The 117,880-nt window shown below is 42.9% G+C and overlaps 2 protein-coding genes across 5 annotated transcripts; both read left to right on the forward strand.

Moving 5' to 3' along the window:
• Positions 1–22,137: 22,137 nt before the first annotated feature.
• On the forward strand, positions 22,138–88,986 carry med13a (mediator complex subunit 13a). Its single transcript, XM_005463013.4, is given in 31 exon segments — positions 22,138–22,783; positions 29,319–29,553; positions 41,027–41,195; positions 58,245–58,390; positions 62,452–62,652; positions 62,748–62,942; positions 63,054–63,216; positions 64,493–64,603; positions 67,459–68,214; positions 69,463–69,679; positions 72,882–72,912; positions 73,353–73,474; positions 73,665–73,749; positions 75,027–75,238; positions 75,890–76,086; positions 78,824–78,959; positions 78,962–79,739; positions 79,991–80,158; positions 80,626–80,849; positions 81,012–81,201; positions 81,523–81,925; positions 82,083–82,314; positions 82,524–82,715; positions 83,381–83,604; positions 83,867–84,009; positions 84,160–84,318; positions 85,160–85,348; positions 85,651–85,793; positions 85,914–86,078; positions 87,582–87,682; positions 87,895–88,986. Coding segments are annotated over 31 exon segments (6,486 nt in total). The 5' UTR covers positions 22,138–22,717; the 3' UTR covers positions 88,028–88,986.
• A 788-nt stretch (positions 88,987–89,774) lies between these two features.
• Positions 89,775–109,556, forward strand: ints2 (integrator complex subunit 2). 4 transcript variants are annotated; one of them, XM_013265978.3, is made up of 25 exons: positions 89,775–89,911; positions 91,200–91,508; positions 91,686–91,824; positions 92,212–92,314; positions 92,952–93,065; positions 93,887–94,017; positions 97,119–97,289; positions 97,966–98,186; positions 98,301–98,426; positions 98,641–98,712; positions 100,043–100,157; positions 100,621–100,689; positions 101,587–101,721; positions 101,817–101,993; positions 102,179–102,293; positions 103,048–103,152; positions 103,263–103,427; positions 104,094–104,295; positions 105,219–105,344; positions 106,466–106,667; positions 106,916–107,197; positions 107,681–107,788; positions 108,001–108,106; positions 108,415–108,591; positions 109,114–109,556. In XM_013265978.3, the coding sequence occupies exons 1-25, from the start codon at positions 89,904–89,906 to the stop codon at positions 109,293–109,295; spliced, it is 3,660 nt and encodes a 1,219-aa protein (XP_013121432.1). In that variant the 5' UTR covers positions 89,775–89,903; the 3' UTR covers positions 109,296–109,556. The 4 variants fall into 4 exon arrangements, with proteins under 4 accessions (XP_013121432.1, XP_003458085.2, XP_025766891.1 ...); XM_003458037.5 differs by lacking the exon at positions 89,775–89,911 and adding an exon at positions 90,195–90,550; XM_025911106.1 differs by lacking the exon at positions 89,775–89,911 and adding an exon at positions 90,631–90,828.
• Positions 109,557–117,880: the final 8,324 nt, after the last annotated feature.

A 117,880-nucleotide genomic window follows, 5' to 3' on the forward strand; every position in this document is an offset into this window, starting at 1 on the left:
TGTGATTGGTTAGTGAAGTCCTGCTATGAAGCACCAAACCGAGTGTTTCCAATTTTTTTAAAATATCTTAGTGTTTTGAAATTGGATATAACAAGGAAGCAGTGGCTCTAACTGGGAAACCAAGAAACACTGTAGAGACACATAGTGTGGCCACTCTACATTATACCCTGCTTTAGCCTTTTTTTTGATCAGTGAAGACTATAATTTACAAAATGATCATCATGTTGAATACAAGAGACTTCAAACAGGAGCTTGAAACTTGAGGTCTTAGATCAAGAGAGCCAAAGGTCGTTTTCCTATAGACTTCCATGGACCCACGGGTCTTTTCACAGCCAGAAGCATCAGCATTTGCTGGCCATTAAAAAGAAAGTTCATCTGCTTGCTTATCTTTTTATTAACACATTCATGTGCATCGCATCTTTAAGCTTAGTTCTTAAAGCCTTACAATGTAACGACAGTCCACGGCTCACAGTTTGCCAGACACCAAATATGTGAATGCTTCATAAAGGAATCACTCTGAGGCTAACTAAGATTTGAAAGGGTACATCCAGCTGAGGATCAGTCATCTTTTTTAATAGTGAGTAATCCAAACCATGCAGCAGGATATTAATGACAAACCTCATGTTGTGGATGGTTCATCTCAGGTGGTTCCCCGACTGATGTTTGGCCTGTTTTCAGCATCTTTTTCCTGCCATATGATAGCATTTGTCTCTGCCACATCAAGGACCTTTGCATGAACTTTCATTAAGGGGAAAAATGTTAACGTTCATCCTCAATCATCGCTCTGCTAATGTGTTTATATTATCCTAATCACAGGTCTGTACATGGCTGCCAGGTAGCACATCATTATGTGCCAGTCAGCCAGCCTAAATAACCCTACAAATAATGTCTATTTGTTCTGTCTTCATTTATGCCCAAAGAGACAGCACAGCTGTACACTTCAGTTTTTTGGGGGGGAACTCTCTCAGTTGAACGTGGTATATCACGTTTAGATAGAAACTAGCAAATTAACTTTCTGCTAACTTCAGACTCCATTATAGTTTATCACGGTTGCCTGGATGTTGGCCTTTATTGTAACACCTGGAAGAGCTGTTAGGTTAAGGCTGTGTGCAGGCAGGAATGGTGGACCCATAGTGCAGACGCTCGGAGGCAAAAAGGTGAACTCAAAACAGCTTTAATGCTGAACTCAAGGTAACAAAACTGGGACTCAAAATAAACTCAGGCAAGCAGACAGAACACACAGCATAGTAAACGGTAGAACGCGACAGAGAGCACAGGAAAACACAGGGCTTAAATACGCAGAGGGAGTAATCAGGGAATGGGCAACAGGAGGGAAACACAGCTGGGGCAAATCAGGACTAACGAGACAAAGAAGCATAAACTGAACACACTGAGAAAAGACAGAGACCTTCAAAGTAAAACAGGAAACACAACACAGACTGAACTTACAGACACAGACTGACTGGACACGGGGATATAGCAACTAAGGATACACAGAGACGCGAACTAGACAAGGGGATACAGCTGACAGGGGAGACAGAGCAACTAGAGACGACAGAGACATAAACCATAAGACAGAACTCAAAGAAACCAAAGACTAGAAATTATAAATAATATAACAAACTCAAAAACCCTGGGTCAACGACCCAGGCCTCCTAACAAGAGCAGCTACACATTTTATTGAAGATGAGAGAAACTGCACCCATAGCTAATAGCTAATGAAGTCAGACTTAAGAGGTGGTAGCACTAGCATATGGCTTCAGTTACAGCTCTGTATACTTGTTACATACAGTATACATGAAGATCCATAACATTTAATTTAATTTAATTTTAGTTCAGTTTAGTTTGGTAGTATCTCCAGTAACTACAGCATTGCCATCGCAGCAGCTGAACATTCTGGGGTCCACAAAATGTTTAGGTTGTACCATTGTGACAAAGTGGGTGAGAACACCGTTTGCCCAGTGTTGAAGCTTGCTATTCTTAGTTAACATTCTTGTTCTGATTTAGCCATACCTTATTTTTATTCTGTAGTTTGCAAACATTTATTATCCCGGATTTGTTTATGTTTTGCACTTTTACAGATTACGTAATATAACATCTTGGTTTAAACTCACCTGACTCACCTATGTTCCAGGAACAAAAAGAAGAAGGACCAGGTCAGTGTAGCTGAGTGCTCTTGATATTAATTTTTGTTGTTTTAAGTTCAGTTATGTTTATTTGTATCAAGTTAGCTTTGGAGGTATTGAGTTTTTTTTTAAATTTTGTAAATATTTTTGGTCACAATGATGGCAAATAAATCACTTGCTACACTGGACAGCATCTGTCTCCTGCCCTTCTTCAGCCACTTTGGTCAACCTATCTCACAACCATAATAACTTGCAACCCCAATGCAAAAAGGTTGGGACACTGTAAAATGTAAATAAAACACAGAATAAAATGATCTGAAATCTCATATCCATATTCTTTTTACAGTAGAGGATATGAAACATACCAAATGTTTAAAATGAGAAAATGTAACATTTTAGGAAAAATATCGTCTCATTTTGAGATGAGATGAGATATTCACCATCTTTACACTGAGAAACATTATTCTGAAATTGTTCCTCAACTTGTAGACAGTTTTTGGCAGATTGGTGAATCTCTGTTCTCTGAGAAAGATGCTCTTTTTATGCCCATGCATGTTTCTGACCTGTTGCCACTTAGCTGTAAAATGTTTCTCTAGCTGTTTCTTTTTAATATCACTATACACCCATGCAGGCAAGATAGGCTCTTTCCAGTACAACAATAACAAAAGAATCATAAATAGTATTTTAGTGACTTCACTTATAAGTTAGAAAATGCTCAATAAATTTAAAATGATTAATCATCAAATTAACCTAGGTTAGTATTTGTATGAACTAGGAGTTTATGAATAGGAAAAAAGTATTAATCTAAAGTGAAAATGAAACCTGCTTTGGGTCAGTGGCAGATGTTGTTTCACAAAATAAATCTAATATTACCTGTTATGCTTCACAAGCTTAGTATTTGTCAGTAACACCTTTGTTTATCAGACTCACCTGGAAGTTTCTGTCACAGCCCCACGAGGGGATCTTTTTCAGAGCAATTGAAGGCGGTGCTTTCATGCACCTTTTCTGTGAGTCATTATTCATGCACCATAGCAGCTCCTCAGAACTGAATCAGCAGACTGTTTGCTGTATGAACCTTCTTCTCTGCACCACAGGCTGCAGTAGAGAACATCTATCTGATCTTTCCTCTGCTTTAATAACAACTTTGACCTCACTGCTTCTTTTGACATTACTAAAAGGTGCTGCTGTCCTTGTGCAGTGAATTCCTCCATGATCTACTTCAGCATGTAACCTGAATGATGATGGGCTCCTGGGTCACAGTGCCTCGCTGCCAAGCTAGTGCTTTTTCGTTGTTTGTGTTGACACATGCGGGACTGGAAAAGGTCAACGTCTTCTCCCGTAGAGAGAAACAAGCAAACCTCTGGATCATAACTCCTGCATATCTATGAGCTATAGAGAGCGGCAGTGAGTCGCTTCTGTGGATTTATTGACTAGCTTACGAGTCTAAATGGGGAGTCGTAATTGTGTGGAGATGAAGGAATCCAAGCCGGCTGTAATATGTTAATGCGGTGGGAGAGAGGCAGAAGAAAAGACTGCTGAGTTGTATTTGTGTTTTCCTGCCACTCAGTCTGCATTTTATGAAAGCAGTGAGCTTCGGAGTTTTGACTCTGTGCGTGTACTAACGAGAACCATCCACAGCTTTGTCTGCATGACTGATTAGCAGACTCTGCAGGCACTGCGTCGTCGGACTGACTGTGTGTTTGAGGGGTTTTTTAAGAATCTTAATTCATTAATTTTTTGCATTTCTGGAGTCACGTTTGTTCGACTCTGCAGGACAGAGGGAGCTTTCTATTAGGCTGATGAATCTGTACAGAACAGGGCCCCTCTAAAGCAGCAGGCTGCACTGAGTCAGGCTCTCTTTGTGAATGCTGCCCTACCTTCCCTGCTCAGACCTCAGAATTTTGTTCTTTCAGCAATGGCTCGAAGGCAGCAGCTGTCTTCAAGCCTGCCAGTCTTCATTACTGGCTGAAATGGAGTAAATTGATTGGAAAGATTTTGTTATTTTTCTCCGAGTGAAAGAGCTTACTCCCTTGGAACTGATCTCTGTCTGTTCATACGTGTTTGAATGAAGTGTATATTGTGTAATTGTGCATGCACGTGTGCAGAGAGTGGATAAAATAATAAGACCAATTGAGAATAAAGGCCAATCCAATAAAGCAGCTCTGAAATAAAACTGCCGGGCAGCTGGTACACCGTTAAGCTTTAGACATAGAGAAAGCAACAGTAAAAAAGCCACATGTTTGTTGGTGAAAGAATATTAAAACCAACCAGTGCCGATCTCTGCAGGTCCATGGGGGTTCATATCAGAAGAAAATACGTGAATCTGGACTTTTTGAGCAGACACCAAGCAGTATGGCCTTGTTTGAATAACCCTGGTAGCCCTGTGAGGACATATTTGTGGAGATGCTTGTGCACCCTCCTCCAAAGACATTTTTTTAACTTGATAAAGGAGCAACATATGCACACAGGGTCTGTGCAAACCTGCCAGTCCTCTTACAATACAAAAGCTGCTGTCTTAACCTGTTGCCATAGTAAAAATCTGAAAAAATGCATCAAATCTAACAAGAACATCATGTTTATAGAAGCGCATTACAGGTTAAAACCCTGGAACTGAAATGTTAGTGTCGTCACAAAAGCAGCATCACGTTGGCGCGTCTCTGATACGCAGGTGTGTAGATTCGGTGTGGAGTCTGGTGTGCTCTGCACAGCAGGGTGGATTGAATGTAGCATTGATTAAGAGAAGCAGACTGCGTGGTGCGTCACATGCTGCGCTCGGAGACAAATATGTGCACAGAGCACGAACAAATATTCTCCTTCGGTGGCGTCGGGAACACCGAACATTGCTTCACAACCCAGCGATTGCCGTGTTCAGTGTGGGATTGCATGGAACTGATGCCGTGGTGAGTCCATCTGCGTCATGTTGCAGATCGCTGTCGATCAGGAGGCTGCGAGCTCATACGTAAGCGTTATTTAGAGGTCAAACTGCACATCAGGAGTGGTGCCGCGGGGGCCTTAATCTGACTCAAGTGTTTATTCAGACCATGGGGATAATAAGTGAATATCACATAACAACGTCCAGCGCTTGCTTTTTTACAGCTTATTGTGAGCTCGTGCAGTACCCTTGGGTGAACATTTCTCATCCTAACAAGGCAGTTTATGGGGGATTATTTTGCCTCACACGGGGATGCTTTCTAGCCGTGATGTGTGTCAGGATTGTTCTTAATGACTTCCTTGTGTTTTCAATGGCCCGCCAGTCAGTGTGTCCTTGACTTTGTCGGCTGCTTAGTTGCCTGGAGCACATAAAGAGAATGGGATCCCTGGTGTGTGTGCCTGTGTGTGTGTGAGTCTGTCATGTGAGGTCTTAACAACAGATATGGAGGACAGCCTATAGGAAGTGTGTATGCATGCATAGTGTACACACAGGTCTGTTTTTGTGTGCAGTCAGCCTGTCCTCCTCCACAGCACAGGCCCCGGCTCTGTTCTTCAGACATCTTGTGCATCTCTGGTGAGTAATCAGGTAATTGATCATAGAGACAGGTAATTATTCCTGTGCCAAGCTCACTGGCAAATGAAAAGTCCGACAAAAAAAAGCACCCGTCTCTCCCAGCGCAGCCTGCAGGAAGAGAACAAGGGAAGAGTAAAAATGGGAGTCTGGGAGGATAGATGGCCAAACGAAAAGGCTTTAAATCACAAGGAAGGGCTTTTTTTCCCTTTCTTTTTTTAAGGCCTTTTAGTTTTGGTGTATTAGAGAGGTGTGTGTTCCAGATGTTCCAGATGTTCCTGACCCACAACCCAAGGTACAGTGTCAAACATGGAGATTAAAGAGGTGAATTCCAATGTGACTCAGAAGGGATTCCTTTTAGGTCAGTTGAAAATACATTTTCTTTCCAACAAGTTCCCGTGGTCACACTTTAGAAGTTTGAATGGAAGCCTGAAATCGCAATGGCAGCAATCCATTTACCACCGTGATTGGAACATTTATGTATTGTAGGTTCCTCGGGCCTGCACGCTGTGGGTTATAAAAGGTGAGCTGCTGTTGGCATGACAAAGTGCTTAGAGGCAGAATTTGATGTCCTCGCTCCCTACATCTGTGATCTAGATTGCTTGCTTCATTGGTGTCATTTAGGTTTGTTCTGGAGTAGTGAGTAAACCAATCTTCTTACATACACCCCTGTCTGCAGTTTGTCTTGATTTATGAACAGGGAATAACCCAACCGAACTTGAGGCTCATTTGTCACCTGTCATTAAGATGTACTGGTAAGGTGTTTTCCTGTTACAAATACCCCCTCCTCAGTCACTTTGCTGCTGCTGCTGCCCGTGGGCCCGTGCTGTGGAGGAAGAAGAACAGAAGAGTCTTGCTGGCTCTCCAGCTGCGTGTTGCTCACACAGAAGAGAAGGCTATTATGTCCAGTTTTTCTGCCGTAATTGCATTACCGTCTACACCAGAAGATCTTGCTCCCTGCATGGCAATCACTCATTCTTATTTTTCATCTCTGCGAGTGAGCGTGCAGTGCTTTCCCTGCCCCAAATCCTTGCTTCACTCCTTCCTTCCTCGTGCACCCCTCTAGTGCTCACAGAAGTGGTTGCGCTCTTGTGGGCTGAAACTCCCACCGGAGACAGATTTGGCTGCAGGATGAATCTCGATGTACGTGGGATTAAAATGCCAAGTCTAGCATGAAACTCCAGGGCCATGGGAGACTAATCAGTTGTTGAAAGGCAAATATATAAATCAATAAATCAAGGCACATGTCTGATGTCTAACTGCTACTACTTATGAATCTCTTTGGTTGAAGGTTGGAGAGAAGTGAAGGAAGAAACATTACCACCAGTGAAGGGAAGGAAGCACGAATGAGGCTGACTGGGCCGGCGAGCCTGAGAGAGACACATTTGCTGGTCTGTCATTAAATATGTATTTCCTTTAGCGAAGGTCCATCTAAACATGCTCCCTGAAGTGACATTTAGCTGCAATCCTCCGAGCTGCTAGACACTAGACACGTGCAGATGGAGAAGAAGAGATGGGAGTGCATGTTTCACAGGAATAAGCAGCAGAGGCTTTGAAAAAGCTGTCCGGAGGGGAAAACCAGAGCAGACGATCCCAATAATGGAGCTCTAATTAGATGTGTTAATGTTAAACATTCAAAAAGTAAAAAATGATTGAAAACCCGAAATATGAATGAGAGCATTGTTAACCAAACACAGTCTGCTTTTCTGTGAAAGCAAACCTGAAAGTATTGTTTCAGTAAGTGGAGCACAGGTGACTGCTACGACTGTACATACCCACAAAGCTAGCTGTCATTAAAACACGAGTCTAATTATAGCGTTCAAATTGTCAGTCTATTAGAGGCTCTTAGTGGGTTCATTTACCCTCTGAGGTCCAGTCGGAATATGTAATTTTGTTTTTTAATAAAGTGCTCTCCCACGTCTTAGCAAACAGACGTTCTTTGATGTATTTTGACAGCAGCATTTCTGAGGCCACAGAAACTCAAACTTCTTTCAGGAGTCATCATTATTCAAGAACCACACACAAGAAGCACACCATAGAAAATGCAGAGAGAAAAAAATCTCCTTCAGCATCACTCTCAGAAGCCCAGAGGGAAGAAACTAGAAGAGATGCTGTTTTGAGAAACAAGCACGACTCTGCTATCCTCGGCCCGATCCTTGTTCTGCTGCTCTCCCAAAATATGCACGAAACAGCAACAGGTTGAAATCAGCTTTTTGGGGAATTACAAAATACAAATGTTGGTTTTCTTTTGTTCATGAAATAAATATATTTCATTTTGGGGGAACATTGATTTGCCAAGAAGTGCTAGAATGGTCAGCTGATAGCTAGAACCAAAAGGGCTCATAAAAAAACCAAAGTCGCTTAATCGTATTACGTACAACATGATTAACCCCGATCAGTCCTTACAGTGAGGGACTGCGCCCCGTTTGACAAATAATCTTCACTTTTAGGTCCTCGTGAGGAGAGAGGTGGAAGAACGCCGTAAACCCTAAGAAGACTGAGGAATCAATCCCAGTGCGTGACACATCTAATCTCTGTCTTATCTCATGTGAAGAGTGTCAGTGTCTGCTGCTTAAGGCTAAAGCTAGCACAAAGAGAGCAGAAGGATTTTTGTCAGAGCAATGAGAGTCAGCATTAAGTAGTGGAAAAGCACCAGGCGCCAGTCAGTGCCAATAACAACAAATCACTAACACAACAGTTAGAGGACTTTGCTGGTTTTCATACTGGAGAACAGCATAGATGATTCACTATTCATTTCTTAAACTCAGAGTAGCAAAGGGAATGTCCTCCTAATATTTAAATATTAAATAATAATTTCAGCATTAATGAGAAGTGCACAACTATGAAAACCTGGTTTAGACACATTCCTTCATTGAACCAATAAACGTAAAATGTTGCTTTTCTTTAAGCAACTTTAATAAACAGCTGCAGGGTGTCTGAGTGTGGTTTTATGTCTTCACAGGTTTCAGTGAGATAGTCTCCCTCTCTCTCTTTTTACATCAAATAGCTGAACGATTGTGCACAAATTCAAAGTTCCTACAGTAAAATCATTATGACCTCTGAAAGGAGGGCATGGTTTTGGTTGCACGTGTCATTCTTTCTGTCTAGGAACAAGATAGCTCGAAAAGGTTTGAATCAATTTGGATAAAACTGTAGGGGCGCAGAGCGGGGTCAAGTTCACAATCCAAAGTCAAACTTTTCAAGCAGCCTTATAACTTAGAGAGTATGATTCTTATGTATTGTCAATATATGGAAATTACTGTATTAAGATTTAAAATATTATGTCACATTTGACCTCTAACATCTGCTTCAAGGTCAATAGATTGGTTTGAAGGATGCCGTATCCAACCACGTTTCTTACTGCCATTGTTTGCATTGACAACGTGGTAAATAAGGGAATTCTATCATGTTATAATTTGCATCCCAATATCATGTCACATTTGAACTTTTGAAAGTGTGTTTTCAAAGAACAAAGAAAATAAAATGAATATATAGAAAATACAAAACTGTTCCTTTAAAGGTAAATACTGCCCAGAGAGTCAGCTGATTGGTGGAGGTTTGCACACTTCTTGTTTTTAATCATTGACCTGCTCAAAGTGAATCCAGCATCTTATGGATTTTTTCCTTTACCAGAATCATAATTTTTTTTTCTTAACTGCTTATACAGTTCAAACTGTGGGCCGAGTGGAGGCTTTAACAGCTGTCACAGGGCAAGAGGCGGGGTTCACCCGGCAGCTAGCCTATCAGAGGGCTAACAGAAAGAGAGAAGGACACAGTGATTAACTTTACATCTACAGCCAATTTCACCCACGCAGACACAGGGAGAAAGACTGCCACGTTTTCCTCATCATAGGAATGCCAGCATCTACTGAGTTATGAATTAAATGCAAAAATAATGAGATTATTATTATTATTAGAAATCAATCAAAATAAAAGAATCTTTCCCACTGCACTATATTTGGGTAGAGGTTTGTCTGTTTTGGATGATATATTACAGTTGTTTGTATGTTGTTTCTGTTGTACAGAAATCACATAGATAATAAAACAATAATAGATTTTTCTGCTTTTCTGGCTGTTTGAATTCAACTGAACTGACAAAATTTTACTTTCATACTTTCATATATGTGCAGAGCGTTACAAGGTGTGGAGTTGGCCAACCTGGTGAAACTTTGACTGACTAAATGTTTGTTATTAACAGTTTAGGGGCCACTGCAGTGTCATTTTCAAATGGTTGTTCTTTCCCTACAAAATTGCAAGTGCAAGCTGATTTTGTGCTGCATTGATTTTGAGTGTAACCCATTTAAAAGTGATTACATGCAAAATAATTGAATAATGTCCACTTGACCTAAAAAAAAAAAAAAAAGAAAGAAAGAAAGAAAGAAAAAGCCTTCGTAGAGCTCTAGGAACACATGTTGTAAAATATTTAAAGCTCTCTGCTCTCACTTCTGATTCTGCTTACAGCCACACACTCCTTCAGTGTTCCTCACTTATCCCTGTCTTAATTTAACGCCTGGATATATGGAAATGGTCTGTGCAGTAGTCTGGTCCGTTTAGTACGTGATGTGTTGTATATGTTTGATCTAATTATGCATTTTCTTCTCCTTGCCTTTCTGAAGAATTTGGTGAAATACAGTAATTTATAATAATCCTGCCAGTATCTCAAAAAGGGGCCACAGAGGTTTTTAAATGTGGTCTCATGGTCACATCCTGTTGTCTGAACAGTGACTCTGTCTGACTCTCAGGGGGAGCTCACCTCGATGAGCACAGGCACTGGCCGTCCACCGAGCTGCTTGCTTCCCTTCTGTGACTGATGACAGGGAGAAACATAAAATTTCATTTAATGCACAGAGCACCCATCTTTTGTCTGAGCCCACGAGCTTTTCAAATATACCCTGGTGTATGTAATAACAGTGTAATTAGATGATACTTAAAGCAGGTCTTTGGTCCTTTAATGTGGCACATTGTCTCCCAAAACATATCTACCTGTAATTGTAGAGTTACAACAATATTTAGATGTGTTTGTATACTATGTACCAGCGTGAAGGATCTTGAAATTTCACCGAGAGGTAGTGCGACAGACAGATTAGCTGAACTGACTGTAACTTACTACAAGAACAAATGACAAACATGAATCAAAACTAAAAGCAAGAACAGTGCACAGGAATCAGCACTGAAAGAAAATGAAACCAAGGCAGAAAACGAAACTCAAAGATTAATACACAAAGCCCCAACAACCGCACAACCATGACACAATGCAACCATGTTTTCTTTGTTTAACTTGTTTTGTTTTCTGGCTGACATTAAAACTAATTTCAGCAGAGGACACTCTTGTCTTTTGAGCCCCGTGCCAAACAAATACCTAACAGGGGATGGTCTGAATGACACGCTGCATGGATGCTCTTTTATCTAAAACATAAGATGAAGAAGCTCTTTTAAAAACATACAGGATATGACTTACAATCAAAGATCCTGGGGAAACCTTTTTGTGCATCATCCTCTTTTCTGTCATTCCACAAAGGAAGGGAAAGGTCCTGTGATGTATTGGAACTCTCACATCTTATTTGTGTCACTTGGGGCCAACTCACCAGGTCACACAGCACCTTGGATCCAAGAAAAAAGGCCAAAGTGAAGGTGTGTACCTTGTGCACATGCGCAGTGGTTGTTAGCTGTCTTTAGAACATCAATAGAGAGTCCCTGCGGCTGTTTCTAATGAATAAGAACACAAAGTGAACACAGCAACCTTATCATCTGCCATCTATTACATGGAAACGGCAGTAAATATGCTGCTGTTGTCTGCTCCACCTTTGTGGGAAGTTAACTTGCAAAATTGGAGCAACAGGCCAGTTTCGTGTGTCAGTGGCAGTGGTTCAGTCAAAGCTGCAGTCATGATAATGAATTGAACTCAACCAGCTGCACCCTTCCCAAGCTTTGTAAGTGGTATCATGAAAGCATTCAAACATGTAAGGGCATATCTGATTTGCAAAGCAAATACCCTCAGTCAAAACAGCCACTTTCAGTTGTTCATAAGTAGAGTGTATTAAAAAGCATTTAACATAGAATTACGTCACTTACAATTATGTATACAGACTTTTTTTTTCAGCTACACGCTGCAGATAAACTGACTGTAGGTTATGCATGCATGATTTGACATGCAAACCCTTACAGAGTATCACTACTGTAAACATGATGGAATTTTCACAACTGACTTATCCGTGCATTGAAACAATAAGTTAAACAATGTTGCCAGTAAAACAGAAACATGAAAAAATGTATCCAAGCTGAGATTCTGAGCTTCTGCTGAAAAACTTCCACTGAGTGCAGGACGCGGTGCAAGCTGATCACACACATTATGCCAAGCATATTGCCCCTCAGAACAAGACAGTCTACACAGTAAATGTAAGACGCAGATGCAAACATGCATAATGCATGAGCGCGCAAGTGTTCACTTGCAATGTGAGTGCACCATGTTGAAAGTATTTCTGACATATTGCGACGTGAATAATGTTCCTAAATGCACATATGTGTGCACACACACGCACACACACACACACACACACACACACACACACACACACACCGATAGCTGTCTCTTGGCAACTACAACAGGTTTAGTGTACTCCATCTATTGATTACTGAACAGCAGTGACTGTTTACAGAGACCCTGGGTTCTGCATTTGGTAAACTTATTGATCAGTAACTAGTATGTTCAAATAAACCAGGCTGAACGTCTATAAAATATTGCCGACTGTATCATGCTGGATCCTAGATCGTAGGTACTGTTGCTTGTTACCCAGGAGATCAACTCATGAGTGGAATTGTTTGAAACGTACTTGTGTGAATGTCACAGTTGTCTGTAAAAAGTCCTAAATATCACACACCAATTAGTTAAACTGCAGGAATGTCTTAAAGACATAAAGACCTGGATGGCCGCTAACTTTCTGCTTCTTAATTCAGATCAAACTGAGGTTATTGTACTCGGCCCTGAAACTCTTAGAAATATGGTATCTAACCAGATTCTTACTCTGGATGGCATTACCTTGGCCTCCAGTAACACCGTGAGGAACCTTGGAGTCATTTTTGACCAGGACATGTCCTTCAATGCACATATTAAACAAATGTGTAAGACTGCTTTCTTCCATTTGCGCAACATCTCTAAAATTAGAAATATCCTGTCTCAGAGTGATGCTGAAAAACTAGTTCATGCATTTATTACTTCCAGGCTGGACTACTGTAATTCATTATTATCAGGATGTCCTAAAAACTCCCTGAAAAGCCTTCAGCTGATCCAAAATGCTGCAGCAAGAGTCCTGACAGGGACTAGAAAGAGAGAGCAGATTTCTCCTGTTTTGGCTTCCCTTCATTGGCTTCCTGTTAAATCCAGAATTGAATTCAAAATCCTGCTCCTCACATACAAGGTCTTAAATAATCAGGCCCCATCTTATCTTAATGACCTTGTGGTACCATATCACCCTATTAGAGCACTTCGCTCTCACACTGCAGGCCTACTTGCTGTTCCTAGAGTATTTAAAAGTAGAATGGGAGGGAGAGCCTTCAGTTTTCAGGCCCCTCTTCTGTGGAACCAGCTTCCAGTTTGGATTCGGGAGACAGACACTATCTCTACTTTCAAGATTAGGCTTCAAACTTTCCTTTTTGCTAAAGCATATAGTTAGGGCTGGACCAGGTGACCCTCAATCCTCCCTTAGTTATGCTGCAATAGACGTAGGCTGCCGGGGATTCCCATGATGCATTGAGTTTTTCCTTTCCAGCCACTCACTATGTGTTAATAGACCTCTCTGCATCGAATCATATCTGTTATTAATCTCTGTCTCTCTTCCACAGCATGTCTTTATCCTGTCTTCCTTCTTTCACCCCAACCGGTCGCAGCAGATGGCCCCGCCCCTCCCTGAGCCTGGTTCTGCCGGAGGTTTCTTCCTGTTAAAAGGGAGTTTTTCCTTCCCACTGTCGCCAAAGTGCTTGCTCATAGGGGGTCATATGATTGTTGGGTTTTTCTCTGTATTTATTATTGTGTGATCTACTGTACAATATAAAGCGCCTTGAGGTGACTTTTGTTGTGATTTGGCGCTATATAAATAAAATTGAATTGAATTGAATTGAATTGAATATTTGTTCTGGTGGAAAGTTTCTTTGTATCCTAATTGTTAATTGTTAAGTCTGAAAATCTGTTACATTACAATGAATTAGACACTAAAAATTATAACTTTGAAAGTATTCATAAATTTCTTACTAGGGAAAATGACAGGCATTCTTACATGTTTATATTGGATTTGATCCCATTTGTTTTATAATCTACTTGTGAGGTGACTTGACCATGTCAGACATTGACATTTATGAGCAAGAAAATGAATTGAGACTTGGAACGTGCACATCAAGTGATTCGAACAAGTACATGTTGCTTTATTAGAAATGGAGAACGGTGATACCTATCGATCACAGCGCCACTTTAATTTAACCATTTCTGCCAGTGTTGCATTTTTCCAGCACGACCAACTAGCGTAATGAGCTCAGTGCAGGAAGGTGAGGGGTGGTGAGGGTGGGGGTGTGGATGTGCTTTTGGTGTTGGGGCTGATAGGGAGATCAGATCCTATCACAAGGACTCGAAAGTCTGCTGGGTGGTAAATGGGCCTCTATATCAATTAGCTGACTAGAAGGGGGAAACACATGGGCTCTGGAGCCTCCTCCATCCCACACACAGCGTCCAATTAAACAATTATGGAATGAGGCTGCTCTAATTGGAAACATGGCCGGTCCTGCCGCACAAGAGCCTCCACTGCATCAACAGTCCTTCAGACACCCTACTCCACGCCTCTCAGCATGCCCTTGAGTTGAACTCTCCGCTCTGTCTTGCTGTCACCCTCGTGTTCCTGTTCTCTCTTTCTGTCTGCTTCTGTTTTCAGATTTAATTGCAGTAGTCCATATGGATGCTGGGAAAACTGCAGTGTCTGCAAGCCTGTATGTGCAGTATTTCCTGTGGCTGCTGTGTCCTTTATTTAACGCATAACCTTCCATAATCTGAGACTAGGAGTTCAGGATTGCACTGCAGCTGGATCTGGGTGCAATCATTTGCATGTGTCCTTTTGAAGGTTTTTATCGCTTGTTTATAGGAATGGCTTTTGTAAACTGGAATAATCACGACACGTAGTGTGAATGCTTCTTCCCTGGATGGGCACCCGTCCCCTCAGTGTCACTGTGGAGAAAAATGACAAAGTGCCGTGTCACAGAAGAATGCTGGGCATGTTGTAGCCAGTTGCACAGGTCAGCCTCCTGACAGCGGGCCAGTTTTATGGCTTTGCTGACTGCTGCTTTTAATGGTGTAATTGTGACAATGATCTCATTCTCTCCCTCTCTCCGCCTGATCTCGAGGAGCTCTGTGCTTCCCAGTGGCTGGCAGTCAGGAGGGAGAGGTGGGGGTTCACATTTCATTAGCTTTCAATTCATATTGAATTTATTAATCCCATGCTGGTTCTGCAGGCTCGGAGGCTGCTTAAAAGGTGGGGGGGGGGGATATCTTCGATATAGACACCTTTTCCTCCATCTGCTTGCAATGTGTGCGCAAATTGTATGAAAGAGGGGTGGGGGGGTAAAGGAGCCAAGGAAGGCGGGAATGGAGAGGCAGAATAACAACGACAGCCTCACAACAAGGACTCGTGAAAAGACTGCAGCGGCAAAAAGTGTGTCAGATCATTTACCAGCAGGGATGCACGACTTCGCCTTTTTAAAGGCAGCAGCCCTGCAGAAAGGCTCTTGTCTAGTCAGCACTGCAACAAAGGCACAGCCACGGCTTTATTTGTGTGCCTGGAATGTTCCTGTGTGCTCAGGGGCAGCACCCGAACAACTAACCCTCGGCTCCATCAAGGGAGGGAGCGCGGCGCTAACCTCAGCTAGACCTCACCCCAGATAGAGAAGCCAAGCATTGTTGCAGCAACCGAGTTGACAAGCACTTCACACTATTTAGCTACAGAAGTGACTCAACAAAGGGCAGCTCTCTGCCTAACTGTCTCTGAGTAACGCTGTTTGACGTTGCGCTGTTTCTGAAGAGACTCTGTGTTGTATCACACGGTCCTGTTACAAAGCACAGTATAGAGCTGGAAGCGAGCAGGTGTCAGCTGACAAAAAAACAAGTTTATCCATCCCTCGTGCAAACAGTCTAAAAGCATCCACTTTTCTCAGCTAAAACACTTGTAGTTCACGATCAGCTATTCATGACCCCTCACTCAGCAAGCCTTTACACACTACTGCCCGGATAGAGGCTTTGAGGGCACAGAGCCAACTGCTCTGCGTCCTCAGCACTCTGCAGCCCTTTTAAGCTAATAACAAGAAGGCTGTCTCGTGTTATCATTAAAAAAACAAACAAAAAAAACTTTCAGTTTGGCTTTCCTTGATGTTCCTCTGTTAGTGGGAGGGGCTGGAAGTTCCCATTCAAGCTCAGGCCAAGTTTAAGTCGAGCTGTGGAGCAGCAGGATAGTGGAGTAAAGCAGTTTGGTAACATGAAACGCTATTTGTTTGTCTGTCATTCCAGAGCTTGCTGATTTGGGTGCGGCCTGATTGAGCTTGAAAATCTTCCTTGAACACCTATCAGTCAGCTCGTGCGTTACATGCTGTACTTTCTCGTTCCACACGTACCTGATCTGCAGGCCTCGAGCTCTCTCCGCCGACCATCAGTCTCACGTATTTCGTTTCAGTCTTTCACTTTCCTTATGGGATCTTTCACCCCATTGAAAAGGTGCACAGCATTCTGCATCATGACTGCATCTTTGCAAAGATCTAAAAGAGTAAACGCACAGTGAACCCCTTTATAAAGACTGTGCACTGTAGCTGTAGCTGCTACAATGAAACAAACAGCCCACACTCTGTTCACCATTTACACGATACTTGTTCAACAAAACTCATTTTAATAATGAATTCTAAATACATCTGGACACAAACCAAACAAGGGCCAATTAAATGCTGCAGTGCACGATGAGTCCTCCACCTCATGGGTCAGGTTTTATGTCTTTATTTTCATTGCCTGCATCATTATGTTTTATGTTGCGGTTCGTGTTAGATTTATCCCCTTCTGTCTGTGATTCAGGCTCATCAACACGCAGTTGTAGTGTTTAGTTTACGTGCATTTACTTGTCTCTTTACTCCTTATATGGCTAATTCTTTCAGATGAATGAAGTAACACATGAAAATGTGTAATGTTCTCCCTCAGGGTGGATTATGAAGAGGGTGATTACCATCTGAGAATATTAAATTTCACGCACAACCTCGGCATGCCTGACGTTTTTCTTCTTCTGTGTCAATAACTTTGCAGTCGGTGCCATATGTCATTATTTGAGTGAATGAACAGAGTAAGAAGCTGTTCTCACTATTTTTGAAAGCGTTTCTCAATCTAGTGGCTAATTATGAGCACTCAGGGAAGGAGCCAAGGAAGGAAGGAAGCAGGGGGAGCAAAGACAACATATATCTCCGTGTGCGTTAACATGGCGGCTGGGAGGGGGGTGGCTTTATTTGAATGTGGCACAGTTGTTGACCCTCTTCATAACTAACCTCTGCAGAGGCTAAGAGTGGGATATTACCACTTAGCCTCCGTAAACACAAGTTACGCTGTTGAACTCTGGACCTTGGAGTCGTGCTCTTAACTGCTGGGTGCCTCGGCCGTGTCTGCCCGTGCAGGGGAAAACCTCTTCCTGCCTGGGTGGTCACTTTCATTGATTTACAGAAAGCTTTTCAAATATTTCACATGACTGTTATGATCTGTCAGTAGCAGCATTGTTTGTCTTGTTTCTCGTCTCATGCCTAAGGCCATAGGACATACTCGAGAACAAGAGCAAACACACACAAAGCAAAAAGCATACCAAAGGCTTGTGTTACACTTCTGCACTCTGTTTTCTCATCTTCAGTGTTTCATGATTTATCGTTTCAGCATGTTTAATGATAATCAAGGCTATTTTCCATCCAGTACTGTAATGTTTTTCCTGTCTTATCTGACTGCAGGCCCTCATTAAATTCAGCCCATGTTTTCCTTCTGGCTAAATTTAACAGATTTAATGTTCACTTTTTCACGCAGGATTTAGAGACACAGGGGCCCTTTGACAAATGCTCCTACAGCAGACTGGCAGGGACCACAGAGCATGTCAAATCAAATGTCAAAGGAGCAGTTGGCCAAATTCAAACTATCCTAAACTCTTCCTTCCCCAATATGCTTTTGCACTGCTGGGATAGAATATATATGACAGAAAGTCTCTGTGGGGCTCAGATAAGAGGGAGCTGGAGATAAGTGAGAGAAAACTATCGGCAGATATGATCGCAATCTGTTATCCACATTAGTTTCTCTGGTATGACAACTGTGCTCATCGACTACACTATTAGATTTTTTCCCCCCTTTCTGTTAAACAGTCTTATACAGATGGTATCATGCCACAATTGTTTTTCATATCAAGGAGTGATGATAAAGCGTGGGAAGCTCTGGAAGTGAGATTAACATCCACTCCTATGGGGAGATTTAAGGTTTAAAAAGCTGCGCAGTCCTTTAGGATCAGATGAAAGACAAAGCTGATTTTGCAGAGCTTTGGGGAGTGCACAGAACGAGCTAAAACTCTTGTTATATATATTGCATCTGTAATGCATTTAAGGGCTTGAACAATTAACATAGCTTTGCTAAATGCTAGATTTTTAAAAATGACAAACAGCTCTCTGTCTAAACAGCGAGCAAATGTAATTTTGGTTCAAGCACAAATCAAACAAACGTGAGCAAACTGTGAAAGATGGAAACAGAAGAAATGATCAAAGAGAATGTCACTTGCTTCAAGTGTGTACAGTTTTCATGTTCTGCAGGTGATCTTGGTGAAAATTTCTCCTCATAAGGTCTGGGAACAAATCGATTTCTTCACGTTCTCTTCAGGCTACCGCACTGTGACTCCATCAGTGTTTCAGCAGCAGCCAGCTGCTTCTGGTCTCAGGATCATCACCGCTTTTCTGTTTCCTTGTTCTCACTGTAAGTCTTGTGAACAGCAGATGTCACTTATACTTATCCTGGGCACACAGGAAATGAACTGCTGCAGGCGGTTTTTCAGCTCTGAATTATGTGAGCGTAATATTGCAGGCTCATACAAAAGTCCACAAATGCTGTAATAATGTCATAAAAATAGGAATTTTGGAAAAACAGAGACATGTTCTTATGTTGGGATCAAAGGAAAAAATATGTGATATGACGAGATATAGAGATATGATTATTCCAAATGTAGGGCTGGGCGATATTATACCGTTCACTGTTCATTGTACCGGTACAATGTTAGGCAACGATAAGATCCCTTTAGGTCCCAAAGTCAAACAAACACAGAGCATCACTGAGAGTTAAAAACTGTCTAAATTCTTTCATCTTTAATAAAATGATCAGCGTTGCTGCTTTACCGGGTGTAACTATGAGGTTTAACATCCAGGCATCCATGAAAACAGAATTTATTACATTTAACAGAGTTAGAAGTTAGCAGGAAGTTAGCTCGCTAGCTTCCACCTAAACATGATATAGCATGTTCTGACTGAGAGATTTCTGAAACATTCAAACGTACAGCTCTGCTATCACTTCCAACATAAATGAAGACAGAAAACTAAACAGCAGTGACGTTTGTAGGGTTACTGAAGTTGGGCTAGCTGCTATATAATGATGTGCTACGTGATCGCTAGCGACACAGCTATGTTAGCATAGCATAAACACAGTGAAGCTGGAGGATGAACGCTAACTTTTTTCCACTCGATAAAAGTTAACGTGAGGGTTCCCGATGGTTAGGGACAAATGCGATCGCATGGCAGGATGCTGTAAACGGACCAAACTTCAGTCAGGAGAACAACTGAGATAATCCATCCACAATACCAGGTTAGTCATTAATATACTGCAACAACATGGGAATAGAGCAGCTGTGATAGAATACAGCATTAATGAATCAATGGTACAGAAGTGGAATAAGCAAGAAGAATGAGTTGAATAAAGTTTGATTTATCTGACTGCTTTGCTTCGCTTAATGTGCCTTATAATCCCGTGCACCTTATGGTCCGAAAAATACGTATTTGACTTTTTTATTTGGCACTCTGCAGTTTAATGTTGCAAAGCACCTCTTTTTAACTTCAGTGGATATTATACATGGTTATGCTCAGGATATGTCAGCCCATTTCTACTGGAAATTGCCTTTTGGTTAAACTTTCAGCAAGGAATTTGCATTTGCACTGTTAAATTTTTATATAGCTTTAATGCACATAAAAAACAGCTGCTTGTTTAAGTGAAAATAAATGGATGGGCTTTTTTTGCGCTAGTAAAGTTGTGGAGTTGTATTTTGTCTCACATCAATTATATCGTCAGTTATATCGTTATCGCAAATTTTCAAATGTATATCGTGATATATATTTTTGGCCATATCGCCCTGCTCTATCCAAATGTTACACTTAGGAACTGTAATTCCTTATGGATGAATCCCCATATAACAGAAACAAAAGAGGCTGGCTACCCAACCAACCATCGGCCATTCATTTCTTTAAAGAAATTATGACTAAAGACAGCTTACACTGTAATCTAATTAGGAACAACCAACTGCAAAAAAGTATTAGTATTCCATGAACCTACACTGCTTAGAAGGAGTAGACGTCTTAAGGATTAAAAAAGGAAACAAACATTACTCTGGCTGAGTTTAATTATTTAAGGTGACCAGTAATATGGGTTTGAATAAATGTATTAAAAATCGATTGTTAAAAAGAATTATGTAGAGATGCAGATGACAACTACAATATACATGGTGATGCAGAAACAAAGGGTCTGTAAAAACAGATAACCTTAAGCTTAATGCACACTACAATACACAGAAGGCAGGGACAAATGAGTTAACTGGGTTTATTTTGCATACCGTTTGCAGCACTAATTGAAATCCTTTTAATTTGGCCCAGCACCAACTTGGATGCTGGCTGGATGAGATCAGAGGTGCAGGATTTAGCAGTCTATCTAGATGGCAATCTATTACTCTGTACTTCAGACAATTTAAAGTGGAAGTTCTTTAAAGCTTTTCTTACAGAGAAGAATTTGAAAAGAACTTACAGTAGTTACCCTGGTCTGTGTACTGTAGTTGGTGGTACTCAAATGCAACTCTTACTCTTATTTGGAAGGTAAATATTTAATAACCACACTGCGGTTCAGTATTTTGGGCCCTTGCATATCTCAGATGTCACCCCCTGAACCCTATCAGGGCTCCCTGTCAGATGGTGTGATGATTAGAGACGTGGTCATTGACTAGAAGGGCTGATTCAGGCCCCTGAGGCTACAAGCATCCGTCCTGATAAGGCATCTTTGATCAACCTGTTGGCTTGTTTATGTGGCTGCTCTCAGCCATTTGCAAAACAAAGAAATAACAGAATGGTTCAAATTGTCAGCGTTTTCCTAATCAAATGGGACCAGTTAAGGTGGATTGATTGCTACTAATAATGACACAAAACATTTAGAAGTGTATTAATATTATCATATTATTATACTGCCATGAATTTATGTGTTTATCATTCCCTGAAACAATCTCTAATCAGCAAAGATCTGCATGTTATGAAGTGTGATCAGGTGCTGACACACGTGAATACTGACTCGGTGTCAAATTCACTACAAACGCTGTATTTGCTTGGATCTAACGGGTTCTCTTATATTTCAAATCTGATGAAACACCCTACAGTGTAACTTTACTCTCTCTTTGGTTTTTAATGTGTATAAACAAACAGCATCCTTACCGACACATTTTAGGAAGACTGTGTGGAACATCCTCTGCTATATTGCAACGGCATCAACAGCGATCTTTATCTCATTTATCCATGAGTTGAACTTTTGCTTCTTAAATGTCTTTCACGTGTTGCATTCCTGCAGTTCAGCGCCTTATAAATATGAGATTTGACTGCTTTCATTTCGTCGCTTGAGCTACACAATGTTTAACTACGGTGAAATTGACGCATTTGCTTTGAATAAAGTAAAAACAAAAGAGGCATCAATTCTTTTTGGTCGTGCATTTCAATTGCAAGTGCAACATCACATGCGCTAGGTGGTGCACTGTGTAAGTGAGCAAGTTTATAGGGTTTGATCATTAGTAACAAAATCTGTTGCTCAGTAGCGCCACTTGCGCTGGCCCAGCGGCAATACCTATCAGTCTTGTGTTATTACAGCCCTCATGACCACGACAGTGTCAAATCAGCGGCACTAAAATCGAAAGTCATTGTCGTGACTTTCAAAGTAAGACGCCCAAGAGCGGTAAAAAAAATTTGCAGGCTCTCTTTTGACATGTTGCATGTAAAAAAAGCAAATGCGTTATTTTGATGAATAAATATAAATCAAATATGCAATGATTATAGTGTTCAATATCTTTTTCATCACCACGTGTTTATGATATTATTTCAATTGTGAAGAGGAATAATTGCATGCTTTTATTTTTCCGGAAGTGCACCTTACTGTCTGACGCGTGTCTGCACGTGGACGAGTAACTTGCCAAAGATTTGACCACGAATGAGCCAATAGGCTGTGGAAGGCAGAGTTGTCCCTGTGGCCGCCATTAAAGAAAGGAATCCATGAATTCAAATGGAAACCAACAGGAACCGAGGCTGAAATAATGATCGAAATAATCGTTAAAATATAGGCCGGTGCCAGAATTCGAGAGGTTGCTACAGGATGTGTTTCGATTTTAGGCTAAATTTTGTGATGGAGGAGTGAGACAGGACGTTTTTATTTTTTTAAGCGGAGACCGTTTTAGGGCTAAGGGGGAGGGGGAGAGTTGCTTCTTTGCTCTCCTTTTCTTTTTGTTTTATGAACATTTTTCGCTTCCTTGAACGCGTTTTTACTGTGTGCTTTTGACATGTCGACTTAAAGACCACGCTGTCTTTTTTTATCCGCTTTTATCTCCGGTGGGAGGAAACTGTAATCGGAAGGTTGTTGAATTAACTATCCTCCAGCCAAATGTTAGAAAAAAATATTTCTCGCTGATTAAGCCTGTACATCTTAGAAAACACCGATCCGCATTTTTTTTTTAATTTCCCGGGAAGTGAAACGATGGAGAGTTGGATTTCGCAGTGAAGAAGAATGAGTTCTTGTTTTGTACCAAACGGGGCCAGCTTGGAGGATTGCCATTCCAATCTATTCTGTCTGGTAAGAGATTTAAAACTAAAGGAAAGCAGCCATTTTTAACTAGCTGAACGGGGGCTAAGCTAACGCTAGCCACAGAGGCATCAGTTGATAGCAGCTTAGCTAGGCTTATGGCCCTGTCGAAGCTGACATCGTTTTAGGACAACAAGGTGTCCCACTTTGCTAATATTACCGCGTACGCTTGTTTTTTAGTAAGTTTGCCCCCCAGGTGTGACCGCTTGCCTATTATAATCTTCTTTCCATTACATTTCCGTTTCCCAGTTCACAAACAACACACTTGAGGTTAACGCCAGTGGCTTGCAAAGCTTCATTTACTTTATGTCATAAGACACACACACATGCACATACAGAGCAACATATAGTCTTGTTAGCACGGAAATAAATGTCGTGCATTTTACTGCCAGAGGCAGGACCGTGCTGCTCAGAGTGGAGTTGTAGCACTTTCTCTCCTTTCGCCTCAACACCTTGTTTATTATTAACTTGCTGCCTCGCTCTCGTTGCATTTCCACTGTGTTTTATCGAGTGTTGACCCGTAAACCAAACATTTCATGGACTTCAGTTTGTGGCGTTTAGTCAGAGTCTGACGCTGTGGTGCCTTTGAGTACTATTTTCTCTCCCGTGTGTGTGTGTGTGTGGCACTGACAACTCCTGGATGAAAGAATGTCATTGCCCAACTTGCAGAGCCTGTCGATAGAAACACGCCCCTTAATAAGTCTTGTCTCGAAAGCTCTTTCCTTTTAACAGGCATGTTACTGATATTACCGCCACAGTTGTCTGTCTGCAACCACTTATGTATTATGTCATCATCTTGTTTATTGGTGAATTTAATCTCCTTGGACCTCATTTTCTAGTATTCACACCAACTAGAGCACAGGCCCCAGGCTGATTATATAATCTGTGGCATTCATCCCTGGGCACTACAACACCCGGGGAAGCTACACACCTCAGCTACACCTAACTTTCTACACCTACCACCATCATCAGCATCTTGCCAGTTGTGGCTAGTTGGCATCACCCTAAATAGTTGTGGTTGTGCTTCTAGCCGCTCAAAGCTCCCCAGTATTCTTTTAAATCCCGTGCACTAAGAGCCAATGGTGTGGTCTACAGTCTTAGCCACAGCAGCAAATGTAAAGGTGCTGCTTGAGCAGAGCGTCTCTGGGATAATCGGGAACACTGTCTGAATGTGTTTGTTGTTGCAGTTAATTGGCTTGTCAGCAGGCTTAACTCCAGTTTCACTTGTAGGTTAGCCGAGGAGCACAATGTGCTCGTCTTCAACGGCAGGAAATTGTTAATGTGATTGTCAAGTGCTGAAATGCACCCTTTAGAAAAAGGAGACTTCTCCTATAGATTAAATGACATAGAACCACTCTGTGGTGCAGTAGCAAAGCTGCAAAGTGCATAGATTGTGACTCAGTTTGTTAATGTTATTATTAGAATTATTATATTATTACATGAAAACGTTAAACAAGAAGTGAGACTACAAGTGCATCACAAGTAATTCTGACACAGAATCTAGCATAATAATAGTTGAGTGAAATATTACACTGTTCTTACCGCAAATTGACACAGCTTCCAAGCTGTCCGCCCCCTAAAGGTAACGTTTCACTGCAGAAAATCCCCACTCTCTCGGTACTACTCTGTTGGGTCGATTGTGTGTGCTGAACTCATAATTACAATGTTTACGACAGCACTTGAAGGCAGCGTTGGCTACAGTATACAGGCGAGATAGAGGCTGGTAGTTGTGGTGCTGTGCCTGTCTGGCTGACATTTTCCTGCACACTGAGACTAAGCATAACACCACTGCTGTTATGACTCACTTACTGAACAGACTCCACTTTGTGGTTTTATGGTGAAAGAATGCGAAGACTTTGTGGTAGTCTCTCCCCCCCGTTCATTTTTCCGTGGATACTCTCCTCTGGAGTATGATACTACTTGTTGCATGCTGCTTTTTTTTTTTTTTTTTTTCTTCTTGGCATATTTAAAGTGGGCTTACTTGGAATAACTTGGAGTGTAAGGTAAATTTATCTGTTCCTCCACTATGAAACACAATTGTGGCTGCCTTGTTGTGAAATTTATAGTTGGAGCTGCGATACATTTATGAGCTGGAGAAGGCTGTAAACTCTAAAGAACCACTTGGCAGAGATCTTCCTTTCAGCGATGTGCATCAGTTGAAACTGATTGAGTTTTTGCATTCTCCTGAACTCGAAATGCAAACTCACACTTGGTAGTTTCAGGTTTGTTTCCTGACAGGGTTAACGGTGGGAGAGGGGCAACAGGCAGGAAGAGGGACTTGCTATAAAAGGAGCATATGTGGTATGATTAGTGAAGCTTCACCTGTTGCTTGTCTCTTATCTTGAAAGGCATCTGCTCGAACACAGTGTTCCCATACCAAGAACCAGAACTCTTAAGTTGCTGGAGGGAAGGTGAGCAGCTGGCAAGAGCAGGGGTCATAACCTCCCCTGAGCACGCATCACCTCAGGCAAACTTCCTGCCTGTATCCACTGGCTTTTTGGCCTCAGCTTCCCTCGTAATGCAGCAGTGTGATTTTTCTGGTTTGGCATATGAAAGACAAAACTTCTCGTGACCCACATTGCTTACGCTGCTGGGACATCTGTATAAGCTGCTGCTCACATACCTGAGCATTTACTGAGACACAGACGAGTGCCTGAAATTTTCAAGGCACACTCGTGCACACAGCCTGGAGAGCATGAATGTTGGAAGGAAATACAGATATCCTTGGCATCCCCCGTTCTTTTTTTTTTTCTTCTTTTTTTGCGCACACACAAGCTGCAACTAATTTATTTTGAAAGCACAGACAGAACAATTGCAGAAGGCGCATTTATCCTTGATAGGGCAGTCCGCCTGTTGGATATTGTTAATGGGGAGCAAAGTACTGACGTGTCCGGCCTTCAGTCTCTTGCCTCTTGAAGCTCAGGAGAATCTAAGGACAAAGGGAAATATGTGGTACAGTTTGATTTAGTACACTGTCACATGTGTTTTGTGTCAGGTTAAAGACTGTTATGACAGCTAAAAAAAAGCAGGGAAACAAACTGTAAGCAGGCTGACTGAAGTTGTCTACATTTGAACTACACGAGTTGCAAATGTAATTTAACACCAGTGTAATTCCTAAATGATGTAGCCAACTGTGCATCTGTGCACCCTGAGAGATTACTTGTTTAAGAAACAGGTTGTATAAAAGCCTTTCAGATGTTGTTTAAAGGTTGTGTGCAACTTAAATGACAGAACGTCGCTGGCCAGCAGCGCTGCCGAGAACTTTATCAAATCGTCTCTGTGTGCGTGTGATAATCTATAAATGCAAAGATGGACTTTTAGCATTTGGTGTTGTGTTGTTTGAAGAATTAGAATTTACATCAACACATTTTTCATTCGTCTTCATTGAGTCCATCCGTTATGAATCAGCAGTAGAAATATTTGGCTTACTTCCCGTGTAAACAAAGCAGATTCTGCTTGACATCTTGCAGGAGGAGACTGGTTTTTATTACTAAGTGGCTTGAGACATCTTCTTATCCGATTCTTCCCAGTAAGCTTAGCGGGTACAGATGTGTCGATAAAATAGAGCTGCTTTTTGTGGTCTTTGCTTGGCAAACCTATTGTCAGTGGAATAGACCAGATGAACTCCCCCTCTGCACGTCTTGTCGGTACAGTATTTACCAGAGTAGCTCGGTCGATGTGTTGTTAGGGTTCAAGTCAAAATTTTTCATTTATTTCTTTTGTGTAAGAAAATGTGTCCACGGACAGATATGAACCCATAACAAAAATGTTAAACATTTGCTAAGGGTTCACTTAACATGTTGCATAAGTTGTCCTACACTGTGGACAAGCTTCATAAAACTCAGTCTGCTGTATTCAAGCAGCCACCGTAGTTTTTGACTAACAGCATTTCACTGTTGAACCGATTCACCATATTTTCACCTTTTAGATAAGGATGAGACTGTGATAACATTGACAGTCCTGCTAAGTTGTTGCATTGTGTAACAGGGATCATTTATTGCAAAGTAAATAAAAGAATAGACGAGGCTGTGGCAGTTTGATAAAGTTTCTGTTAATCATAAAGTCACATATCGAGGTTTGGAAGTGTCAGATTTAAAAAAAAAAAAAAAAAAAAACACACACTAAGGCAGGCTGTTACTTTTTCACTGAAACAATTTGTGTGTGTGCTGTTTTTAAGGTTTATTATTCTAAGTTGTAATTTGATTGCATACTGCACATTAACTGCAGTATAAGAAAGTGTGTAACAAACAGCTGATGCCTGCAACTGCAGAGTAAGATGAAAATGTTCTGTTTCATTCATTCAAGCACAGAAGAAGCATTACTCAGTGTTTTAGCAGTGGCTTTGGCAATAGTAGGTAAATCTCAGAGCCACACTGAATGTGGAGAGTTAACCAACTGTTTAATCTTCTCTGCTGATCTGTCTTTATGCATTTAAGTGCAACACGGTATAGTTAAGCCTCTTTTTTTTTTTTAAGGAACTTGTCAGAAATACATTTTCACTTAATTGACTAAATATTAATGATCTTTATTGTTTTATTAGAGATTACAATCGCTTAATTGCCTGTGAATGTAATACTTACGTGAAAGAAGAGAGTAGGAAGTGATTAGATAGAAGAGCCCTGTAGCCACTATGTAAATTCAGGGAAGGCTTTTTATTGCTTGCTTGCTTAAGATAACTCGGCAATAGCAAAATGTCAAGGTAATGCTTATTCCAGTTGTATTTGCAGTGTTTCTCCATAGAAGGCTCGACAGTTATCTAAAAAAATATCACAGGAACTATTTCAGATGGTGCAAGTATCTGGAAAAGATAATTGCCAATATCCCAAGAAACTTGTCTGACTAACGGCTGATGTCTTGCGACCGACTTTATTCCTTGCAGCACATAATCACTTCTAAATGTGTGAAACCAATATGGATGAGTGTGAGAGGCCTGTAATAAAATCTGTAGTGCACTCAAGACCAAAACCTTTTATATGGTGAAATGCACAATGCCATTGGGGACAGGCCATGGTCAGTAAGCTGATGAGGGCTGTTCACTTGCTAATTGCCTATCTGTACTGCCTATGATCTGGTTTCACAGTTAACCGTTGTCTTTGCCCTCCCTTTGCATTGTGTGCACAGATGTTTCCGAGCGAGGTGCAGGTGTAAAGAAGCGCTTCTCGCACTCCAGCAGGAAGGAGCAGCCTAACTGCTGCAGCTCTGTTACACACAGTTGTACACAGACCCATTTATGCTGTTTAAATCTTGGAGTTTGTCCTCAGCATGTGCAGCTGCTTTGAATTCCCCAGGAGTCTGGTTGTGCATCAGAGACCATGGTGTTTTGATCATACACATGACTATAAAGCAACCTTGGGCTTTTTTGTGTTTGACTCTCGGTTTAGTGGTCGAGCTTGTCTGTTTTTGAACAAGCAGCCAGGCTGTTTGTTGCATGCTGTATCATATAGCGAGCGTTTACAGGATTCATACTTAAACTGATATTTTTTTAATTATTCTTTTCTGCTTGTGGGTGTAAATAATCATGGTGTCTTGATCTCCTAACTTCTTGTTGTGATCCAACTCGGCTCCAGCTGACACAACACAATGCCTCCCTGTCCCAGCTAACGCCATAATGCTAACGCCACTGCTTGACCACAACCGCTGGTAATCACTTGCTCTGGCTCAGCACCTTTGCACTTGAATTAGGACGTTCCTTGAACTGTAATGGATTAATTGGTTGAATATACAGACAGACAGCTTGCCAACTTGGCCAGAATGAAATGAAACTAAATGGCAGGAAGATGAACAGTCTGTGTTGTCGAAGATTACTTAAAATGATGTGCCCCTAAGGGGGGGTGTGTGTGTGTGTGTGGGGGTGTGTGTGTGTTTTATGGTAGTTAGCACGTGTGCGTTTGTTTAGGTAGACATGGGTAGTCAGTCAGCGCTTGGGTGATAAGCTGCAGTGCCAGCCAGCATCAGAGCGTAATGTTCCTGTTTTAACACTTAATAACCCCACCAGTGATTTACTGCCTATGAGGCTTTTTCCTGTGTGTTTTGTTCTCTTTATAAAAGCCAGACAGTGTTTATAGAAAGCCCCCCACCCCAAACACACACACACACACACACACACACACACACACACACACACACACACACACACACACGGTACTCACCAATAATGAGGATTAAGCTGGTGAGACCACATTTACCAGCATTAGTTTTTTCCTTTGAGTGTTCCCAACATGTCTTTCATGATCACTTTGAAAGCAGCTGGAACATTAAGTACAAGATCTTTTACAGAAACAGTCGAATGTCCCACTTTGTTTGCGGCTGTAGCGAAATGTTTTCTCCTTCCCAGTCTCGACAGCATGGGGTGTTGTCAGGATAGTTAGGGGGTGAAATGCCCCATAAAAGAGGATTAATACTTACTCTTAACACTCTGCTCAGCACATGTTTCCTCAGAGGTGCTGAGTGGGTCCTAAAGCAGCGACTCTGCACACTAACAGTTTCTTTTTCCCCTCTCCCCCCCCTCTTCTCTCTTGTCTTGCAGGCTGACTTGACAGGGATCAAATGGAAGAGGTTTGTGTGGCAGGGTCCCACCTCTGCACCAATCCTCTTCCCGGTGACGGAGGAGGACCCCATCCTATGCAGCTTCAGTCGCTGCCTGAAGGCTGATATACTAAGCGTGTGGAGGAGATGCCAGCAGCAGGGTCGGAGGGAGCTTTGGCTCTTCTGGTGGGGTGACGACCCAAACTTTGCTGATCTCATCCACAATGAGCTTGCAGGTGGGAACTCTTTTGCATACACAGAAGTGCCATTCATTTGAATAAATAGTAATGCATGTTACATTTACTGTTTAGGTGCATTGCATTTCTGCAGCTTCCCCTCTCTATGAAGGTTGGAGTCAGTTATAGAATAATAGCCAGATTAGTAACAGAGTTCAGAGGAACACGCCGCATTTTTATAAAGAGATGCCCCTTACTGTTTAAGAGCAGTTCATTTACACTACTGCAGAAAGATGAACAGATAGTGTGGCAAGTTGTTTGGGTTTTTTTTGTTTTTTTTTTTTTTAGATTGAGTACAAGTGGAATGTTTTTTGTTTTTTTTTATTTTGTCAGAGAAATGACTCTGACAAAAAAGCTATTGTAGGAATATGAAATTCTACTTCTGCTGCCTCTGTTAGACTGAGCCAAGGTTACATAGCTAAATGAGTAATGGCTGTAAAAGATAGCAGAAAGTGTCGAGGACTCGCAGCTTGTGTAAAAGAAGCACTTGAACATGCATCACCCTATCAAGAAACGTTATTGGTTGTACAATGAAAAATGATACAGATGTCACTGCTTGATTGTCAGGTAGGCACAGGGGAGGTACGCTGAAATTGCGAGCCTCAGGCAAGTGTCGCTATCTGTGTAATCCAACACCTCCATAGTGCCCCCACCCTTCGCCCTTCTCTGACTGATAACCCAGCCAGCCAGACTGGTAGTGCCAACATCTGCAGGGCTAACTCCCTCTCCCTGGAGACACTGGGCATCATGCTGTGTTATTATTACCCATGTGCTTAAAACAGGGTTAACCTGTCTGAGTGGTCCCTGGGCTGCGGCTAAGGAATCAGCAGCTTGCCTTTTGGCTCAAACAAGCAAGTTGGAAGTCACATGTCACCGTTTTGCACAGGGTTAACAAAAAAGGAAGAAGGTATAAGAAGCAGAGCAGGGGCAGCCATGCAGAAATGAGGGAAATGCACCCCCACCCCTGACCCCCTGCTCTGCTTCTTATTTAACTTTTTTTTTTTTAGTAATAGTAAAATTACTGGTGGAAGATGGGAAAATGCCATCTTTATGCATGCTCTCTGCCATGTAGATTGCAGTTTGGAGTCTGAGCTAAATACAGCCTGTCTGTGACCCTCCCCTTATTATGGGACATTGTGCCTGAAGTAGCCTCAAAATGGGAGCTGAAGGCTGCGATGGGCAGCACGTTTAACTCTTAGCGGGTCCTCGTAGTAACCCAAAGTGTTCTGATGTAGGGTGCTACATTTCAAAAGGCTGTGTTTCGAAATTGCTGGAGTCACTGCTGTGTTCTTACACTGGCTTTGGGCAGATTAAACATATTTAGTGTTTCAGGAGATGGATATTAGGTAATCAAATATTGTTTAGAAAACCTGGAGTGGTATTTTTCCTTCCAGGTATTTTAACACCAAAACGATGAATCATGTTTTTGCAGTACTCTTGGCAGCTCCTCTTTTAGGTGTGGTGTTATTTGAATTTTTAATTAACCTCCATTGTGCCTTTTCCTCTTGGGACTGATCTTGACGCAGACAGTCTTTTGCACCTCTGACTTTGGGTCTTTTCATGGGACTAGGCCTGTGACAGCTCTGTACCATTAATGCCAGTGCTGAGCGTGTGAGCACTCGCAGCAGTATTCTCCTGAACAACAACTGTCGCCACTCAGACAAAACCGCCTCATTGGCACTGGTATAGGAGGAGAAGTGGAAACCAGAGGCAAAGAGCGCGTTCCGTTTAAAGTCGGAAATTGGAATCTCCCGAGTTCTCAGTCAGAATTTACAACTGGAACACCTGATCAAGTCGTGCTTCCTAATGGGAAAGTCAGAGAAGCCACATGAACTCTGAATTAAGAGTCCCAGATGGCAGCAGTGCATGTTAACATTAGTGAAATTGTAAAATCTGTACCTTTGCTGCTGTTTATGTCTGACTGGTTAATTAAGACACACAGAGCACTAACCAGCCTCTCTCCATCAGTGTGCTGCAGTAGTGTTGTACTGCCAGCATGAATGGCTGAAAATTGCTGCGCATCTGTCTTAAAGCAGGAAAACTTCTCAGTTCCCAGATTACAGGTTTTATTCACTTCAGCTGGCAACAGAAAGTCAATTGAATGTTAATAAAGTAGAAAATGATCATCCTGAACACCAGGACTGAAAATCAGAGCTCGACCTGAGTGTGGGTCTCTGGCCGGGTGTCCCAGAGGAAGCAGGGTGATGAATGAACACTTGCTTGTGTTTGTGGACTCTTCTGGGTACCCTCCCTGTTGAGGTGCGAATTGACAGATACCCGCTGGCATCGGCAGGGCAAGTCCAACCTGTGCACTCAACTGGAATGTCACAACTGTTGTCGCCTTTTAAGCACCACACACTCTTTGTTGCTGTTGTCGTTCTCTTTTCTTTGGGTCCTGGCATCTTGGGAATTTGAAAAAGCTTTATTTTCTTTTTGTTTTTTTTCCCAGCCTCTTTTTTGTCTTTAGTGCAATGTTGGCGGTAAACATGAAAATCCGCTCGTCCTTTCATTTCAGCAGCTGAAATGGCGTTTGCTCATTCCCCCACACCCTCCTTTCCACCCTCATTAGATTAGCAGCCTGTGAAAGTCTTTTAATTTTGAGCAAGTGCCATTTCTGTATACCAGTGTGCCAGTAATCCCTTCTCTCCAGGGAGATGAGGGGAGAAGGAGTGAGCCAGAGAGATGGGAGTAGTGAAGGGCGGAAAACTTAAGGGATGTTTTAACGTCAGACTCTTAATCACCATTGAAGGAATGTAAGGGGAACAAACCACCAAGCCCCTTTTCCACACTGTTGGACAACCCGCGTTGCTTGCACTTACACAACGAGAACTGGGTTACTATAGGCATGTATTCTTATGCAAATGCAGTGCTCTCTTCATCGTCTTCTCCCCCTCAAAAGCTGGTGGAGTCTCCTGACCAGGGGCATCCAGAGCGAAAGATAAATGCCTGCCTTTTCCTCCTCTCAAAGACCCACTGATCTTTCTTCTTTTTCTTCTTTTTTTTTCTGTTTTGCATAGAAATTAGGGAGTGGATGTCTGTCTGCGAGGGTAATTGCTCCATTGCACATTTGTCCTCAGTCTCCACTAGCTCGCTCAGGTCCTTTTTCTCTGCAAACTAAGTCCCACCGAGACTTCTGCTGCCGGCAGCCTGACACCACGTTTCTCTGGGGTGATTCCAAGTTCAGTGTTCCCCCAGCTGGACGTGACCGTAGAGTTGGTGGAGCTGCACACATATATCAGATTTTACATTTTTACATTTCCATGTTAAGTTTAAACTGGAAAAAAATGGAGACAAAAATTCAGAAGATTTTTTTTTTTTTTTTTTTTTAAAGAGTAACTGAATGGTTAAGTATAACTTCAGTGTTGCTGTATTATAATAGCTAATGTCTGCCTCCGAGTCGACAGATTTCAAATTGAAATGATCTGTTTCTGCTGTCCAGAACGGATTATCAGCGGTCCCTCTCTGCTTCGGTCATTGGTGGCCCCACATCTATTCATTACTGGGTGCTGGGTTAGATCTCTTGAAGAGAGGAAAGACGAAGGGGGAGGGGAGGCGGAGAGGTTGCATTTACAATGCCCACCTCCTCCGTCAGTTTGATGATGAACACACTGAGACGTGTTCAGCGATGGAGTGAAGAAAAGTGCGATTTAGCAGCACTCTGTGGGCTTGTTTTTGCACTGATCATCTAACAGTTGTTTTGTTTTTTTGCTGTTACGCTGTAATGTGTTTCTAGCTTTGCCAAACTTTCGGAGGATTTTCTGTTGTTGTCGTCTGATGACTTTTCTCTGTGTTTGAATCAAGGATGAAATCAAAACAAGCCTGCTTTGCACCTCAGGGCAGAATCTCCAGTTCCAAAGGGCATATTTCAGTAGTCAGTGAGGGGTCTGTTAGCTGAAAGTTTCACTTTCTTACAGCCCCCCCCGTGAAGATCTCTCGACTGCGTATTTATTGAACTGCCCTCAGATCTGTGAGAGGTGCTCTGTTTGAAGCGCTTCCCACAGGATACAGATGCATGTTGACAATATTCACAAAATTCAGATATTAAGACTTGTTTGAATTGCACTCCCTCATTATTTAAGTACCACTGATTCTTGACTCACCATTGTGAGTTTAAAGGTTGCCTCTGCTGTTAATTTTTTGTAGCCACATTTAAGTGAACAGCATTAATTATGGCCATTTTTTTTTTTTCATAGGTAAATTAAATGTGGGATACACGACATATCACCATAAGACTTCATAATCTAAAATGATATTCTTTGAGATTAAATTACGAATGAGTCCAAACAGATGCTGTTGGTTACTGACTTGTGATTGGTTTAAAGCAGGGCTTACCCTTTTGAAATTGCTCTGAGCTGATTTATTCTTTGTGTGGTATGCTGATGCATTGCATGTGGAGCCTATAAGTGGCTTTTTGCAATCTGAATTAGACAGATGTGTTTATAAAAGCAACACTTTTATTAGATTCAGTAAATTTCCATTACATTAAGCTCAGTCCCTCATCATTTTTTCCTTCCATTTGCCTGGTTTGAAAGACGTGGTTGAGACTTGTGTCTGTCTTTATCTCCCTAACATTTGTTTCTTGGAACGATGAAACCCTGGGATCATATGCGTACGTAGCAGAGTCATAGTCCTAGCACAAAAAATGACGAGCCATCCGTTATGTGAGCGTCTGACTCTGCGGTCTAAGATTGTAACGGCATATTTTCTCACTTGGATAGTAACAGAAGTGATGACATGCAACAAGACTTGTGATACAGATTCAGTCCCACGATGATGTAAGGCCAATTGTAAATGCTGTAGCCCAGTGGATGCCCCAGGCAAGGATTCAGAAAGGAGAAACGCCACTCACTCTTTTAGAATTTCCAAAAATTATTGAGGCAGACAGCCCGTGAAAGTCAGACTGAATTTTGAAATCTCCATGCTTTAGCTGTAAACATGAACAAAGACTCCACAGAAGCTTTGAAGTGGAGAGTGGTTGGCGTACAATTTAGAAAGGAAACTGTTTCTTTTTCTTTTTTCTTTTTTTTTGGATTGTTTGATTGAAAGTTAATGTCCTACAGATACTGTAAAAGTTGCATTTTGTATCTAATGATGCTATAAAAGGATGTTTAATGGAAATACTTTTTGATTGCTACCAAACACTTCTGCCCACACATGCGGTAGATTTGTTGAGCTATACGCTGGGGATGTATAGTGGAGATTATTAGTTACACTTGGTTAACCCTAATTTGGGCTTTTTGGCCCCCTCTTCCTTTAGAGGTGGTTCTAAACTCGAGTGTGTAATGCAGAGATTGATGAATAGATAAACCCAGAGCAGGTCTTACGGAGAAAAAGTGGGAGAGGCCGACGGCTTTTTGTGCTTGGGGATCAATTTTCCAGGGCTAATCTCCTGCCTGTGAACCACCCTCCGCTTTCCTCTTTTCCTCCTGCTCCATCTCCCTCGGCCGCTCTCTCTGATGGATCTCCTTTGGCTGGCATGGCACAGGGACTCGGCCATGCATGCAGCTCTGGCCCATGGGTGCACTCTTCCCTCACTTCTCTCTCAATCCCTCTTTTCCCTCTCTGTTCAAGAAATATTCATTAATTAGTAATGGAGACTTTACAGAGCACTGCTGGTTCTCTCTTTCCTTGCAGATAAGGATGAATAGAAGGAGAAAGTGGAAAGAGAGGAGAGAACCTTTTGGCCAGACTTGGTAGAATACCCCTGAGCACAGTTGATCACAAGACATTAATCTCGCTGTTTAATGACTGACTGCTGCTCTAATTGCTTATATACACAGCTGAACATATGTGGGGGTGGGAGTGGGGCCTGTAAAATTATATAAATAAATACCTTTGAGATTGTCTAATGCGCAGCACATTTTGGTGCTTTTTGGTTTACCGCTAGTTCACCGGTTACTCTTGTTGCATCATAGTAAGGAGGTCTGTGGTTCAAAAATAGGCCAGGCCTCACTCTTTTTTTCACCCTTCAGTTATAATTGGTAGGTTAAATAGAAGCGTGCTCTCTATAGGGACAAAGGATGAACTTAAAACTTTTCACTATGTTTAAATCGTGTCAGTAACATGAGACTGATCTCAGTTAATCTCAAGTGCAAATGAAACAAATTGGATAAACATCAAAGAATGTGAAATGTTCATATTTAACCTTTAACCCTGTCAGGACAGGCGTTGCAGATTTGCAACAGTTAAAAACTAACAACCTGATTACTCCACATACATATTTTATGAGTTTTTTTTACTCAGAAGTACCACTGCAGGACTTGGTTGTGCATTAGCAACAAAAAACTTAATTTGAGCCTGAGAGGGTTAAAGCTGGCAGAACGTTTCAACCTTCTGTTTGCTTCAACTCACAATGTCCTTCTCTGTTTTAGTAAACACAGAGGACACACCTCATCATCTGTGATGGCCGAGTTTCTGCTTGTCATTAATTTATATTTCCTCTGCAACAGTTAAAGCTCTTTCCAAAAGCCTTGACAGTCTCTGGCAGGTTACACTGAGCTGACCTAACATTTTTAGTGCTTTTTATATCTGACAGACTTGATATAAATGGATTGCTAGCATAGCAACATTAAGAAAAAAAAAAGAGAGAGACTTTTAATCTCCTACATCAGCCTAAGAGTGATGGAGAATCTTCAAGTGTATAGATGTTAATAGGCCTCGGACAGTTTGGCTCGTGGGGCAGAAAACTTTGCACCGAGCAGTTCGGCCCTTGTGTTCCAGCTTTTTTCGGTCAGCTTGTGTTTCTTTTCTATAGAAGTAGATGTGAGTATGCCTGATACTGATGAGCTGCTGTGCTTCTGCCTAAGAGCTTTTATAAAGGTCAACTCATCTGGGTCTGCTGCACAGGAGGCAGAGACATGAAAGTGTCCTAACCATCAGCTGAGCCCATAAATCTTTGTCTAAATGAGGCCACTCATCTTTCACCCCCATGTGCTGACCACCGCCCACCATGCACCACATGTGCGCTCGTTGATCTGCCAGAAAGCTGGAATTTTGGACAAGTGCACATTTATCATGGTTTGGGAAATATTTTGAATATTTTTATTTATTTTCAGAGTAATTTCCAGTCAAAGATGCCAAACATTTTTCAGATGGGAGGATTTATGCTTAACTTTGTGTCCTCTAAAGTGAAGCTGATTATCTTTGTGTTTGAGACTATTGGGCTGATGTGAAAACGAACAAATCGGTTAAATAAATGTCGTTCATACACACTGAGGGATATTTTTATAAATAGTGATTAGTCTGTTAATTGAGAAAATATTATTGTTTGTTCCATCTGATGTTTGCTGTTTTTGTTTATGGAGCAGTTCTCTATGTTCTGCAGCTCGTCACCTTGACTGTGACCTTTGCACGGTGTGAAGTGGATGGATGTTAAGTTACTTCAAGTGTCACTTTACGCTCTTACATAGTCTCACCCACTTCTTTTAAATTAAAGGTGTGCTATTTGCATATAATTTGTCATCTATTGGGAGTAAAAAGTGGTTACCTCATAAGCCGCTGTGTTTTTTTAGATACTTGATGTGGATTAATGTTAATGAGAGCTGAGGCTTCTGTTCTTGCTTTTGTCCCAAAGAAGGCTAATGGGTGTCGCTCAGGGACCCAGGACGACACGTACAGAAAGGAAAACAAACACATTTGGGGATTTGTTTAAGTGTTTTTGAAATGATTTAGTATTAATCTCCCCCTGTTGTTCTGATAGGTTGTGGCACTGCAGAGGTATATTTCATGCTCTTCTCTGCCCTGGTAGAGCCCAAGGTTGGAAGTTTGGTTTCCTTCCTTTCTTTTTTGTTTTTAAATGTGATTGGCTCTTTTGGTTTAGAGAGACAGACTGGTAGATTTTGACCAGAAAGTTTTTGTGTCTGTCTGTCTGAAGTATATTGCAGCGGGCATTGCATGATGAGCACGAGGTCGTTAAAAACACTCGAAGCAAACCAGATGTCTGTTTAAGAGCTACTTGGCGCTGCAGGGAAGGGACAGGCGACGGGGAGGAGAACGTACGGGGCAAATGTGGGTCTTGGCAGAGAAAAGCAAATGGGATAACCATGGCGGTCTGATGTAAAAGTAGGTGTAGGGAAGGTTTTTGCCAGTTTTACAGAGGAGGGCTGAAATGGGACTGGAGGTTTAAGCACTTACTTTGATGGTTTTTTTGCGATTTTTCCGTCTTTTGAACGTTATCGGTCTCAATGATCTGTCTCTCGAATCCTTGAATTTGGCCTAAATCCTATTTTGTTTTTTCCCCCTCATGTCCTTTCTTTTAATCTGCCATCAGTGCCTCAGTTAGTCGGCTTTCTTTTCTTGCTGACTTTTTGCCCTCTCGCCTGTAATACCTCTTTAGGATGGCCTAAAGACCAGGTGCTAAATCGCTGAAAGCATTCTTGGGTTAAGAGAAGGTCCTTTTGTCTGTTTATGTCCACATTTTCTAGAAAGTTAATGGCTTTATGTTGTTGTTGATATATTTTTAATCCACTGTTACCGTTAATTTTTAATGGGGAAATTGCTGTTTTCCTGCCCATTTCCTGCCTTTGCCCTGCTTTTCTGTGTTCCTGATCTTATCCCCGTAGATATGTGTACACCTGATGAATTAGTTTGTTTCTCTGAAAATCGTTGGGAACATAGCCCCTTTACTTGGCAGCTAGCCTGAGGTTGTTTTTCTTTTGCTGGAGTGTAATGATTTAAAGGCTAGCCGGAGCTGAAGTTGACTGGAGCTGAGGCATTTGTAGGTGGATTTGATAGTGTTGGGGATATTTTCCTTCTGAATTGGGCATCTTTTACATGGCAAGCAGATGTTTCATCCTTGCATCCGTGCTTTTCTGGAGTTTAGTAAGCTACAAGCTCTCAGCATCTTAAACCTGCCAAGATGGCATAGAGCCTGTCTCATCCAAAAAAGGAAACCAGTGTAATTTCCCATGTGAATAACCTTGCAATCATTTTAATTTAAAATGTCGTTACCTGAATTCGCATTAGAACAGCAAGCCAAGAGTTGGCTTAATAATTCAATAAAATTTTGATTAACTTGCTTCCTGGCTGACTCGTACCTCTCTGGCACACGGCGAGCTGACGTGAACGTAGGTAGGTCACGCCTGGTGTTTGTTTCGACTGCGCTCACGCAGAGACGGCACACTCGGGGAGATGTTTGCTGCAGACTTGACTGAAAGGAGCTTAAGTGCTATAAGATGTAAGCAGTCACTGTTAATGAGATTAGGTCGGCATTCAGGCCAATACTGAATGTGAATCACAAAGCAGCTCTGATATGGGCCTGATTGTACATTTCTGTAATGGGTGTCTTGTTTTATTTCAGTTAGACATACAGTCCTGTGCTTTTACGAGTAGTACAACATCAGGTGAACACTGTAGCTAGGACAATTCCTGTTTTAGGGCATTGTAGTTTCCCAGTACAGTGGGCGAAAATGATGTCTCACCATTGGACAACGAAGCTCTGATTCTGTTATCAAATTTCATTTGTAGCAGCTGTGTAAGGTCCTTCATAGAGAATAACAAGGGCAGCGCTTTTCAAATTCTTTTGCTGCCTCCAGGTCTCCACAAAGCTCTAATAGGTGTCTTTTGGTGAAAAAAACCCACACCTGACTTTTTGTAACCGAAACTGTGGCATTACACTGACATGTTGCTGTTGTATCGTAATCAGCCTGGCGCACAGGTAACAGTGATGCCATTATCTCAAGGAATTTCCCCCCTCGTCTGTTTTCATTCCTGAGACATCTCCTTAAAAAGCTTTCCACGATAAACCTTACACCCCATCAGCAGAGTGTTTACAGCTGCGCACGTGTATCGTGTGGAATCGGCGATTACTTTTCAGGAAGAGTCTGTGAGGAGGAGACTTATTGGCAGGTGAAAGCAGCGCAGGCATCATCTTATTATTATAGGTGGTTTGAAGTAATAATTCATGTCACTGACATGTGTAGTAAATTTGTCAGGTCTGAAAGCGAATGGTGCTCTGAGTAAAAGGTGGAAGGGAAAGAATCAGAGTGCATGAAAGGACGAGGAGTCGAGAGGAGGAGGGGGACTCAGGTGCCAAGTCATCATAAGGCTGATTCATTGTTTGCATGCAGGAGCGTTTCTGTCATGCAAAGGAATGTCACCAGCATTTTAATAACGGTAAGAAAGTAGATGGGTGTATAAATATACTGGACCGATAGAGTTCACGTGTGCAAGCTCCATTCTGAGCAATGCGATATTTAGTAAAGTCACTTTGCTGCATGCCTGTAACATTTAAGTTGCTTTTTACTCTTTGCCTGAGACTAACTTGGGTTCCTACCTGCCGCTGTTTATGGGTGCACTGAGCAAGTGAAAAGGGTACAAAAATACCAGCCTGCCTTGGTGTTGGTTAATACAGTGGACTCTTTCCAGCAGAAGTTGTTGAGTCTGGAGATCCCTGCTCACCAAGAAATGGCATTGGCATCACACAATCACATACAAACTGTTTTATTTAAGTGGGAACTGGTGGACATAATGGTCACAGACAGTGAATACAGCAAACATCTGCAAGTTTTTTTTTTTTTCAAAACGAGAAGAAGTGAAGTCTCGGTTTTTCCCCAGTGAACTGAAAACAAAACCGGAGTACTGTTGAACTGTGAATTTTCTGTGCTCTTCCACTCCTAAACCCGGGTACTAAACACAAAACATCTGAAACCTCCACCACCTGAAAGCAGGCAGCGGCAGCAGCAGCAGGTTTCCACTTAACCTCTCCCTCTCTCAGTGATCGCACTCTTGTTTGCATGGACACGGCCTGTTTGCCATCTTTCTGACTGTTTTGCATTCCAGGAAATGTTCAATTTCTGTAGCAGAAGTGTCTCTGCGTCCAGACTGTGACAATCATCACGTTACAAGACTGTAACCCGGTCTCCTCTAGTGGTTATCCATAAATATGAATTCACACCGCTGGACGCATGTGATTGGTTGCCACACGTCGCTTTATTTGACAGTTTGTGATGCTGCAGGGTGTTTCATAATGACATCGATGGACTGAAAGGGCTGTTTAGTCAGCATGAATTTTGTTGTGAAGCCATGGACGTCGACACGGTGTGCTCGTGTTCAGTTCGTCAGAAGTTTATACATATTCAGCAGTGATGTGTTATTAAAAAAAATAAACGCTTTCACAGCATTTATGTGTCACCCACTTTGAAGCCAAATGAGGTCATTCTGGGTGATGAAACGTTTTTAGTGTAAACCTCAGTGTTGGGTGTGATGTGACGATATGTTCAGTTATGACAGTTGGTGTTGCCATATGTAATTTTGTAAACACTGATAAATATCCTTATTAGTGACAGAGGCATCTGATCAAGTGTAAGGCTGCTTCTCCTCAGCACAGCAGCGACACGCTCCGTCCTCTGTGCTCTCCTGATTGACATGATTGATTGTTTGCCCTGCAGAGTTCTTACTGTTTTCTCTATAAAAATGGTACGAAAGCACTCAAATCTTCACCTTTCTGACAGCTCTTTTCTGTTTTCTTTACCAGCCGAGGACGATGGGCTTTGGGAGAATGGCCTTTCCTACGAGTGTCGCACTCTGCTATTCAAAGCCATCCACAACTTGTTGGAGCGCTGCCTCATGAATCGCAGCTTTGTTCGCATCGGCAAGTGGTTTGTCAAACCCTATGAGAAAGATGAGAAGCCCATCAACAAGAGGTAAGCTGGCACTTCTTGTTCTTGTCCTTATCCTCCTCTTTTTATTTTATAACATTGCCGTTTTGAGTGAGGCTGTGAGATGAGGATGTTAATGGGATGAGCCCTCACATTAGTGGTTCTGTTCCCACTGTTCTCTTGGCATGAATACATGCATTCGTGTGCAGGCTGTGGGTAGGAGCATGTATCGGATAGTATGGATTGTACCAGGGATTTCCTGTTGTTTTTGCTGCAGATCCTCTCAGTAAACATTGTGTTTGGGCTATCTTTCATGTTTGGCCCTTTTGCTGGAACCAGAGCAAACAAAGGATCTGGCTTCATATGTGTGTGTTGATGTTTTGAAGCCTGGACTGACCTCAGTCCTGATGGGGGTATTTTTGCATTGTATATGCATTAGTTATTCGGGGGAAGGGGGGTTACCCTTGTGCCAGCACCGTCTGTTTCCTTTCTCTCCTCTTACTCTGTGTTATTGTTTGTGTGTGTGTGTGTGTGTGTGTTGTGTGCAGCTGAGGTGTAATCCTCCACCTCGTCGCTATCTGCTGAGCTGGGTTTCTTGCCGTCTGTGTCAGAGTTCAATGATAACAGACACACGGCTAGTGAGGACAAAATGACCATAGCAGTTCTTCCCCACCAGCTACCTTCCTCACTTTGTCTTCACACTGAACACACAGCCACTGGCTGAAAGCCGCACTGGAGGTCTTTGTAGATAATGCTTTTAAAAATTGCAATTGTCATGTTAGGTGCTGCCTAAGACTAAACCATTTGGAGTTGGTGTGGTGCTTTTGGTCAGATTTTCCAGACAGCTGACCACGGGGCAGTCCAGCTACTTGATCTTGTGTAGGCACAGCCACGTTTGTTTGTGTTTGCGAGACATTTGCAGCGTCCAGGTTAGAAATTGTGTAAACTGTATCAGCTGCCAGCTTGTTGTTATCACTGCCTCACCGTCGCGTACGAATACGTATACTGTTTCACTCTCCTACATCTGTAGACAGTGACTCTCATCTCTCAGAACAAGTGTGGTAGCTTCATTTAAACACTGTTATAATAATAGACAAAATGGTACTGAAGATCAAGTAGCTTCTCTCTTGAGCTGTACACATGCCCTGTTTTTAGCTCTATCGCCTCTTTACCCAGTACGCTGATCGCAGAGGGCCCCAGTCAAGGGGAAAAAAAAAACACAATGGTCTTTTCCTCTGCTCTGGAATTCACAGGCCACCCTCTGTCTGTGCGTCTGGCTTTGCCTCCCTCTCTCCTCACTCTCTTTCTCTCCCCTTCCCTCCATCCCCCTCTGCTGTCACGGAGCAGACTGGGCAGGTTATAAATAGTGGTGCAACTACCCTGAATCTCAGTTGTCGTCAAAGATTTTCTTTTCCTCCTCTCCTTTGGTGTGATCTGCAGTTCCCCAGCCGTCCTGGGATTTCAAAAAACAGCGCCACAAAAGGGTGACAGAAAAGTAACCAGGCTAGTGTCACTGCCGTGTCCCGAACCGCCTTTAATGTAATGCTGTACTGTTCATAAATGGCACTAGTAATGTTGAATACAGAGCAGAGTCTGTCTTATCCTTCTTTGCCTCGTCTCCATGGCAATATTGAAGCTTGCCCTATCAGTACTGTGATAGAGAACGGAGTGTTTACCCCTCGGGAGACCTAATCGTGGTGTGTAGCATGACTCGTTATGACTTGTTATGTCAGTGCGCATATCCAACATCCTTGTCGATGACTGGTTGATTCCACTGGGAGTGAGTGGAGTCGGAGGGAATTCCCACTCTCATTGTCTTGTGAAAAGTCTACTTAACTGTACATTGTTTTACCCCTGGATGCCCCCCACCCCAACTATTGTAACACCATGTAGTTGGATTACTTGACACAGTCAGTGTTTGCCAACATAAGCACCTTGCTCTCCTTTCAGTGATGAGTAGGTACATTTAATTTAGTGTGACTTTTTCCTTCTAAAACACTAATCGACTTCAGAAAGCAAAAGCTAAAATATGAGAATCAGGACATGGTAAGAAAACTGCAGGTGTGCATAGTCTTTGTAGCTGATTACTATAATCAGAGACGCTGTGTCCAGGAGATGCTCATTGGATGCATTGTCTTATCTTTCATTTGGAGAGATTAATTAGGAGAACAGTAGTTTTAAAGACCTCCTCATTGAAGAGGTGTAACATAAAGTCAAAAAGTAGATTTGAAGTTTCTAGACTGAGTCCAGGACATCAGTGTCCTGCAGTTATAGCGCCAGGTTTGTTCTTACTGTATCAGTCATAAAAACCTTCACATTGGCCTGCTTGTGTCGTCCTAGCATGCTGGCACCCCAGTTTAGTGAGTGACTCTGTGATCAACGTGTACTTGGGTAGACTGAGCTCTTCTTGAATGGCCGTTAGTCTTTTTTTAAAAAGAAAAATCATCCCCAGGTTGATTATGGGGGCTGTCCTATCCTGTTTCCCCCCTCATCACAATTCAAACTGACTTTTGTAAGATTGGAAGGTGAGAATTTGAATTCCATCACAACATGACAAAACCAAGTGTTTAGACTATTATTACATATATCATTATTATATTACCTCAGTCAATGAGGTTATATAATCATCTTGCATTAGGCACCTCGCTCGCTTATGTCTTTCCTGATCTGTCACCTATGCAGAAGCATGCACTCTAAAGAGCACATTTGTATATTCATTATTCAAGGAATAATGAATATAAAAACTGACTTAAACAGTCATGAAATAAAAAAAGAAATCATTGAGAATATATTGTAAACTCTCACTGTGTGCATTTCTCAGAATTGTAACATTTACTCGCAGCTGTTTTCAGATGTGATCAACAAGTTACCAAATGTGTAGAAAACGACCGATAATTGACTGCAGTTGAATCCTCGCTTAAACCCAAACAGGCTTGATTGATTTTGCCCCTTCATGAGTGCTGATGCGTTATTCCAGCAGTATGTTGTTCTGCAGAATATGCAAGTGTCTGCTGCAGAGAGCCCAGTCTTGTATAGCTGGACCACACAGCAGTGGTAGTTGCAAAGGTTTACATATACTATTGCTGGATGTTCACTTGTTAAATTCTCACTGCTTTTTGATTGCTTTGTTGTTTCCTGGCTGGCACTGAGCCACGGTGTATTTACACACTGTATTAATCTGTGTTCAACAGGTCCAAAGTATTTCCATGGAATTGTTGTCATGTTGCCTCTTTTCAGTATTTTTTCCCAGTTTTGGAGGAAAATGCATGTGTGTGCTTTGTATCACTTTTGTGCCTCTCATTAGTTTTCTTTCTTTGTTTTATGCACCTGTAATTCAAACGATGCTTTATAGCAGGAAATGGTTGTTTACTTTGATGTTAAATCCATAAGATGCAGACCGACTGGTTGTTTATTGCTGTTGTATGATAGACTGGTAGATCAGTTGTGTGTAGGCTCTTTGAGAAGTTGTGCTCATCTGGGGAAATATGAAATTGTGATAGGCATATTATTTTCTGTAGATACATAGGACGATAAGTATAAGTCACAGCGGATATTTAATGCAATACACAGTGTAGTGTAGTGTACATGAATGTACTGCTGGGGCATACTTTTGAATTAGTCAGCAGTCCAAACTTCCAACATCATTGGAAAAAGATGTTCAAAAGCTGGAACTAATAAATACTGAAACATCTTGCTGGGTGTGTAGCTAAAAATCAGATCTGCAGATGGGAAACGCCGGTCATCCCTCTGATCAGCAGGCGGCTCCTGTGCAGCATCCAAAGTCTCCAGTTGGTGGAGGCTGGGGCCAGCTGACACTGTTCATAACCTCAACCCCAGACCTCAGCACGCCCGTGTTGAAAAGCTTACATCATCCCTGCCCCTCCTCCTCTTCTTCGCTTCTCATTATAGCATGCTGTATGTGGCAAACAGTTTTTCTCAATCTAAAAATAATAATAATTAAAATAAAAAAAAAAAGCAAAAAGTTGCTCCTCTAGTTATCTTTTATTAGGTGCCAGACTTGTTTCCATTTGATAAAAAACTGTTGCACGCATATCAGTTAAATCCCTTTTGTTTAAAACGTGAGCTCACTGCAGCAGCATGAGTCGATCCAGCTGACAGTAATTCTCTTTGTTTGGTGAAAAGGCGGCTCCAAGTTGTGTAGCTTCTGTGAACCTTCTACTGCGAGGTACACTGGCTCCAAGAAAGACAGAGAGAGGGAGGGAGGGAGGCGGGGAGTGAAGGAACAAGCAAGGGAGAGCTCCTCTTGGTTGTCATGGCAGCAGGGAAATGCACCCTGGGATCGAGTGTTTCCAAGGTGAAGTGGGATGCTCGTGCTCCATTGGTCAGCTTAAGGCAGACTAACTCGTCGACTTGCTCCTAATTGGCTGTGCCACTGAAATTCAGAGCAACATTAAATCCAGCCTGCTTTGAGGTTTCAATTTGATCAGGACAAAAGGGATATTATTTCTTTATCTGCATGGCATGTGCCGCGTACTTGAAGCGGCATTTACAACATCGACAATGTACTCCAGCTGCGCTGCAATCAGAGAGTTAGATTACCACTCCACTGTATTTAAATATGTGTGTATTTTTGTTGTGCATGCAGTTGTTGTTGTTGTTGTTGTTGTTATTGTTGAAAGCATCGTTAACAAATCAAGCTGTTATGAAATGAGGCCAGTCTGCAGCAGCTCATATTACAAGAGACACACACACACACACACACACACACACACACACACACACACACACACACACAATAACAAACATGTCTCCCACACATGCAACTCTCTGCACTTTTCTGCATGACTGTGGCTTATGTGGATGAGCACATTCTTCCGCTATTGTTTTGGCCCGATGTTGGAAGGTGAATGCGCGAGTCCTGGTTCGCTGTGGCAGGCGGAAGCAGAGAGCAGCACTCTGTTAAGTAGGACAGTGCAGGATAAAGGGCCACTGCCTCCAGTCTGGGGCTAAAGTGCTAAATTTATCCCCTCCCTGCTCCCAGCACAACACAAACACACAGGGAGACAGGCACACAAACATGTTCATCAACAATCAGTATGTGAGCCAGTCCACATCGAGGGCAGTCTCGGTGTTGGCACACAGTGTTTTCATTGAAGTGACTGGACATAGGACCCGCAGTCAGCGAGGAAAAAACATGTAGTGCAGTCGCACAGATATAGACATGCAGGATAATTCAGCACCTATGCTCAGTACCCTGCCCCCAGCACTCGACTGCCTACCCCCTGATCTTGCCCACACTTCATCAGTCTCTCTCTGCAGCAACAGGAACTCCAGGGAGACTGGGCTGAGGGACCATGTGACCCAGTGCTCTGGATATATCATGTTGCTGGAGTGATCCTGTCCAGATGATAAATATGGCTCTTAAAGGAAAATACCAATAGCTTTCATTGGTATGGTTTGTTTGCTTAATTGCTGCCCAGTGATACAATATTAATGATCCATTTCCCTTGGCGTTACATTAGTGTTACATTTTTAAAGCCCTTGCACCCCTCATCTTAGTAAGACTCTATAATCTGTAGCTGTCACCTAAGCTTAACTATATACCAACATCAAACCTGTCAGCTGTGATGCAGAACTTGTTACCTCGTTACTGTAAATTGGTTAAAATTTTGAATATCGGAGCAGTTTCAACTGTTTAGTGCCAGCCAGAATTGATCTCATTTCTGAAGTTTGCAGTCATCAGTCTCTGTTTGTACTGTACCACTGAGGAAACACATTTTAGAAGTCAGCAGTGGAATTTAAGTGCAGCAGCATGAACAGAGTTCCTTGGTCATAGTGAACGATGCTAGGTTTCCCCCCACTGCCTCTAAGTCACCCTCTTCTTCTCACCCTCTCATTTCCTCAGCAGCCCATGTGACCGGGGGCTATGGTGCAGTACAGGGCCAAGCAAAGGTCTCAAAGAAGTCGTCATAGTTAATCCGTCAGGCGTCACTTCCTCTCATCTGCTCTGCTCTTTTCTAAGTAACTGTGATTTGTGTGCTACTGTCTTTAATCCAAACGTTCTGGCAGATGGTCACATTTAAAGATAATATCTTATGGTTGGGGGCATTTCACCTCATCACTGCAGACTCCTGTGCGGCTTCGTCACAGCCTGACCTAGCCCTAAAATGTCCAGAAAAGATGGAGGCAGATTTATGGATTGCCAGATGTGTAATCCCTTCCATAGATTACATTGCCAATTACACACACATGTTGTCAAAATAATGACAAACCAGATGTTTGGATTTAGGTAAATGCCATCTTATCTGGGCTATTATGATTTAAAGTGACTTTGAAAAACAAAAGTAATCTGCAGCAGTACTCGCCAAGCACGCTGCTCCAAGCATCACAGAGTTGCCACAGCTCTTCTGTGGATTTATTTTACCCCCAGTATCTTTTTATTTCTTTATGTAATCCCGAGCTGACTCCGTGATTTTGAAACCGGGGCTCTTTCAGGGCCATAGCGTCTGTTGCAAGAGTCCTTGTTCTTCCTTTTGCTTGAAGGTTTTAATTAATGGCTAAAACCTTTTCACCACATGTGCAGCTTGAGCCTGTAGTAAAGACTTAGGCCTCATACTTTCAGGCTTCTGATATTTATTCTGATAACACGCTAATTAAATTGTTCTGTTAATGAAAGAGATTATGCCTTTCTGTTAACCTTTCTTTGTTTTATAAAACCTGCAAATTTGGTCATGGCATTCATTTACATTTGCGTATCGTGTCTTATAGATGGTAAAAGTATTACAAGTGTTACATAGTTTTCCAAAAGCATATCAGCTTATTAGAAAGAAAAGGGACAAAGCGGGCCTTGTCATTGTGGGTTCACTGCAGAAGCCCAGCTTTAATCCGGGATAAGGCTGACTAATTGCCCATAGCTCTGAGTAATGAATCTTTATTGTTACAACTGCACAACTCGCTTACTTGTGTCATAATGATCTAATAACCCAGCACACTTTTAAACAGGCTTAAAATTATTTTATCATTGCATTCTAGCATAGTAAATGTCCCCGACAGGTATGCACTGTTTCTTCCTTTTGTCTCCTTTCGTTTATGAGTGTAACATGCTTTGAAGAGACTGAATATTTTGACAGATTCGTATCACACTGCAGTGACACGAGCTCCTCTTTGACATGAAAGAACATGTGCACCGTCACAGTTGTGATACAGTTGCAAAGTGATGATGTAAATGTGGTAATGTGCGTAATGTCTGGCTCACATTGAGAAAATGGCTTTTAGCTGATGGTAGGTGTAAGAGAAGGACCCGTGTGCGTGCGTGCGTGCGTGCGTGCGTGCGTGCGTGCGTGCTAGTTACATGCTAAATAGAGAGGGAGCTAGAACCCGACTTGCTGTCAGGGTTATGTCAGTATTATCTTTAGTCAGCTCCGGCAGTATCCATGTGCGGTTGTGATACACTTGCAGAGGATCGGATTTCTCCTCTTTTTATGGGCTTGTCGTTCTATCTCTATCCATTTTTCCTTCCCTCCCAAGTTTAATCTGACACGTATAAAGAGACTCAGCCCCCCTCTCCATTCGTGGCAGAGGGAAATCAATTCAGCGTAATAGAGCTCTGCATGTGTGAAAGTGCTGGCCTTAAGATTTTTAGTTTAGTGTTTTCCCCAGCTCTGAGTCTCCTGTGTACACCAGCTAGAGCTGGTGTGTGTCTCTGGGACTCGTGTTTTTGTGTTTATGTTACTTGGCAGTAGACAGCGGTGTTGTTTTTTCCCAGTGGTCAGGTGGCTAGACAGTAGGGAAGATTATATCACCCTGGAAATGTGTCCTCAAATTCACTGCTGTTTACCGCTTTAATTCTGTTTCTTCTTGGCCGTGCCCTGCTGAGCAAAATGACACAAATGAAAATCTTCTGTTTCATTTCTCAAGCCAAAGGCAACCATGGCATTGTACATTAAAGTCAGATTTGCACCACCTTTCTGTGTATTTCCTAGTAACAGGCATGCAAACTAAACAGTAACACTGTTAAGGAAAACAGACTCTTTTGTTCTTTGTGAGAGAAAAGCCTTTCATAACTAACCACACTTTCTTAGCATGAACATGGATAAACAGTTGTGACTGAGCAGTGACATAAAAGACACTTGCCATGTGTGATTGCTGTGAGCTCCAGTTCCAGAATCATTGTTTATTAATGTTGTGCCAGAATCTGTGCCTATGCCAGCATGTCTTGTCACTGCAGCAGCACATGACCAGTCAAAACATGTTTACATGCCCCAGATTGTAATAACAAGCTGCTACAATGGCAGATATCCATGTATTGGACAGCCCAGAGGTGACTGATGTTTACAGTAAAGCAAAATGACCAGAAGTGAAAGGGCCTTTGTTTTCCCCTGAGGAAGGTGCACTGGTTGTTGTGCTGAGGAAGTGTACAGCAGCTAAACGGAAGCCCACTTCTTAGAGCGGAGCAGCCGGACAAGCTCAACAAACATCTGTGGAATGTCACAGCTCTACTGTAACCTTCCTTTTTCTCTCTTCTGTCTTTTCACAACTTCCTCCCCCCAAACTCTTCTTGTCACTTCATGCTCCGTGGCTTACAATCGACTTATGATTCTGCACAGGTCAAGTTTCATATTACCTTTCTAACTCTGTGCGTCGGTGTGTCATTCCTGTGCTCAAACAATACAACAGTTTTCAGAAGACTTTTTGGCATTCTCTGCACTTTGTTTTACACTTTCTCAATTAAAATGGGATTAATAACAATAATAAAATGCTTTATTATATGGTTTTATCCAACAAAAGGATGACTTATAAACAGAAACAAATGTGAAAAGCAAGAAAGAAGGTTATAACAGTGTCGTGTGATGCAAAAAAAGGGGGGAGTTCACATGAACTTAATGTAGCTCAGGCAGTGAATGGTTTCATTGATTTCTGGGAACCTTGGATAAAGATGATGGTAGATGGTAAATGGACTGGTTCTTATATAGCGCTTTTCTACTCTTCTGAGCACTCAAAGCGCTTTACACAACTTGTGCATTCACCCATTCGCACAAGCACATTTGTCTAAGTGCTTCTTTTAGCTAACATTCACACACATTCATACTCCGATGGATGCATCGGAGAGCAATTTGGGGTTAGTATCTTGCCCAAGGATATTTGGCATGCAGACTACGGGAAGCCAGGAATCGAACCACCAACCTTCCGATCAGTAGGTGACCTGCTCTACCACCTGAGCTACAGCCACCTAGGGCTGTGCGATATGACCAAAATCTCATATCCCGATATTAAGACATCTATCGTCCGATAACGATATAAATCACAAAAATGTAACATTTTCTGTAAATTCTGTGAATCTCGGGCAGCTCGACTTGCGTGAAGTGTTTCCAGCTGGGCGTCGCGTACCTGGAGTCGAGTGTTTTAACTGATGCATGAAACGATACATTTTTAGACATAGGTTGTAACGGCCGCCGTTTTCTTTGAGTATTTATTACACAGCGTGCTGCGGGGAAAAGCCTGTTCCAACGTTTGAGTCTAAGGTTTATTTTTTAGCACCTGACGGCTCTTTTTTGCTTCTCATCCATAAATACTCTGCATCTTTCACGTGATTCAGTTTATTTTGAAAAGTCTCAACAGGATCTTGAGCTTTATTGTGAAAGGTTTATGTGGAAAGTAAACAAGCGGACACGAGGTGGTTTTACCGTCGTTGTTGCTAACGACAACGCATAAAAACAAGCGCTTGTCCGTCTGTAGTGTGGTTATATTAAATATAAGAGAAAGAGAGAACTTTAGGAAATTAATATAGCCACTACAGTGACCGTCAAAATAATGAAAAAATATTGCCGTAAACAGTTTATTTTGCGACACCACGAAACAAACGATAGCGTAAAATGAAACGATAGACGTTTTTATATCGTCATCCGATATATATCGTTATATCGAACAACCCTACAGCCACCCCTGATGGCTGTAGCTCAGGTGATGGCAGTGACAAAGCTAAACAGGTGTACTAGGACTCTGGTAAATGGTAAATGGACTGGTTCTTCATTCACCCAATCACACCCATTGACACAAGCACGTTTTCTAGGTTGTTAAGTGCTTAGTATCTAACATTCATACACATTCACACGCCGATGGATGCATCGGAGAGGGTATTTGGCATGGAGACTGGAGGAGCCTGGCATCGAACCTCCAACCTTCCGGTTAGTAGCTGACCTGAGCTGCAGCCACCCCCAACCTCTGGGTGTTGAGCAAATAGAAAAGTGGCAAAAGATAAAGCTAATTGTGTTGTATGTGAGACTGCACACTAAGGCACAGAGATCGAGCTGGAAAGGATGTGCAGCAGGTTGGGGTGATTAAGGATGTACTAACGAGGGAAGGGAATGTGCTCAGATGGTGGAGGGAGCTTTTTGAGGAGGTGATGAATGTAGAAAATGAAAGCTGAGGGTCTATGGAGCACAGTGAATCAGGAAGTGCAGATAATTGGTAAGGAGAAGGGAGGGTAGCTGGGAAGAGGAGAAAGGTAGCTGACCCAGATGAAAGTATGAGAGAGATGCATAGTTTTGCCAATTTTCAAGAGCAAGGTTGATGTGCAGAGCTGTAGTAAATACAGGGGATTAAGCTATTGAGCCACACCAGGAAATTATGCTGAGACGAGAGGTGATGATCATTGAGCAGCAGTATGGCTTCATGCTGAGAAAGAGCACTATGGATGTGATGTTTGCTTTGAGAGGTCAGAAGGAGCTTCACTCTGTTTGGATCTAGCGAAATGATGTGGTACAGTGCCAAGAGAACAACTGTGGGACTGCCTGAGCAAGTGAGACGTGGTAGAGACGTATGTCAGGCTGGTGCAGAATATGTACAAGGACAGTGGTGAGGTGTGTGGTAGGAGTGACAGATGGGTTCAAGGTGGAGGTGGGATTCCACCAGGGATCAGCTCTGAGCCCCTTCTTGTTTGCACTTGTAGTGATGGACAGGCTGACAGATGAGGTCAGGCAGGAGTCTGTAGACAACACTGTGATGTGCAGTGAGCATAGGGAGCACTCACTACTGGAGAGGTGGAGGTATGCTCTCCAGAGAAGGAGCAAGACAAAAAGTGTCTGAATGAGAAGACGGGCATAACAGTGAAGGTTGATAAGTTTAATTACCTGGGGTCAACCATCCGAAGCAACAGGCAGTGGACACGAGAGGGGAAGAATAGGGTGGAGGTTGGGTGGAGTCAGGGGTGACAACAAGACGGTAGTGAGACCTGCTTTGGAGACTGTGGCACTAACAAGAAAACCAGAGGCTGGATGAGGTGGCAGAATTGAAAATGCTTTCTGGCTGTGTGTGTTGATACACGTGAAGTGAAAAAGGTGACGGAGGAATACAAGAAACTTGCAGTTGTACAGATGACTTGTTTGTTAGTGAGACGGTCATTATCATATCATCTGTTTGTGTGCTACTTATCAAACTATCCCCGCTGAAGGTGCTCTCTGTGCTCCCTTCTGTGCTCCGGTCCACCTGTGCCGCCGCACAGGTCGCTGGTCTTCAGCACCTCATTTTCATGCCATGCCAGCTGAAGGCAAATGTGCCCACCTGCCGCCTTTTGTATGTAGCCACGCTTCAAACCCTCACCGGATTGTCTTATTGTTTCGTTACCAAGCTGAGGGCCATTTGCATTTGAGAGGTGAAGCAGGCCGTGCCTCTGTGGACAATCAGAATGGCATGTGAGCAAGCGTCCGCTGTGTGTGACAGTGAAGACAGTAAAAGGAACCGAGCAGATCAGAGAGCAGCCTAAGCCATTTGCCAGTTAATAGATGAAGAGCAGAAGAGAGGGAAGTGGGAGGAAAGGTGGAGACGGATAGAAAAGATGATTAAAAGATCTCGAGGTTGCTTTTTCAGGCTACGTCAGCCTGTTCTCTTTTATAGTCGTTCTAAACATGACAGACACGGAGAGAGGCACATAAAAATGTGAAGCAAGATCCCACAAATCTAGTTAATGAACATAATACTCTGACAAGCATCACGCTGTTTTAAAGGCTGTTTAACTCAGCACTTTAGATGCACTGCAACCTGTTTCATCACATCATTCTTGAAATGATGGCTTGAATTCCTTTAATAATTTGACAGACCAGAGGAGATATACTTAGTTCTTTCTGCGTCCATTAGCTCGAGCTTTGTCTGCTGTTGACAGCTGGTGGTTTAATTGCAGGCATGCAGTCTTTTGTGGTGCTCAACCCTGGCCTTGACTTTTGGCCTCTTTTTCCTCTCCAAGTGCAAGCAGTGTCTCGCTGCAGGGGAGATGACATTCTGAAATCCCCGAGAAGCTGAGTCTTGAGGCAGGTTCAGCACAAAGTAACAGACACAATGCGTGCCCCAAGGGATCCCTCGGGGAATTCCTGGTGATCCTTAGGCAAAGTATAAAGCTTCTAAATGAAGTCATAATTTCATTTGGAATCAAGTTGGAATGGGACTCCTGCAGGGATGTCAGTGTTGCTTTTAAAGGAGTGTTGTTTGCACATGATTTTTTACATTTTTGTGATTTTGTGTATTCTGTACAGACTTGAGAGCATTCAGTTTCAGCATGAAGGTCAGTAATGATTAGAGATGGGGGTGAATTGATAGAGCATTGTATCAATGCAAATACTCTGAATACTATAAACAAGAGAGTTCATCTCACGCACGAGAATCCTGGGATAAGGTCAGCGGAGCAAACTTGCATAAAATTGGTTCAACTGAGAAGCATCCAACCCTGGACACACTTAGGTCAACAAAGTTGCCTCCTAATTCAAAGCAAGCACAGCAACCTCCTTGCATGTCTGGCAGGTTGGTTGCGCATTGACACGAACTTCTGATCGAAAGGCGATAGGAAGCAACCTTTGTGCAAACAGTTGCAGTCTGACTTGGACCGAGTGCGATCACTCTGAGAGTTTGTCAAAGTTGTGCAAATAATTGCTACCTAATATATAAATGCAGACAGATTGCCAACATGTTGCTGTCAGTCTGAATGCATCTTTGTCACATGTTGTGTGGGCCCGTCATCAACTTGCTGCCACTTGGTTAGTTTCCTACCGAACAGGAAGGTTGCTGTGCCAAACAATAATTAAATGCAACAGATGAGACTTTCAGTGATTTATCCCAGTTTATTGCGGTGTTATCAGAAACAGATTGCATGTAATTGCAAACTTGACCACATTTAATTTCAGACTGATAGCAGACTGATGTCTTATAGCAGCGTTTATGGCAGGTTTTAGTGACACTGTCATTTTGCAGCCAAAAAAACAACATAATTTCCTGTTTTTAAAAAAGCAATGCAAAATGCCATAATATAATATATCTTATTGTGATGATATCATACCATGGGGTGTCTGCTCTGGTGATTCCCGCCTATAGTAGCCTTGTACCAAACTCATTTACTCAGAAGTCCCAGTACTTTCACTCGACCTGCTCGACTCATCTTAGCTAGCGGACCAACCCGCCATTCTTACCAGCTGCTGTTGGCCGCTGTATGTGTCTGCACGCACACACAGTGTGTAAGACACAGTTTTACATCCACCAGCTTGCTGTGGGTGTTTGGAGAAGGATTAAATTTGGATCAATGCTGTGTGTTTGCGAATGTCACACGTGGGGACAGGATGGTGAACACTAGTGCAGAGAGACATGATAGTTTGTGCTACATTTAGTCACAGTGCAAGTTTTACCAAATCCCACTCCTCGTCTGTGTGTGTGTGTGTGTGTGTGTGTGTGTGTGCGAGTGAATGAGGCAGCAGTGAGGAAATGTATCTCATGCTGTTGATGTTGCGGTGCTTTTTAGGCCAAGCGCTGATCAAGCACCTGTTGACATTTAAAAGCATCTCTGTGCAAATTGCTGTGCAACTTTTAAAAATCACATCAATCATTTGGCCGGCCTACAGGATTATCTTGGTTATCTGTTCACATGAATCACTGAAGTTACAGAAGCCAACAAAAAAAATCTATTTTAAGCTGCAATTACATATTTAAACAGTTTTAAAACAAGACGACAGAAGGATAACGTGACATTTGGGTGTTTAAAGTGAGATTCTCACACTGGGAAGTAATATGATAATTTAGTATGACTGTTTAAATGTCAGCAGCTGGCATATCTCGTAATCTTTTTAACCTGTCAGCTGACACTGACACACCAATCTGTATAATCACATTTGTAAAGAAATTGATTTCTCTGTGTGTGTGTGTGTGTGTGTGTGTGTGTGTGTGTGTGAGAGAGAGAGAGAGAGAGAGTGTGTATTTGGTTGTACTTCTGCCTGCTGAGCCACAGATGGCAGCCCTTTACCTCAAGCTTACAAGTGCCCCACAAACACAGATGTGTGTGAATGTGTGGTGTCAGGTTTTCTTTGCATGTGAGAAGAGAATGGCGTGCTGTATTTCTGTCGACGTCTGCAGAATGTGCCGGCACATTTTTATCTCTCACTCCCTCCCTCCCTCGTTTTTCTCTCTCCTTGTCACTCTCGAAGCTGTTCACCTCTTTCCTTCCATCTACATAAATACACTACTATATTAGTAAGTTGGCCTTGTTGGTCAGCAACAAAGACACTGCATTCAGTGTGCGACAAGAGCAGTCTATCCGATTCTTAGAAAGCCAAGAATAGATCCTGAGGGGGGGGAAGACACCACTACCCCTGCGAGCCTGTACTAGTCAAAATTTGCCGCCACCTTAACAATTTGGCTCCACGCCGTGAAAGCGGGAGGGGCTTGTGTGTTCCCATTCCACTCCTATCTTTTGTTTTGCCACTCGCCTTTCTCACACATGCTGCTGGTGGTTTGGCGACGCGTCTTGGCTCCGTAACTGGAGGGTGTTTTTCACAGCACACACACCCCGTAAGATACGCACTGCAGTCAAAGAATCCTGTCGTATATTGCTGCCTGGTTACCTGAGCTGCTGCGACACACCTCCCAGACAAAGGTGTCTTTGCTCTCTCCTAGCATGTGGCCTAATTGCCCAGATGTCTCCTTGCATCAGTTAGTTAAGAAATGTCTCCTTGCAAACTTAATGGCAATAAATGTGATTTGTTATTATTTATATGTAGGTACAGACAAGATCTGTGGTGGTTCTTTAGCTTTAGTCTTTCAGATTTTACTGTAAAATAATTGTAAAACACATGTACGTGAATCAACAGTGCACGAGAACCACGTTTAGATACGATTAGAAAAATGTTCAAAGACTTTGGAGCTGCAAAGCTGTCATTTTGTGATTGCACAAAGGGCGTTGGTTCAGGGTATTCCATTGCAAATAAATGCGACAGGTACAGGACAGCTGCACTATGATGTGTGACTGTTGCACATGTGACTTTGTTTCATTTTTAAAGTGTTTGGGGGTTAAAAAAAAAAGGGGGGGGGGGTACCCAGAATCGACACTGAGAGGAAGTGTCAAAAGTCATATTTCCTGGATTACAGTTGCTTATTGATTTAATGATATGATCTCTCATGTTTGTCGTTGTAACCACAGGAGTGATCACTTGCGGTTGGCTTGAAACAATTTGTCTTCTTGCTTTTTTTTTTTTTTTTTTTTTTTTTTTTTTTTTTTTTGCTTTAAAAAAAAAAAAAATCACTCAGTAATTGAGTTGCATATGCAGGGGAGATCTGCAGTGTAGAAACGTGGCTGAAAAGACAGGCTGAGGTCACAGATTGCATTAGCGGACAAGAAAGAAATTGGACTTTGATTAACTTTATTCTAGCCAAACCTGATCCATCAGACGTGCCAAGTTCGGCCCAGGCACTGACCTTTGGGATTACGACATCTTATTACAAACAATTATGTGTGGCTCATTAAAGACAAAGAAGGAATCGTGCTCTAAAAACCTCATAACAATGGAGAATGCCCACTTGATGTGTGGAATTTGATTGCCATCTGCAATAGTGTTCACTTGCTCAGGCTGCTCAGACCTTAGGAGAACTTTATCAAGGCAATTTGTTTTTCTTTCACAAGACTGTGGAAGGTCTTTTTTTCCCCCCATGTCGATCTGCCTCGCTCTGCTCCTCTGCTCCTTTTCTTTAATCCTCTGCAGAGTAGGTGTGTCAGAGTGCCGGAGAGACGGGTAGAGAAGACTGATATTTGCTTAACCAAATCCTCAGAGGAGGCAATCCTCTCTGATCCACTTCCAAATTCACGTCGTCCTTACCCATTTGGTCATTTGCCGCACATGCTGCCTCTTGTGCTAACTGCGTGCGTGTGTGTACACATGTACACGTCAGAGAGAGGAAAGCCTGCCGACAGTGTTGCGCATTTCCCCCCCGCTCCCTTCACCCTCAGTCTGCCCCGTCCTTGCTTTCCTTCTTTAAGTTGTTTGTTGTTGCCACTGAGGTCAGACTGGCACAGGCAGGCTTTTGTTGTGAGCACAAGAGCGTGTGTGTGTGTGTGTGTGTGTGTGTGTGTGTGTGTGTGTGTGTGTGTGTAAGAGAGAGAAGGTACTATTTTGCAGTTAAGCATTTTGGCCACAATGCCAGAAGTAGTTGTGGCTCGCGTTTTTGTTTTACTCTAGACGAGATGTACAGAAGCACACTTGAACTCCAAACCACCTGTAAGCATCGCTGTGCAGACTGACTTGCATCCCGGTCTCTGCACATGCTATTGAAGTCTTTAAATACCCACTCGTGTGTCATCGATTGAAAGGATTAGGATTGAACTCTGGAAACCTTTCTTTATCATCCACTCTGTTATCGGAATAAAAAAAAAGTCGCGCAGGCTATCGGAGCAATTTAATAGAGGCATAGGAGGCATCTTTGAATCAGATAAGTAGCTTCTCCTCCTTTACTCCCTCGTGTCTATCTCTGGAATCATTTTTTTTTCTTTCTATCCAAAGTCTCTGTCATGTTGAAGCAGGATATAGGTGAGAAGTGAGATTCCATTATATCTGACACACACAAAAGGAGGAAACCCACACAGGTTTCTATAATCATTTTTTCTCTCTACCTTTCCTCTCCCTGCCATCTCCTCTGTTTCTGTCTTTGTGAATAAGAACTTGAACTAGACTATGTGATCTGCTCATCCTTTTTTCTTTTCTTTTTCTTTATTCTACTCCAAAGTCTGCTGGAGTTATTCACTGGAAGTCTTTTCAAAGGTGCATTTGAAAGTAGTGTAATCCCAAATGACTCATCTCACTCTCTTTCTCACCCCCCTCTTCTTCCTCACAGTGAGCACTTGTCCTGCGCCTTCACCTTCTTCCTACATGGCGAGAGCAATGTGTGCACCAGCGTGGAGATCAACCAGCACCAGCCTGTCTACCATCTCACAGAGGAGCACCTTACTCTGGCTCAGCAGGCATCCAGTCCCTTCCAAGGTGGGTAACTGCTGTGTGTTACCCAGCCTTCAATGACCTGCTCAAAGGCAAACATGTGACATAACATCAACAAGTCCGGTCGTCATGTTGTTGAATATTGTTTATAATGGTTTCAGCTGCATGGTGAAGGGCATGTCACTCCTACTTGTTATCATAGTGCAGCCATCGATGTGTAAATTAGTTCAGCAGTCTCTTTTTACATTTTTCTTGAGCAGATTAAACTAGTGCAGTATAAACAACTTGTATCTTCACAACTATTGAAATGAATATTTAAACTGTCTTCTCATTAATTAGATAAAGACTTAAAGTTAACTGTCCAAGCATTTGTCCAGAGGTATTACTAAAGTGTCTGTAGAGTAGCAAGAATTCATTCTAGAAAGACTTTGGTGTCACCTCATAATTTCAAGTTGACCTTATGAATGAAGATCGCATAAATGCATAACGCATAAATGGATTTTAATACAAATACTAAAGGTTATATGCTCAACAAAAGTGTAGACCTATACATTTTTTTTTTCTGAATGAAATAGATCAGCAGTCTCTGTGTTCGGTGCCGTTTGTAAGATAAATCATATGTAATCTTCTGTCGTGCTGGCTTTCATTACTCTTTGGCTCACAGCCAGCTTAAAGAAAAGTCACACCCCATCCAAATGTTAGTGTAATGACTTTAATATACATTGTTTCATATTCGTGTAGGAAAAAATGGATTGCTTTATGAATACGGTCATTAGATGTAAACCTGTTATCACACACCCATCCTGTTGATTATTCTGTTAGTAGAGAGGTATGTCGTGTCATTATCTAGCTGTACTCGGCTCTTTCATTTGCATACTTTGCTGACTTGCCCCAAGTGTTCCCTCAGCAGCGTTGCACCGCACGAATGCGCTCGGCTGTGATGTAACGTGTCCCCCTTCACAGAGATGATGCAGAAATTAAAATCATGCATAGCTAAAACGAATGTTTTGTGGAAATTTGACAAACGAGCCCTCACGAGGCTTATTTTTATTTAATCTTTGTGCACCAATTAAAAAAAACCCAGTTGGGTGAGACATTTTCCCAGAGGAAAAGTTTGCCGCCTTTACCTTTCTCATTTATGGTTGGATAGATGTGATGCAGCTGTCCTCTTTTTCTCTGTACGCCCCCTCCAGAGTAATAATAGTGATCACTTCCTCCATTCACCACAGTAATTCCTGTACAGACGGCCCCTTTACTGTCTCTAGAGACCTCCTGAAGGGAGGTGATAATACCTCTCAGTTAAAGACTAGTACTTTAGATAAAAATAAAAAGACTATCAGAATTTAGCATGCAGATGCGTATGGTGATGTTTATGGGGTTTGCCAGTTATTTAGAAGGATTATATTGCTCACCAGTCACCAGCTAAGAGTAACTTACGACTGTTTTGTTACACTTTAAATACTTAGCGAGATATTGCCATTTCCCATCCTGGTCAGGTAATTGAGGGCTCAAGATTTTCAGAGATGCACACTGACACCTCTTCTCTTTTCACTGAGTGATAATGCTGCTGAGTACTCTCATACAAGTGATCCACAGGAGCAATTTATTAGAATGATGCATTCATTTTTGTAGCATTGGAAACACCCTCATGCACCCCAGTTATGTGAAACTGATACGTACACCTGTCTCTACTGTGAGAGCGTGTGTGTCTGTGTGCAGGTGTGCGTTTTCACCGCCGCAGTGTGTATCCTCCTGGCTAACCAAGCATAGCACCGAAAAAGGCCTGACTTCCATCCCCCTTCATCCATCCATCCCCCGCCCCCCCACTCACCCCTGCCAAGCTTGGTTTACTGCGCGGCAGAGCGCTCTGGCGGGCAGACCTCTCCAGGATGTGACCTCATAAAAGGGCGCAGAGTGAATGTAATGAACTCTCAGCCCATTACACTGATCTGAGCACATTTGACATGTCTTCAGGGAACCAGAGATGGACTCACAGCCAGAGAGAGGGGCAGGAGGGGTAGCTCGAGAGAGGGGAGGATGAGGTGCGGTGCGATTGGGAGGGGGGGGTAAAACCATTTCCATAATTGTGCTGAATTTGATCTCTCCTCCACAATTGTCCCGAGGTCTTATGAGCGCGTGTGTGCACAGCAAGAAATGCAGAAACGAAAGGGAAAAGAAGCAGGGCTGAATTTAATCAAGGTTAATGTGATCGTCCATAGCTGGATGTTGTCGTGCATCTCAACGTAAATAACCTTTTGTTCTTCTCTCTGTTGGGTTGTTTTCGCTGAGGTGTCACTGTCTGTAGACTGAAGCGAAACAGTACGCCGAGAGGCGTTGAGGGCTCGCGTCTAGACAACATGTTTTCATAATTTCTTTCTGCTCTGAGGTTCATTTGACAGTAAAAAAACAAAATAACATTATTCCTCCAAGTCACCTGACTTTGCCTGGTGAAGCTCAACATTGCTTCCAATCTGCTGCTGTGCTACTTATCTTCCACTGCCACCTGCCAGCGGCGTCCTTGAAATATCCCGAAGTGTCGGATCTGTTTGTCACTTTTTTTTCCCTTTGTGTCCAAACCGTGTCGTTTAAAGTTGTAATCCTTAAGATTTCAGCCCTGGTCAGTTTGATAACGGGCATGGTTAGCTTGTAAAAGCAAGTGCGGTTAAATGCTGCAGAATTCCTTGAGCCCCGACTTTGTCAGAAGCACAACAGAAGAGCAGCAAGTGAATCTGTTTAAAGTTGTACCAAAAACAAACTTGGATTGCCAGTCAAAAGTGAGGAAAATCAGGGTGTGACTTCAAGTTTCACTGAAACAGGAAGCAGCTGTTTATCTTGTTCAGAAGTTAGGTGTGCAGCCTGCTGCCCTCTGTGGTTGCTCCTGAGCCTTTTCCGCTTCTCCCTCGGTATTTAAAAGGGATCCACTTGAAACCAAACCTGCCACAGAATGTGATTGTCGTTGTTTCCTGTTGCTCCTTCATGATAAGTCTAAAGTTGAAAGCTTTTGATGCAAAGAACTGAAGTTAATGATTCATTGTAACTACTTTTTAACCTCCTCGATCATTTTTTGCCTCTCGTGCGTTTACTCAGGTGGGTCACTTCGATCCTGCTATTAAAAGCTAGCATACAGGTTTTTAAAAATCGCTTAATAGAAATGTGTTAAATGGCTGCTTCCAGTAACCTACTGAACATAAATGGGATTTTATCGGCACATGCTCAAAGTGCCAGGCTCTTTCCTGGAAAGACTATTTGTGCACAAAGGCTTTCTTTTTCTACCCTCTCCTCTTTTTCCATTGTCTCCTGCCATTTTCCTATCATGGAAGCTGTTCTGCGGTCCAGCCGCTCAATCAATACCTGGTGACAGAGGCCATCGAGTCTAGTAATGACATACTAGGAAGGCAGAGCAGAGAGGGACATTAACAAATGCTCACTCACACACCCACCAAGCCAGTCTGTTCGTAGAACCATTATACCACCCTTTCCACATTTCAGTGCATAATAGACAAAGAGAAAGGAGAATGGATGCATAGCAAGATGATGGGGGTGTGTGTGTATATGCATGTTGCCAGTTGGTTTCTGTGCTCATACGTATGCATTATGCATGTTAGTTTATGGCGCTATCTGCATTTGGCTGATGGATGTTGGTCTGTTCTGTAAGCTGACTGATGGGCTCTCTCTGCCACTCTCATATGTCTGTGAGGTCAAGTGTGTTTGCCAAGGACTGGCCCCTTTTATAAGCCTCTGTTTATGGGCTCTGAGAGGCTGCTGCTTCTCAATAATTGGCGTCTGGAAAGGTCAGAGCGCTCCTGATTCGTCCAGAGATGGCAGAATGACAATGAAAGGAAAACACATGTACAAAGAAAGACGAGATGAATGATAAAGATGGGAACAATTGAGCGATAATAAGAACAGACAAGAAAGGAATCACAAGCGGTATGGATTTGGAGAAAAAAGGGACAAGGATTAAGGAGGACCAGGATGTAATGGGAAAACAGGAACTAGTTTTTAAATGTAGTTGTGGAAGATGTGATGCAGATGCAAAATGGAAGATTCCCAAAGTTATGCTGACTCTTTCCTTCTTGCTGCTTTTCTTTCTTCCCCCTTTTTAGTGATCCTGAGTCCATTTGGTCTAAATGGAACACTGACTGGCCAGTCCTTTAAGATGTCAGACCCACCTACCCAGAAGCTGATTGAGGAGTGGAACCAGTTCTATCCCATCAGTCCCAGTGCCAAGGAGAATGTGTCAGAGGACAAAGTAGAGGACATGGACTGGGAGGATGAATCTCTGGCCTCTGTTGAGGTCCTCGTTGGTCAGTATTTATTTTATTAGAATCCACAATTTTAAGAATTTCTAGTTTAGTTTGACTGATTTGTGATCCTGAACTTTTTACATGTTTTCGTTCAGGTGGTGTGCGTATGGTGTACCCAGCCTGCCTGGTGCTGGTACCCCAGTCAGACATCCCTGTTGTGACCCCTGTGGGGTCCTCCCACTGCACTGCCGTCTACTCTGGTGGCCACCAAGTGCCTGCTTCCCAGCGAGAGCCCGCCATGTCTTTGGTGACACTCACCCCTCCCACATCACCCGAAGAGGCGCAGACAGGTAAAGACATAAGACTCCTGAGTCCTAAGTTGAGGATTTCTCTTAACATGACTGAAAGAATTGTTCATCTTTTGTCAGATGGTCTGTTAACCTTCCTCTTTCCTTCCCCAGTGGACTCTCACTCGGCTCAGAAGTGGGTTAAGATGCCTTCATCATCTGATGCTTTTAGCGTGGATAGAACAAGTCACCACGGAGGAAAGATTCCACGCCGGCTAGCCAGTCAGATGGTGGAGCGTGTTTGGCAAGAGTGCAATATCAACCGAGCCCAGAACAAGTACGTGTGACTGTGCAGAGTGCTTAAACATAAAAACTGACAGAAGGTATGCCGTAATGGATGCATCTCCTATCGGTTACATTGGGTTTGCTCTCAATCAGACTTGATTGTCTTCACCGTATGATTATGGGAAAATATTCGACAGTAAATTCAATTCAATTTTATTTACACAGCGCTAAAGGGGCTTTATAATGTAAGGTAGACCCTACAATAATACATGCAGAGAAAAACCCCAAAATCATATGACCCCCTATGAGCAAGCACTTTGGCGACAGTGGGAAGGAAAAACTCCCTTTTAACAGGAAGAAACCTCCGGCAGAACCAGACTCAGGGAGGGGCGGGGCCATCTGCTGTGAGAGAAGGAAGACAGGATAAAGACATGCTGTGGAAGAGAGACAGAGATTAATAACATGTACGATTCAATGCAGAGAGGTCTATTAACACATAGTGAGTGAAGAAGAAACACCCAGTGCATCATGGGAATCCCCCAGCAGCCTACACCTATTGCAGCATAACTAAGGGAGGATTCAGGGTCACCTGATCCAGGCCTAACTATATGCTTTAGCAAAATCAATCTAGATCAAACTAGATGCATTAACTGGTACAAACATGGTCACTGATTATTCCTGGCTAAAAACATATTATTTCAATATATGTAATGAACAGGAAGAAACCTCTGGTGGGATACGAGGAGCAGTTACCTCTGTACAGAAATACTGAGTGTGTATTACTGCGAGTTGTGTTTATATATGCAGATAAAACTGAAGATCTGATTATTACTTATTTTATATTAATTAGAAATATCATAAATAACCACATTACTTGCACAGACAGATGTATTATTCTGCTACATTTCTGTTTTGTGTGCTTTTTATTATTGATATAAACTCGGAGTTCTGAAGAAAACTGGACAGATATAATTGTCCTTAGTCAATTAATAGCTTACAGTTTTAGGCCTTGGGTTGTTTTTATTATTCTACAGCAGTGACTCTGACACGTTGGGTGCACCTAGGGATCTGTTGCCCCTTGACCAAGCACAAAACGTTCACTATAGTTGGCTGTCGGCTTGTCAGCCAAACTATTACCGCTCCAAGGAGGGTGATAAAATCAGCCTTGGCTCAAAGCTTTTACCAGTCGCTACTGTATGTGAAAGAAAAATATTATCAAAAAGCGGATGGGGCTGTTCACATAAATGCTGCTTGAAAGAATTGGGGAAATTGAAAAGTCTCAGTAGAATTTTGTTTCGACTTTTTATTTATTTATTTGAACTCCCTAGGCGAAAGTTTCCAGCTGCAACCAACGGTACCTGCGAGGAGGAGCCAAGTGAGAAACTGGGAACCTGGGATTTTGTGGAGTCTTCACAAAGGTCGTACTGCAGCTGTTCGAGGTCAGTCGATGTGCAGTACGCACAGGTATTGCTCATACGTGTGCGCTCAGACATTTCAAAGAGGGTTACACGGAGTCCACAGGGCTTTGAACAGCGGCGCAGAGGGCCGTAGTCAGCAAAATATCTGCAAGTTATATCTGCGTCTAGACTTTGACAAGCATATTATTCTTCACATTTTTCAATTTATCACTATTTTGTGTAAGCGACAGCTGTGGCGAGGCTGAAACCTCTGCTGGCTTGTGTGTTTCTGTAAGTCGGACATTTTTATTCCTGCACTGACTGGAATGATTTCAGGCAGAAAGAATAGTTTGACCTCTGATGTAGCTGTTGAGGGTGGTAAAAGGAATGTATGTTGTTAATGTGAACAAAGAAGCTCCAATCATGTGTTTGTTTAAATGCCCCTGGTGTTTTATCGGTCTGAAGCGGCCCAGCTGTCCTTATAAAGTCCTCGCTAAACAGCCTCCTCTGTATTTATTTAGGATAAAATAACACACCCATCATATGCATTAATATCATTTTGCATACAGTAATCTAACACCTTGTAAATGCTATTCTTTGTTTGCTTATACCTGCAGATGGTTAATATTTGTCCTCTGCAATTAATATATAGACATTCTTGTCTATCACATTTTATTTAATGACAGCTTTCAGATCATGCTGCTATGTCTGCGTCCCACGGTCATCATCTTCTCTGCCTCCTGACAAACTGCAGATTCAGGCAGCTGTTTAATCCACTGAAACACACGCCTGACCACTCCAGTCTGCACATCTAACCAGTATACTATATGCCTGGATGCTTGACTGGTTTTGTCAGAAGTCCAAACCAACTGAAAGAAAGTTCTGCTTTGTGGTTGATAATAAAGCGCTATCTAAAGTGGATCTGTGTGCGTGTTTGGGGAATCCTCTGCACCAGGCTCGTGCACCTTGGACTGCAGATGAGCAGAGTGAATTGGGCCAGTCAGCTGGAGCATGTTAATTTGTTGGAAAGCACCCAACTCTTTGGTAACACATGAATGGGAAGCTCTGCGTTGCCAGTTTTACTGTCCATTAGCTTTGTTTTGTAGATGGAAGCCATACGTGTCTGTTTATGTTGACAGCTGAATGTGAGGTCACACACAAAGCGTGCTTATTAAGGAGGGACACTAATGTGTAAGTGTTGCTTGTAGCGTGAGTGCTGAGCCATCAAAACAGAGGGGAAAAGGAGGACTATGATGACCCCAGACTATTTTTCTTTGAAACGTATGATGGGATGTAGGAGCCAGGTGATAGCAAGGTGAGGTACAGGTAGGGATGGGTATTGATAAGATTTTCACGATTCTGATTCCATTTTCGATTCTGTTTAACGATTCGATTCTCTTATCGATTCTTATTTTTTAAAAAGGAGAACACTAAGGTCGATTAGCTTAGAACTTTGTTTTATATCTTCTCTTTGAACAAGATAGAAATTTAGGAGTAACATGGTCTTACAAACCCAACAGTGAGCTCTTAAGAGATCCACAGCCTACGGCTCTCCAATGGGGTGTCACAGGGTCCCCGGGAAAAAAAATTGTAAATGTAAAATGATAAAATAAATATTCTTCTGTAGCAATAACAAAGTATAACATAAATTATTCTGTAGCAATTACACAAGAATATCCAGTAATGTCCCTGCCTACAATTAAACACATTCACTTACTGAAAATCGGGGGCATCTGCTGTGGCAAATGGGTGCAAGCCTTTGACCACAAACTTAGTCACTGCTCGGTCACATTCGTCTATCCTGGCCTGAAAGGAGACGCTGCCGGTAGACTGCAGCGAGAACTGCCAGCCAGACTCTGTCTGTCTCATCATGGTCACCTAAATGCACAGTAATGGCAGGTTTTGTAATAAGGCCGATCACGCTAACATAATATGCACTGTTAGCTGATTATTTACCTGCCGCATTAACGGGAGAGGACGTGCAAACGTTACCGCTGCTGCTGGGTTGAGATTCACGAGTCCGGAGCGGAATTAAAAACACGACATTCATTTAAGGTCATTGCGTCTTTTGTGAGCAAATGCTTTTGCATATTCGTAGTGTTTCCTCCTTTAAATGAAATATCTACTTTGCAAGTATTGCAAGTTGCCCTGTTGTCATCCGTTCTCGTAAAGTATAACCGAACTTTTGAGCGTTTGAGCCGCTTAGGCGCCCTGCCAGGTAAATGACGCTCCGCAACGTGGTGACGTCATTCGGGGCGACTGGAATCGATAAGGGAATCGTTTGCAAAAATGGCAAACAATTCCAAGGAATTGAAACAGTGGGAACCGGTTCTCAACAAGAACCAGGTTTCGATACCCATCCCTAGGTACGGGAGAGTGGCTTTTGTTGACTGGGTGTTCTAGCAGGTCATGGCCCTGGTGAATCCTTGGTGTGTATCAGCATTACTTGATATATTGTTTCTTTTCTTCTGACGAAACTCTGTGAATGTACTTCATTAATTTCTATTTGGCTGTCTGAGGAAAATACAATATTGACGTTTTAGAAGATGATTTTTTTTTTCATGTCATCAGTTTGACTGTGAATAATTAAGAAATGTATGACTATGCATTAGCCTTTGGTTTAGCTATTGCAGCTTTACTCTGGAGCTGATCCGTGAAGTGTTCTCTGCTAATTGTATTGGGATAAATTTGGGGGGGCGGTGCTGCCTTGTTGCTCGTGAGCATAATTGGACTAATTGATGTTTTATAAGAGCAACAGATGTGATGGCTTAAAAGGAAGTTTCACATGAGCTGCACAACTTGTTGTAAAAGCCTCTCTCTGTATGTGCGAGTGTTTAGCGCCTTGTCATCGATACGTCACGGTCTCACTCCATTTCCCTGTTTGTGCTCTCCTGCAGATACAAATTAGTGAAGCAGCGAACAGCCAATAACACGGGCCAGGCTCAGTCAGCTGGCCAGCCATCCCAACCTCCGACCAAGCACAAAACTGGAGGAGAAAAGCCAGAGAAAGGTGACAAGCAGCAGAAAAGACCCCAGACACCCTTCCATCATCGCTGCCTGGCCAGCGATGAAGCCTCCATAGACACCGAGGCAACAGCTGGACAACGGCTGGCCCTGAGGAGTCAGGACGGAGCAAGATTTCCTAGTATTCGCTCTGCAGATGTGTCTGCCATCCAAAAAGGCCCCCAGCTCCACAGTGGGGGCGTTAGCACTGGGCCATCAGAACAGGCCAACTCCCCTCAGCCCCCACCACTTAGTCCCCACCCCTGTGAACGCAGTGAGGAGTCAGGGGAGGGCATGAAGAACCCTTCGACCCCCAATAGCCAACACTTTTACCAGCCGCAGCCGGAAGCTTGCCTGGTCGGTGTGAAGGGCAGCAGCGAGGAGCAAGGAGGGCCAGAGGCTCTGAATCAGCACTTCCAATCCCATCAACCCAACCCCCACCCCGGAACCTCAGCCTACTCCGAGCCTCCTGAGCCTACCGTGTATGTGGGTGCAGCGATCAACCTGGAGGACGACGGCTCCCACGCACCATGGAGGTTATTCAACTTACCCCGAAGGAAAGAAGCCGAGCTGCCCACGCCGCTGCTGCCTGGAGACAAGTTGAGAGAGGAGGCGGCCGCATCACAAGACAACCTGGTGTCGGTCACAGAGTGAGTGGCAATTACATTTCAGTCACTGTCACCGTTCAGTGGCCTCTGTTTGGGAAAGCCAGCTATCCCAGCTTTCTTTGTGTATGGTGCCAGTGAGCCGCTTTGAAGCACTTTCAACAGCCCAGAAAAAAATAGTTTAAAAATAATAACACATCTGCCTCCTCTTTCCTCACCCTTGCTCTCTCAGATCGCTGCCCCTCCTGTTCCTCCTGTTCAGTGTAACGCTTAGCTACACACAGCATGTTAATCTCCTGCTTTGTGACCTTTTGACTTCATACATCACCAATATGCAGGGCCAGCACTACTCATTGATTCCTACACACAAACACGAGAGCAATGAGGGAGAGAGTAATGATGGAGTTAGATAAAGATAAAACACTGCTATTGTAATAGAGGTGGAGCTGATAAAGTACTATCTGCTGGTTATCAGTTTGGCAGGTTCTAGAGAGAGAATTTGACTGAGCAACAGCTGCTAGTGAGGTATCACAGATAGTAGCAGCTTGGAGGGTCCAGGGTGAGGATGGGCAGGAAGACCAGCAAGACCAGAGAGGGAATTATCAGGGAAGTTATGCAATCCCGAGTGGGGCCAGCCACTTGGATGGCCTATCCTAGCTGTAATCCCCCCAGCTACATCTCTGAATATTGGCTAAGCTCTGACCCAGGTCACTGCACACCATCACCATCACACCAGCATCAAAGCTGGACAGGCATGACAGGAGGACAGAAACACAGAGTTGTTGCTGGCAGGCAAGGCCAAGGATAATGCCTACACAGAATGAGCCCCTCCTTTCGTGTTAAGCGGTCGGTGGTTTCCTCTTTCCCCGTGTCGTCCCGGGCTGTTGCATATGATGAGCACGTAGGCCAGAGTCGGAGTTTTTGATGAGTGGTACCGAGGCAACAGGTGATAATTCTGTGTGTCAGAAAGAGTGAAGAGTGTGAGCTGTCAGAGCCACCGTGTTTTCATAAATCCAGCAGAAATGTAATTGTCTGACAGCAAACAGGATGCATTAGTTCTTCTGCATGACGGCTGTCAGAACCAGTTGCAGTCACTGCCATTTCTGTAACTCTAGTAAAAAACACTGGTACATGATGTCAGACCAAAACAGAGCAGTTGGGGCAGTGTTCTTTTCTCACCATGTTCACACACAATCCCAATCATCAGTTAAACTGCTACTTTATGAAGCTCTTTACATTAAACACTAGGAGTCACTGCGTTTTTTTTCTTTGTTTTTTTAATCCCCCATCCAGGGTGATGTCTACATCTAAATGGCCACTCAAGGTTTCCGAAGAGCGCGTGCAGATGTATCGAGCCAGGAGGAACCAGCATCTCGCTGCTGCTGTAACAGATGGAGATCACGAGCCTGAGGTCGACCCCTACGCCTTTGAGGAAGGAGATGTCAAGTTCACATTCTCCAACAAGAAGGATAAGTCAGGCGGGGAGCGGGAGCCAGGAAAGAAACACAAGGTAAGGCCAGCCAAGTGGAGTAGCGAGGAATGCTCCTCAGCTGTTAGCAGGATATCTTTCATATGACTCTGGCTGTACTGCGTGCTGTAATGGATGCATTATGCCAACCTTTCTGTAAAAATGGCCCCTTTTGCTTATTGTTCTTCTGACCAAAGCATCAGACAGTTGTACCGAGGCTGTAAGCTCTGCCTGCTCTCTGTTACATTTTCTCCTATATGTCCAATACTTTATTTAGGTGCATTCAGAATAGATTTTGCAACATTTTCAGAACAAAAAAAGCGGTACTTTTTGTGAATGCAAAATGACCTTTTGTACAAGTCACCCACAAGGTACGCTGCAAACCAGCTCCCAGCTCTGCCATATGCATCTTATTTAAACATATGTGGATGTTCTTCATTCTCTGATTTAGATTATAATTGTATATTTGTGTAACTGTAATCTTTACAGTTACAATTATAACTGTATTGCAATCAAGATCTAAAATAGAACCTCTAACTGTTATTGATAATAACACAATATCCTGTTATTATCATTTACTCGCTTTCTTGTCTCCATATTTGTGTTTGTTTGTCTTTAGCTCTGTTTGCACAGGACAGGTACACTGACAGCACGTTGTATTAATAGTTTGTAAGGTAAAAATGCAGAGGTGAATGATCCTGTCCTGAACAGCTTTATGATTTTGGTGTTTTTGTCCTTTTGTCGTTGTCGTTTTCACTACGTTTCCCATCAGTCTCTTTTCCTTTATGAGATTTATGGCCACTGTGCTGGTGAAAAAAATGAAAGTTTAAACTTACAAAGTCAGGCGGGCACAGACCGGAGATCTATTCTCAGTTAAAGCATAAATGAGTATGAGATGGGTCGCGTTCACTCTTTTCACAGGCCCAGCTTATTTAGCACAATATTATGTCTGCAGCTTGCAGTTGTTTAGCGCTAAATTTCAGACTCTGCTTATCTGCGTGAATGTGATGCAAAACACACAAATGTTGCAGGTAGTTTCCAAATCACATGAAGTCTCCCAGCCGCACTGATCCCATGTAAAAAGGACTTGTTCCAAAAAAAAAAATTCCTTGTTGGTTTTAATATAAATTCATTTTATACTGAACAACTTTAACTGCAGCTTTTAAATCAATAAGGAATAAAAACTGCATGAAGTGACATAAATAGTCGAGGCATGTTTGAGGATTAAATGTGCTTAGCTGCTTTCCTCTGATCATCGTAATGATTATAAACCTGAGTCAGCAGATATTCCTATCAAAGGCAGATTATCAGGTGACACTTTTATCGTGATTATCTGTGGATTCGTCACCTTGAAGCCCAGCTAGTTTTAATGCTAGTTTACCTGCTCAGAGAACAGCTGTGAGAGGCGGTTCGGCTGCTTTTAATCGCTCTTGTAGCCGCAGTCCATTGGACATATGACAGAAAGCTGCAGTAACAGTTTGAAGAAGCCGTGTTGGTGCGAAGCCTTTTTGAGTGTAACCACTTTATTCCAAGCCGTCCTTCACTTAGTTGCCTGGGGTGAAAAAAGGACAAGAGGGCTGATTTTAAGATCCGGGAGCAGGCGAGTTAGAAAATAGGCCATCCGCATCCTCAGCAACACTGCACTAAAAATAACAGGGCAACCACTTTCTGCATGCATCCGCTTTCACTGCCAAAGTCTAAATGAGCAGGAAACCATTCCTGAATCACTATTGTTGTTTGCGCCCAGAGGAACACCAAATAGTTAGCCTCTCCAATTTCCTTTGAGGAGTTGTTTTTCCTATTTGATCTGCCCTCTTCCTCCTTCCCCTCCTCGCTGTATTCTTCTGCTCTGCTTCCGCCTCTGTGGCTTTTAGCTTCCGTTCCAGAGAAGGGCCACCTGTTGGCTGGTACGATTTTGAAAGGGCGATTCGGTGTTTGTGTGTGTCCCCGTCTCCAGTGGGACGTCACAGTGCCACAAACCTGACTCACTGAAGCGTTGAGCCTTAAAAAGCGCACTCAACTATTTTCCTTCTCTTCTGTCTGGTTACGACCCCGCTGCACGCCCCCGATGTGTGCAGAAATGTGAGGGTGAAGGCAGCTCTCGGTGGAGTGAAGAGTCTCTTAAGAGCAGTGTGTGCAGTGGAGCTCTTCCTCAGTCTGTGTGCTTTACTTGGTGTGTGCACATCCACCACATGCTCTGCGTGTGAGCGTGGACTGGTTATTTCTTAAACTAAATAATATTGTTGTCTTTCAGTTTGTTGTTGTTGTTGTTTTTTCCCCTTGAGAGCCATTCATCGTAGCTCCAATGAATTTCACCTCCTACCTGCCACATATTTAATCTAAACCTTCAGAATCTGCCTGTGAAGGATAACTTTACTGTGTCAAATTAAATCTTAATGTGAGATTAAGTCATTATTTTTAATAACGCTTATTTGTCGAGTCAGACATATTTACTGCTCATCAGACTATTAAACCACTTACTGGTGGCTCATCTTGTGAGACGGAGAAGAAAGCTGGGCTGCTCTGGAGTCTTTTGCCAGATGCTAACACACCTTCCCACCCAAGGCTATGCTATTGATAAGGGGTTAAGGTGTCTTTGCCGCCTATAGATTACGGCCTTGGTGGGGATGTTGTGCACTGCCATGGACTGGGCCTCTGAGGGAGACAGATTAAAGCCTGCGTTACTCAGAGAAAACCCTGGAGCGTAATGAAATCAATGGCTGGGACATAACATTGCTGTTCCCCTCTCAAACTGCTCAGCACACAGTGTACACACAACACGCCACAAGAGCACGCTGGCACAGAAGGCCAGGCCTCCCAGATATTGATGTCTGGGTAGGAGCCTAACAGGTCATTCCTTGGATCGTGATTTCACTGGAAATCTTATTTCCCTCAGCAGAGACGAGAATCTACCGCTCCCCGTTTGTCTGCCTCTCTCCAGTTTCTCTCCCATGTACTCTTGTTATTGATAGGTTGAATTATTTTGCACATTGATTGGATAAAGTAGTGTGTGGCTTTTGAAATAGTTCTTTGTGTTTTTGTAGTTTCACTTTATTTGTACATTTTCTGAATCACAGCTTTGGGCTTAAAGGATTTGCCACACCTGTAACCGTGCAGTAGTGTGAAAATTTCATTGATATCAGTGCAATTTAATTTGAGAGTATTGTTTAATGAAGCTATGAAAGAGCATTTCAGTAACAGTTCAGTGTTTGTCTAAGCAGCCAATCTCTTTTCTCTCTCACAGGGTGAGGATGGAGGGACCGGTCCATCAGATGGTAAGCAGCCTGTTCCATTTTCCAGCATCACCCCAACACACTCAGTTGCACTGTTGCTCTCAGAAGACGGACATAGTAACTCCAGTGTGTGTGCGTGTTTCATTTTAGTATTCAGATGGATTTTGGCGAGCCACCACAGTGAATGAAACCTGTTAGCTACATTTTCCAATCTGTCAATAGAAATTAATTTACCAAATAAGTAACATTCATTCTCAATTACTTTTAATTTAAATCTCATATAACAGATTTGTCATGCTGAAAGCACTTCACTAATTGAATTTTTGAAGAAGAAAATCTTGTTGGTGGATTGAGTCCATTCAGGGAATTCTAAATAAACAATCGCAGCTCAGAGCACCTTTTGGCCTTCAGTGGATTCTCAAACAGCCGCCGTCTACTTGTGGAAAGAGAGAAATATTTAAAGCTCGTGTTTGTGTGCTCAGATCCTCAGCGTGCAGCGCCTCACAACCGCGTGGCTTCCACCAGCCTGATCCACGAGACGGACCTGGTGGTGTCCATCAATGACTTGGACAACCTCTTCAACTCAGACGAGGATGAGCTGGCGGTGAGTAGAGATCTTGAGTGTGGTATTGTGTCTTTCACTTTTGTACCAGAGCAGTGGTACCTCTGATACTTACAAGCCATTTGTGTGTGACTAATACCAGGAATGAATTAATAGCTATATTTACTGGCTCTCAAAGATACAGACTTTATCAGGTGTGTTTTATTCTTTTTCCTCCCTCTCCCTCCTACAGCCGGGTTCCAGGCGACCAGTGAATGGAACGGATGGGATATTTGGCAACAAGGAACCCAAATCATCCATCTTGGATCCCGTACCCTGTATGTATCGCTCAGTCTCCCACCACTGATGTCTCTCTTGCCCCCCCCCCCATTAATGTGCCATGTCTCCTTAGGCCCAAACACAGATGTAGAATCAGATTGGTCGCACCTGTGAGGCCCCTGAAAATTAAGAATTATACACTGAGGTTTTGCCAGAAGCCACCTGAGACATAAACACAGTATTCCCCTTGCTTAGTATTCAGCTGAGGTAAAAGGTCTCATATCCTTTAATCCACTAAATCAAGTTCATGTTTTACAGCTCAAACACAGTTGTTGCTCAGACTGGATTTGGCCACCTAGTGGTGAAAAGTGTGACTGTTCGCTACCAGACAGCTTAGAAACATGCTGCTGCTGGAAGTTGTTATTGGTTTGTTAGTCTGAGGTCAGCTGCAGCCCAGATTTTTTTCTTTTGTTTTCTTTCTGGCAAAAACAAAATATGTTTTTGTTGCTTAGTGTTGGGTTGGAGCACTGGGACACTAGAGCTTTTTAAAGATGCTGTATATTTCACTGTGAAGGAAATTGGTCTCAGATCAACCGTTGTCTTTAGTTTTATGTACAGTCCAGGGCCGTGGCCTTTACTTTAAATTGTGTGTCGTCTCCCAGATGCATCTCACAATAACAAAAATAGAGTTGTTGGATATTCCCTCAGCATACTGTGGCCATCTATTTATTTAACCTCTTCACCAGGATTCTGCTGCAGACTTATCTTTATGTAAATGCAAGAAGTATATAAAGGAGCTGCTGGTTTCACTATCATCTACCTTTGCAACAGCTGAGTTTCAACAGCCCAGCTGAATTCTGAAAATAGTCTTGCATTGAATACCTAATGCAAATGCAAACTTTTCCTCACATGTGGGTGATATTCCTGTTAGAGGAATTAAAGGAATTAAACATTCATTGGTTTGATAGTCACATAGCTATCTATAGCTGCCTGTAACACCACCATGGCTGTCATATTTGATTACAGAAACATAAAACATAGATCAGCAGGCAGACTGGCAGAATGCGTAGTAACACTTAAAGCTAAAATTGAAATTGAATTGAAGCCATTTCCAAAATGTATGTATGTAGTTACTATCTTACTAAATGGTTTGTGAAGGGCAGTTTAAACATAGGATACAGAACTATAATTACTTTTATCCCCAGTGTAAGCTGTGTGATAACAGCAGTAGTCTTGCAATAGACGTTTGCCTTAAACCTCCTGCACTTGTTCCTCTTCTGACACGTTATAGCCTCAGTCTGACCTACATCGTTACCCTCTTGTTCTTCTCTTCTAGGTTCAGATCATCTAATCCAGATGTTTCCCACGCCTCCCTCCTTGGAGCAGCACATCATGGGATACTCACCTATGAACATGTGCAGCAAGGAGTACTGCACCATGGAGCCCGGCACGGGCATGACAACAGTGGAAGGCCCTTCAACTCTAGGGGGGCACTTCAAGATTGAGGTGGAGGAGAGCTTCTGTAGCCCTAAGCCATCTGAGATCAAGGTGGGTGTGAGGGGTTAGTGTGTCACTTACAACTGCCTGACTCTGTCGGGTGGATTTACTCCCAGAAACTGTAGATGTCATAAGTAAAAGCTGGTGATTGTTGGTGGATTTGGTTTTTAAAACAGATTTGGAATCAATACCTCAATGTAATGGGCTGGTTACCAAGAGCAAGAATAGCAATTTTTAGTTGTGATGCACAGAATTTTGAATATTTTGTCTGTTGTGCTTCAGAGGGCTCTTCTTGTAGGGTGAATTATGTATAAACGTGCAAAAACATCTACTAGAAAATAAGGAAAAATGATCTTTTTTAACAAAAAATTTAATTGCCCCAGTCAAAGTCATCTAGTGATATTTGTTTGTACTTTGATGCAAATATTGCAAACGGGATCTGGCCAGCACCAGTACTGAATGTCCTGATGAACAGATGAATGCCTGTGCATGCATCTGATTTCATTTTCTGCAGCACGTCAAAACAGAACATGCAAACTGTCAATACAATAACTGTGTATCAGGTAATATCTGGATGCAAAAAGAAGCTGCCACAGGATTTGTTTGGGGTGCTTGTGATTCATCTTCTGGATGTGTTTGTTTGTGGCTACCCCCCCCAAAGGACCAGACACAGTGATGCCTTATTTTCTGTCCATTTTGCAGGACTATTCTTTTGTGTACAAGCCAGAGCTGTGTCAGCCATTCGTAGGGTGCTCCATGTTTGCCCCGCTGAAGACATTGCCCAGTCAGTGTCTCCCACCTATCAAAGTACCAGAGGACTGCATCTACCGACCAAGCTGGACCATGGGCAGGGACATGCTCAACCCCGTGCCTGTGATGACCTACCTTAACAAGGACAGGTATGCTGCTCTACTTTTCTGTGATATTATTTGGAGTTTTACCTTCAGGTGTGACTCTGTAGGTCTGTATTCTCTCTCTGTCTTGACAGTCAGTTGAACTAATTCAGATACGTCAGCCTGTTTGAAAGAATTGTTCTGATTCAGGACTCTAATTGAGTGTGGTGTGCGAGGAAGTGTGTACCCTGCTCTCTGTCTGTCCACACACCCTCTGGTCTATCCCTGGACACCACCTTAGCAGTCAGCTCAATTTCCCATGCATGGCTGCCTCAGGCGGAGCAGGGATACGAGTGTAAAATGCCTTCTTGGTTGAAGGCGAGGATTATAACCGGAGTGGTGAGATGAGCCCCCACAGCGGCTCCATGCCACCTAACTGCTCATAGCAGCATGCTGGCTATAGTAGATCTGTCGGTGCTGGTGTTGGCTACACACATGCAGCTCTGCTATTTTCCACACAAACATGGAAACTTATTTCTGACCATTTGGTTTTTCTGCCTTTCTTCAGGGCGGTCGACCCTGACATTAGCTTTGTGTTTGCTGATTGCTATCTAGGCTCTGTTGCTCCTCTTTTACAATGATGCACTTCTTATTTCAGTATTAACCAGTGTTACCTTACTTTGTGTGTTTGACTAATATACATGCATATTGATAAAATGCACAACAAACTAGGGCTGGGCTATATCATACCGTTCACGGTAATACCAGTGTAATTTTGGGCAACGATAGGAAAATGAAATATCGCGATAGAATATGGGTAAAACGCGCATGCGCAGTGCCTTTGTTTACATACGCACATGGCGGCGACACAGAATGAGAAGAGCTAAAGTGGATCGTTAAATGAAACGGATGGACCAGAACTGGTTTGTAAAAATGCTGCAACTTCAGTGGTGTGGAACTGGTTTAGCTTTCGTCCGTCAGATACACAACAAAGCACTATTCTTGGTAGAGCATGCTAGCGGGCCGTCGTTATTACCGTGTTGTTTGGAAAATACGGCACACTTAAGATCAATCCTTTGATTTTTCTGAAAATCGACAGTGTCCCTTATAATCCCGTGTGCCTTATGTATGAATTCTGGTTGTGTTTACTGACCTCGAAACGATTTAATGTGGTACACGGCGCTCGAAAATCTGTCAATGTTTCAGTACGACTTTGCTAAGCTACGAACTCGCACCGCTTGATGGATTGTCGGAGCATTGCGGTTAAGGCAGGAGCCTCGCGGAGTGATACGTACTGTGCTTCAACATAATATTACCGTATTGTGTGTGTATAACCTCTTTTTAAGTTTTGTGGATATTATACACGGTTATGCTGAGGATATGTCGGCCAGTTTCCACTGGAAATGCCTTTTGGTTAAACTGTCAGCGAGGAATTTGCATTTGCACTGTTAAATTTTTATATAACTTTAATGCACATAAAAAACAGCTGCTTGTTTAAGTGAAAATACATTGATGGGGTTTTTTGCACTAATAAAGTTGTGGAGTTGTAAAGTATTTTGTCTAGTGTCAATTATATCGTCAGTTATATCGTTATCGCAAATTTTCAAATGTATATCGTGATAAATATTTTTGGTCATATCGCCCTGCTCTACAACAAACCATGTAATTTTCTATAAATAATAAAAACCCTTTAAGTCAAATGACTGGCCTGGACCAAACACCAGTCTGTTTCCTGGAGTTAGAAATATGAGACACGTTGCTTTTTACTTACAGGAACTGCTCTTTCTCAGTTGGAAAGGTTGACTGATTTATTTATTTTATTTTATTTTATTTTTTTTAATTTTTCACCAGAAGTCGTTTTTTTTATTTTTTATTTTTTTTAAAGCAGAACTAGTTGCATCTGTGGGGTTATAGTTTTGCCTGATGATTCAGATCATTTAAGAGCATTTCTCTCTCGAGTACACTGGAGCATGACTGCAGATGTAGAGCATAACAAGCAAAGAAGGTGGTCAGTTTTTTTTTTTTTTTGTTTTAAATATTTGAATAACTGTAACATTAGTAAGGTTTTGGTTTAACTTGTTGGAATGCTAAGCCCAGTTGAGCCTGAGTGGGTAGACAGAGGTGTCTGTAAGCACTTGTATATTGTTGCTATGGTTCTCCCTGCCATCTGCATCCCATGGCGACTGTGTCCTGGCTGGAGAGTGTTGTGCTGGGACTTCCTTCTAATGGGTCTGTGCCAGGAGCTGTTCCCCCGACATGCAGCTAGGGACATGATGTGCTCAGCCACCCCCAACCCCACCCTTCTCTGGCTCTCTCATACTCTCTCTCTCCCTCTGCTTCCTCACAGTTGCTTGCAAGCCCAAAAATGTCCCTTACCTCAGAGGGATGCTTGTTGAAATGTTTATTGAATGTCTTCCCCTCTCCCTATGATGCCTTTTTTTTTTCCAATACCAGTTTCTCATTCTCTCACTCCTGCATTCTTGTTCCCTCATGTGTAAACATGTGCGCAGTCTGAGCCCACTCTGTGTTCCTTATTGTACTGAATGTTGGTGTGCCCTACTGCCTTATTACTCAAATTGTCTTGGCAAATTCAGCAAGACAGGTGGATGGCAGTATGCTGTTATCTCAAGCGGTGTACTGAATGTTACTGATCTGGCACCCAAGAAGAATGTTCTGCGTGCAACTGTGTGGTGTCTCCCATATTTTTATACCGCAGTTAGATTGCTGACGACTCTCTGTTCAGGGGACTCGTATACGTGAGACATATCTAATTTATGTTCCTTCATTTCTCTGCGTTTCTCAGTAACATCCCCAGTGTGGGCAGCACCATGGACCAAGAGTACACCCCTCAAACCCAGACGCCTTTCATGATCAACAGCGCTCCACCAAGTAACAGTGGTGGCACCGGCATCCTGCCCTCACCCGCCACCCCCCGCTTCTCCGCCCCTACCCACGTACGCCTCGCACCCCCCGCACGCCACGTGGCCCCTCCAGCGTCCAGGGTTCAATCAAGTACGAGAATTCTGACCTCTGCTCCCCAGCGGCGTCAACCCCCTCCACCTGCCGACCGCTGAATTCGGTGGAGCCAGCAACGGTACCCTCCATCCCCGAAGCCCACAGCCTGTACGTCACCCTCATCCTCTCCGAGACGGTCATGAACCTCTTCAAGGACTGCAACTTTGACAGCTGCTGCATCTGCGAGTGCAACATGAACATCAAAGGAGCGGATGCGGGCGTGTACCTGAGCGACCCAGTCAGCGAGGCCCAGAAACAGTGCGGCTGTGGCTTCAGCGCCGTGGTCAACAGGCGCTATGGGAACGGCTCGGGCCTCTTCCTGGAGGACGAGCTGGACATCATCGGCCGCGGCACGGACATCAGCAGAGAGGCAGAAAAGCGCTTCGAGGAGCTGCGGCTTTCCTCCTTGGAGAGAAATGGAGTTGGGAGAAGCGACCATATCTCGGATGAGCTGATTCTGCTCATGCAGGATCAGTGCACCAACCCCTTTTCACCCATTTCAGTTCTGGAGCATGACGCAGTGACTCGGGGGCCAGGCGGGGCTCCTATACCTCCATGTGTACGGGTAGAGGAGAGGGACTACCGCAGCGACTGCTACATGGCCATGGAGCACGGCAGGCAGTTCATGGACAACATGTCAGGTGGTAAGGTGGACGAGGCGCTGGTCAAGAGCACCTGTCTGCACAACTGGGCCAAACAAAATGGTAAGGACGTAACGCCTTCTTCAAGAATCTGCTTTTTTAATAGTTTTTGTTTTGAGAAGCAAAATAATTTCTCTATAAACACCATGTGTAAAGTCCAGGACATCTAATCTGTGATGAAAAATATCTAATTAAATGTACTAAAAGTCTGACTTTGGAAGGAAATGGACGTGTTTTGTGTGTTTGTTTGTCCCCCCCCCAATAATGTTGGCGTTGTGATTAATCTCGGACTCCTGTGTTCACCTGTCCTCCAGCAGTGGACGTGAGTGCGCTGTGCTCTCAGGATGTGCTGCGGGTGCTGATGTCCCTGCAGCCTGTACTCCAGGATGCAATCCAGAAGAAGAGGACGGTGCGGTCATGGGGCGTTCAGGGTCCCCTCACCTGGCAGCAGTTCCACAAGATGGCTGGACGGGGCTCTTATGGTAAATCCTGTGTTAAATTCTGACTGAGACCTCACTGCTATGCACTTCTCACTCACTCGACAGATATTAGCAATTCACTGTTTTTGTTTCCTGATACACCTGAAGAGGGTCAGACTGAGAGGAATAAAATTCCTGAATCTTCCTTGTGTGAGTGCAAAAGTGCTAACTGAAAAAGAATTGCCGGTCAGACCCTTAATTTTTAGTATGAGGATTAAGAAATGTTGTGCATGACATTTGAATCTCGAGGTAGCAAAGCTGTCACATCAGTAGTGGGTGAAGCCCCTCTGCTGTGGTTCTGCTGGGAGGAGCTGGCACATTGTTGGGTGACCTCAGTGAAAGTTTGAATGTGACATCTTACCAGTTAAATATTTTTACTCTTTGGTTTTTCTTCCTGTTGCTTTCAGCTTCTTTTCACCCATGCTTGGTTTCACCTTCACTCTTCTCCTGTTTCCCCATCACATCCACAGGCACAGACGAGTCCCCGGAGCCTCTACCCATCCCCACCTTCTTAGTGGGCTATGAGTATGACTTTGTGGTACTGTCTCCATTTGGTCTGCCCTACTGGGAGAAGCTGTTGCTGGATCCCTTCGGCTCCCAGCGGGACATCGGCTATCTGGTTGTTTGTCCTGACAACGAGGCTCTGCTCAGCGGCGCCAAGACGTTCTTCAGAGACCTCACCGCTGTTTATGAGGTAAAGATTACATGTCCAACTACGATGCCCCTTTAGTTTTTCACCACACAACAACTACTCTCAGCACTTTCTTTAGCTAAATCAAACTAATGAAATTTTATTTATGTATCAGTTCATTCATTCACTGTTTTTCACACGGCGCCATTATCTGTTTTCCTCCAGTCGTGTCGTCTGGGACAGCACCGGCCCATTTCCAAAGGCTACGCTGACGGCATAGTCCTTGTTGGTGGCAGCGGAGCCAAGACCCCCGTGGATCAGCCAGTCAGTGATTGGTTCCTCAAGGCTGCCAGCAGCAACAGTGACACCTTCGCTAAGCTCAAACTCTATGCACAAGTGTGCCGCCACAACCTCGGTACGTTACGCTGACATTTACTACTTGATTCTGTCTGGTTGCTGGTTGTTCTGGTGGAAAATATGTGGTTCATTCAGCTCTTTGGTGCTCAATTTCCACCTTTTAACACCTCTTGGTGTAGTTATTAATATATTGCTATGTTATAAAAAGGCTAGCTGGAGAACCTTGACTGTTTGAAAGAGAGCAGGGCTTCCAAAGAAGCGTGATCAGAGTAGGAGGATGTAAATGGAGTATCTTTTTTTTATTTTCAGTGTGCTTCATCTTATTGATAAAAGTCCAACGATGTGTGCTTTTCTTTTCCTGTTTTGTTTCTCGGTACAGCTCCATACCTCGCATCACAGGCATTAGACAGCTCTCTCCTCACGCAGCCCAGCCCCACACCCTCATCCAACCAGTCATCATCCACACAACTATCTAACTCCACCTCCAGCACAGCCAGCCAGCAGGGTTCAGTGAACGCTGCTGGCTCCACTGTTCCCAGCAACAGCGGGCCCGGAAACAGCTCTGCGTCATCCAACAACCTTGTGACATCGTCAGGCCAGACCGGCAGCACGATACCTGCCAAGCCCGGCTCCTTTCCCCCCTTTGGGAGCATAGGCAGCCAGGGCCAGGGAGGCGGCCCCCAGAGTGGACAGCTGGGACAGCAGGCTGGTACCCAGAATACTGGTGTCTCAGGGGACAACTCCAGCAGCCAAGCCCAGGGGCCCACAGAGCCCCCCGAGAGGTATAGTCAGAACACAAAAGCCCTCATACATCCAACAGAAAAGTATTAATACTAAACACTTTACTTTCATGCAAAAAAAAATAAAAACTTTACTATTTATGATCTAAAACGAATAAGTTGGCTGAGCGTAAAATGAGTGTCCTTGTATTTTCTGTAGCACTTTGGAGCGAGAGAAGGTGGGAGTGCCCACAGATGGGGAGTCCCACGCTGTCACGTATCCACCTGCCATTGTTGTTTACATTGTGGACCCCTTTAGCTACGAGGAGGCTGACAGGGGCGCGGGGCCGGTGCCCGCACAATCCAGTGTGTGGACGCTGGGTCTGCTACGCTGCTACCTTGAGATGCTTCAGTCGCTGCCTCCACACATCCGCAATTCTGTTTCTGTACAAGTAAGTAGATTTCAAAGGAGAGGTCCTTTATATTGTTTTGATTTCATTCTCATCGTGGGAACTGCAGTGTTGTTACACAACCATAAAATGTGTGTTCCTTCCCACTTTTCATATTGGATTTAAAGCAGCATTGGTAAAGAGTTTAGAGTTTGGTTACCTGTCATTTTAAAAACTTTGTGTCCTTTTCCTTCTCTTCCTTTAAACCCCAGATTATTCCATGCCAGTACCTGCTTCAGCCAGTGCGAGGTGAAGACCGTCATATCTACTCCCAGCACCTCAAATCGCTCGCATTCTCAGTGTTCGCTCAGTGCAGACGGCCACTGCCCACCTCGACCAACGTCAAATCACTGACTGGCTTCGGCCCAGGCTTGGCCATAGACACTGCATTGAAGAGCCCAGAGGTAAATGCAACAAAAGCCAGGTTGTAGGCGTTGCCTTCTAATTGCATTGTCAAACTCACAGTGCTAGCTCTCTTTTGGCCCTGTGAGTTAGCGTTATTGTCCTGGTATCCTCCATTCTCTGATGAATCGAGAGCAAAGAGAGGGTGACCCCAGCAGCAGTGTTTCAAACCAAACATGAACCTGACCTGATATGATCCAGCCTCTAGACCCAGCTGTGAGTGTGCAACCAGAAAGAAATACTTTTTACAGTTAACCATCCCCAGAGTTTGTTTTTTTTTTTTTTTAACTGGAACCGGACCAAAGGAACTTGTAACCCTTGGCTCCTCCAGAGTTTTCTTTCCATTATGTGCTTGGCTAGCTCCCTGAGACCTTCATAATGGGATCTTGACTCCCAGTTTAGACAAAGGGGTGCTTTAGATCAGGACCTAATTCAGCTGACTTCCTTCCTCACAGCAAGTGCTACCTTTTCCTTTTATACACTGGCAAGCCTTGAAGTACCTTGGAGGAACAACTGGGATATGGGTGGGACAATGGGACAGAGACATTAGCATATTTGTCCATAGATAATATGGGAAGTCGGCCAAAATTAGAACAGATCGAGTATTTGTCATTTGGTGCAGAAGAGGTAAAAAATAAATCCTGAATCTTTTGTTTTCCATCTGCAGAGGCCAGAGTGTCTGCGTCTGTACACGCCGCCGTTCATCCTGGCACCTGTGAAGGACAAGCAGACAGAGCTGGGGGAGACGTTTGGAGAGGCATCTCAGAAGTACAACGTGCTATTTGTAGGTTACTGTTTGTCCCACGACCAGCGGTGGCTTCTGGCTACCTGCACTGATCTGTATGGGGAGCTCCTGGAGACCTGCATCATCAACATAGATGTACCCCACAGGTAGGACTGCATCAGCATTACAAACCTGCCGTCTTCACAGTTTGAACCTTTGCATGTTTTTATGAAACAAAACCTGGCTGTTTAATATTACTCTACACAACAAGTGTTTAACTTTGATGTCACTCAGAGTGTGTCTGACGACGCTTAGCACTCAAATTTAGACTTGAGACGACAGGCAAGAGGTTCACCTTATCCTGCATTAAACCCCTGCCGAGTGGCTAACGCGAGGTTTTGACGTGTTTGTGCTGTGTGTGTTCTGCAGGGCACGGAGGAAAAAGGGGTCAGTTCGGCGTCTCGGCTTGCAGAAACTGTGGGATTGGTGTTTGGGACTCGTGCAGATGACATCCCTTCCCTGGAGGGTGGTGATTGGCCGACTAGGCAGGATCGGGCACGGAGAGTTAAAAGGTAAGGAGGACAGTCACACTGAATTATTATTATTATTATTTTTTTCTAAGTTTGCCAAGGCCAAAAAAACAGATTGTCGAGCACTGAAGTGTTTTCGTACGTGTACGATTCAGTCATCTTCCCTTTGTCTCGCCTCTCTTTGTGTCCCAGACTGGAGCATTCTGTTGAACAGGAGAAACCTGCAGTCACTGAGTCGACGTCTGAAGGACATGTGCCGAATGTGTGGCATCTCTGCCTCAGACACCCCCAGCATCCTCAGCGTGTGCTTGGTTGCCATGGAGCCACAGGGATCCTTTATCATCATGCCAGGTACAATGTGTGCGCTTGACAAAGATTCTAAATAAACTTACTGATTTAATGTACACGTCGTATCTGAGTGACTTTACTTCACTCAGAAAGGCAGCGCGTGCGCGTGCGTGCGTGCGTGTCATGATGGATGGTAGGAGCGCCCCCCCCCCCCCCATCCAGGGCAGATTGATGGCAGGGAAGATCGTGTACCTTTCGCTCATAAAGCACTACCTCTCAGATACCCATTGATCTCAATGCAGTGTGATGGAGAGCTAGATCAATGGGTTTATTTTGGGAAACGAGTAGGGGGGGATTGTCAGTGCATCATACCAGGATTCTGTTGAGCTATGCCAAGCTGAGGACATCTCCTTTCTAAAAACCCCTTCAAGCTGAAAGAGATTAGCGAGGCTGTGTTAGCCTCAGATGACTATGACTAAGGGGGTTGGCACTAAATGTAACAGCTGTTCTGACATTCAGAATCTACTTTCCTCCGTGGTCTGTATATATGTGAGGACACTTGTTAAAATGCGTTTTTGAAAACCTAATACTGCGATTTTTAGCTGTAAAAATTAACACATATTAATATTTAATCAGTTAATTCTTTCAATTTTGAATGCCATAGCCGTGTTAATCAGTTAAAGCTCTAACTCGGCTTTCACTCTAACGGTTTTCAGTTCTGTTGACATAGTCGCGATGGTGCGGTGAAATTAAATCACTTTTAACGACTGGGATGGGATGAATTTGCTCAGCGAACACCAGTTTAATCACTTTACTTGTACTAGACAAAAGGATTGTGAATGGATTCGTGTTCGTATTGTGTCTCTTCACTGACCCTTTCTCTCTCCTCTGTGCGTCCTCTCAGACTCGGTGTCGACAGGCTCGGTGTTTGGCCGCAGCACCACCTTAAACATGCAGACGTCGCAACTTAGCACGCCGCAGGACACTTCCTGCACCCACATCCTGGTCTTCCCCACCTCTGCCATCGTCCAGGTCGCCAGCTCCAATTACACCAACATCGACACCAACATCGACATTCTCAATCCCACCACTGGTCAGTTGTTCTCCTTTATCGGTCTTTCACTCAGCAGCTGTTTCTTGTTTGTCTCACAGCAATCACGCCTTTCAGTGCAGTTTGTTTCCAAATCCTCCCTGTTTACCTTTCTAGTAGTCATGGTTGCATACATTCTTTCTGCATCTATGGCAGCCTCAAGGGTCTTCAGCTTATTTCTTTTGTGAAAAATGCATTTGTTGGTCAGAAATAGAAGCCATATTTACAGTCACAATTTACATTACAGTGAATGGCACACTCACCCTCAAATCGCAGATCCTATTGAGCTGTTCTCTTCTCCACAGATGGCTCTGATGCTATAGGGATCTTGGCCCTGCTCGACCAGGAGAACGATTTAGTGGATCCAGACATCATCAACATCTCACCTACCACCTCCCCGGTACACTCCCCTGGCTCTCATTACCACCACGGAGGTGATGGCAGCAAGGTACAACATGTACATAACACACACACACACACACACACACACACACACACACACACACACACTGTGCAACATGACGCTTAAAAAGCAAAAAGTTCATCTCGAGTTTCCACCTCGTTGCAGGGTCAGAGTACCGATCGTATGGAGTCCCACGAAGAAGTTCCTAACCTCCTGCAGCAGCCTCTGGCACTCGGCTACTTTGTCTCCACGGCCAAAGCCGGCCCACTACCCGACTGGTTCTGGTCAGCCTGTCCGCAGGCTCAGAACCAGTGCCCACTCTTTCTCAAGGTACTACTTAAGAACGCTCTCGCATCTTTACTAGAGCTGTTCGATATGATGATATATATCTGATGACAATATGAAAACGTTTCATATTACGCTATCGTTTGTTTCATGGTGTCACAAAATAAACTGTTTACAGCAACAGTTTTTCATGGTTCTGATGGTCACTGTAGCGGTTATATGAATTTCTTAAAGTTCTCTCTTTCTCTTATATTTAAAATAACCACGCTACGGACGGATAAGCGACTGTTTTTATGTGTTGTCGTTAGCAACAATGACAGTAAACCCAGCGTGTGGCTCTGCCGTCCACTTGTTTATTTTCCACATAAACATTTCACAATAAAGCTGAAGATCCTGCTGAGATTTTTCAAAATAAACTGAAATGATGACAAACAGAAAGACCAGTCAAAACAAATCGAGGACCTTATTCCTAAACGAGGGGCTCCCTCTGTAGCATGGACATGGGTTGGTTATGAAAAGTCTGACACGGACCATAAAACTGTACTCTGCAAATTACGCAGAAAACCGGCCCCACCTCAGACTCGAACACGACAAACCTCTGCTACCACCTACACAAGATTCACGTGAAAGAGTGTGGAGAGAGTTTACGGAGAAGCAAAAAAAAGCCGCCAGGTGCTCCAAATAAACCTCAGACTCAAACGTTAGAACAGGCTTTTCCCCGCAGCACGCCACCTAATAAATACTCACAAAGAAAACGGCGGCTGTTACAACTTATGTCTAAAAATGTACAGCTTCATGCATCGGTCAAAACACCAGACTCCACGTGCACGACGCCCAGCTGGAAACATTTCACGCAAGTGGAGTTGCCCGAGATTCACAGAATTTACAGAAAATGTAACATTTGTGTGATTTATATCGTTGTTGGGACGATAAATGTCTTATATCAGGATATGAGACTTTGGTCATATCGCACAGCCCTTCTCCTTACCTTAGTGAATTTAAGTAGCCGTCCTGAACATTGTCACTCAAAGCCCAACACCAGTGTCCTGTGTGGTTTGCAACCCTGACCTTTTTTATCACCTGGCGGGTGTTCTACTAAAATGCACTGACACCTTTTTATGACAGAGCTCTGCGTGGCCATTATAAACAGTGCTGGTTGTTAATCCCGGTCTCAGCTGATTGCTTGGAAACCTCGCTGACTCCAGGAAGTCACCGCTCTGGCATAGACTTGGTTCACCACCCCATTAAACCACAACTATGTTGGAAATGCAGTAAATTTGTAAGACTGGTGAAGAATGTTGCTGCTTGAGCCAGTGTGATTGAAGCCTTGTGTGTAATCGCACACAATCAAAGTGTGTTGTGCTTATAATAAGGTAGTTCTGTTTTGTTTGCCTTTTTATCCATTGCTTCTGGAATTGGCTGCAGACTCACTGCTGTTACCATTCTGCTGTGAAAAGCTATCATTATTTAAATGACATGTAATGAAAGGTTGATAACTTCATTATAATGCTTCTGACACCACCTCTTCCCCCCCGTGCTTCCTCTCAGGCCTCTTTGCACCTCCATGTGTCTTCAGTGCAATCAGATGAACTGCTGCACAGCAAACACTCCCACCCCCTCGACTCCAATCAGACCTCAGATGTACTCAGGTAAACAACACCGGCACACACTCTGCATCAGGTCGAGTGCACAAATTACTATTACCACCCTGCTGACTGTGTTTCCAGGGTGAGTTTTCTATTTGTAGCCGATTTCAGACTGACGTTGGTTTGTGCACAATGCTGGCAAAAGTTGCCACATGTTTTAATGAAGCGGTGAAAACTGAAGCGTAACCGTTTTGTACGCCCGTGTTCCTCCACAGATTTGTGCTGGAGCAGTACAACGCCCTCTCCTGGCTGACATGTGACCCGGCTACGCAAGACCGACGATCGTGTCTACCAATTCACTTTGTGGTGCTCAACCAGATGTACAACTTCATCATGAACATGTTGTAAACATCGGGGCGTTACAGGAAGAAGGCAGCGGGGGTCATAATGAGTGAAAACCACTGTACGGAGCTGGATCCTGCACCAAGATGGGATTAGATGGTGTTCCAAGCCTAGCCAGTCCTTCTCCACCACGCCGCCCCCCGTGAGACTGGATATTCTGTCCCTGTGAATTAAAGACATGCACGTAGAGATAAGGGAATAAAAAAGAGGGGAAACTAGAAGCTGAATTGCATTCAATGAACGTGAAAGAATGACAGATTGGTTGTCATGTTATGTAGCGTGGCAGCACAGTCACTGGCCAGTCTGTATTGATGAGACAAGTTTATCTGTAAAGTTATCGGAAGAAAAGGGACATATTTGATCAAGGAAAAAAACCCAAGAATGGATCTTTGGTTTAAGACATGAAATTCCTTTTTATTCCTTTGGATGTAATTGTATCCAAACAAAATGCCTGCATTTATCTTATTTATTGTAAGTTTTTAAATGTATAATTTGTCTTATTTCTTAACCTCTTTTATATATAAAAAATGGAGAAGGTTTATATCACCTTCCTGCTTTAAAGCAATTGGTCTAAGATATATGTAATCGTCTTAATTAATAAAAACACCAGAGGAAAAAATCCCATAAAAATGAAAGTCCCAGTAGGTTGCTTTTAGAGTATTATTTTTTGTAATGGAGACAGAATATTTGTATTGTCACAATGTACAGAAGAATTAGAGTGGAGAATTATGTTTCATGCCTTTGAGCATGAAGACCTTACAGCAAAGCTGTAGCTACAGAGGACTTGTACAGCAATGAACTTCACTGTGTTCAAATAAAGAGGTACATTGTTGTATATAGTATTTTATACCACGCATTTAGACACAAAAACCAAACGGCAATATATATAAAATAATTCTATATGAATGCCATGCCAGCAGTTGGTGGTGTGGCTTCTGTTTTAGGAATAAAGTGCGTCAACTTATTTTCCTGTGCTTGTGTTTATTGCTTTGGGGAGGGGACTGATGTGCAATTGGACAAGGACACCGATAGTGGAGCGGAGTGACAACTATTGGCATCTCTTGGAAGTAGCTGACCTCAGGTTTAATCTTATTTCTGTTTTAATCCGTTTATTTTTCTTCGAGGAGAAAATGAAAGCAAGACTGTGAGAAGAGACATGCAGTGTCCTTTTCAGCACATCCCTTTATTGTAGCACACCTCTCCTTACTCCCATTGGCTGAGGTCTGCCTCCTGGCACCACTTCTGATTGGTTATGGACACATTTAGACCAGTCCCATTTTACTTCAGTGTGAAAGTAGATGTGTGGTGTAAATGAACTTTAACCAGCTACGGATGGCTGCCCGTTGGACATGCAGTGTTTGTGCAAAGAGAAACATGTTCTGTCTGGATGTTTCCTCCATAAACTGATGTTGCTCTTTATCTTTCATATTAGCCAGCGTCTGTTGGCCTGGAAAATTTGACCATTAAAATGTATTTGGTCTTATTTTGAGTGTAGATAAATACATTCAATATTTAATAAAACCTATGAAAGTTTATTTTGCCATGTTTTCTTTTTGGAAAATCATGGTTGTTTGCAGTAACCATCTGCGTCTAATATACAGTATCTCTGCAAGCTTGTTACCACACTATTCACATGTGGGAAAAGGCATTCGAATAACCACGCAGAGCCATTTGAGTGGGATATCTTGCTTGTAAATTGCTGAGTTGCCCCTGGGTGGCATGTAGTAGCAGCTGGCAGTTCATTCTTTGGATAATTTTCTGCATTTCCTCTCGCTGTCAGCAACAGAGGGATAAACGGGTCCTGCTCTCTGTTTTCCTTCACTTCTCACCAACTGCTGTCTGAATATTCTTCAAAATGTGGAATTTATACTGACACCAGAAAATGTTTGAGTAAGTACAAATCGAGATTAAATGGAGTTATAAAATGGCAGGAATCTAAAAGCCCTAAAATATCATCATCATAAGCGGTATTTGCAACACATTAGTGTAATCAAAATACTACATATTATTTTTTAACATTTCCACCAGTCTGACATAAGCTAGAATAAACGGTTTCCACAGTTGTCTGTCCGTAATAACATAGTCAAACTATAAAAAAAATTAAAACGTATCTAATTTAGCTGTAATTATGAAAGAATGGCAGTCCCCATCATATACACGCGCCTGTGATTTATCAGAGTGCTCGCAGCACGCGCAGGCTGGAGTACAGTCTGCAGACCGACCTCAGTCTTTGTTCGGTCATTGCTGCTTCACGGCACCCACGACATTAGTGCTTTTGCTTTCACAATATCCACAGTGTTCCCTGTGAGTAACGATGAGATTTAGGATAACTATAATGGAGTGAAAGTGCCAAACAGCGGCAAAGACATTTCCACAAACGTGCCGGCACAATCCAGGACAAGTTCCTCTGTTATTGGCTTAGGACTCTCCCAGATCGTGCGGCCGCGGGGGCTGACGGTACAGTCTGACGTCTGAAGGCCTCCGTGGTGATAACTGTTTCAAACAGTACGTGTCATCTTAATGAGCCAGGTAAGGGCGTTCTTGTGAATTCGTGTATTTATGTTACACTTCTGTATAGCTTAGACGGACCAGTCAACACAAGGTTGTCCTGTGACAAACTAGCCTAGCTTTTAGCTCTTAGCTTGCTAGCACTATGCTAAAAGTCTTTCCAGAAGCGAACGTACAACTGAATGAGTGTTAGCTACTGCTAGCTCATATGTAGCCTTAAAACATACTCAGCTACGAGTTCGAGCGATTTTAGCCGAATTGCTGGTGCTTTAAAAGGCATATATTAAAGATTTTTGAGGGTGAGCCCAGATAATATTTTCACAAGGAGCCAGAAAACACTAGTTCATGTATTACTCCCAGCAGTTGTTAGCATTTGCTTTAGTTAGTGGCTATAACCGGCAGTTATCTTGTTTCTTTAGTGGCGTGTAACAGCTTTTGTTTGTAGTGACTAAACCTATGAACAAGTTATCAAACAAAAACATTACCATCAGCGTACAGGTTACTCTCGCGTTAAAAATGTATATCGAGGAATGAATGGTCACATTATGACAACCGTTAGCGCTGCAACTTAATAAAGTTTATGTACTGTTGAAAACAGACTAGTAGACTGTAGAAAAAAATGCATCCAGTTTTCCTCTTTAAACTGTCAGTTTTGTCTGTTTTCCCCAAGGTGTATGCACGGAGCGATGGGAGACAGTGCAGGGCTGCAGTTTGTCAGCTCCTATGCTTTTGAAGCCATGCAGAAGGTGGATGTAGTGCGCCTGGCTGCGTTAAGTGATCCGGAGCTGAGGCTGCTACTGCCCTGCTTGGTGAGGATGGCGTTATGTGCCCCCGCTGATCAGAGCCAGTCCTGGGCACAGGACAAGAAGCTAATCCTCCGCCTGCTCTCTGGGGTCGAAGCCGTCAACTCCATTGTAGCACTTTTGTCTGTTGACTTTCATGCCTTGGAGCAGGATGCACGGAAGGAGCAGCAGCTTAGGTATGACTTATTTTCACATGGTAACACTATACTGGCACAGTAGTGGGTTACAGGGTGGGAAAAACTGCTTATCAGGTCATACATATACAGCTATGTTTGTTACCGTGTTTAAAAAAAAAAAAAGCCTACTTGGAGTTCATTTTAGCAGTATACATAATGTACCGTCTCCTCTGCCAGGCACAAGGCAGGTGGCTCTAATGCAGAGAGCATCCTGGTGTCACAGCTGCAGCACGGCCTAACTCTGGAGTTTGAACACAGTGATCCCCTCAGGAGACTCCGTCTGACCCTCAGTGAGCTCCTGGCTATCATGAACAAGGTACAGTCAAAGCTCTACTTATAATTCAGTAAATCTCTGGACACTGACGATGATGATGATAACTGAGCATTCGCATTGTAGAAGTGTGGAACAAACATCTGACCTGGGACAGATGTGTATATGTAAAGAAATGGAAGTGTGAATCATATTAATGAGTGTCACCTGTGGACTACAGAAACAAGATTGTGCTGCTTTCTTTAATTCTTCGTTAAATTTGAAATTTCTATCAGAATTACCCCTAAATCTCTGCCAGCTGCTCTCGCTTGGACTGAAATTAACTGCGTCTCAGTGCTGCTGTTGTCCTTTAGTAGATCCATCTTCATCTAATAGGGTGAGCTGGGTGATGCGTCCCTGTGGCCTGTTTCACATTCCCGTGTTGTTTCTCAGGTGGCAGACTCAAATGGAGAGTTTTTCTTAAAGTCTTCTGAACTCTTTGAAAGTCCCGTGTACTTGGAAGAGGTTGCGGATGTCCTCTGCATTTTACAAGCAGGTAAAACAAAGTCCTTTTGTTTGCAGGTACATTACAATAGCATTGCATTTAATGCAGCAACATTTATAGATAAGTATGAAAGGGAGCCCTCTTACTGCAAGTAATAGATGATATGTTAGTGGTTTATATATTATTCACATAACAGAATTCAGAGCAGAGAGAACCTGGTGAAGAGACAAACTTTAGACCTCACAACCCCAATACAGTATGGTTGTTTTTTTACATTTTTCCACACAGCCAAAGCACAGCATAGAAAAAAGTAGATCTGCTTGCAGTCACCTCTTAAACCACAACAGGAACGTGGCAAAGTGTTAAAAACATGCTGAAGCTCAAACACCAGTTGTTTACAGCACTTTGTCATGTAGCTGATTTCTGCTTGAAGAGGAGTCTGTAGCCAGCCACTCCCATCTCCTCCCAGCTTTGTCTTTTTCTTGTAAAAGGCAGTGACTTGCTTTTTGATAAATACAAAATGACTGAAAAATCTAAATAATCCAAATGAAAAATAATCTACTGCTCCCGAGAGTTCAGAATAATGCAGCATATTTAAAATAACAAATATTTCTGTAAATCTAGTCTGAAAATAATCCGTTTCTTTGACTTTGCCGTCTGAAGTGTGTTTGGATTTTCTCCGTCTTAGAGCTGCCTTCGCTCCTGCCGATCGTGGACGTGGCCGAGGCTTTGCTTCATGTCCGCAATGGTGACTGGTTTCTGTGTCTGCTGGTTGCCAATGTTCCTGACAGCTTCAATGAAGGTAATTCATCTGTCTCACAACGCTGCACATTCTGTCAGCAGATAATGGAAGATAGAGTGGCTGATTAATCGACAGGAATAGTTGGATATAGTTAGTCAGTCCGTGTGGAGGAAACAGGACTTTACCTGAGATTACCTCAAAAGTTTCTCTCATAGCTTTATTATAATTACACACTGATATCTGCAACTATATGTGTTTTTCTTAATCCTATTCCTGGCAGCGGACCGAGAGTGCAGGCATTTGTCTTTGACTGATGATGAACATTATTATTATTCTGTCATCCTGACTCACCGAGAGCTCTTTGAGAGGCTCTTTGGAATAAAACACTCACTGTCTCCTTATCACACGGAGTGTCAGAGTCATGTCAGGCGCAGATTTGTGCTGCGTAGCGGTGATCATCACAGATTCCTTTTGGCTTTGCTGCTGCAGTTACTCTTTCACTGCCATGAAAGTGCAATGAATTCATCCTTGGATGAAGTGTTTGTAAGGTTTGCCATGTTAAACACCAGCTGGCAGCCAGGCTTAACCCCGCCGCCTCATCAATGGTGTATGAATGATCCAGGAGTAGCACAGATGGAAACTAATTCAATTTCAAAGCGTTGCCATAATGCCAGCTACTAAATTTACTTTTAAACAATATACAGTGTGAAAGTGAAGGACAAGTGCGCCGGCCTCTGATGCCAGAGAATTGATGTAATCATGATCTGGAAGTATTCAGATTATACAGTGTTGAAAGTCTGCATAGTTTCCTCCTCACTTACTGTAAGGATATAGTAAGCAGGAAGTCCACAGTGTTTAAGCGTGCCTCTGTGTTGTTGCAGTATGCAGAGGTCTGATTAAGAATGGCGAGCGTCAAGATGAAGAGAGCGTAGGTGGGCGGCGCAGGACTGAAGCGCTCCGGCAGCTGTGTCAGATGAATCCCTCACAGGCTCTCAATATCCGGGCTATGGTGGTAGGTATACTGTTAGTATAATCACAGGACTCTGAGCTCACACCAAAATCACACTTTATTTACAGCATCCCAAAAGTCATTTATTTCAGATGAGAGATGAGTTCTCTCATCTAGTAGCTGCTCTTTTTCTACTCTGGATGCACATTTTCTGCAACATTCATTCTGCTGCCCTGTTTTATCCCATTAATTATGCATATATGAAATAAAATTAATACTCGCACCAGCACATTTTGAGCGTCTGCTCCTTTTTTATGAAGCGCTTTCCCGATTAAATGTTTGGATAGCACGACGGTTGTGTTTGCAGAAACATAGCCGCATTAAATATTGATTGTGATCTCAATATAATTATTTGCCGTTACAACATATCTTCCATAATTTTGCAGTTTCTCTTAGTAACAAATTTAACGCAGCAAAGCTCATCTGTTTCTCTGCCTCGCTAAACGTAGCACTGCTGGTAATGTAACAGTCATGCACAGATTTCAAGAATGAAAATCAATTTGATAGACAAATGTTTTGCTTACAACACTTTGTTAAATGATGAATAATTTGTAAGCTGTAGACGTTTGTTTGTTTTTAGCATCACTCGTTAGTTATTATAGACTTGACTAACGACGGGCTCTGTTGTGCAGGGAACTATTTTTCTCTGCTTAAATCAACTCACCTGATGTTGGGCAGTAAAAGTGATAGGATTTTGCTGTTTAGTCATTTATGTTGTGGTACACTTAGTGGCGCTGTCCCCGAGGGGGAGAAATGAGTCTTATTTCCTTCACTCATAGAGGTTACAGCACAAGGTCGCCTATTGAACGAGGCAGAAGAAATTCATTGCCTTGCTGAATGATGCATTAGCAGAACTCGTACTTGGCTGGACTTTGTGGTCTCAAACAATAAGGTTTGGGAATTGATGGGATCCAGTGCTGAAAACAATGTGTGGAGAAGAGCAGTGGAGCTCGCAGCAAGCAAGGTCAAGTAACACGTAATGTTAGAAAATGATGACGAGGAATAATGAATTTAAACAACAATGATATTTCGTTTGCACAGAAAAAGACGATGACACTAATGCAGCAATGCAGGCTTGTATTAGAGGGACACCCATATTGCTAGTAGAGATGGACCGATCCGATATTACGTAACGGTATCGGTCCGATACTGACCTAAATTACTGGATCGGATATTGGAGAGAAATAAAAAATATAATCCGATCCATTAAATATCAAAAAAGCACCTCACAAAACTTGCGACACGGCGTAACTCGGCTCATAACCGTAGCATGTCGGAGCAGTGTGCATCACGTGATAGAGCGGCTGTGTGTATTTGTAGCCTCGCTACCAAACCAGCATTTCATCTCCGAGGAAGTTATCCCAGAGAGAAGTAAAGCAAGTGTGTAAGTTCATCTCTGAGTGTTTGTAAAGCGTTCCCATGTTAAGCTTAACAACCGATATATGGAGCGACTGCCTCTCTCCCTCTCCTGCTGCTACTTCAATCATGAAACTGATCAATGATCAGCTGATCGGCTTTTCTGTCGCGAGTCCCTCTCTCTTCTTTGTTTTTGGCCCACTTTGCACCAGAAAGAGGAAACCAGCGGCTGAACAACAGCAGCACGTTTAAGCTTGATAAGCTGTTGTTAGAATGTATTTAATATTACTTTCTACACCAGGATCCTTTTCTACGTAGCTGACGGCTGGTAACTGTGCAGGGGCGGATCTAGCAAAGTGTAGCCAGGGGGGCCGACAGGGCATGAACAGGGAAAAGGGGGCACAAAGACATACTTTTCTTTCTTATTCTCATTTAAAATGTCTCGCTTTTAATAAATAATTATCTGAATCTTACACCCAAAGTTTTAATCTGATGTAAAATGTATAGAAGTCCATTACTGTATATAGTAACTGTTAAGTCTAATATACCCTAGTAAGCTATAGTACTTTTTCCTTTGGGAAGGTACCATCTGTGCAGTCTGCAATTCTGTTGAAGAAAGATGTTGAATCTATTTAATTATTCTTGAAAAATAATTTGTTTCTGTGCATTTTTTTTCACACTGCATCAAATTAAAGTTGATTACATCGATTAAGCATCATGAGGTGGAGGGTGGGGGGTGGTTCCCTATTTTTTTTTTTTGCTGGGAGTTTGCAACCCTATTAGTTAGGTTGCTTAATATTTCTGCTAAGTACTCTTTAAAATACCAGAATAGGGAGGATGGAGCAGGTTTAAGTTTATTAGATTGATCAGTGTTGCTGAACTATGAAATATTTTGGGTGCAGTGTAGTTTTTACATACAGGTATAACAGAATAGCTTTAGTGTTGTTGTTTATTTAAACTGGAGTATGAACTTATACAAAATGCAGCAAGATATTAAAAAAACAGTTTTATTGATTAAAAAACACACTATATCGGATTCATATCGGTATCGGCAGATATCCAAATTTATGATATCGGTGTCGGACATAAAAAAGTGGTATCGTGCCATCTCTAATTGCTAGTTCCCCCTTTTTATTTCCTTGATTTTCAAACCTTGTTTTGGCTCGTAATCACTCGCTCAGCAAGACAGCTTCTTTGCTCATGTTTCCCCTCGGTAAGAAAAGGAGCTATACAGGGGTCTCAAACTCCAGTCCTCGAGGGCTGCTGTCCTGAAATCTTTCCATGTGTCCTTGTTGCAACACACCTGAATACGGTTAGTAGCTCATTAGCAAGACTCTATAGAACTTGACTGCATGCTGAGGTGGAAACCCCTAACCCTGCTCAAGTAAATGTAAGTGTTTGGAAGAATTCTAACAATACTTTTATTGCACTATGTTCATTCAGTTAAGAGCTGCTGTAACATGAATCAAATGGCTGAATTGCCACCTCAGCATGCAGTCACATTCTAAGGCTGTTGCTAATCTATTCGGGTGTGTTGCAGCAGGGACACATGGAAAAGTTTCAGGATAGCGGCCCTCGAGGACTGGAGTTCGAGACCCCTGAGCTATACCTTGGAGACGCATGTCGGGAACACATCAGCCCATCAGTGATAATCACACAAATATAGACTACTTATGAAAGAACATGATTAATATTTGATAGAATCGGTGACACTCTGTAATTGACTGTGGGTGCTCTGTGTGTTCCAGGTGGAGGAGTGTCACCTGCCTGGTTTGGGTGTGGCTCTCACTCTGGATTACAAACCAGATGCAGCAGATGAGGCAGTCAGTCCTCTAGTTTCTTATGTCAGCGGACTGCTGCTTGGCACCAATAGCAAAGTCCGTACCTGGTTCAGTATGTTCATTCGCAATGGACAACAGGTAAGGGCCCGGTTTACTCTCGTATTTACTGACGACACATAAACAGTCACTCCTGTAGGTGCAAGAGGTGGACCACCCAAAATGTCCTCAACATGCTGGAACGTTCCTGTGATGTTTTTAAAGAACAATAGACAGTAATACAAACACTCGCTGACATTCAAAATGAGATCCTGGTGGGAGCATCATTTGTAGCCTCCATCCTGTCTTGTGTTGCTCAGTGTTCAGGGCTCGAGTTGGATTGCCCCAAACATTCAAAATATCACAGCAGATATAAAGGAGATCACGAGTCTGTCTATCTGCTGGCATTTCTTGCAGTTTATGGAGCGCAGACACGCTTTAGTCAGCTTTTCACTGCAAATGTCATCATTTGTTTAAATTTCCCTTTCATAAAATGTTTGGGCTTTTTTAGGCAATAAAGCTCCTCTGAGGAGGAACGGAGGAAAGCCTCTGCTCGGCACTGGAGAAATGTCCTAAAATGTTCCTCCACGTTTATTTCATTTTTAATTTGTTCATAATTATTTCCTGGCAAGTTGCTGTTCATGCAGCGAGTCAGTCAATGATCATAATTATCAGAATTGTAAATGAACTTGGGCAAACTTTTAACAAGGTCCAGCGGTAACTTTTCCATGGAAGCATGAAAGTTCAATGGTGTCCTCTCCCCACTCGATCCTGCCAGCGTAAGAGGGAAAGCAGCTCAGTGCTGTGGCAGATGCGCAGACAGCTGCTGCTGGAGCTCGTTGCCATCCTGCCGCGTTCACGCAGCACCCACGTGCCCAATGATGGCGACGTGGAGGAGGAAGGAGGCTCGGGGTACTCTGGCCTCAGAGAGGAGCACGTGGTAAAGGCCAGCGCCCTGCTCCGACTGTACTGCGCCCTCATGGGTATTGCAGGCCTCAGGTGAGTCAAAGATCATGATAGCTTTTGTTACATTTGATTTTATAATCAATATTTTATTGATTATAAAATGGTTGAATTGTAACAATGTATTTTAATCGCTGTGTTTCCTTCCAGACCTACAGATGAGGAAGCAGAGCAGCTACTGCAGCTGATGACCAGCCGGCCTCCTGCCACTCCTGCTGGCGTTCGGTTTGTCTCCTTGTCTTTCTGCAAACTGCTGGCCTTTCCTACTCTAGTCAGGTACATAAAGTTTATTGACTCTTACTTTTAGATGTCTTTGTTTTATTCAGCCAACACAAACAGGTCGGGGTTCACAAGCTCTTTTTAGCTGCTGGTGGTCTTGAATTTTGATTTGCTGCCCGCTGCTTACCAAAAAGCCCTGTCGGTGTTTTTTGGCATTAATAGTATTCTTTTTATATGTTGACTGAGCATTATCCTCTGTGTGCCTGTGCAGCACTCCAGAGCAAGAACAACTGATGGTCATGTGGCTCAGCTGGATGATCAAAGAGGAGGAATACTTTGAAAGGTAAAAAAATTATAACAATAAAAAGGCATGACTTTATGGAGACGCAAAAGATTAGTGAGTAAAATTCATCACAGGAAGCTGTCGCATGTCACGGAGTTTTCTGTGAAGCTTTAAATGTTCATCACATCAGCTGTAATAGGATGATGTCTTTACAGAATTAGTGTATAATGCAACATAAACCCATATGTGAAGCATTTGTGGCACTTCGATCCAGTATTAGTGTATTCTATGCTGACCCTGTCTCCTATATTGTTAAACATATTATACACAGCTGCTGTTGGTGTGACCTCCTTTTTTGGTCATATGATGAGTCAGCAGCTTTGTTTTGTTTTTGTTTGTTTTTATCTTAATTTTTAAATTAAAATTAATTTCAGGAAGTAGTGCCAAGACCATTCACCGAGTTTGGTGTCGGTATAAGAAAAAGGTGCTGAGCTCTTTACATGGCAGCTTCCTCGCCAGTTTTGATTGGTTATAACTGGTGCTGACATTGACTGGTATATATCTGACATACATAGATAGCTGTATGGTGTCTTTTCTACTACTGCCATCCATCTCGGGTATTATTTTTAAACAACCACGGCATACTTGTCCTAGAAATATGAATTGCTAACCTGCCAAAGCTAAAACCAAAGCTGCCTGTAGGCTTATTACACATTTCTGTTTGGGCCTGTTCACTGTCTTTTTCATAAGATCCAGGATAGTGGAGATGGACATCAGAGGGGACTTTAAAGTCCAGAAGCTCATTTTGAACATTGGACATAGTTATGTGCATCTCCAAGTTTGGCCCCTTGTTGTTGCTCCAGTGCTGATGATGTAAGTGTTGGTGTGGAGGATCAGTGGATTCACGCTAATCGGTTTGCTGGATTTGAACATTTCTTTACAATCAGCTTGATAGATTACAGTGCCAGATGAAGAGGAATGAATAAGGAAAGGCAGATAATCTAAGATGCCTACACACTCTGTTTCCTGGCTCCTTGACCAAGTGACCGAGGAAACAAGAAGTTGAAAGTATTAAATCCTCTTTATGTATTGAACTTGTTCCTTGGAGGTTTGTTTTTCCTGTATGAAGTCTATATGACCTGTTTCAACAACTTGAGCATTGAATATGAATCCATGCTTTTGTGACTCAAGTCCATAAACCATCAATCTGACAGTTTTGTCTGACTAACCTAAAGGCTGTGAGAGGAAGGTTCGGGTGTGTGTGGGTTGATGTAACGGTCATAATCACTTTTATTTAAATTCTGTCCTGCAACATGAAGGCTTAACGACAAACCTAAATGTCTTCTCTCACTTGCCTCTCCTGCATATGTGTTTGTCTTCCTCCTTACAGCGCCGCAGGCGTTTCTGCTTCTTTTGGAGAGATGCTATTACTGGTTGCCATGTATTTCCATAGCAACCAGCTCAGCTCCATTATTGAGTTGGTGTGCTCTACTTTGGGGATGAAGGTAAGGTGGTAGGTGGGAGGGAGGCAGTGATCAATACATCAGTCTGGCTGACCAGCCACTGGCCCCTCTCTTCTGCTGCAGCAGTGGTGCATATAAAGACTATATCACTAATGAAACATTTGCAGCACACACGTATCTAGCTAGCTGCTCTACACCCTGCGGCCAGTTTTCAGTGTTATTACTTATTAAGTGCACTATTGTTTCTTGTCTGTGTGCTAAGTAGTTTCCCTGTCTCACTGTATTTCCCACTAAGATGTGTAATGTAATTGGATTTAGAGCCTGTTTGTTTCCACCCCTAGGGCAATCCTCTCAATTCAGTGTTGTGCTTGCCATGTAGAATTTTTCTTATGAAATATGAAAAGAGGGAATTACAAAATAGCAGCGCTGCTGCCTACAGGCTGCTTTCACTCACAGCGAGCCTGCCATTCTGGATGTTTTTATAGTTTTTGTGTAATTCCTGCAGATTGCCATCAAGCCCAGCTCACTGAGCAAGATGAAGACCATCTTCACACAGGAGATCTTCACTGAACAGGTGTGTATGTATATATGTATATTACAAGCCCGTCATTGTGTATCGTTACTGGGCAACCACCATTTTTGTCAGTGGTTTGATTTAGATCTCTGACTCCACACCTCCATCCTTTCAGGGTTTTTTCACTGTTTACTATCAGACCAATGGGGGGGGAGGAGGGGGGAGGCCATTGATGATGACTTTGATGATTTGATGCTGAAACCGTTTTCATAGGAAGCACAGAAAGTTTGTGACTTTGGTTTGATGTCTTTAGGTTATTACTGCTTGACACTGGCAAACTGTCACAGTGCACAAGAGTTTTCACACCAGTACAGACTGTTAGCGTCACACACGTCTGTCTGTTTCATGGAGTAAGCTTCTTAAACAGTGTTATAAGAGAGATCAGACACCTCATGAGTCTTGGACCAGTAAATCCCATAATGGCAACGATGGTGGGAGTTTTAACCCTATTTTGTAGCAAACTTTTTAAGCTGTTTTTTCAGATTCACTTTGATATTAAAGTTAGGAGCTACTTTTGGCCGCTCCCTTATTTCCCAAGGATCTGCATATTTGATTTGGCACACATTTGATGCCCTTTGCCCTTTCTGAAGCTCCCCTCCCATTTATCTGGCATTGGGACTAGGAGTGCACTTGGTGGGGGTTTATCTCCTAACAGAATGAAATTAACCATCATTCACATATATGGTGAATGTGTTAACCACGGCACCACGGAGCAACTATACTATTATGATGATTCAAAACCTAGAAACTTGGCCAAAGATGATGGTTGGGCCCATGCTGCTGTTATAAAAGTCAATTTTCCAGTGAAGGAGCGGTACAAAAGAAATGTGGCACAAATGTTTATAGTCTTTACATTTCTGAACTGTTAACAACAATTGTATGACTTTGGCTGTGCAGGTGGTTACAGCTCATGCAGTTAGGGTTGCAGTGACCAACAACCTAAGTGCCAACATCACAGGATTTCTGCCCATTCACTGCATCTACCAGCTGCTTCGGAGCCGAGCCTTCACCAAGCACAAAGTGTCTATTAAGGTAATGCACACGTTATGGCTGATTGTGACTATCGCGTAACTTTGTACTACTGCACAGTTGTTTGAAACGTCGTTGCCCTTGTGTGCGCCTTCTAGGACTGGATCTATCGCCAACTCTGTGAGACGACAACACCCATCCACACACAACTTATTCCCCTAATTGATGCTTATATCAACTCCATCCTTACTCCAGCTTCCAAGGCAAACCCAGAGGCCACCAACCAGCCAATCACAGAGCAGGAAATCCTCAATGTCTTCCAGAGCTCTGCAGGAGTGAGTTGCTAAATCTGCACCCTTACAAAATACCAATGCATTGCATTTTATTGGTTATTATTAATTTTGTTTGAAACATAACTTCACTTTCATAATCCTTAATTTTGCTCACTTTGATCTTCGTAGTTTGGAAATAGGTTTGTAACCGTTATATCCATGTCCACGTTTGCTGGTGATCTCTTTAGCAAGCGGATGGTAGTCGAGCAGGACGGCAGCGCTACTCTATCACCACCCAACTGCTTATCCTGTACTACATCCTGTCTTACGAGGAGAACCTGTTGGCTAGCACCAAACAGCTGGGTATGTATGCGGCTGTTTCCCAACAAAAACACTGCGCTGTGTTTGGCTTCCCTTTGTGCTCTTGGCTCACCTCCCTCCTGCTTCTCATTTTCTCTTTCTGCGCCTGTCTGAATTGCATCCATTGTCATTTTCCTCACTGAAGAATGCATTGTGTGGATGATGAAGGGAATTTGTCAGCAAGTGAGAAGAAAAAGGAACCTTTTGTCCTTTGTTAAGTTGTAGGAGATGCTCTGGATGTGCAGTCATTCATCCTTTTCTCTCTTGGCACTGAATGTTGGCTGCTTCTTAGAGAATAAATGGTTGGCTGACAAAGAGCCAAGTACAATGGTTGCGGGAGCAAAGCTAACTAGGACAGCTGTAGGTTAGATTGAGCATTAGCAGTTAGCCTAGTCAGTGTTGATTCTCTCCCATGACGAGCTCTCCTCTTGCCCTTCATTAGGCCAGATTTATGTGAGAGTTTATGCCCATCTCTTTAATTGCTGTGTTTACCCAAGTGCTCTCTCAGCCTTCAAGGAAGGAGTAATGAAGCCCATCAGCAGTGGTAATGAACCCACGTCAATGAAAAATCACCTCAGCTTCTCGAACGCATCGGCACAGCGGCTCTGGTGTCCTCACACAATCAAATAAAACATTTATCCTCCATCTCGTCCTTATTTTGCTTCACATTTTCACTCTGTTTAGTATTTAATTTAGTACAGTTTCTGTGATTCACTCACTTGTCCTGTTTTCCTCTTTTTCTATGTGTTTTTTTAAGCCCTGATGCAGAAGAAGCCAAAGTCCTACTCTGCAGCCCTGATGGACCAGATCCCCATTAAGTACTTAGTTACCCAGGCCCAAGGGCTGCAGCAGGAACTCGGGGGTGAGAGTCAGTTTTGGGTTTTTTTTTACTAAACACATGGAGAAAAACCCCCAAAAGTTATAAATGATTTGATTATTTTAGACTGAACGCAGTTTCTTCACTGATCCCAGGTCTGCATTCGGCCCTACTAAGACTGCTTGCAACCAACTACCCACATTTATGCCTTGTGGAGGACTGGGTGTGTGCGGAGGAGGTGACCGGTACCCTGCCCCTGTTGAGGAAGATGATGCTTCCTAGCAACACCTGTAGATACACCCAGAGACAGCTTCACCAGGGTGAGCACAGGAAATTTAAGATGTAGCTGCTTCATTTAAGTTAAAAATATTAAGAGAGAAACATTTTAAAGTAATAAAAAGCCCAGACAGATAATTGATGGCTTTACTAGCACCACTGAGTTGGGCGAGTGAAATGTCAGATTATCTGTCTTGGGTTGGAATAAAATCATTTATCAATCTGTAATCTTTGTGGTTAATCTTTTATGCTGTGTTCACACAGCTGCTGAAGGATCAACAGTTTCAGTAGATGTATGTGATGTGTAGCTACATCCAGACGCTGTGTGACGCTGCTCGACAAACCGCAGAGAGCTGGCGTCTCGTTTATTTGGCCCCTGTGATGTGGTGTTCTCGTGTTTCTCTGATCTTCATTGTAGTAGTTTAAAAGAAAGTTGTTTGAACTGAGTGATGGTTACATACTTGGAGTGTTGCAGAGCCTGTCCCTTCACCTGAACACCTTACTCCATTTGTAGGATTTAATCTTTCATTTACATTTTTCCTGTCTGACTCTTGAAATGCATCCATGCTGCTATTGATTAACCTAAAGGGACAATTGCACAATAATTCTCTAGTGTATTTATGATATTGTGCTGTACACTTGTTGTACACTGATGGAGATGCAGCCAAAGTTTTGTACCTCAGAGATTAAAGCTCATGTTTTCCTCCCAGCCTTCCAGAAGTTGCCATCAGGTAGTCCCAGGCTGATGCGTATCCTGGAACATTTAACACTGCTTTCACCTGGAGACCTGATCCCTTACGCGGAGGCCCTCACAGCCAGCATGGCTCTGCTGCTGGAGCCTGCTGTGCCTCGTCGTATACTACAGACCGCCAACAAGCTCTGGATGGGTCTGAACACCGTGATGCCCCGCAGGTACGTGCTCCGGACATGCAGTCGGGAATTTGTGCCTTAAAGCATTAATGGAATCACTTGAGTAATTAAAATTGGTCTAAAGAATTTTCTTGTCCTCACTAATTAGAATTTGACATCACTGAAGTGAATGAACTCCTGTTGCTGCTGCTGGTTAAATTAAATTCTACATGTTTTCAGTAAAAGGCTTACAGGGGTGTTTGTTGCTTCCTCTTCTAGGACTGTAGACAGTTGCTGGGAGGCTGAGTAAATACGGGACATGAAACCTGTAGAGCAGGAGATGTTGCTCTTAACTGTCAGCTGTTTATTCAGTGATTATTGTATAAACAGATCAAACGCACTGAGGTGAGCGACCTTTGTGAACTCTGTGGACAGATGAGGTTAACCTCACTCTGCTGCAGGGCTCAAAGGAGCACAGCTACCACTGAACCAACAGGAGCCTGTTACAAGACAAGCTCAGGCAGGAAGACTGAGAGGGGCTCTGAGAGGGAGATGTAAGGGGTTGTCGACCCCCCCCCCCTCATATATTGAATCTTGCAGAGGGACAGATGAGAGAGACTGGTGAATCAAGGATGAGGGCTGCAACTTCACACAGGCCCACTGATTGATGCCGGTGCACGAGCTGCACGAAGGCTGGCGAGAGCACCCTGCTGTTTAGAGTTTAACGTGGGTCTGAGAAGGAAGATTAGGGTGAAATGCTGCACAGAAATCCATGTCACACTATGTTTTTGTAGTATTTGAATATTAATCTTCCAAAATCAAAGTATTTAGAGTGGGCGTAATGCTGTCAGTTTTACTAATGTTGTCCCTTAACAAGGCAGTGTTTCTTAGTTCTTAGCCTTAGTTCTTTAAAAGCCGGGTACAGTCGGTGCTTCAGTTAACAAAACTTTGTGTGGTGGGAATGAAATTGTGTGTCTGTGTCACAGGCTGTGGGTGATGACGGTAAACGCCCTCCAACCTTCGGCGAAGCTGCTCAGGCAGCAGAGGTACACCCAGAATGACCTGATGGTCGATCCTCTCATCGTGCTGCGCTGTGATCAGAGAGTATACAGGTGACTACGAAAAGCCACGCATGGACTCAAACATGCAGTCTCAGACATGTTACAGTAGGTGGGCTTTCATGTGGTCCACGCTTTCACTGAACGCAATTGAAGAATTTCTTCTTATACAAAACATTAACCCTTTCAGACCGGTCGTAACTTTTGCGTAAAAGTTTTTAAAGCCCGGTAGAATTGCAACCACGTAAGCTAGCGCAATAATTTTTTCTGCATATGAAACCGGAGGAGTTGTACTTACATTTTATGCATTCAGCTCGTCCTCGGTCACGGTTTCCTTCCACATATAGATTTGCAATACTTGTGTAAAAAGCACTTGCAGCAACAAAAACATAATATTCCAGAAACACGCTTTGCCGATCCGATCAGCTGTTCATAGTAATGAGATGGCACGATACCACTTTTTTATGTCCGACACCGATATCATAAATTTGGATATCTGCCGATACCGATATGAATCCGATATGGTGTATTTTTTTTAAATCAGTAAAACTGTTTTTTAATATCTTGCTGCATTTTGTATAAGTTCATACTCAAGTTTAAATAAACAACAACGCTAAAGCTATTCTGTTATACCTGTATGTAAAAAATACACTGCAGCCAAAATATTTCATAGTTCAGCAACACTGATCAATCTAATAAACTTAAACCTGCTCCATCCTCCCTATTCTGGTATTTTAAAGAGTATTTAGCAGAAATATTAAACAAACTAACTAATAGGGTTGCAAACTCCCAGCAAAAAAAAATAGGGTAGTATATAAAAATTGGTGTATCTCAAAAATAAAACTATGAAGACACTCAAAATAAATTTCCTGTGGTTGGAAACTATTTTGTATTTACAGTTTTGAGGGATAAACCTCTGAAATTTCTCTAACTAGAAATATGAGTAAAAAAAAACAAAAACGATTTTCAATTTTTTGTAGTTTATTGCAATGTTTTTATGTAGTTACTATGGACTTAATGCATACATATTATTAACATTTAGGCTGTAATGGTTGTATTGACGTATAGAAACTTGCACTACAGCATCTAAAAATACAAAGATGAGCTCTGGCAGACGGTTCTATGGTGGGTCTTAAAGGGTTAATTGTCAGTTAACAGTATTTGTTTTTGGCCAGGTGTCCTCCTGTGATGGACATCGTCCTTCACATGCTGAATGGCTACCTGCTGGCCTCGAAAGCCTACCTACAATGTCACCTGAAGGAGACGGCCGACTTCGATCGACAGAGCCAGACTGTGTCGAGCCTCGGTGTGCCGGGACAACCAGACACGCCGGAGGTCACCAGGGAGGAGCTAAAGAACGCTCTCTTATCTGCGCAGGTCAGAGCTTTATAAGAGTGCTAACCATCTGACAGCATGTTCATTGATTCCTAACCTTTTTTCCTGTATCACGTTGTTTCTTCATCCCTCCAAAATATTACACTGCAAAAGTTGCAAATCTTATTTTTATGTGAAATTTCTGTCTTACTGGTGTTTCAGTAAAACCAAAAATGCAAAAAGACACTAAAGTGTAACGGTGGGCCTTTTATGCACAGTCATTATAAATCCTTGTTTTTGTTCAACTGCAGGACAGCGCAGCAGTGCAGATTCTTCTGGAGGTGTGCCTGCCAAGCTCTGAAGAGCAGCAGCTGGGGGCCACCACAGACAGCCTGTTGAGGAGCATTCGGGGCCCCGTGCCAGGGAAATCGAAACAGGGAAGCCTGGGGCCTGCAGCCAAGGGGGGCGTGGAGGCTGCGGAGCCAGAGGGAGGTTTGCTCAGTGATTTGAGGGAGGTGCAGTGTCTCATCTGTTGTCTGCTGCATCAAATGTTCATCGCCGACCCCAACATTGCCAAGTTGGTCCACTTTCAGGTAATATATTGTGAAAATGCTGGCAGGTTTATGGTGCCATTAGGCATAGCTGTATCTTGTAGCTTCCTTCCACATTTTCCTATTGAAAGCATTGCAGTCATTGATAATGGATTGCACCGTAGAGCAGAAAATACCTTCAAGTGCGTTTTTCAAGAAGATCCGAATCATATTGACCCCATTAGTCATCAGATTGTGCCATGGCGTAAGTAATAAGTGAGTGCAGCGCTCCCAGGAGCAGCAGACAGCCATATGGTGGACTTCATCAAACCAACGCTTCCTGTCACAGTAATCCATCCACGCTGCTGAGCAGAAGCTGCTGAGCAGAAGCTGCTGCAGTGTGCATCGGCGCAGACGCATGTTTACGCTAGCACTCGTTTACATAGACGACTGTTTGAATAAATGAACTGCTTATTTGTGGTTTCTTGCTTATGTTACTAGATTAATTCCAAGTTTCCTGTTTCCTCTTGTCTCCCTGTCTGCCAGGGTTACCCTCAAGCTCTGCTGCCTCTAACTGTGGCAGGCATTCCCTCCATCCATATCTGTCTGGACTTCATCCCAGAGCTGCTGGCCCAGCCCCAGCTGGAAAAGCAGGTGAGGCCTCCCAACCTCCCCTCCCCTCTCTTTTCTGGCTTTCACTCCTAGACTTGCCCTGGGTTTGTGCCAGAGCCTCTCTTACACTGTTGGGCTTTTATTTATTTATTTTCTCCAACCAGCTCTGCTCGCTGCTCTGCTGAGTGTTTGCGTATTTGCTACATAAATAAATGTATTAAATGTCTCACTGTTGTTATCATGTGTCCCTGCAGATCTTTGCAATCCAGTTGCTATCATATCTGTGCACCCAGTACGCCCTACCCAAGTCCCTGAGTGTGGCCAGGTTGGCCATCAGCGTCATGGGTACACTTCTTACAGGTCAGTAAACATCCTGTCTTTACATCTTACACGGTTATGCATTTGGTGATATACTTCTTCTTTTAGTGTGCATCTTTTCATCATCATGTCTGTCAAACATTAAATCTGCTCCCAGCAGGCTGCCTGCATACAGTACAGTTCATCTTACATAAATCAGCTGTTGGCACACAGATGTTTTTATCCCTGTGTTTAGCTGCCATCCTCTGGTGTTTAGCTGTTAGTGCAACATTATTTCTCTGTATTAACTGTTTATCAGCCTTGTGTATAGTGTTAATTGTGTATTTGTGTGTGTGTGTTTTGCTTCCTAGTGCTGACTCGTGCCAAGCGTTTCCTCTTCTTCATGCCCACCCTGCCATGCCTGGTGGCTTTCTGCCAGGCGTTCCCTCCACTCTACGATGACGTGGCAGCTCTCTTAGTACAAGTGGGCCAGGTTTGTTCTTCGGACGTGGCCACCAAAGCCAGGGACATCGATCCCTTTATCGCGCGTAAGTATGATTACTCATTTTCTTGGCAGAATAATGTAACCGTTGACACAAAAATATTTTGACACAAATCATTTTGTTCATCTTTTAAAAATCCAGATGTTGTAATTAAAGCCATCTGATCATTTCTGTCCTAAATGTCTAAGAATTGTGAGAAAGATCCTTCATCATTTATTAGCTTTGATGTGTTTGAATGTTGCCTTACACATAAAGACCAACTGCCAGTCTGTTCCTCAGACTGAGGATTTGAAGCTCGGTATTGGTATCACTGCTGTTGGACCTGTACTCACTGTAGATGTACAGGTCATGTATTTCACTGGATCTAGCAAATGTGTAGTAGGAGTATACCTACCATAGACATTTAAAGGTGTTGTCCACGTATGCTACTGCAGAGAAGGTTAATCTACTTTAATTATTCAGAATTTCTGGATGCTTCGATTGGACATAGAATAATTTGTTTAGACAGATGTGTAGATGAGTTTGGATCTACCAGTGCTAAAGAAAAACATTTGCTTTCCCACTCAGGTTTGCAGTATCTTAAGGAGAAACCGCTGGAGGCTGTGGTCTCAGGAGGACGCCCCTGCAAGCTGACTCTACCCCAGAAGACAGCAGAGGAGCTGGGTGGGGCTGACCCTGATGTCCAGCTCTGTTACTGCATAGAGGCCACCTTCATGGACATTATCAGCTGCACCCTTCACGGACTATAGAGCGAACACACAGAGACTCTGGAAGGTTCAAAGGGACTTGACTTAAACCAACAACTCCAAACACTGCCTCTGTGATGATTTGTAGAAAGTAAAAAAATGAAAATGTTAAATGCTTTTGGGGGTTTTTCTTCGACCTCTGTAAGCATATTTTTTTAAGCTTTAAGTGTTGTGACCTTTTTTTCTCAGGCACTGAAAAAATGTTGCCTTCAGATGTGTCGAGTTTTGTAATGTATTTGTTTGTAATAAAACAAAGGAAATATCCGTCTGAGGTTTATTCTGCAGTGGGAAGTTTGGATAGATGTGGCCTCTTCTCAGCATAAATCTAAACTCCTGGTTCTGGGTTTCCTGCCCCTTGTATATAATTAAGATTTTATTTCTTGTTTTTACTGGAAATAGTTAACTTTCTTTTTTTATGCAATCAAAAAAAGACCTTTCCAATCCAGTTACAGTTAAGTCTTAGGAGTTTCACAAGTTTTTGACTTTAACATTTTGTTTAACACAAGTTCACAAACATCAAAGAAGAGAAAGGGACGACTGGAGCAAACGAGTCGGTTCTGTTGGATATTTTTACAATAGTCTTGATAAATACCTGGAAAATACAGAAGAACCAGTTCTTGTCAGTTACAATGTTTCCAGTAACTGAAGTCATTAAATGGTTTATTTGGTTTACATGAAATCTTTGAGCACAAACGTTGGTGTCGTGTCCTGCTAGAACAAACTTAAAACAAGCAGCTGATTTCAAAGACTTTGAATATGTTTAAGTGCTGTTTATCTAACATTCACACGCTTCAGATAATAACTTTGGGTTTTGATTATTAGATGACCTGCTGCTAGCACGTGTATAAAAATACTGTCCAACTCTTTAAAAAAAATCCTTGTTCAGGTTTAATCTTAAGCCAAAAAAAGATTTATGTTTTTTCTAATTCTTGAGCTCAGGCTGGGCTTGACCCCCCCCCCCCGAATGCCTATTTCTTAAAAATCTACAGAAAATACTGTTGTGTGCACTCTAATCCATAGCTGCTATCTCACATGTACCCAGGGAAGCATCAGAATATCATCTGCAGGCCTCGCGGGCTGATATCAGCCTATCAGGAAATAAGATGGCATTTAGTGACGTCAGTGGCTGATCTGTATCTGTCCTGTCACGCTGCTGTTGCAGTAGGTAAATGTCCAAAGATGTCGAGATAAAGAGCTGGGAGGCTTTCAAACTATTTTAAATGTGGAATTATTTCACTTTCCCGGCACAAAGGTGTTGATTTGAAGTTATCATATTGTATTCTTTCTACTCACTCACTGCGTTAGTTACTTCACATTTAGTGTATGTTGTTGCTGCTGTGCTATCCTGACAGGTGTATCCTGATAATTCACCAGAGGGCAGTCTTGCCACACTAAAAACAACACGTCCACCCCATCAACAGCCATTAATTACAGAAACCTTGTGGATTTAGTAGTAAGGAGTCAGAGAGTAGTTTTCAAAGTTGATACACTAATATAAAACTGTTACTGTCAGAAGTTAAGAATGTAGCCACCCTGTGATTTACAGTAATATGCAAAACGCTGCTGGAGGATTTTACATATTATGTGTCAGTACACAGTGAGTAATGGTGTCACCGCTGTTTAAACGACCAGAATTACTGCACATAAAATACATACCAAGGAATTTTGGACATAATTGCACCGGCAGTCACGTGTAAAGATGATATTCATCATGTTTTGTAGCCGTTTAAGGGAAGAGATGTGAGTAAGTTACAGGCACAGTTTCTCTGTGTTTGTGAATCTATGAAGTGCTCTGCAGCAGTTTGTTGTGCCACTGCAGTTTCCTGGTGCTGTGAGAGATGCCTGAAGCAAGTGAGGGTGAAATCACAGAGCAGTTTTGTTTTCACTGCTGTGCTTGTAACATCGAGCGCACAAAAATACAACATCTTGCAAACTGCAAGGAGAAGGGTGCGGCGAGGGGAGAAGTAAGAGCGATGTAGTTGCTCAGTTCAGTTTGACAGAAGCTGAAGAAAATAAGAATCTCCAGGTAACATTTATTGTGTTTCATGCTGATTTGGAAATGCCAAACGACGTTGTAATTAGAGTCTGTCAGCAAGTTGATGGTAATTTAAGAAATGGTAAATCTGAATGTGACACAGAACAAAAGTGCTCCAGTTCAGACACAAAGATATTGTGTTCTGTCGCAGGGATGTAGTGCTGTCGACATAATCAGACCGTCACGTCTTTTAAAGAATGATATTTAATGAGGGAAGTACCAAAACTACACTTTAGGGCTGTTACTGATACTTTACAATAATCACAAGTAATTTGTCACGGCATCTTTCAAACAGCACAAATCCAGTCACACCTGTTTGATCGCACGTTTAAGAGCCGCAGAGTTCACGCTGCGTCTCTCACTGATGTACAAAGTTAACATTTACAGTAACGATGCAGCGGCTGCTGATTATCTGTTGTGTCTCATTCACTTTGCACCGACCAAAACTTCAGAGATCAAATGATCATTTTCAAATCATCAGTTTTACATTCAGTGCATCAGCATTAAACAGCAAACAGGCAGCGGCTGCTGCTGAGCATAAAGACTAACCGTACTGGTAAAATGTCTTTAGAAATCTCTCCGAGATCACTGAAGGGAAAGTGGCTTCCTTACTGTACTTGTCCAAGTATAATTTTGCCCACATTTTCACTTCACGTTGCTTTTGTTCACGTTTGTTTCCTATTTGCTTTTGTTTACTTGCTAGTAATAAAAGGCAAGCCCTTAAGAGTCAGCACATCTCCCACTCCAGCTTGTTACAAGAGTCGCTGAGGTTAGCAGAGCATTCTTTCCTTGTTTGTCTCAGTGGCTCTTAGAGAGAAAGGCACTTCAGGTAAAATGCAGTAAAACGCCCACGTACTGCTATGACTACGGCTGAGACATCCATGTGAAGGACACTGCTTGGCTCTCTGTTGCTCTTCGGTTATTTGACTTTTCAGTCTGTTTGAATTTGGAAAAAAAGACATTCTCTCACACAGAAACAGTATTTTTTACACTGGTGAAATAAAATCAGCAGTCTGCAGTGACTTTTCCAAACACAGTGGCCTGTATTTATATAGCGCCTTTCTGGTCCCTAAGGACCCCAAAGCGCTCTACATATCCAGTCATTCACCCATTCACACACTGGTGATGGCAAGCTACATTGTAGCCACAGCCACCCTGGGGCGCACTGACAGAGGCGAGGCTGCCGGACACTGGCACCACCGGGCCCTCTGACCACCACCAGTAGGCAACGGGTGAAGCGTCTTGCCCAAGGACACAACGACCGAGACTGTCCAAGCCGGGGCTCGAACCGGCAACCTTCCGATTACAAGGCGAACGCCCAACTCTTGAGCCACGATCGCCACAACACAACTCTTTAGCACTCTTTTTACATCATTTCAAATCATATACAGCAAAACTGAACACATCCCTCTGCAACATCCAAATATTCAGAAAGAGTTTGTCTTACAGTAACTGTAATTTGAAATATTTCATGGAAGCACTAAAGCACCTTCACTTAGTTAACTGCTGTTTTATTTTGGTGTGAGTTTCTAACACTGGGAGCTGCTGGCATGTATTACTGAACTCTGCAGGTGCACACATAGAAAGCCCATGTTGATCTTTTGGATATTGCATCGTTTCTCCAGCGTACTTTAACCTGTGTGGCGTGCTTCAGGGTGCCGTGTCAAAAGCTTTTTAAAAGGCCGTCTTTGGTCTTCACAGAAAAGCTTCATCTGAAATGCATTCAGGCTGGCTGCAGTAACTCAAACACAAATCAAAATCAAACTGTTACATTAGTTGTAACAGTAAAGCTCGCTTGGTTCAGGTGGAACTATCCACTCGCCATAATGCTTAAGGTTTGGCCCAGACACAAGTGCGTCGGTGCTGCTGGTGATCGAGAGAAAAGAGACACAGAAATGCATTTTCCACTTCCAGCATGAAGACAAAGAACGATGACAGTGAGTGTGCTTTACTGAGCACAAGTGGATACATATCAGCTGGACGGTTAAAACTGTGTTAACCTCTTGGAGCTGGCGTCCACATATGTGGACATCACATTTTGAGCTGTCTGGACCACAACATTAAATTTTGCTCTACAAGGGCCTGAAATCCACTTCTCAGAAACGACATCAGGTAAAAAGATAATTCTTGGTTTTTACATTCATCAGGTCCCAATCAGCCCAAATAGCAAAGAGAAAAGAAAAATGCTGCCATGAAGAGTTCCTAAGTTGGGTTCTTGGGAGGTTTTTTTTTTTAGTGTGGAAAAGGACTCATCATCACACCCAACTCAGCAAGGACAGGAAAAGGTAACGGCGAGAAGAGGAAAACTACTCTGTAAATGCGCATTAAGCTGTACTATACCATTAAAACCAGCACACAGAAATAGCCTCCATCCCCATGTGGGCTGACTGTGTGTGGGAGATGCTGACACGAAACCATAATGATGCAGAATAAATCAAATATGAACACAATAATAAATAAACCACTGATATTATAAATAAATAGGATAAAAAAATCATGTTGATTGACAAACTATCAGTCACGAGTAGAGACGCTGGGCCTTTGCTGAGCCATGCTGGATACTAAACACAGCTTATTGTTGCTGCAGGCACGAGAGCTTTCGAGCACTGACAGCATTCACATGACTGTTGATCTGGGTGGAGGAGTTATTGACCTCGATGATTACCGACCTTTTTAATCACCAACTGCGGCACCAAATGAGAGAAAATTTGTAGATTAGGTGATTTTCTCTTTATCCACATTTCTTCCATATGAAAAGAAGTTTGTTTTGCACGATCAAAGAGACGAGCGAGATGCCCCCCCACCCCCCACCCTGTCGTCTTCTGCTGGTGGCAGCTGAGGGAATTGATTACACGGAGCAGGAACACTTTGTCAGGCCTGAATGCGTTTTTCACGACGTGTTGCCGGGAACAAAGGGACACTATTAAAGCTTTCGGAAAACCCTCTAAAAACTTTTGATTTCCCTCTCGGTTGAGCAGAAAGCGTCAGGAAGACTGCGATTGAAAATTAATTGGCAGCGTGTCAGTGGTGTATTTACATTTTGTTCTTTTAAAGATGCAATTAATTACACGAGATGAAGAAATCTGCAGAGAGATGAGATGCGTAGCGCTGGTTGCTCTCCTCCCTGCAGACTGTCTCTGCTCTGAGGGAGTGTAGGCAGGCTTGCCAATTAGACACACACTAAAAAACCCAACACTCCAATGTTTCAGCAGGTAAAAAAAACAAGGGCCTAAATTTAAATTGCCTGGAAAATCAATGTAATAGACAGACGGTAGCGTGTAGTTTTCACATTCTGATGCTTCAAGCTATACGAGGAAGATGTAAGGAGAATGTTCTCTTTCAAGAGTTTCCTAACTCCTGGAAACTGCTGCAAATTAGGTGCAGGGCTGCCACGGCAAGTGTTGTGTGCAGTAAGTTAAGCTTTCTTATTTCTTCTCCTTTTTTTGTTCGCCAAATGAGGTGAACTTCAGTGCACAACTAACAGCACTGACTGCATGTAAAGGTGACTGTAGTGACATGCAGTCAGTCTGACACTCATCATCATCATCATCATCATCATCAAGGGAGCAGTTACTGAAACAGATTTTCCTGTCTCGACTGTGTTTATGTAACAAAACTCAGCAGACATTAGTAACACTGGTGTATGCTGTTTTTTATGAATCGAGCTCATGTTTTACTATTGGGCCCCTTAAATCTTCTTCCTTTCTTATGCTCAGTCGCACAGTTTCTGGCCTTCAGACTCTTAACACAGAGGCTAAACTGTCTGACCCTGTCAGAACAAATGGAGGGTTCGACCTTTTCATTCTTTCAAAGCTAAAACACAAAGTGAAGCTAACAGAAAAAAGGAAGATTGGATTTGTCCCACCTTACAAACGCGCCGCAGCAGTTGCTGCTGAGCGCTTCTTTAAAAGCAACATATGCTTTTCGAACTGGAAATACATTCGACATAACAGGAAGAAGGAAAGGGAGCGAGCGGGGCAATTGAAGTTTGGCAATAACATCTCAAATGCCCCACATTTCCACTCTGGCAGTAAGTACGGAAAAGTTTTAAAAGAAAGAGACAGTTTGATGTTAGGACATAAAAAGGAATAATGCGAGATACCTCGGGAGCTTGCTTGCCTCGCGCTTTTCAGTGAAGACCAAAGAGGGCCTTTTAAAAAGCTTTTATAATTGATTCCACCCAGAGGTAACCCAAGGCAATCACCTACCTCACCAAAAGCGAACACTAAAGAGCGCCTGTTTTCCCCCTCTCTACTCCTTGCCATCTTTTTTATTGGCGCTTTCATCTGCGAGTGTGAATAACTGCGAAGTGAGCCAAAGCTGAATAAACATTGTCTGAATAGGTGATTGATGGATCAATTTGGGTCCCTCGTTTCCCAGCGCTGGTGGCGGCATTCGCATTGATTATGTTGCCTGTGGTCGCTGGCCAAAATACAGTCCTTGAAATGAGTATGTCTCTTGGAAAGCGTCCAGCGCTCCTTCAGCCAAACAGATGGCTCCCAGTGCTGCAGTCATATCCATATTAATGACATGATTACAATGCATTACAATCAAGAGATCTTGTCATTAACTTTGCGATTTAAAAAGCAATTATGGGTTTTGATTATCCTCTGCTGCAGATATGAGGTGTGCATGTCTTCCTTTGCCAGTGGGCCCTTAATAAAACAGCAGATTGATTCCTCAGCTTTACCCTTCTGACTGACTGACAGCTAATGAGTGGAATGGCTTCTGCGTAATGATGGAATGCAGCAAGGCTGAAAGGAGGGAATGGAAAATATGAAGATGGGCGTCATTGTGTAAGGAGAGGTCCTCGGAGTTTGTGTGCCCACGGACTGCAGCGTCGGCCGGTCGGCCGCTTCTTTGTCTGTAGCTGTTGGAAATGTTGGATACATGTGTGGAGGGTTCATGTCTCACTCCTGATGAGTTAAGATAATGTTTCTGATTCTCTGTTTTTATTTGTCCAGATACAGACTGTATACTAAAGATGGAGAAAGTCACAGCAACCAATGTGAAGCCTTAGTGTGTGAACGATTTGGCTACCACCAAATTATTTCACTCTAACCAGAAAAGTGAACGAAGGTTGGCAAGCTGCAGGATTCAGGATCCACCACGACTGAAGAGCCAGTGTTCTGGACACAACGAGCTTTATTATTCATGACATAATTTAATAAAGTACTGCAGAAACATGATGGAGTGGACATTGATGATGCAGGAGTCTCCAAAGCTCACAAAAACCTGTGCGTATCAGATACGATGGACTAGAAGACTCTAGTGTAACACGCTTTCTTTGAACTGTGGCTGTGTGGTTAAAGGAGCAGTACTTTATTTTGGTGTAAGTTAGTGCTGTCAATAGATTTGAAAAATTAACTAATAAATCGCACAATTTTCTGTAATTAATCGCGATTAATCGCATTACTTGATCAATAGTCTGGCTGCAATTACACTTTATCAACTTTATATTTAAGCTTGTAACTGACATTTATGCAATATAATGAAGAATAAAGACAAAGAATGTTAAATGCTTACATTCAAAGAGAATTTGAATAGTTTTCTTTTAGCACAGGTTCTCTCCTGTGAAATACAACTTTTTAAAGAACCTATATACTAATAGGTAAGTATACACTAATATATCATATATATTAGTGTTGTCAAACAATTACAATGTTTAATCAGATTCATCACAGGGTTACTTTGGATTAATTTTGATTAATCATGATTAAATATCATTCATTTTTATTCTATATTAATTGCATTTCATTTTGCATGAGCAAACAGACTCGAGAAAAAAGGGAAAATATACGCACTTAACATGTTTATTGAACATGTTGAACATTCATGTTAACAAAAAACATGTATCCTCTCTCTCTGTCACTCTTGGGGAGGCACTTCAAGTCCTTGAAACGAGGAACCAAAGCTATGCAAAGCGCCTGTTCTCAATGATATTATCGGGTCTGCAGTTTGATGCAGTCCACTTGGCGTCAGTCATGTCCGAGGTCGACTTACTGAGTCCCCGATGCTCCATGAGTGGTTTGTCCATGCTGGGTGCGTTAGCCAAAGTGCTAGCAGCATCCCCGGCTAACGCATGCTTCGCGTCAGTGTGATATTTTAAGCTGAAAGTGTTTCGGTGAAAAGAAAATTCCTTCCTGCACAATGTGCATAAGACTTTCTGTCGGTCGACTGTTCCGCCTTGTTATTCTTTTAATGCTCAAATTTCCCATCGAGAGGGCCGATGTGCGTTTATCATCTTCCATATCGAGTTGATTGGTTCAGCTGCCCGTCACCAGATCAACTGCCCATTAGCGCATGTGCGAGGGTAACTCTACTTGGGACAAACTGCCCGAAATGCGTTGACAGAAACATTTCAGGGATTTTGAGTCACTCTGCGCCCAACATGTGTTAATTGTGTTAAAAAATTTTTTTTACTGCGTTAATCGTGATGACGGCTTAATCTGCGTTAACGCGGTAATTTTGACAGCACTGTAAGTATTTCAAACACTGGGAGACACTAGTATCGGTGGCATTGTTATTTGCAGTTGCACCTCTTGATACTATG

The sequence above is a fragment of the Oreochromis niloticus genome, linkage group LG10, assembly GCF_001858045.2.
Source record: "Oreochromis niloticus isolate F11D_XX linkage group LG10, O_niloticus_UMD_NMBU, whole genome shotgun sequence".
NCBI lineage: Eukaryota > Metazoa > Chordata > Actinopteri > Cichliformes > Cichlidae > Oreochromis > Oreochromis niloticus.

Excerpts from the sequence above, each read along its gene's own strand:
- ints2 (XM_013265978.3), top strand. Across the intron at positions 104,296-105,218 it reads AACACCGTGATGCCCCGCAG|GCTGTGGGTGATGACGGTAA; the intron begins GTACGTGCTCCG and ends TCTGTGTCACAG. Across the intron at positions 106,668-106,915 it reads ACGCTCTCTTATCTGCGCAG|GACAGCGCAGCAGTGCAGAT; the intron begins GTCAGAGCTTTA and ends GTTCAACTGCAG.